Raw genomic sequence first — 121896 nt, 5'->3', positions numbered from 1 at the left:
GCCCAGGGATACTCATGTACAAAGTTTCTTCTTCAGTAAGGAGCGCACATATGATGAGCTGGAGTAATGACATATGCCATTCACATACTTCATAAGGACCCATAAGGAATTATCTAAACAAACAAGAACACTTCATTAAGCAATATATTTATAAAATTACTCTGATATTTCTGAAATATTAAATACACTATACTCCTCCCTGCTTAGCTATAAACTCCAGCTTAACATAGAATGCATCTTAACTCACATATGTAATATATGGCTCTCTAGTCAGCTGTATGATATATCTATTATATAGACATCCACAGCATAGTAAATGTTAATTTGTTCCAAGATTTAATTGCTGTGGAGGATTTCTTTCTCTTGTGGGATAATGTCTTTCCTGACAAGGGTGTTCACTCTGCTTGGCAGGGCGGACCTGTGGCAGCGAAACAATCCCAGGTTCTGGGGCCTCCTCTGTGGCGGCCACTTGAGTTGACTCGGGAATACAGGAAGTTGTTCTGATGGCTCTGGCCACACTTCTTCTCTAACGATTCACTCTGCGCTCCTCAAGTGTTCGATGTGTCCTGCCCTGATGACATCAGACACAATTTCCACTGTGTAGCAGAGCGGCTCAGTTCTGTCCGTAATCTTTCCCAGTACCCACTTTTGATCACCTCTGTGGTCCCTCATCCGGACCGCTTGCCCAGGAGCGAAACAATGAGCCTCCTTGTTGGAGGAGAACTCAATTTGTCTCGGGTGTTTGTTCTGCATGCTCCTTCTGAGATTGAGTTAGAGGAGATCCAAGCATGAATGCAATGGACAACCCAGGAACAGCTTGGCTGGTGAGTTGTAGTTGTGGAGAGAGCTGCATATGACATTCAAGGAGGAAATTGGTGAGTTTCTGATTCAGGGTCAGTGTAGTCTGTTCTGCTGGCATTTCTCACAGTGCCTTCTTTGGACTCTGGGCAAACCTTTCTGGCAAGCCACTTGTGTCCGGGTGATATGGTGCAGATGCAATATGTCTTATTTCATTTAATTTCAGGAATGACTGAAAGTGTTCAGCCACAGACTATGGTCCATTGTCAATAACTAAGTGTTCTGTCCTCGAGAAGAGGCTTCTTAACACATCAACAGTGTGCAAGGCTGTAGTGGAGGCAATTGGGACCACCTCTGGCCACTTTGCAGCTGCATCCACTACTACCAGGAAACTTGTGCCCATGAATGATCTGGCAAAATCGACATGAATCTGCCAGAGCAATGCAGGCCTTCCCCAGGGATGGAGAGGTACTGCTCTTGGCATCTTCTGGACATGGTGGCATGGTGAGTTGCTCAATTTGCTGATTTATCCCAGCCCACCAGATGGAGCTTTGAGCCAACACTTCCATTTTGACCACGCCTGGATGACTGGCAACATTTTATCTCTCAGCTTGGGTGGTACAACAACTCTCAATCCCCACATAAGGCAACCCCCGTCAAGGGCAAGTTCATCCCAGCACTGGTAAAAATGGGGCAACCGGAATTTCTGCTGCGCATTCCAGCCATTTTGGGTGGCCATGTAGACCGGAGAGGGTGTGGGGTCTTCTCTGGTTTCACTTTGGGTCATCTCTGCCGTAATAGGGAGATGTTCAGTTTGCATTAGGGAAAATATTGTATATCCAGAGGAGTGCCCCCTTTTGTAAATTTTTCAACTATTTCTTATCCCAAGGGTAAAACAGGAAATTCCATTAGCATCTCCATGATTAGTTGTCCTCTTGAGTTTGACCTTGTAGTTGTGTCGTCCGAGAAACAGAACTCATCTCTGCATTTGTGCCACTGTTGTTAGTGGAACACCCTTCTGTGGATGGAACATGGACGCCCGTGGTTGACGATCAGTGATGAGGTACACTCTCTCCTATACAGGTACAGGTTGAAACAATTTACACCCAGACTAGACTTAAGGCCTCATCGTTAATCTGTGCATAATTTTTCTCTGCAGTGATAAGGGAATGTGATGCAAAGGCTATGGAGTGTTCATTTCCATCACTTATAACGTGTGACATGACTGCACCTGTGACATAAGATGAGGCGTCACAGACAAGCTTCACTGGATGGTGTGCATCATAATGTATGAGTTGGCATCACCATTTCTTTTGCCTTTGGAAGGCCATCTCACTCTGCTTCGTCCATTGCCATTTCTTCCGGATCTGTAGAAGTCAGTTCACGGGTGGAGCACAGTAGCCAGGTTCGGCAGGAACCTGTTATAGTAATTGACAAATCCTAAAAAGGACCACAACTCTGTCACATCCTTTGGCCTTGAAGTAGCCATCACAGCGTGAATTTTCTTAGCACATTTGTGTAATCTTTATGTGACAACGGTATGACCACAGTAAGTGATGCTTGGTTTAAAGAATTCACACTTGTTGCATTGTACTCCGAACCCATAATTTTCTGATCTTTTTAACATTGGCTTGAGATTTTGGAAATGTTAGTTGTCATCCTCACCAATAACAATGATGTCATCCAGGTAACACAGAGTACCTGGACAACCTTGCAGCACCTGGTCCATAGCTTTCTGCCAGAGTGCAGGTGCAGATACTACTCCAAAAACAAGCCTATTATAGCGATAAAACCCTTTGTGAGTGTTCATGGTGAGAAACACTTTAGACTCTTCTTCCATCTCCATATGTAAGTAAGCCATAGCTAAGTCCACTTTGCTGAAGTGTTTCCCTCCAGAAAGGCTTGCAAAGATATCCTCTGCCCCGGGCAGAGGGTATTGATCTACTTACAGTATCGGGTTGATGGTGACCTTCAAGTCACCACAGATCCTGACAGACCCACCCTTCTTGGCTACTGGGACCACTGGTGTTGCCTATGGGCTGCACTCAATCCTGGAAAGTATTCCTTCAGCCTCCATGTGATCCAGCTCAATGGTTACTTTATCATGGATGGTATAAGGAACTGAACAGGTTTTGTAAAACTTGGGTGTAGCATTCTCATTTAACACTATTTTGCCCTTGATATGTTTGAGTTTTCCATTGCCGTCCTAGAACAGTGTTGTAGCTTCATCCAGTACTACGTAATTCACTTTCACTTGACTCTATTGTAGGGGATGTGGCAAGCAAATGGTGGGTGGATCTCCAGTCAAGTTCCATTGTCTCAGCCAATCATGACCTCACAATGCTGCCGCCCCTGTTTTTACCTTGATGGTTGTTGTATTTCACTGTTACAAATGTCATTCCTATAGGAGTTATCTTTCTACAGTATAACTTCTTCGTTGAATAGGGTCAGGCTTCTGTTCAGCATCTTTGAAATGCCATTCAAACTCAATTTGTGGAATGACTGATACAGCTGAGACAATGTCCAATTCCATTTTAATTAATTTGCCGTTCACTTCTGGTGTAAGCCATATTGCTTGGCTCTTGTAGTTTTCGCATTATAAATCCCAAGGTTACCCAGTCCAGTGTCATTCTCATCCGTATCAGATTTTTCATCAGCAGCATGTAGAGTAGTACTCTTTTGAAACTGCAACTTGACTTTTTATCTTTTTCTTTTCCATGCACAGTACATTTATTTTTGTCTGCCTGATATGCTCTTTGTATGTGACTTACTTTGTAGCGTTTTCTGCAAGTTTTGCCTTTAAGCCTGCATTGATGTAGTGTATGTAACTCCCTGCCACAACGGTAACACAATTTGTTTGGCAAGGCAGGTTTCTGTTTAGATTAGTGGTCACCAAGCTTTTTAAGCCCAAGATCCCCTACCTCGGCCTTAGTGAAAGGCAAGATCAACCTACTAAATTGGTTAGTCACACACATGTGCACCAGGCAGAAAAGACCGGAAGTAAAACCCCACAACCCGGAAGCAGAAATAATGTATGTACACCAGGGGTCACCACCCTCTTTTGCACTGCGGACCGGTTTAATATTGACAATACTCTTGTGGACTAGCTGATGGGGTGGGGGGGTGTTAAACACGACTGGAATACAGCGATACTCGAAGCAGGTTCCTTATGTCCAGTCTATTCCACAATTTAGTTTACGTGGCTCTCAGCACTTAGCTTCCGTCCTGTTTGCTCATGTTTTTTCTGCTGAAAAAACTCAACGGGTTTGTCTTTAAGCGCAGGGTGCTTGGACTCAGGGTACCGAAGCAGTTTTGAGGGCTTCGTTGCCTCATTAGTCAGCCTCAGGGCCCGAACTCCAGCCTCCCGCCCACCCACCGCCAGACGTCTTGCCCAGGTGCGGCTGGTCGTGGGTAGGATGAGAGGACAAGGTAAGGGCTGGAGGTCCCCGTGCTGAGGCCGCGCCGGTTGCAGTCCGGAGAAAGTGACCGAGCGAGTGAGCGAGGAGTGCGACAGGGTGCACACCCGTCCCCCCCCCCCCCTTGTAGGATCTATCAGCCAACAGAAGTTTGTCTCGAGGGATGACTTTCAGTAGATCGCAGCGAGGTAGCTGCTCTGCTGATTACGAAACCCTGAGCCCAAATTAGGTCGTCTGCAAATATTTTAGCACCGGGTTCCCCACGAACATCCGGTGTGCTTAACAGGTTCAGAGACAACGCCCATCTGTCTGCGCTCCAGGCCAGTAGCAACAGCACTTCCCGCTGACTGTGCGAGGCGGCCGGTTACCCAAGGCCAACCAGTGATCCCTGGCACCAGGGTATCACTGTGTTTAGGTGATTGATGACCGCGCGAACGTTCAAGTTCAACAGTGGACGTGACAGGGAATGAGGAAAGGTGCAGCTGACTCAGGGTACCGAAGCAGTTTTGAGTGCTTCGTTGCCTCATTAGACAGCCTCTGGGCCTGAACTTCAGCCTCCCGCCACATTTCACATCGTTTCACATCACCAAATCATATAGTTTCCTCGCGGCCCAGTAGTTGGGGACCACTGAAGTACACTGTGTAGTGTGTGGTGGGGGAGTTACACACATGCGCACTGGGCAGAAAGAACGGAACTAAAACCCCACAACCCGGAAACAATCTCTCAACTGTGTATTTATTTTTCATTTTTCTCAGGATCTACTAGGAAAGTCTCAAAGATCGACCAGTCGATCGCGATCGACGGGTTGGCAACCACTAGTTTAGATGTTGCAATTTTGTTCACACCCGCTTTCATTCCTGGCTGCAACTCACTTGCATCTCTGGCTGCTGTTTCCATCGATACAGTGATTTCAACTGCTCTTTTAAATGTGAGTTGTGCTGCAGGTAGGAACTGTTTTTAATGTTTTTTGTAAGATTTAACAAACTAAATTAACCCTCAGTGCACGACTAAGCCTATCATTGAATCGACAATGTTCTGACAATTTCTTTATTTCAGCCATGTAAGCTGAAATCAACTCCTCTGCATTTAGATTCCACTTTGAAACCTAAAGCTTTCTGCAATCAACAATGGTTTCAGTTCTAAATGTTCCTGCATTACAAGCTTGAGCATGTAGATATTAAGAAAGAGAATGTACTGGAGCTTTAAGAAAGTATCAAGTTGGATAAGTCACCGGGACCAGACGAGATATACCCCAGGGTACTGTGGGAGGCAAGGGAGGAGATTGCTGAGCCTCTGGCGATGATCTTTGCATCATCAATGGGGACAGGAGAGGTTCCGGAGGATTGGAGGGTTGCAGCTGTTGTTCCATTATTCAAGAAAGGGGGTAGAGATAGCCCAGGAAATTATATTCAGTGGTTGGTAAGTTGATGGAGAAGATCCTGAGAAGCAGGATTTATGAGAGGCATAATATGATTAGGAATAGTCAGCATGGCTTTGTGAAAGGCAGGTTGTGCCTTACGAGCCTGATAGAATTTTTTGAGGATGTGACTAAACACATTGATGAAGGTAAAGCCGTAGATGTAGTGTATATGGATTTCAGCAAGGCATTTGATAAGGTACCTCCATGCAAGGCTTATTGAGTATGTAAGGAGGCATGGGATCCAAGGGCACATTGCTTTGCGGATCCAGAACTGGCTTGCCCATAGAAGGTAAAGGGTGGTTGTAGATAGATCATATTCTGCATGGAGGTCGGTGACCAGTGGAGTTCCTCAGGGATCTGTTCTGGGACTACTACTCTTTGTGATTTTTATAAATGACCTGAATAAGGAAGTGGAGGGATGTTTTAGTAAATTTGCTGATGACACAAAGGTTGGGGGTATTGTGGATAGTGTGGAGGGCTGTCAGAGGTTACAGTGGGATATTGATAGGATGCAAAACTGGGCTGAGAAATGGCAGATGGAGTTCAACCCAGATAAGTGTGAGGTGGTTCATTTTGGTAGGTCAAATATGATGGCAGAATACAGCATAACTGGCAAGACTCTTGGCAGTGTGGAGGATCAGAGGGATTTTGGGGTCCGAGTCCATAGGACACTTAAAGCAGCTAGGCAGATTGTCTCTGTGGTTAAGAAGGCATATAGTGCATTGGCCTTCATCAATCGTGGGATCGAGTTTAAGAGCCAAGAGGTAATGTTGCAGCTATATAGGACCCTGGTCAGACCCCACTTGGAGTACTGTGCTCAATTCTGGTCGCCTCACTACAGGAAGGGTGCGGAAACCATAGACAGACAGACATACTTTATTGATCCCGAGGGAAATTGGGTTTCGTTACAGCCACACCAACCAAGAATAGTGAAGAAATATAGCAATATAAAACCACTGATAATTAAATAAATATTAAATTAATTAAATTATTATAATTAATTAAATATAATATAATTAAATTAAATATTAAATTAAATACATAAATATTAGAAGGGGTGCAGAGGAGATTTACAAGGATGTTGCCTGGATTGGGGAGCATGCCTTATGAGAATAGGTTGAGTGAACTTGGCCTTTTCTCCTTGGAGCGACAGAGGATGAGAGGTGACCTGATAGAGGTGTATAAGGTGATGAGAGGCATTGATCGTGTGGATAGTCAGAGGCTTTTTCCCAGGGCTGAAATAGCTAGCAGAAGAGGGCACAGTTTTAAAGTGCTTGGAAGTAGGTACAGAGGAGATGTCAGGGATAAGTCTTTCACACGGATAGTGGTGAGTGCGTGGAATGGGCTGCCAGCGGCGGCGATGGTGGAGGCGGAAATGATAGGGTCTTTTAAGAGACTCCTGGATGGATACATGGAGCTTAGAAAAATAGAGGGCTATGGGTAAGCCTAGGTAGTTCTAAGGTAAGGCACATGTTCAGCAAAGCTCTGTGGGCCGAAGGGCCTGTATTGTGCTGTAGGTTTTCTATGTTTCTATGTAAGAAAGGTAAACAGACTGATCTTGTATGGAAAAAGCAAGTTTGTCGATCTCACTGATTCTCCAATGTGAGCTTCAAGTTGTGAGATTCGGATCGAGGAATTTCCCTGAACAGTGAAGCATTTCACTACGCTTTGACAGGTAGAACAAAGTTTGGGTTAGTTGATTGGAAGACAAGGAAAAGAGTGAGGTGACAAGTCACAGTTTTCAGGTTCCGTGTATTTTGATTTTGGCAGTGAAATCCGGCATATCCAAGTGGCAGGACCTGTTGTTCAGACAGAGATTTAAGTGCCGTGCCAGGTTGAGAAGGTCAGGGAGTCAAGGCCGGAGGTGAGGTTCGGGCTGGTTTACAGCTCGAAGCAGCAGTCCCAATGATTGGATGGGGAGTTGAGCGCCGGGCCGGGTTGGGAAGGTCAGGGAGTCAAGGCCAGAGGTGAGGTTCGGGCTGGTTTACAGCTCGAAGCAGCAGTCCCAATGATTGGATGGGGAGTTGAGCGCTGGGCCGGGTTGGGAAGGTCAGGGAGTCAAGGCCGGAGGTGAGGTTCGGGCTGGTTTACAGCTCGAAGCAGCAGTCCCAATGATTGGATGGGGAGTTGAGCACTGGGCCGGGTTGGGAAGGTCAGGGAGTCAAGGCCGGAGGTGAGGTTCGGGCTGGTTTACAGCTCGAAGCAGCAGTCCCAATGATTGGATGGGGAGTTGAGCGCTGGGCCGGGTTGGGAAGGTCAGGGTTTAGGAGACTGAGGCGAGGTGGGGCCGGTTTGGATCGCTGCTCCACAGCGTTTACTCGGCTCTGCGCTAAACTATGGGACACTATTTGCAGACTTCCGTTCAGAAACATCCTTTGCTTGCAGTTACTGTTTGCACATTTTTATCTTTCATTGCACGTTGGGTGTTCTATGGTCTTTTTTTATGGCTTATTTTATTCTTTTATTTTTTTATGGCTTCTTTTTTATGGGCATTGTATGCTTTTTATTCTCTGCACATTGAGTGTTAGACAGTCTTCTTTTTATATGTATATACATATATGGGTTCTTTTGTTGGGTGTCTTGGTCTTGTGGCTGCCTGCTAGGAGAAGAATCTCAAGGCTGTATAATGTATACATACTTGATAATAAATGCACTTTGAACTTTGACAGTGGCTCAGGGCCTCAAAGCTTCTTGTCTGGGATGAACAGAAACCGAACTGGGCTTCTGCTTGACTCTGGTCTAAACTGTGTTTGTACAATTGTGATATTCTTTAGATTTTCCTTTGAATATATGTTTAAAATACATTTCTGGGTGGTTTAAATATGCAAGCTGCTGAAGCCAAGTAAGTATCTAAAAAAGCTCTGAAGTAAGAAGCGATTTGTGAATCTAAGCTGACATACATATTAGTCTGTCAGAAAATCAACACCTCTTCATTACTAGGAAGATTTATTTTAAAAGTGCATTTACATTAAAATTTTCAGTTGACCTTTCTTCTCTTAAACACCCTGAGTGGGAGTGGAGTATTTATTCCTGACACCTTGTGGAAGAGGAGTTATTTGGTGCAGCCAGCACTGTTGTACGTGTTGAATGAAGATGGTAATAAATTACCTTTTTCAGGGTAGGAGTGTTATCTTCACAATTGTGTATCTGCAGTGGTTCATTATCTATCTAAATCATTTAGCTGAAGCCCCAATTGCTGTGCAGAATTAATTGTTTTTTTATATAGATACCCTGCAATTGATTCAATTCACTTTGAGCCCTAACAGGAATTTCACAATTCTATAAACATGGCACCCATGTAAAACCATTCCTCCCCTTTATTCAGGGTCACTTTATTAGAAAAAGTCACCAGTGTTGAACAGGGTGCTGAATGGAGACTTTCAGGGTTTGGTACTGAACGTACTGATGGTTGATAGTCTGTTCCCCGAGCAGACTGTCAAAACCATTCAGAAGAATGTCTCACCACCAAGACTCACCAACAGGCACCAAATCCTCGCTTGGGACCCTCTCTGCCAGATTCATGCTGCCACCATCTCTCTCCCCGTGCACACCGCCCTCAGGATGGGTGTAACGAGGATGAGCGGAGGCAAAGGCCCCTGTCGAGGTCCATCCGCTGTCGTTGTGCAACAAATGTCTCTCTGATCCGGGGATCCGTACCAGGAGAACTACCAAGTGCGGCTGGAAAATCATCGGCTCAGGTCTCCCAGTACAGCAAAACCAAACTTGCTGGCACATAATGGGTTGCAGGAGGAGATGCTAAAGCTTTGTGAGGAAGAACTGCCTTCTGTCACTGAGCACTGAAAGCCCGAGGCACATTTACAAAGCCTCTCACTTACTCCAAGTATGTTTTACCTCAGGAGAACACAAGTGGCAATGGTACTCAGAATTTGCTAATTCTGCCGATGTATTAGAACCAATAACTACGAACATATGGACTAAACAAAAGTAAAGAAAGCAATACGCTGCTTTTTGTATTCCTAGTATATATACTTCTAAAATTAAAAATACTCTTATTTTGTCTTACAGTACTCTTATTGTGTCCTGAAAATTGAGATGCATGCTAAAACTTCAGGGCACTTTTGAGTATGCTAGATTATATTTTGTGTGTGTTGCTTGGATTTCCAGCATCTGCATATTTTCTCTTGTTTGTGATTAGATTTTGTTTTGCTTGGTTTAAAATATGCATTTTTATGTTTCACATTCAGACAGGAAAATATTACAGAATGTTCACAAAGGCAAGTGAAGTTTTTACTTGTGTGAATGTGCTAGCAAGAAGTGGCCATCTGCAGTCCAATGCAATGACATTATAACCCCTGACGCACACCCCCAGGAGAGCAGGTTCTGAGAATAGCCTCAGTAGTCTGCATGATTGCAGGAGACACACCAAAGATGGGGCTAAGCTGTTGAGCCTTTCAACACAGCCACTGTAGAAGGCTGTCTGACAATTACTTCATACCACATACTTCAGAATTATCAGAAGCAACTGACAATTCTTAGACACTTATTCTTCAAATCAATAATACTCCTTTTTAAAGTTTATCCTTTACTCAGCTTATTTATTATTGCAAAAAAAAACCCTCTTTTACAGTATTGTTTAGGCAGTAAAATAGAGGTTTCAAAAACTGGGGTTATTGTCTCTGGAGTGGGGAAGGCTAAGGCCTGATAAAAGTTTGTAATGGAACGGTGGCATGTTAGCATCGTGGTTAGTGCAATGCTTTACAATGCAGCGGTAAGATCAGGGTTCAATTCCCACCGCTGTCTGTAAGGAGTTTGTATATTCTTCCTGTGACACTTGTGGGCTGTCCCTGTACAATCCTTGCTGAGTTGATTTGACACAAAATGACGTATTTCCCTGTATGTTTCGATGTACATGTGACAAATAATGAAAATCTAGGGTAGATATTCAGTATCTTTTTCCCAGAGAAGAGATGTTAAGAATTAGAGCACATGCATTTAAGGAGAGAGGGGAAATGTTTAAAGGAGAAGCATAGGATCAGGCTAACGGTGGTGGGTGCCTGAAACAGGTTTCCAGAGGGAATGGTGGATGCAGATGTGATCTATCCCTGCATATTCACGCATATATTTAACAAGCTTAGAACGTGCAGGAAATCAAATCCCTGAGAGAGGTGACGTAGGATCAGAAGATCCTTGCGGGTATAATTAAGAAACTGCAAGAGTAAAAAGATCCCGATGGGAATTATAGCCAGGTTTTTGAACAGTAGCTAGGATGTGGAGTACAAATTACAACGGGAGATGGAAAAGACATGTCAAAAGAGCAATGTTAACAATAATTATAGGGGATTTCAGTACGCAGGTAGGTTGAGAAAATCTATTTGGTGCTTGATCCCAAGAGAGGAAATTTGTAGAATTCCTATGAGATAGCTTTTTAGAGCAACATGTGGTTGAGCCCACTAGGGGAACGGAATTCTGGATTTGATTAGGGAGCTTAAAGTAAAGGAACTCTTAGGAGGCAGTGATCATAATATGACAGAATTCACCCTGCAGTTTGAGAGAGAGAGAGAGAGGGAAGCTAAAGTCAGATGCAACAGTGTTACAGTGGAATAAAGGGAATTACAGAGGCATGAGAGAGGAACTGGCCAAACTTGATACTAGCAGGGATGATGGCAGAACAGCAATGACTGGAGTTTCTGGGGGTAATTCAAAAGACAGGGGATAGTTACATCTCAAAGAAGAAGTATTCTAAAGGGAGGATGAGGCAACTGTGATTGACAAGGGAAGTTAAAGACAGCATAAAAGCAAAAGAGAGGGCATATAATACAACAAAAATTAGTGGGAAGTTAGAGGATTGGGAAATGTTTAAAAACAAACAGAAGGCAACTAAAAAGCAATAAGGAGAGAAAAGATGAAATATGAATATGTATAAACTAACCGATAATATAAAAGAGGATACCAAAAGTTTTCAAATCCATAAAGAGTAAAAGAGAGGTAAAAATGGATTTTGGACCACTGGAAAATGACGCTGGAGAGGTAGTAACGGGGGACAAATAAATGGCGGATAAGCTAAATAAGTATTTTGCATCAGTATTCACTATGGAAGACACCCGCAATATGCCAGAAATTCACCAGTGTCAAGGAGCAGAAATGAGTGTAGTTGCTATTACTAAGGAGAAGGTGCTTGAGAAGCTGAAAGGTCTGGAGGTAAGTAAGTCACCTGGAGCATAGAAACATAGAAACCCTACAGCACAACACAGGCCCTTCAACCCACAATGCTGTGCCAAACATTGTGGGCAGATGAACTACACCACAGGGGTCTAAAATAAGTAGCTTGAAGAGATTGTGGAGCCATTGGCAATTATCTTTCAAGAATCCAGAAGACTGGAAAATTGCAAATGTCACTCCACTCAATACGAAGGGAGAGAGGCAAAGGACAGGAAATGATAGGGCAGTTAGCATGACTTGAGTGTTGGGTAAAATATTGGAGTGCATTTTTAACAATGAGGTTTTGCAGTACTTGGAGGCACATGATAAAATGGGCTAAAGTCAGCATTGTTTCCTTAAGGAGAAGTCTTGCCACAGTCATAAGTGTAAAGCGAGTAGAGCAGAGGGCTAAGCACACAGCCTTGTGGTGCACCCGTGCTGATGGAGGTTGTTGAGGAGATGTTGTTGCCAATCCAAACTGACTGGGGTCTGCAAGTGAGGAAATCGAGGATCCAATTGTACAAGTAAGTATTGAGGCCAATGTCTTGAAGCTTATTGATTAGTTTTGAGGGGATGATGGTATTGAATGCTGAGCTGTAGTCAATAAACAGTATTCTGATGTATGCACCTTTGCTGTCCAAATGCTCCAGGGTTGAATGAAGAGCTAATGAAGTGGCATCTGCTATGGACCTGTTGTGCTAGTAGGCAAATTGGAGCTGATCCAAGTTGCTTTTCAGCAACTTGAGTTGAGTTGATACGTTTCATCACCAACCTCTGAAAACACTTCATCATTGTGGATGTAAGTGCTACTGGATAATAGTCATTGAGGCAGGTTGCTGTGTTCTTCTTAGGCACCGGTATAATTGTGTGGCTAGGTATAACTCAAATGCCATCTATAAATTTGCTGATGATACAACCTTTGTTGGCAGAATTTCAGATGGAGATGAAAGGGCGTACAGGAGCGAGATATACCAGCTCGTTGAGTGTTGTCTCAGTGACAACCTTGCACTCAATGTCAGTAAGACCAGAGAACTGTTTGCAGACTTCAGAAAGGAGAAGACAAGGGAATATGAACCAGTCCTCATAGAGGGAACAGAAGTGGAGAGAGTGAACAATTTCAAGTTCCTAGGTGTCAAGATCTCTGAGGAACTTACCTGGTCCCAACATATCGATGCGGCTTCAAAGAAGGCATGACAGCAGCTATATTTCATTAGGAGTTTGAGGAGATTTGGTTTGTCACCTAAAGCACTTGAAAACTTCTACAGATATACTGTGGAGAGTATGCTGACAGGCTGTATCACTGTCTGGTAATAGGGAGGGTGGGGCTGAGTGGTGGGGGAGGACTAATGCACAGGATTGAAAGAAGCTACAGAAAGTTGTAAAAGTAGTCAGCTCCATCTTGGGTACTAGCCTCTATAGTATCCAATACATCTTCAAGGAGAAGTAGCCCAGAAAGGCAGCGTCCATTATTATTAAGGATCCCCATCACCCTGGACATGCCCTCTTCTCACTGTTACCATCAGGAAGGAGGTAGAGAAGCCTTAAGGCACACACTCAATGATTCAGGAACAGTTTCTTCCCCTCTGCCATCCGGTTCCTAAAAGGACATTGAATCCATGAACACTAACTCACTTTTTAAAAATTATTTCTGTTTTTGCACTATTCTATTTAATATACATACACTTGCTGTAATTGATTTAATTATTTTCCGATATTATTATGCATTGCACTGTACTGCTGCCACTAAGTTAACACATTTCACAACACATGCTGGTGATACTTTACTTGATTGTGAATTGAAGTCTGTTTGAATCAGGTGGGTACCTCAGACAACCAAACTGAGAGCTTAAAGATCTCAGTGAGCACTCCAGCCAGTTCATTAGCACAGGTCTTTAGTACTTGGCCAGGTACCCTGTCTGGGTTGGATACTTTCCGTGGGTTCACTCTCCTGAAAGCTGCTCGCGTGTCTGCCTCAAAGACTGAAATGACGGGATCGTCGAAGCCTACAGAAGTTGTGATGGTTCCTCCAAGTTTTGACAGTCAAAGCGAGCATAGAAGGCATTGAGCTCATCTGGAAGTGAGGCCCTGTTGCTTGATTAAACTTTATAAGAGATGATAATATTCAAGCTCTGCCACAATTGTCAAGCATCCTCTGTTGATTCAAGCTCAATCTTTAATCCTCTATATTTACTGAGAACTTGCACAAGAAAATGAATCTCAGGGTTGTATATGGTGACATATATGTACTTTGATAGTAAATTTACTTTGAACTTTGAAGAGTTGCAATCAGTTTGGAGGTAAAGACATACCCAAAAACTACTTTTTCTTGCTTAATCGGTTTTTGACTTTAACATTATTTCCATTGGTTTATTACAAACTGTTAAATGTTCTAATGACTCTGAATTAACATCAAACATAGAGCACCACAATATTTAGCTGAACTAATTTAGTAATTAAAAGACTGCTAAACTAATCCCATCTGCCTTCTGAAGTCTATCCTTGTCCATTCTCTGCGTATTTCTGTGCTTTTCTAATCATATTTGCCTCCACCACCACCCCCTGCAACATAATCCAGATAACTACCCCCTCTGTGTACATGAGGTTACCCAGCAGATCTCCTTCGAACTAAACCACTCTCACCCTAAATATATGTCCTCTGGTACTAGACACTTTAAACCTGGACAAAAATACCAGGCAAAGGTCCCAGCAATCTCTTCTCTTGACTCTCTCGACAATCTGGGATATATCCCATCAACTCCCATGTTACCAATCAACCTACTAACCCGCACAAGTTTGGGATATGGGAAGAAACCAGAGCACCTGGAGGAAACCCACACAGTCATGGGGGGAACATGCAAACTCTTTACAAGCAGCAGCAGGAGTTGAACCCAGGTCACTGGTGCTGGAATGAATTGTGCTAACAGCTACGCTACTGTGCCACCCTAGATTATCCACCTTCATGACACCCGATACTACCACTGCCTTAATCTCAGAATGCCCTAAAATATTAGTACACACCACACTGATCTCATTATCCTCCACTTCCTCTCCTTGGTAAACGTCAATGCAAAGTATTCATTTATAAACACCCACATCTTCTGTATTCAAGCACAAGTTCTCTTCTTTATCCTTGAATAGTTCTACCCTCCTCCTTGATGTTGGTGCTCTTAAAGTTCAAAGTAAGTTTATTATTAGAGTACTGCGCTGCTCCAAAGAGCGCTATATGAGGTCACTCTTACCCTTGACCATTAGGTCCTGTCAGCCTATAGCCAGGGAAGTGATGACCCCCTCCTGTTAGACTGTCCGAGCTAACTTATTTTTTATTCTTCCTTACTTCTCTTCTAATATTTGTATACGTGTGCACTTGTAATGCTACTGTGACACTAAATTCCTTTGGGATCAATGAAGTATTTATCTATCTAGTATATATAACTCTGAGATTCATTTTCTTGTGGGCATACACAGAAAATCCAAGAAACACTACGGAATCAATGAAAGGCCATGCCCGACAGGAGGTACAGAAAATCAATGTGCAAAACACAACCAATTGTGCAAATATAGAAGAAAATAATAATAATATTAATATTTAATCCTGTCCCACTCTCATGATGAATAGAAATTCTTAATGTAAATAAACTACACCCAATGCTTGTGAAATTCCAAATTATCTAATGAAGCACTATAATCAGCCTGTCTATTTACAACCAAAAATGAACAACCACTGTTATCCAACTAAACCAAGGCATTTTTCAGGGTGACTCTCTAAGCCCACAATGGTTTGCCTAGCTTTAAATCTGCTCTCTAATTTACTGAATTGGACAAAAATAGGGTATCAAATTAGAAGCAACAAAACAAATTATACCTTGACACACCTTCTATTCATGAATGATTTGAAATGATACGCTCCTTCATCAGAAAAGCTAAAGCAATTAATTCAAATAGTAGAACTATTTTTGAAAGATATAAACATGAACTTTGGACTGGATAAATGCAGAACATTAAACATAAAGAAAAGGTGCAATACAGCTAATAGAATACAAATCTGAGCATCAGGATACAATACAACCACTGGATGAATACGAAACGTACAATATAAGAATTTGAGATAGCAACAAGCAACGAAAGTAGATCATACTGTGATAAAGGGAAAACTTTTGACAGAATTTAATTGAAGGCTTAAGAAAATCTGCCAAACGGAGCTCAATAGTAAAAACATAACAAAGGCAATAAACACTTTCACTATACCCATATTAACATATTCTTTTGGCACATCATCTTCATCCAAGCCTCTCTGAAAAATTTATAAAGAAAAATAAGAACCGAAAGAACAAATTTTTGAAAACACTATGTACACTAGAATGTACTTAGATTAACACTACCTGGGACAGAAGGAGGAAGAGGAATAGCAGACATTAAAAATTTACCCAACAGTCAGATAAACTTCTAAGGATATATTTTCATAAACAAGAACAGGGTTCAGCACACCATGCACGCATACGCAATTCTGATCAGAAGCACATACCACTAAACTGAAATGATGAAGGCACAACCCAGAAAAATGAAGCAAGTATCAATAGCAGATCAACATAGAAAATAACTTAATCCCTATAGACATCTTAAACCAAATAAAACATGACGTTGCACCAGAGCTAGAAAGAAACCAACCTAAAGACCAGAACGATGCTATACAAGAAAATAATGAAGACACTGTGTTATTCCTGGCTGCACACAGCTGGATCAATGGAACACTCTTATTCCTGGCTCCACACAGCTAGTTCAATGGGACAGTGTTACTCCTGGTCCTCGCACAACTGGATCTATGAGACTGTGTGGTATTCCTTGTCCCCTACAGTTGGGGTCAATGGGAAACTGTGTTACTCCTTGTCCCCTACACTACAGTTGGGTGCTTTGGACACTGACTTTGTTCCATACCCTGGAGCTGCTGTGCGTCAAACACCACGCTACTCTCAGTCAGGGTGGAGGGGTGGGGGCAATTGGCTGGCTTCTACCCTCACAGACTCCTGACTTGGGCTTCTTTTTTTCCCATTCTTTTCCACTCCCCCGTAGCACTGGTCTGCATGAACACTTCTGTCCATAGAGGGTGAACAGCCTCGGCCATCCACCATCAGCACTGGCTGCGTTCTCCCCTCGTCTTGTCGTGGTCAGGAGTCAGTTTGCTCCTGGAAGGGTCTTTCTGAACACCCTTCCTCCCCTCCACTTGCCACTGCCCTGAGGCTTCCTCCTCCATCTCTCCTGCGACTGAGCCCTACAGCTGGACAGCTTGAGATGAACAGACACACCCCATCTATCTGCCCAGGTTCTCTGCTGCAGCCTCACTGTTGTACTGCCCTCATCACTGCTGTGCCGGAAGTCCAATAAATTACTGGTGGACCAAAAAGTCTCTTTCACTGAGTTGATGAGTTCCAGCAGCACTCGATGTCTGTCTCTGTGTGCATCCCCGATCTGAGAGCAGAGGGCCCTCCGGTACAGAGCTGACCAAGATGAACTTTAAACCTTGTATCCTCCTCCGGAACTTCTTCGCAAAAGCACAGTTCGTGAAGGTGAGGGCACTTGTCTGGTCTTCATCGCAGCCTTCCGAAGGATAGTGTTCCTTGGAAGCGAGAGCCCCATCCCGGCAGGAGGGATCTGGCAGGGAGTGCCCCTCTCACTGGCAGCCAAGCGACTGGTGATGAGGCATTCTGCCAAGATGCTCTGGCTGCCTTCTCCCTCACATCCACCGTGCCTTGCTGACCAATGCGAAACGCGCGTTCAAAGATGTTGCACTGAAAGGACCGTCCTACGAATGGTAACTTCAGTGGTTGGTAAGGTGCTGGAGTCCTTTATTAAGGATGAGATTTTTGGGTAGTTGGAATCACATAATTAAACAGGCAAAAATCAGCATAAAGAGGACATCTTGCCTGACAAATATGTTGGAATTATTTGAGGAAATTACAACAGGATAGAAAAAGGAGAGTCAGTAGATGCTGTTTATTTGAATTTTCAGACAGCCTTTGACAAGGTGCTACACATGTGGCTGCTAAATACGATAAGAGCTCATGATATTACAGGAAAGATAGTAGATTAGCTGACTGGCCGGAGGCTAAGGGGGCCTTTTCTGCTGCTGGTGGTGATTAGTGGTACTCCACAGGGGTCAGTGTTGGGATTACTTCTTTTCAAGTTATATATCAATGAGATTGATTGCATAATTGATGGATTTGTGACAAATTCCTGGACGATATGAAGATAGGACAGGTGATGCTGAAAAAGCAGGGAGTCTGCAGATGAACTTATTAAGAGAACGGGCAAAAAAAGTGGCAGATGGAATATAGTGTAAGGAAGTGTTTGGTCCTGCACTTTGATAGAAAGAATAAAGACATGGACTATTTTCCATGGAGGGAGAAAATTCAGAATCAGAGGTGCAGGATTCCCTAAATGTTAACCCGTAGGTTGAGTTGGCGGTCAGGAAGAGAAGTACAATGTTAGCATTCATTTCAAGAGGACTAGAATATAAAAGCAATGATGATTCATAAGGCATTGGTCACACCATACTTGGAATATTATGAGCAGTTTTGGGCCCCTAATCTAAGAGAGGATATGTTGGCTTTGGAGAGGGACCAGACAAGTTTCACAGTGATGACCTTGGGTTAACATATGAAGACCGGTTAATGGCTCTGGGTCTGATCTCACTAGAATTTATAAGAATAATGGGGTATCTCTTTGAAACCTATTGAATATTGAAAGGCCTGGATAGAGTGGACATTGATTGAACGTTTCCTGTAGTGGGGGAGTCTCGGACCACAAGGCACAGCCTCAAAATAGATGGGCATCCCTTTAGAACAGAGTTGAAGAGGAATTTCTTTAGCCAGAGGGTGGTGAATCCGTGGAATTCATTGTTTATGTACCAAAGTCATTTGGTATATTTAAACCTGAGGTTGACAGGTTCTTAATTAGTAGGTGTGTCAAAGGTTAAGGGGAGAACCAATATTCTTGCAGGCAGGTTTACGAAAGCTGTTGGGAGTGGTTTAAACTAATATGACAGGGTGATGGGAACCTGTCTGATAGAGCTGAGGATGAGCCAACAGGTTTACAAGTAGATGGTGGGTGTAACATGAATGTAAAGGAAGGACAAGCCAATGATTGGGTATAAATGCAGAGCAAAGAGTTAAATTGTACCACAGAGGCAAAATTCAAAAGGGTGAAGAATGCAGGACTGAAGGTGCTGAATTTAAACGCATGTAGCATTCGGAATAAGGTGGATGAACTTGTGGCACAATTGGAGATTGGTCGGTATGACATTTTGGGCATCGCTGATTCATGGCTGAAAGAAGGCCATGGGGGGAGCATCAAAGGAAATACCTTGTATCGAAAGGACAGACAGGAAGGCATAGGGGGTGGTGTGAGTCTGTTGGTAAGAGATGGAATTACATCTTTAGAAAGAGGTGACATGGGGTCGGAGAATGTTGAATCTTTGTGGGCGGAGTTAAGAAACTGCAAGGGTTAAAAAAAAACATTATGGAAATCATATATAGGCCTCCAAATAGTAGCCAAGATGTGGGATTGAAATTGCAAAGGGAGCTGAAAAAGGCATCTAATAAGGGTAATGACACAATTGTAATGGGGGACTTCAATATATAAGGAGATTGGGAAAATCGGGTTGGTGTCAGTTCGCAAGAGAGGGAAATTGTTGATTGCCTACGAAATGGCTTTTTAGAATAGCTTGTGCTTGAGCCTACTCAGGAAGGGCTATCTTAGATTGGGTGTTGTGTAATAACCCAGATTTTATTAGGGAACAACGTAAAGGAACGCTTAGGAGGCGGTGATGATAATATGATTGGATTCATACTACAATGTGAGAGGGAGAAGCACAACTCACGTGTATCAGTATCGCAATAGAATAAAGGGAATTACAGAGGCATGAGAGAGGAGCTTGCCCAGGTGGATTGGAGGAGGATACTGGCAGGGATGACGACAGAGCAGAGTTGGCTGAAGTTTCTGGGAATTGTTCACAAGGCACAGGATAGATATGTCTCACGGAAGAAGTAGTTCTCAAATGGCAGGGGTAGGCAACCGTGGCTGACAAAGGAAGTTAAGGACTGCATAAAAGCCAGGGGAAGGGCATATAAGGTAGCAAAAGTGAGTGGGAAGTTGGATGATTGGAAAGCTTTTAAAATCCAACAAAAGACAACTAAAAAAGCTGTAAGAAGGGATAAAATTAAATATGAGGCTAAACTGGCCAATAATATAAAGCAGGATACTAAAAGTTTTTTCAGTTATGTAAAGAGTAAAAGGGAGGTGAGAGTTGATATTGGACCACTGGAAAATGATGCTGGTGAGGTAGTAATGGGGGACAAAGAAATGGCAGATAAACTTAATGAATACTTTGCATCAGTCTTTACTGTGGAAGACACAAGCACTGTGCCAGAGGTCCATGAGTGTCAGGGAACAGGAGTGAGTGCCATTGCTACTACAAAGGAAAAAGAACTTGCAAACTCAAAGGTCTTAAGGTGGATAAGTCACCTGGACCAGATGGACTACATCCCAGAGTTCTGAGAGAGGTTGCTGAGGAGATAACAGATACGTTGGTCATGATCTTTTAAGAATCACTTGATTCTGGCATGGTGGTGGAGGACTGGAAAATTACAAATGTCACTCCACTCTTTAAGAAGGCAGGAGGGCAAAAGAAAGGAAACTATAGGCCAGTTGGTGGCGGGGAAGTGTTGGAGTCTATTATTAAGGATGAGGTTTCAGGGTACTTGGAGACTAATGATAAAATAAGTCAAAGTCAGCATGGTTTCTGTAAAGGGAAATCTTGTCTGACAAATCTGTTAGAGTTCTTCAAGGAAGTAACAAGCAGGGTGGACAAAGGAGAGGCAGTAGGTGTCATTTACTTGGATTTTCAGAAGGTATTTGGTAAGGTGACACACATAAGACTGCTTAACAAGATAAAATCCTGACATTACAGGAAAGATACTGGCATGGATAGAGGAATGGCCGACAGGCAGGAGGCAGTGAGTGGGAAGAAGGGGGGACTTTTCTGGTTGGCTGTCAGTATCTAGTGATATTCCTCAGGGGTCAGTTTTGGGACCACCACTTTTCACATTGTTTGTCAACGATTTAGATAATAGAATTGATGGCTTTGTGGCAAAGTTTGCGGACGATACAAAGTAGGTGGAGGAGTAGGTAGTGCTGAGGAAGCAATGTGATTGCTGCAGGACTTGACAAATTTGAAGAATGGGTAAAAAAGTTACAGATGGAATACAGTGTTGGGAAATGTATGATAACGTATTTTGGTAAAAGGAACAATAGTGCAGACTGTTATCTAATGGGAAGTGAGTCTGTGGAATGCTCTGAAACAGACTGTGGTGGAGGCCAAGTCCATGGGTAGAGGTTGATAGTTTCCTGATTGGTCAGGACTTCAAAGGATATGGCAAGAAGGCAGGTGTATGGGGAGCCATGATGGAATGGTGGGGCAGACTCAGTGGGTCTTATGATGATGTCCAATGTAATGAAACATTACAACAAATGAGATGCTGAAGGAACTCCAGCCGGTCAGGGAAATGGAGAGTCAACGTTTCTGGGTTGAGATCCTTCATCAGGACTGAAAGAGACAGAGTGTAAAAAGATGAAGGGAAGGGGTGGAACAAGAGCAAGTGATTGGGGGATTCAGGTGAGGACGGATGGTGGCAGATGGAGGAGGGGTGAGTGGCTGGGAGGTGACAGGTTGCAGATTTTGGAACTGATGGAGAAGGGAAGGTGGGGCATGGTGTTAAGTAAGGGAAGGTGGGAACAGGGTAATGGGAGCTGGGGCGAGTGTAGGAAGAACTGGGTAGATCAGGAGAGCGAAAAGGGCAGAGGGGGCGCAGTTTTCTGGAAGCCTGTGTTTATGCCCCTGGATCGTTGACCCCCCCCCCCCCCCAGGCGGAATACTGGCCCCTCTTTGGCAATACTGCAGACAGGTTTAACACAGCACACATGAAGATGGTCGTCAGGATGAGGGTGATGTGGGTTCACTTCCCCTCCCCCTCCCAGTCTGACTGGCAACTAAAATGTTCTCGGATTATAATGTGGCGTCTGTAACTCGCAGCTGGCCAGTCGCGTACTGTACAGCCGAAATTCGTTTACCTTGCCATGTTCGCTGTGGTGCAAACAAACGAATTTATTAAATCATAAACCCCACGTTGCCCGGGACGGTAGGGGGTTATTGCATTGAGCCAAATGATTTTTGAAGAGGGGGTCTTCTGGTTCAAAGTACGCGTCAGCGACGCTTGTTTGACGGCCCTGCAGACAGTTTGGTCAGATAATCGTGCGGTCCGGGATGAAACCGGCGGCGGTGTCTGGGTCCGGGCTGGGGTTGCCAACCATCGTGTTCGGACGTGAGGAACGTGCCGCGATACATCAGCCCCGCTGCCGAGTCGCTTCCTGTGCCGGCAAGGTGGGGGCAGCCACGCACAGCCCCACATTTCTCCTTCCCTTATGCAGCAAGGCTGCCTCTACAATCCGATTACAACACAGGAAGTGAATCGGTTCTGGGCTGTTGCCATCATCACTCCCAAACGGCCTCTGTATCTCGATCTGTGCCGGGGAGAAGGCAACTGTTGTGCAGAGGCGATCACTACCACCACCCCCTGCTCACCGAGGGCCGCCGTACCTGCTCCAAGTCACAGGCTGCCGCCTCTACCCTCCTCAAAGCGTGTGAGTCCCTCAGCGTCCCGGCACGATGATAGCCGCACAAGTTTTGGCCTATTTCTTCACAGAACTGAAGGCCGATCAAGTTAAAAAGGTGAGCTTCCTTGTTCACACAATTATTGCGCCAGTGGTCCCCTCCCACGAGAGTTTTAGCCCATGACATCTACTTTACTTGAATTTCCCGTTAATCGCAAAAGAAAAGCATAAAGAGAAAATGGGGGTTATCTGTTAAATTTGCATTGTTACTTTTGTAACCTGATCTGTGAGTATAATTTTGAAAGGATTTGTAATGGCTTCCTTAATCTCGCTGCAGTGTCCTTGAAACCAGCATGGCGGTGTCATTCATACTATATACAGAGAGGGGCTGTCTGTGTTAGCGGATGCTGTGTTTTATAGCATCCCGGGAGTGGTCGTGAACAAAGATCATGCCTGTGTGTGTGTGGATTCATTTATTTTTAAGCTTAGTATCGGCAGAATTCTCTGCTGGCTTTCCCCTTCTTTAGTAAGTCCCCTTCCTCCCCGCGCCTTGCGTGGGATTCCTGATTCAAGAGCGTTAACCCTTCCCCACCAAATATCATGTTAGTGTGGACATGCCAGAAAACAGCATTATACGCGAATTCCAAAACAAAATTATTTGGATGCTGGAACCCTAAAATGACAACAGGAAATACTCAGTTGGCTAAGCTGTATCAAATCCATTATTAATGGTTTGTTAATTTATCTGAATGACACTGTTTAAACTAATGTAAATGCTGTGTTTTTCTCCCTAGGAAAGATATTGCAATAAGTCACGCTAATTTAACTAACTATATTAGTTAAATTATGAAAACTGAGGGGCTAAGTGATTGCAGCTAAAAGAGTGATTGACACAGTACTGTAGTTTACTCTGAAACAGCTGGACCAAAGGATTAATGGAAAAAAATCTGATGTTCTGCTTTGCCTTGGGCCTTTTAATAACTGATGACCTCTATGCACCATCTTAATGACAGTTGTTTGTTTGCTGGATCATTTTGCCACTCCCTTTCCTTCAGGCCAAGTAGCATTTTTCTTGAAGAATGCTATTGTACTCCATGTGGCCTATTGTATGGCTGCTTGGTTTGAATGACACGCTTGATGTCATTGTGGCACGTTTCGTCCTTGCTCAACTAAATATGGCAAAAAATAAAGCCATGTTAATTATCATCTGCATTATTTAGTTTAAACCACTTCACAAACTGGAGAGAGGATTCCCCAACTTCTGACCTTTAAAGCATTTGTTAACAAGCCCATGGAGCTCAAACGGTTGGTCTGATATTGACCCAATATTATTTGTGCCTCCTGTTTAGGCTGCAAGCTCACACAGTTCTGAGATTTTTGTGTAAGATATTGTCCCTATGGAAATCCCTATGGAAAGTTCATCTGCTTGAACTTTCGTTTCCTTATTGCATCCAGAATGCTGTGTTTTCAGTGAGAAATGTACGTGACCTGTCAGCACAGCCCACCTGCAACTGTGGAGTTTCTCAGTTTTTATAATCTGTGAACAATTGCTTTCATAGAGATGGAACAGTACAAGCCCTTCAGCTCAGGATGTTCTGTGGACCTTCGAACCTACTCTTAAGGTCAATGTAATCCTTGCCTCCCACATAGCTCTCCATTTTTCTTTCGGCCATGTGCCTGAGTTTTTAAATGCCCCTAAAGTTAGCCCCTACTACCAACTGGCAGGGCATTCCACACACCCACCACTCTGTGTAAAGGACATACCTCTGCCATCCCCACTAATCTCCAGTCACCTTAAAATTACTCTTCAGTGTTAGCTGTTTCTACCCTGGGAAATTCTCTGACTATCTCTGCCTTTTATCATATTCAAACAAATAAACGGATTTGTTTTATATATTTATATCTGTAATGCAACTGAAAGGTCTGAAAGTTGTTTATTTCCATTGGATAGTAATACTGAATCCCACTAAGCATCTGAAGACAAAGTTATGAGAATTTTAAAATTTTCTCCTTCTGCCCCATCAGCTTCCAATTTGCAAAGTGGTCCTGGAGTTTTCCAACCCTGTGGCCCTGTAAGTCATCCAAGCTCACACGTGACTTTCACTGATTCATAGAATCGACTTCCCTAAACTCTTGGGGAAATCCCTACACTCTTCCTCACTTTGAAAGAGTACATGATAATTCATCCAATCAGACATCTTTGCTATAGTTCATATTAATATTAATTCCATGTCTTTGCACAACTCCACGCCTTAGAGTTCAAAATCAGTTTAACTTGGTGTTGAGCAATATTATAGCCATCTCCAGATGTCATCACATTCTCAGCAAAATATAATCTAGACTTGGTGGCGAGATTTTGCTTTGCACTAACGCTTCTTTTGCTGGTGTGAAGATCTCCAAATGTCAGCAGTAATGTGGAACCAAAGTTCATCTTCAGCATGATTTTCAGTGATCTAAGAATGAAAGTTCTAATTTACTCTCAGATATTCTAATGACCATTCTGATTTTTATTGTGATCTCAGACCAGCTTGTCAATTTTGCCTGTACACCTTACCCCAGTATTGCCGTCATCCTGATAGCCACCTTTGTGTGAGGCAGCATCAGCTTGGATGTTAGAACTGAAGTGCATGAGCACTAGGCAGTTTCAGGCTGTTGTTCCTGCATCTGACCTCTCCAGTTTCAATCTCGCTGCAGCATTAGGATAGTCCCCAAGCTCAGAGAGACAAGGTTCTTTCTATCCCTTCCTCAGCCTACAGGAGCAGGGAGAGAGGGCAGATGATGTTGGAGATTATCTCTGCAGGGACAACAACTAATAAACCATTTGCTGCACTCATAGTTATTGTCCCTGGATCGTCTCCTGGAGCCCCTTGGAGAAAGAACATGCCAGCTGGAGGTACTGTTCTTTACCAAGCTCTGGATGTTTATTGGTACAGTTCTGTCATACTGTACCTTCACATCATTCCACTCACTAAGGAGCAGTAGTTGTTTGAATACTGGTACATCCTCCTTGGGACTGGCTGTAGATCACAGCTGCTTGACTAATTTCCAGGTAATTAGATCATAGACAATAAGGTACCGGAACAGAATTAGGCCATTTGGCCCATTAAGTCTGTTCAGCCTCTCCATTTTCCCTCTCAGCCCCAGTCTCCTGCCTTCTCCCTGTATCCTTTCATGCCCTGACTAATCAAGGATCTATCAACCTCTGTGTTAAATATATCCAAAGACTTAGCTACCAAAGCCACTTGTGATAACAAATTCCAAAGATTCTCTGACTAAAGAAATTCTTCATCTCCTTTCTAAAAGGACATCCCACTATTTTGAGGCTGTGCCTCTGGTCTTAGACTCCCCCACCGTAAAAAAAACCCTCCTCTCCACATCCACTCTAATGAGGACTTTCATCATTCGATAGTTTTCAATTAGGTCACCCCTCATTCTTATGAATTACAGTGAGTAGATGCCTAGAGCTAACAAACGTTCCTCATATGACAAACATTTCAATCCTGGAATCATTTTCGTTAACCTCTTTTAAACCCTCTCCAGTTTCAGCATATCCTTTCTTAGAAAAGGGGCCCAAAACTGCTCACAATACTCCAAGTGGGGCCTCACCAGTGCTTTATAAAGACTCAACATTACATCCTTGCTTTTATATTCTAGTCCTCTTGAAATAAATGTTAACATTGCATTTGCCTTCCTCACCACCAACTCAACCTGAGAATTAACCTTTAGAGATTACTGCATGAAGACTCCCAAGTCCCTTTACACCTCGGATTTTAAAATCTTCTTTCCACTTAAAAAATAGTCTACGCTTTTATTCCTTCTACCAAAGTGCATGACCATACACTTCCCAACACTGTATTCCATCAGCCACTTCTTTGCCCGGTGTCCTAATCTAAGTCCTCCTGTAGTGTCTCCACTTCCTCAAAATTGCCTGCTCCTCCACCTGTCGTCTTATAATCTGCAGACTTTGCCGCAAACCCATCAATTCCATCATCCAAGTCATTGACACCTAACGCACCAAGAAACGGTCCCAACACAGATCCCTGTGGAACACCACTATTCACTGTGAACCAACCAGAAAAGACTCCCTTTATTTCCACTCTTTGCCCCATGCTAATCAGCCAATGCTCTATCAATGCTAGTATCTTTCCTGTAATATCATGTGCTCTTAACTGATTAAGCAGCTTCGTGTGGCAGCTTGTCAAAGACCTGAAAATCCAAGTACACAACATCCACTGATTCTCTTTTGTCTATTCTGCTTGTTATTTCTCCAAAAAACTCCAACAGATTTGTCAGGCAAGAAATTCCCTTAAGGAAACTATTTTAACTATGGCCTATTTTATCATGTGCCTCCAAGTACCCCAAAAGCACAGCCTTAACCATCAACTTCAACACCTTCCTAACCACTAAGGTCAGACTCGCAGGTCTATAATTTCCTCTTTTTCTGCCTCTCTCCGTTCTTGAAGAGTGGAGTGACATTTGCAATTTTCCAGTCCTCCGGAACCATGCCATAATCAATTGATTCTTGAAAGATTATTACTAATGCCTCCGCAATCTCTTCAGTCGCATCTTTCAGAACGCTGGAGTGTAGACAATCGAGTCCAGGTGACTTATCTACCTTCAGACCTTTCAGTTTCCCAAATCCTTTGACTTTGACTTCCCTTATCAGCCACAGTTGTCATCCTGTCTTTAGAATACTTCTTCTTTGGGATATATCTATCCTGCTGCTTTCAAATTGCTCCCAGAAATTCCAGCTCCCCTGTCATGCCTCTGTAATTCCCTTTACTCCACTGTAACATGGATGCATCTGACTAGCTTCTCCTCAGGATGATTTCTATCATATTATGATCACTAGCCCCTTGGGCTCCTTTTTCTTAAGCTCTGTAATCAATTCCAGTTCATTGCACAACACCCAAACCAGAATAGCTGATCCCCTAGTGGGCTGAATCACGAGCTGCTCTAAGAAGTCATCTCGTAGACATTCTAGAAATTCACCCTCTTGGGATCCAGCGTCAACCTGACTTTTTCCAGTCGACCTTCATATTGAAGTCTCCCATGAGTATTGTAACATTGCCCTTTTAACATGCTTTTTCTATCTCCTGTTGTAATTTGTGGACCACATCTTTACTATTGTTTGAGGATCTGTATATAACTCCCATCAGGGTCTTTTTACCCTTACAGTTCCTTAGCTCTACACGCAATGATTTGATACCTTTCGATCCTATGTCACCTCTCTCTAATGATTTGATTTCATTTTTTACCAACAAAGCCACCCCACCCCCTCTGCCTACTTGCCTGTCCTTTGGATAAAATGTGTATTGTTGGGCAGTGGGCTCACAGTGTAATCTTCCTTCAGTAGCAATTCAGTGATGCCCACAGCATCATATGTACCAATCTGTAACTGAGCTACAAGTTCATCTACCTTATTCCATGTACTACGCACATTCAAATTCAACATCTTCAGTCCTGACTGCAATTTTGCCCTATCATCAGTCTCTCCTTGCTAGGAGTCTTACTACACTCTGCCTCTGTTTGTAAACCAACTACTTCATCCTCAGCACCATCACTCCGGTTCCCACCCCCTTGATATTAAATTAGTTTAAATCCTCCTGAACAGCTTTAGCAAACCTGCCCTCAAGGATATTGGTCCCCCTCGTGTTCAGGTGTAACCTGCCCATTTTGGTACAGGTTGTACCTTCCCCAGAACAGATCCCAACGATCCATAAATCTGAGCGCCTGGCCTCTGCACCAGTTCCTCAGCCATGCGTTTATCTGCCAAGTCATCTTATTCTTGCCCTCACTGGCAATCCAGAGATTGCTACCCTGGAGGTACTTTTTTCCAGCTTTCTACCTAGCTCCCTAAAATCTCTCGTGAAACCCTTCTCAGCTTTCCTACCTATGTCATTAGTGCCAATATGTACCAAGAATTCTGGCTGCTCACCTTCCCCTTTAGAATGCTGTGGACCCAATCTACGACATCCTTGACCCTGGCACTTGGGAGGCGGTGTGTCTCCTGGGTGTCCCTACAGCGCTTATGGGTAGCAATTAAATCAGGGAATCTTCAGGAGGCCAGATTAAGAGGAGGACAAGTGATGTGAGCATTGCTTGACTAGACTAGGTAATGGGAAATGGAAGGGCTAGATTTTAAAAGGATCTGAAGAAAAGCAAGACAATTTTACACGGTATATTTATTGCACTTGTGCCATTATTACCAGTCTGGACTACAAGTGTGATTAAGTAACCAGAACTTGACACAATTAGAAATCAGGCAGCAGGCATTTGGAACATGATCTTAACTAACAGAATGGGAACTCTGAGTTCAGGACCACTGACCTAAGATATGAGTTTGGACCCCACCATGGCAGCTAGAAATTTAAGTTCAAGTCATTAAATTTGAAATAACATCTAGTCACGGTAACGGTGACTGTAGACCAACTATAATCATGCATCTCATCTAGTTCCCTAAGGTGCGCTTACCCAGCTTGGCCTTTGTGACATCTTATTGTCCTGTTGGGAGCATTTAGGGATGAAGAGTAATACAGAACTGTGTCAACAACATGCTTGTCCAATATATCTCTCCCTCAGGACAGTAATGGAATGGTGGACTTGGTAATTGGCTCAAAATCCCTGAATATACCCGAAGTCTTCTAACGGTGAAACAACCTAGACTAGTAAAGAACAAATTGCCAGGGGAATGTGGCTATGGATATGAAGCTTTTATTCCTCAGCTCATCAAATCCCTTATTTTTTCATTAGTCAATTTATGCTTCTCTGAAGTTGGTTGTTTTGGATTCATTGAGCATCTTGTACGTTCCCAAACCTCAGCAGTTGCCTCTAATCAGTTACAAGTCAAGATGTTGACTCAGTGTTCAACTGTGGACATCACGTTCACCTGGAATCTCCTGTCGTCACAACAGAACTGTAACGGGCCATCTCCCTGGGTTTTAAACACCTGACTAATAGATTCCCATACATACATTTGTTGCTGTTGTTGCTTGTGTTGTTCTGCTGAACATTGTGGGCATGCTATTTTTGCACCGGAATCAGGGGGTGATACTTGCAGGCTGTCCCCAGCACAAATGGGGTATTTCACTGTATGTTTTGATGTACATGTGATTTAAAAGTCCAGATGTGAATCTGACAAGCTCTGTTCACTTTTAGTAATTATTCTTTTGTATCAGTCTTACCATTCATTTCAATATTGTAGAGGGTATGGTTACCATATGAAGCAACTTTGTCCATTCTGTAAGTTGCGGGCAAAGTTGACTCATGGCTGTGTGTAAGAACAGAACGCGTTCATTACACTGGGCTATTCAGTACCTTCACTACATAGCTGATGGTGAGTAATTGAAATTTAATACATTGTGGAGCACTTCAGTGACGTTCCAGCACAGTCACAGATGTGTATCATTCTGATCTTGGGATAATACAGTAACTTCTGGAGCAAGGAAAAGGGACAGTGTTTGTGTGGAGAGTGTAGGTCTCAGTCCTGTTCGATATCCTTTACAACTTGACGAATGATGTCTTGTCATTCCTCTTCTATGGTGACCATGAGCCTCCTCATTAACAATGTTAAATAGTTACTGCAAACCTCCCCCCAGCATTGAGGCTAATGAAGGCAATGTACAGAAGAGTTAATCCAATTCTTGTACGGTGAAATTTGTGACAGCATTTTGCAGCTGTAGCTAGTTGCTTCCTGTTTGGTAGGAGCAAGGAATCTACAAGGTTAAAATAGTGGTTGGGTAATTTTTAACTAATTCTCAATGCATTCATAATCGCTTGTTCCAGGAAAGGTATTTCTCAAAGCCAGGCAGAGATCATCAACACTGGAAAGCTAGAAATCGTGATCAGTCAGGTTTAAAATTTATCCCTTGCATCAGCTTGGCTGAGGATAATTCTCCCTGTCAGAGAGCAGTAAAAGCATGGCAGAGGAACCATGGTCCTTTGAGACCCTCTTGTGACTAAATGAACAGGAATCTCTGCACAAAACAAGCAAAGTCTTCTTGAACAGAGGCACAGTCAGTGTACTGTAGAAAATTGACAGCGCAGAGTAAGGCTGCTGTTCAATGTCGGCCTTCAACTACTTTTGCACTATTTAATTGTGGTGTTCATATTCTTACTGTATGTACTTGAGACACTGAGAGAGGACGCTTGAATTCGTGTCAGCTCTTGACCTCAGTAATCGTAGAAATGAATGGGAGTGTAGCATCGCTTTACAGTGCCTGCTGTCAATTGCTGGCTGTTGGTTTAATTCCCACCGCTGCCTGTGAGGAGTTTGTACGTTCTTCCTGTGACCTTGTGGGTGTCTGTAGGTGCTCCGGTTTCCTCCCATGTTCCAAAGATGTACATTTTGGCTCAGTGAGTTGTGAGCATACAGTGCTGGCAACACTTGTGGGCTGCCCAGCGCAATCCTCGCTGATTTGACACAAAACTGTGTATTTCATTGCATTTTTTTATGTGCATGTGACATTTAATCACATTTTCCTGTAGCCTATTCTCTCTCTCATGCCCATTAATGATGGTTTATTCTCCAACCATCTGCCCACACTATTGGCAATTCGCAGTGGCCAATTAACCTACCAAGTTTTCTTGGGAAAACCAAATCACATGGGGTAAAACCCATGTAGTCATGAAGGAAGAGTGCGTGAAGCAAGAAGACTGCATCTCAGTCAGTACGGGGACTGTCATACATTAGCACCCATATTGGCCTAAAGCATTCGAGGTTTCTCCCTCCTTTATCCTTTCAGATGGAGTTCCTGATTGATATCACTCTATAGAAGGAAACATTTTCTCAGCTCCACGTGAACTTTTCTGTCATCTACTGTACCTGGTTGTTGAACCCCTCTGAGTTCCTCTGTCTAGGCCCATCAGCCTCCTTTGTTTTAAAGAAATCTCCAGCCTCAATCCTGCCAACATCTCCATAAATATCTTTTACATCTTGTTGGATGATGTCTCGTCATTCCTCTTCTATGGTGAGCTTGAGCCTCCAAATTAGCGATGTTAAGAAGTTCCAACAAACTAACCCCAGCATTGAGGATAAAGAAGGCAAGCACTCACCTGTCCTTTTAGTCACTTTACGGATGTGTCCTGCTACCTTTCAGTGTCTTCAGACATGGACTACCAGTTCTCCGTCCAGTGTTCCCACAACCTATGGACTCACTTTCAAGGACTCTTCATCTCGTTCTCTACTTGCTTATTTATTTATTATTATTGTTTGGTTTTATATTTGCACAGTTTGCTGTCTTTTGCACATTAGTTGTTTGTCCACCCTGTTGAGTGCAGTCTTTCATTGATTCTGTTATGGTTGTTGGATTTACTGAATATGCCTGCAAGAAAGTGAATCTCAGGGTTGTAGATGGTGTGTATGTTCTTTGATCATAAATTTACTTTGGTCTTTGAAATGTCCTTTGGTTTGTTGCACTTTTTCTTGCCTTGTTGCAAATCCACGCTGTAAAACACACAGTTGTATTAAATCACAGTCCCAGCTTTTCTATGCAACTGACCTGGCCATTAATCAGTCCCTCTCTGAAAACACTTCCCTCATGGCCAGCTTTTGTAGAATTTGCAAACATTCTTATCATTTGCAAACATTCTATACTCATTTATTAGTCATTATATATTGGAAAAGGCAAGGGACTAAGACATGGACCCTGTTGAACTGCCTTCCTGTCACACAAACCCTGACAACCATTGCATTTGTTACCTGCCATTGAGATTATTTCAGAGCCAATTTGTCATTTTTTTTCTTGGGACTTTTTACTTTTTTGACCAGTCTACTGAGTGGAGTTCTATCAATAACCTCATTTGAAATCCATGCAGATTCCATCAAAAGTAAATATTAACCCTCACCTCCTCAGTGTAACAATTGAAAGAAACCTTCAATTAACTTGAACTTTCCTGTTCTAGTTGAGTGCAGCTCAATTCTCCTCTCTACCTTACCCTGACTGAGAACATACTGTCTAGCTGTCCAAGGGACCTGCTTGGTTCTCACCTGAATGGAGTCTGCAGGTTCCCTTTGTCTACAATGATTTCTCCTGGGTTTTGCAGTTCCCTCGCACTTTCGTTTAGACCATAAGGCATAGGAGCAGAATTATGCCATTTGGCCCATCGAGTCTGCTCTGTCATTCCATCATGGCTGATTTATTATCCCTCTCAATCCCACTCTCCTGCCTGCTCTCCATAACCTTTGACGCTCTTACTAATCAAGAACCTGTCAACCTCCACTTTAAATGTGCTGCATAACTTGGCCTCCATAGCCATCTGTGGCAATGAATTCCACAGATTTACCATGCTCTGGCTAAAGAAGTTTTTCCTCATAAAGTGACGTCCTTATATTCTGAGGCAGTGCCCTCTGGTCCTTGAATCTCCCATTGTAGAAAACATCATGGTTGGGATTAAAGTACGTGTTTGTATACAGAATTGTTTGTGGAAAACCACGCTTCTGGGAATTCTCTTGCGTGCCACATGTTCGCTTGCGCCATGACTCTCACTGATGCCCAGTTGAATTTGTACCCCTCTCGATCTTCATGGGGCGTCACTTCCAAGAAATTTCTTTAAAGTGTTCACATGAAATGGATGCCAATGGAACTTCATACGCAGATGTCTACGAGGTCAACAACACACCAACCAAGTGGGTTGGTCTTCCGTGCATTCAAAATATCTTAGAAATGACAGCCCGGCTGCTCCAAGAACATTGAATGTCGGTGGCACGAAAGCCAACAGCAATGTTGAGGAGAGTGCTTTGCAGACCAGAAGAACAAACCAAGCTGTTGGAAAAGACTGATGTGGTCTTCAAAATCCAAGTGGGGACTGCAGCAAATATTATGTTGGCCAGATTGGAAGAAAACTATTGTCAAGGATCCATGAACATCAACTGGCTGTTAAGCCGCATGACCAACTCTCCCTCGTCTCTACCCATGAAGATCGAGAGGGGCACAAATTTGCCCGGGCATCAGTGAAAGTCATGGTGCAAGCAAACATGCGCTTGCAAGAGAATTCCCAGAGCGTAGTTTTCCTTGAACAATTCTGTAATCAAAGATGTAGATCTTGATCCTATTTGAGCCAATGCGGGCAAAATTCTAGACCCCAACAGGCGAAGTTCGCCACACAACCAGTCAGCGACGAGATTTCCTCCTCAAATCACAGCTGAGTTTCCAAAGTGACAGCCAGTCAATTGATTGATGAGTGTATAAAGGCCAAGCATTTGGAGGTCACACCACAGTTAACAGTGCACTGATGATATCTCCTCGCATGGTGACGGAATGTTTCACAATGATGAAACGTTGGCAAGTAAATCACCAAGATCAGGCAACAACTCAACCCGACCATCAAACACCTACACATTTTCCGAATTAATTCCAGGAAACATCCTCTCCATGTCCACTCTATCTAGGCCTTTCAATATTTGGTAGGTTTCAATGCGATTTCTCCCTTCATTCTTCTAAACTCCAGAATACAGGCCCTGAGCCATCAAACACTCTTCGTATGATAATGCAACTCAATGTTCCCAATCTGAGCTGCTTGTTAGGTTAATTGGCCGTGGCAAGTATTGGTCGCTGATGTGAGAGTCAAGGGATGTGAATACGCATGTGGGAGAGCATAATTTACAAGTGGATGAATGGGATTGCTGCCAGAAGCTAGCATATTCTAGATGGGCTGCATGGCTTACTGTAGCACAAAATGTGAACTTTGTAAATATAGGGCTACCTGACCCCATACCACTTGTTTGGAAACTTGCCCTTGTTGCCCTTTATCCATTGGGTTTGAAATGCAGTGGGAAGGAGGTGTGTTGGCGCTTTAGTTGTACATAGTCTTGTTCAGGTCCTACTTGGAGCACCGTGGGCGTGCATTGCTGTTGGAGATGCATTGGTCTCCATTTACAGCAGTAACATAAACTCCCACAGTGAGAAATTCAGACGTAGAGAGATAGTTGGATTTTGGAACAGAACTGTTTTTTGGAAGGCCTTGGACACACAGAAGCCAGCTGAGCAGAGCCTGGATTAATGTTGTCAAAGTGAGATGACCCACTGAAGAACAATTGCATCTTTATTAGATGAAGATCATTTCCACTGATTGAATTGAATCAGAGTCTAATTGTTCTCCATGTGCCATTGCATTAAGTAATTATTAAGTCCGTCTTCAAGATCAAGTTTATTGTCATTCTACCATACACATATCTACCGCCAAACGAAACAATGTTCCTCCAGACCAAGGTGCACAACACTACATATAACTCACACCCATAACATATAAAATAATATTACCACAAATAAGTTGACAAAAATAAGATGCATATATGATACAAGTTTAAAAAGTAAACAGTAAATAGTCTGACCTCAGGGATTGGGAAGGCGTTGGAGTTGATTGTTAAGGTTGTAGTTTCAGTGTACTTGGCGGCACATGGCAAAATAGGCTGTAGTTAGCATTGTTTCCTTGAGGGGAAATCTAGCCTGACAAATCTGTTAGAATTCTTTGAAGAAATAACAAGCAGGTTAGACAAAGAATCAGTGGATGTTGTGTACTTGGATTTTCAGAAGGCCTTTGACAAGGTGCCACACATGAAGCTGCTTAACAAGAGCCCAAGGTATTACAGGAAAGGTACTAGCACGGAATTGATGGTGGTGTTAAAATGGGGGAATAGGGAGTGGGGTGGCCTTTCTTGCCTCAGTCTCTTCAGGAAATGGAGATGCTCTGTGCTTTTTCCACCAAAGAGGTGGTGTTGAGGGATCAGGTGAGATCATCCATTATGTGCACTCCCAGAATCTTGGTGCTCTAACTCTCTCCACAGAGGAGCTGTGTATACAGTCAGCCTGCAACTTCCTAAACTCTTTGACCTTGTCAATGTTGAGACTCAGGTTGTCGTGCTGACACTATTCTACCAGTTGCTCTGCCTCTCGGTATGCAGTCTTGTCATTGTCGTTGAGACCAGCTGCTGTTGTGTCATCAGTTTGATGACTTAGTTTGAACTGGATATAGCAATGCAGTCAAGCATCAGCAACGTGAACAGTAGAGGGCTGAGCATGCCTCTGGAGAAGTGTAGAAGTGTTTCTGCCAATATGGATTGATTGATTACACACGCATATATTTATAATTTTCTATTTGAAGTCACAGGGGAGCATATTGCACCTTTGCACTGTGCACTTCACAAGGTGTAAGACAGCTCCTAGAAGAGTGAAGATCTTGGATGTCAAAGGGATGTGGTGGATCCTCCCAATTCATGTGCCACCATAGAATGAGTGAACCACTTTGTTTTAAATTCCTCTTGTTCTTGGCTGTAACTAAAACATTGTTTTCTTCAACAGATTGACAAATATCTATATGCAGCACGCCTGTCAGATGAAACTCTGCTTGATGTGATGGCACGGTTCAGGACGGAGATGGAGAAAGGACTAGGAAAGGACACAAATCCAACAGCAGCAGTCAAAATGTTGCCCACTTTTGTTAGATCGACTCCTGATGGATCAGGTGAGATGCTCTCTGTACAGAATTCATCTTGCAATGTTAGATGTTCTGCATCTCCTGTTTGGGAAGGTGTAGTGGATGGAGAGGTATGTTAAATGAGGAGGAGAATGTACATTGGTGGTAACATTGTGTTGGGAGGGGTAACCTGATAGAAGGATATAAAATTATGAGGCATAGATAGGGTATCTTTATTCTCCTCAGAGGAAAATTTTAAAGTAGTTGTGTGAGGCAAGATTTTGTTTACAGAGTAGTAGATACCTAGATGTGCTGCTTGCCGAGATGGTAAAGCAACATTTAAGAGGCATTTAGACAGACTCCTGAACAGGAAGGAAGTCAGGGAACAAGAAATAATCTACAGGAGGAACTTGGATCAGGCAGCAGTGATGTGGGGGTTGGATGGAAGGAATTGTTTTGAATTGGAAACCCTGTAGATAACTTGATGGTAGATAATTTCTCATAATAATAATTTCGATGGGGAGGAAGGTACAGCTGCCTGAATGACCAAGACATCTGATGTGGAAAGTGTTAGAGCAGATGGAAAGAAGCTGCAGAACATGGGACAATGGAAAATAGCCCTCATTGGGCGTCATGGGGGATGAGGGCTCCTGCAGTAAATCTGTGGGCTTGCTGAGGATAGTGGTGCCCTGAGGTGGAGATAAGGAAATGGAAGAACCCATTAGGGACCGTGTGAAGGCAAGAGCAAAGATGACATTGGCAACAAGGGTGACTGAGTGTGTGGGATGCATTGCCAACACAGTCATCAGTTTAATGGAGAAAGAGACTGGGGCTGTGTGTGTTCCTGTGATGGCATCTTTGATTTACAGAAAATGACCCATAGGAGAGCTTCAGTGTGAACACATTTTCAGCCCAGTGAAAGAGATAATGAGGGGAATTGGTTGGGTCAGAAGTAGAGAGCCCCCAGATAATCTTGGTGTGTCTTGGTGGTGTACAGGGAGAGAATATCCGTGGAAAAGGGTCTGGGAGTTATTAAAGTGGTGGAGGGCTAGTGTGATTGAGTTCAGAAACTATGGGGCCCATTCTGTGGTACAGACTGTCCTGGAAGAAGTCAAAGCGAATAGAATCAATTCCATCAAAAGCAGCTTAGATATAATTTTGATACTTGGCCCAATTTCTTCTCAAGGTCAATGATATACTCTGCCATTGAGGTTTTCTCCACCTGTTGTTTGGTTGCGATGTGGGCTAGTCATTACTGGCTGATTGCTATGCCTACTCAATACCACCAGTATTGTTTTTGGATGGTAAAAAGTGGACGTGTGGATGACTTACTGCCTGGTAAGTTTTTGTGCGTTGTGCAGAAGTCCCACGATATCTGGCTGGAAGAGCCACGATAGCTAGCGATGTGTATTTGTCCAGGTTTGGATTGATCATTAGCATTCATGTTAAGAACCAGGTTATGTTACTGGCAGGTAAAGACAGCTGCCGTACACACACGTGTTGCCGATCTTCTGTTGAATTGGACTGAAAGGATTGGTCTAACATAGGGGGTGGCAAAGAAAATCTGTTGATAAGTGGCATGCAGTGCCATCCCTTGATTTGGTAAACTCCATCCGTAGTAAAAAGATACAGAATGCTTTATTGCTCAAATGAAACAGTTGAATGATTTTCTACAACTTGAGCTTAGCGAGATGTTTTCACAAGAAAAGTCTCACGGCGACAGCTGGGTGGTTGCACGTAACATTGGGTGGTACATTCTGAAATCCTTGCAGACCTGGAGTACGCATCAGTATTTGGATAGTAAACAATTACATTAATAACACTATTTAGAGATTATGTTATCTTTCAATTTTTAAAAGATTAATAATTTTGAACAGGTTTTTTAAAATGCATAATTTATTTCAATCTGTCAATAGCAAAGCAGTGAATAAACAACAGGACTCAACCCTTTTCCTTAAAGTCCATAATTATTCTTACTAATTCACAAATCAATGATAATCTGTGCTTGTGCATGTGAGAGCAGGTATTTATGAAGATCATCACTAATTTGGGCACATCCTTTCGAAAAGGTTTGCTGCCCCTTGTCTAATCGGTTCCACGCGGGGATAAATTTAAAAGACCATTATTGTTCCAAACGGTGGGTCAGTCAGGAGGGAGGAGTAGAAATATCGGGTTGTGACGGGTCCTTGCAGAAGGGTGCAGGGGGTAGGGTAGAGTTAATGTGCCCGGTTCTGGAGAGTGAATAGGCTGAACAATGCATCATTATTTGGTTGTTTGGCAAACTTCTTACAATTGTTGAGCTGTTTGGAAGGAGTGCACTGTGAATATTCATAGACAAGTGGCACCTGGATGAATTAGGTGTAAAGTTAAACATTTGAACACTAACTCAAATTAATTCCCTCCATTCTCATTTCCTTGTATTGTTACCAGATTTCTATTGCTCAATTATACTTTTGCACCTTATCTCACTGTTTAAATCCAATCCTGACAGCTAGGCTCCATTGGCCTTCCCCTGCCTTTGCTGACTCACGTCACCTCACTGCACAGAACCAGATTTTAAGCGAGCAACTCGCTGTTTGTTCTCTTTCATTCACAGATTATTAATGCAATTAAAATGACTGCGGCTGATAGCCTCTTGGAGTGGGCTGTCAGGTTAATAACTGGAACACTTATCATTTGCATAGTTACTCTTACCGATGATGTTGCATGCTGGATGTTGTGTACTGCAAGGTCACATTGTTGGAAATTCTGACATCACTGAGAGAAGGAAAAGCTATATTGGATTTGTGTTATATTATACTCATAATCCGCTGCAGATTTTTGCCACTGTAGTTATTTTATCCTGTTTAGGTTATGCATTGGACAATTTTATATATCTGTTAGCATATTTCATATTCTCTGTGCAGCAGCATTTGGGAGGGGCTGTGGTTAGGAGAAGGATCAATTACAATACACTTCAGAGAGATTCTCACAACTGTCTTGGGAATTGTTAGCCAATACCTCTCTTAAAATGAGTGAGATTAGGTCCTCTGTCTTTATCATGTTTTCTTTGTTCGCTGTTTCCACTTTGTTAATCATATCTTTGAAATGTTTTCCAATTCATGAGCTCCCAGGATAAGCTTGAACATTGGAGGGAGTGGGCAGAGTTCCACCCTGGAAACTGGATGACGGTAGCACCTGACGATTCAAAGGAGCACGCCTCCATGGGGCTGAATACTTCAAACCTAGCCAGTGGCCAGAGCCTGTATTGCAGCTTTCTGCTGGGTGACTGGGAGCCAGCAGATATCCTTTCTGCCTCGTGTTATTTTTCTCTACTCAGTGGGATGCCTGTTTTGCCTGGGGTATACATAAGAAATTGGAGAAGGAGTTGGTAATCTGGCCTGTCGGGCCTGTTCCGCCTTTCAATAAAATCATGGCAGATCTGGTTATGGATTCAGCTGCACCTACCTGCCTTTTCTCCATAATCCTTAATTACCCTGCTAGGCAAAAATCTATCGAGCTATGCTTTAAATATATATAATGAGTTTCCCTCTACTGCTTCCTTGGGCAGAGAATTTCACAGATCTGCATCTGCAAACCAATCTTTCACGACTCATGCTTAAGTGCTCTATGCAACAGCATGCTGCAATTATTCACTATTTAAATAATAATCTTCTTCTTCCTGGCAGAGTGGATGACCTCATATTTATCGTTGCCAGACGCTTGCCCACTCGCTACAAGTCACTACTTAGGTAGAGTGATACTGGATCCCCAGTAAACACTGTCAGTTTAACCCATGCAATCCCGGGCATACAGATGCCAGGTAATGCTGTTTCAAATTTTGCATCCTCTGCAAAATTTGCCATTCCACTTAATGTAGTGTCATCAGCAAATTTATTAATTTATTGACATACAGCATGGAGTAGGTCCTTCTGGTCTTCTGAGCCGCGCTGCCCAGTAACGCCCTGATTTAACCCTGGCCTAATCATGGGACAGTTTGCAATGACCAGTTAACCTACCAACCAGTAGGTCTTTGGAATGTGGGAGGAAACCGGAGCACCCGGAGGAAACCCACGTGGTCAGGGGAGAATGAACAGGCAGCGATGGGAATTGAACCTGGGTCACTGGTACTATAAAACGTTGTGCTCATCGTTACGCTACCGTGCTGCCCTATTTAGACACTGCACTCATTATACCCTCAAAGAATTAAAACAGGACCTAGCCTGCCTTTGTTTTCTAAATTATTTAGATTAGATTAGATTCAACTTTATTGTCATTGTGCCAAGTACAGATACAAAGCCAAATGAAATGCAGTTAGCATCTAACCAGAAATGCAAAGAATAGTGTTATTTACAAAATAACTGTGAATAAAAAGTGCTACAGCACACAAATATAAAAGTATTGAGACAGTACAATATGGTGCAATACTGCTTAGCACTGTGATGTGAGGTTCAGCAGCGTCACAACCTCAGGGAAGAAGCTCTTCCTGTGCCTGCTGGTGCGGGAGCGGAGGCTCCTGTAGTGCCTACCAGATGGGAGGAGAGTAATCTTCCCATTTTGTTTTATTTTCCCTTTTACTATTGATTCAGCCCATCTGCTCTATACTCTATTCCAGCAGGTATTTCTCTGTAATTTTTTATTTGTCTTTCCCATGCCCTTGATTTCCTGAAGTCAGCAATAAACCTGACAACAAGCGATCCTTGAGATGTGAAGCAAATTAGATCATCGGAGGAAACCCTTGTGATTACAGGGGAAACATGCACACCCTGTACATCCAGGTAATCCCAAAGCCTTGCAGTATCAAGGTGAGAGGCTACAGCATTCCTTCCTGGATCTAGAACTAGCCATGTGCTCCAAGTAAATCCCTCGCTTTTGAGATCTGCTCTGGCTGCGCGTCCATTGATGTCCTCTCATCACCAAAAGCCAAGCTTCCACGTAGTGTAATGGTCTCTGTGAGCTTTCAGAACCCTTGAGAACTTTGAGGCTCAGGAGACTGCAGAGTGCCTGTAGCTTGTAGAAAGGACGTCATAAATCATTAGCACAACTTAGAAATATAGCTTCTGCTTCTGTTGCCCTTTGGATATCATGATTAGTGTTTTAGAGCTGTCTGTTAACTCCTAGGAGTTAAAGGTCCTCTCCTTCAGTTCCTCCAGCACACTTACCCAACCTCTAACCTTTAGTCCATAACTCTAGCACAGGTTTTGCTCTATTGCAAAAGAGCAAATTAAACACTTCTATTGAGCTGGTGTGATTTGTACATAAAACATTTAGAGTCCTGTATTACACACAGAAGTATTGTTCTATGCTATCGACTTTGTAGCCCCTGATGTCTACAGCAAGCAGCCCAAAAGTCTTCTTGGGTGTATTACTCTCTGCTCCCTTTTAACACAGTCAGCAAATTGCATTTGGGCCTCAGAACAGAGCTTGTGTCTTGGGCTTGGCTGCTGTCTGTACACATGGGATGTCAGTAAGTGGAATATAAAACCTCCCTCAGATGGGAAACGGCAGCTGATGACGAGGGCAAGTGACCATAATGCTGTGTGTAGGAGTGGATCTATATGAGAATCGGTGGGTTCAGCAGTGTAAAACAGGTTGCAGATTCTTGTATGTCAGGCAGGCACAGGCGAGTTACAATCGAAAGGGAGAATGTGGATGTAAAGGGGTTAACCGGGCCTGTTCTTGTAAACACAGTCTGCCCACTCAGCAGCAGGTCTGGTGAAGTGTTAATCTGCACTGACTGAAGGTACAGAAGCTCCTGTCCATCACAGCGTTTGTGGAGTGTGCTGCCTTTGTGCTCAGAACTTGTGGAGAGCTCAGCATTTCCCAACAGGCTTGTTTAAGACCATAAGAAATAGGAGCAGAATCAAGCCGACCGTCCCATCGAGTGCTCCGCCTTCTCATCACAGCTGATTCATTTTCCTTCTCAATCCCATTCTCCTGCCTTCTCCCCATAACTTTGATGTCCTTACTAATCAAGAACCTATCAACCTTTGCTTTACATATACCCAGTGACTTGGCCTCCACAAGCAATGAATTCCACAGATTCAATACCGTCTCTTGTAATCCCTCTATTCTGAGGCTGTGCCCTCTGGTCCCAGATTCACGCAGTATAGGAAACATCCTCTTCACATCTACTGTATCCAGGCCTTTTTGATTTTTGATAGGTTTCAATGAGATTCTCCTCTCCTCCCCCCCCCATTCTTCTAAACTCCAGTGAGTACAGCTCAGAGCCTTCAAATGCTCCTCATACGTTAACCCTTTCATTCCCAGAATCATTTTCATGAACCTCCTCTGGACCTTCTCCAATGCCAGCACTTCCTTTCTTAGATAAGGGGCTCAAAACTGCTCACATACATCATGCCTTATAAAGCCTCAGCATTACCCCCTTCCTTTTGTATTCTAGTTCTCTAGAAATGAACGCTGACATTGTAATTGCCTTTCTTACCACCAGTTCAATCTGCGAGTTAACCTTTAGGGAATCCAGCATGAAGACTCTCAATCCCTTTGCATCTCTGATTTTTGAATTTTCTGTCCAGTTAGAAAATAATTAATGTCTTTATTTCTTCCATGAAAGTGCATGATCATACACTTCTCTACACCTTAGTCCAGCTGCCACTACTTTGTCCATTCTCCCAATTAGTCCAGGTCCTTCTGTCAGGCTCCCTATTTACTCAACGCTACCTGCCTGTCCTATTGTCAGTGGAAGTGCAGTAAATGATGAGCCTCACTGATGTGAGATGAATTTGGAACTTGTGTAGTTGGAAGGATGTAGCATGTGTTGTAGTGGATTGGCATCTACATGGCCATGGGCTGGTGGCGGGGCTTGTTTGAACTGGTGGGGTTAATGTTTATGTTCTTCCTTAAGGTGGAAATGCAAATTAGAATATGTTCTCAGGGGTTTAATTCCAACATTCAGCACTTGCCATAACAAAACAATCATTCTCTCTTCTGGTATTCCCTACAGAAAAAGGAGACTTCCTTGCTTTGGATCTAGGAGGGTCCTCTTTTCGAATTTTGCGTGTGAAAGTGTCTCACGAGCGACAGCAGAAGGTGGAGATGGAATCCCAGATCTACCCTACTCCGGAGGATATCATGCATGGCAGTGGGTCACGGGTATGCCATCACTTCATTCGCTTCGATTAATTTAAATTCCTTTGGAAGTTGTTGTATTTGAAATAGATAACCACAACAAAAACTATATTATGTTCAGTTGAATAATTACACAGGAGAGCCATCACACTTCCTTCTATTACCCTTTCCCTTCCACATCTCCAAGGTTTTCTTTTGAAAATGTGAAATTAAAAGTCATTAGTACATGGCTTGAGCAGTGAGAATGAATCCAGAGTTAAGGTTATACTGTGCCTATAAAAAGCATTCATCTCCCTCCCCTTGAAGTTTTCATGTTTTATTGTTTTACGACATTGAATCGCACTGGATTTACTTTGGCTTTTCCTGACACTGATCAATAGAAAAAAGACTTTTGTGTCAAAGTGAAAACAGATCTCTACAAAACGATCTAAATTAGTTATGAATATAGAACACAAAATAGTTGATTACATAAATGTTCACCCCCAAGCCAAGTCATCACTGGTGCAGCCAATTGGTTTTAGAAGTCACATAATTATTTAAATGGAGAGCTCCTGTGTACAGTCAAGGTGTTTCAATTGACTGTAGTAAAATACACCCGTATTTGCAAGGTCCAACTGCTGGTGAGTCAGTATCCTGGCAAAAACTACACCATGAAGACAAAAGAACACTCCAAGCAACTCTTTGGAAAGGTTATTGAAAAGCATAAGCCAGGAGATGATGCAAGAAAATTTCCAAGTTCCTGAATATCCCTTAGAGTACAGCTAAGTCAGTCATTAAATGGAAAGAATATGGTACAGCTGTAAATCTGCCTAGAACAGGCCATCCTTAAAAACTGAGTGACTGTGCAAGAAGAGGACTAGAGAGGGAGGCCACCAAGAAACCTAGAACAACTCTGGAGGTGTTACAGGTTTCAGTGTCTGAGATAGGAGAGACTGTGCATACAACAACTGTCGCCCACGTGCTTCACCAGTCGCAGCTTTATGAGAGAGAGTGGCAAAGAGAAAGTCATTGTTGGAAAAATCTCTCGTGAAGCCTCAGCTAGAGTTTGCCAGAAGGCATGTGGGAGACTCTGAAGTCAGCTGGAAGAAGGTTCTATGGTCTGATGAAACCAAAATTGAGCTTTCTGGCCATCAGACTAAATGCTATGCTTGATGTAAGCCAAACCCCCCCCCTTGATAATCAAAAGCATGCCCTCCCTATCATGAAGCATGGGGGTGGCTGCATCATGCTGTGGGGATGCTTCACTGTGGCAGGCCCTGGAAGGCTTGTGAAGGTAGAGGGTAAAATGAACGCAGCAAAATACAGGGAAATCCCGGGGGAAAACCTGATGTGTCTGCAAGAGAACTGCGACTTGGGAGAAGATTTGTTTTCCAGCAAGAACGTGACCCCAAGCATAAAGCCAAAGCTACACAGGAAAGGCTTAAAAACAACAAAGTTAATATCCTGGAGTGGCCAAGTCCACTCCAATTGAGAATTTGTGGCTGGACTTGAAAAGAGCTGTTCACTCATCCCCATGCAATCTGACAGAGCTTGACCAGTTTTGTAAAGAAGAATGGGGAATAACTGCGGAGTCCAGATGTGTAAAATGGGTAGAGACTTATCCACACAGACTGAAGGCTGTAATTACTGCCAGGGGTATATCTACTAAATATTGACTTGAAGGGGGTGAATACTTAAGTGATCAATTATTTTGTGTTTTATACTTGTATTTAATTTAGATCACCTTGTAGAGTACCACAAAAGAGTTTCTTTCTGTTAATCAGTGTCAAAAAATGTGAAGTTAAATCCACTGTGATTCAATGTTGTAAAACAATAAAACTTGAAAACCTCCAAGGGGGGTGAATACTTTTTATAGGCACTCGATATTCTTAGAGTGAGATATAGTAGCTCTGGGAGACCTGTATCCCTGAGAAACTACATCTGCATGAAGTGGATTGGTCTACAGCTCCCTGGAGCCCATTTTAAGGACCTAGAGCTACAGCTGGATGACCTTCAGCTCATAGAGGAGAATAAGGAGGTGATTGATAGGAGTTACAGGGAGGTGGTCACCCCCACTGTTGCAAGAGGCAGTTGCATGGGTGACTGTTAGGAGGGGGAAAGAATATAGGCAGCAAATGCAGAGTACCCCTATGGCCGTGCCCCTCAGTAATATGCAGACAGTTCTGGATACTGTTGTGGGCTTGACCCACCGGGGAAAACCACAGTGATGGGGTCTCTGGCACTGAGCCTGGCTCTGTGGCTCAGAAGAGGAGTGCAGTAATGATGGGGGATTCCATAATTCGAGCAGCAGGCAGGCAGGCAAAGGACACGCAATGGTATTTTGCTTCCCAGGTGCCAGGGTCAGGGATATCTCGGAGTGGGTCCGTAGTATTCTGAAGGGAGGAGGATGAATAGCTGGAAATTGTGGTTACATTGTAGGAAATGGGATGAGGTCCTGAAGAAAGGAAATAGGGAATTAGGTAGAAAGCTGAAAAGCAGGACCTTAAGGGTAGTAATGTGTTGGCGCGTGGCCTAGTGGACAAGGCATCAGACTAGTAACCTGAAGGTCACTGGTTCGAGCCTCAGCTGAGGCAGCGTGCTTGTGTCCTTGAGCAAGGCACTTAACAACACATTGCTCTGCGACGACACCGGTGCCAAGCTGCATGGGTCCTAGTGCCCTTCCCTTGGACTACATTGGTGGCGTGGAGAGGGGAAGGCTTGCAGCTTGGGCAACTGCCGGTCTCCCATAAAACCCTGCCCAGGCCTGCGCCCTGGAAAAAACCTTCCAAGGCGCAAATCCATGGTCTCATGAGACTGACGGATGCCTAAAAAAAGGGTAGTAATCACTGGACTGCTGTCTGTGCTACCCGTCTGTGAGGGTAAGAATGGGATGATTTGGCAGATGATAACATGGCTGAGGAATTGTTGCAGGATTTCAGATCTCTGAATCATCGGGATTCCTTCCAGGGAAGGTGAGACCTGTACAAAAATGGTGGGTTTCACCTGAACTCGGGCGATCAATATCCTTGTAGGCAGCTTTGCTAGAGCTGTTGGGGAGGGTTTGAACTGATTTTGGCAGAGGGATGGCAACTGGATTGATAGAACTGAGGTTGGCACAGTTGGTACACAAGTAGCGACAGTGTGTAGTGAGACTGTCAGGAAGGACAGGCACCTGATAGGACATAATTGCAGCCAGTGGGATATTGGCTTGTGTGGGAAAAGTAAGGCATGGCATGGATTAAAAGAGCATTTGTACGAAGAGCGCACAATAAAATGGACATCAAATGCCCATGGAGTGGATGAGCTACGCACAGGTGGAGACAATCAAGGTTGATTAAAAGCACCAGTTGAACTCAATGTACTTGGTGTCAAATGAGAGCTCCATTGAAGGAACACTTACTAGATACATCCACGGCAGCATGATGCTGCTTGGGGAAACTAAGGACAACGTATGTTTCTCCCAATTCCTTGCAATACAGAAACCCATTCAGCCCATTGAATTTTTGTCAGGTCTCCAAGCAAGCCCATTTCTAAATCCCTGACTTGCAGATCAACTACCCTGAGTGTACCTGAGCAATTTGTACTGGCCAATTAACCGAACAGCACACGTCAAAGGGGGATGGGAGGGAACTGGGGGAGCTATGCAGGTCTTGGAGACTGTGTAAATACTTCAAAGAAAGCACCCAGGTCAGGATTATAACACAAAGTAGGAGAAGGAGACCATTCAGCCCTTCACCTCTCCTCCTACCCATCGGTGTCTTCGTGATGGTCTGCCTCAGACCCTCTTCTTGTGTCTGTTCTAATGGTCCTCAATTCCCTAATTTTTCAAAAATGTGTTTACCTTCTCTTTGAATACCTGAATTGTGGAACTATGAGGTGGCAGTTTGCCACTATATAGTCCTGGAGTAAGCCATCCTTCTCAAGACAGTGGACTAAGAGCCAACAAGTCATTAACCGTTGACGTACAGCAAGACTGCGCCAAAGCTATTTGGAGAATACTTTCTGAAGGTGGTGAGTCCAGGAAGGCTAGAGAGCAATGTGGTGAATGCTAGTGGTGACTAGACGAGCACCATACTCCCCAGCTCATAGCATAGGATGCCCATATTGAAGAATGACTGCACCATCAAAGTTTATGTCACCATATACCACGCTGAGATTCGCTTTTATGCAAGCATTCACAGTAGAGCAAAGGAATTCAATAGAATCAATGAAAAAGTACACACAGGCATAGACTGACAAAACAAAAGCATAAATAAATAAATAATACTGAGGACATGAGTGGTGGAGCCCCTGAAAGTGAACCGATAGGTTGTGGAATTTGTTGATTGCTGAGGTGAGTGGGGTTATCCGAGCTGGTTCCAGAGCCTGATGGTTAAAGGGTAATAACTGTTTCTAAACCTTCTAGTGTGGGAGCTAAAACTCCTGTACCTCTTTCCTGAAGGCAGCAGTTAGGAGCAAGCATGGTGATGGATGCTGCTTCCTTGTGTCAGTGTTCAGACTCAATCTCCACTGTGTAGGAGAGCAGTCCTGTTCTGTCTTTAGTCTTTCCAAGCAGCACTTTCGATCGCCTCTGTAGTTCCTTGCCAGGACTGCTTGTCCAGAAGTGAAACATCGAACCTCCTTGTTAGAGGAGCCTTCAATTTGTCTCAGCTGTTTTCCCTGCATGCTCCTTGAGACTGGGTTTGAGGAGATCCAAGTGTCTACACAAGGGACGACCCAGCAACAGCACAGCTGGAGAGTTGTTGTTTGTGGAGCATGCTGCATTGCCATAAGCAAGGAGGAGGTTGGAGAGCTTTGGCTCAGTGCTAGTGTGGAGTGTTCTGTTGACATTGCTTACGGTGCATTCCTTAGACTCTGAGCTGCTGATCTATCCCAGGTCACCAGACAAAACTTTGAGCCAACGCTTTTGCTTTGACGATGCCTGGATGACTGGCACGTAGCTCCTCCAGCACTTTAGCTCTCAGCTTGGATGGTGCAACAATCCTCAATCCCCATGTAAGGCAATCTCTATCAAGGGCAGGTTCACCCCAGCACTGGTAAAAATGGGGGAACTGGGTTTTCTGCTGCACGTTCCGGTCAGTTTGGGTGGCCATGTAGACCTGAGACAGTGTGGGATCTTTTCTGGTTTCCCTTTAGATCAACTCTCCTGTAATAGGGAGACTTAATTTGCATTAGGGAGAATACGTCAAGAGGAATATCCTCTTTTGTAAATTATTTAGGTATTTCCTTTTCCAAGGGTTGCAATCCACAAGCATTTCCATGATTTGTTGTCCTGTTGAATTCAATCTTGTACTTGTGTCCTCCAAGAAACAGAGGCACTCCCTGCATTCCTGCCTCTGCTGTTAGTGCAACATCTTTCTTTGGATTGAAAATGATCAATAATGAGGGTAAACTCGCTCCCAGTATTGGTTGAAATGTTTTGCATCCCAAACCAGACCCTCAAGGCTTCTGTCAATCTCTGTGTAATTATTCTCTGCAGCTGCAAGGAAATATGATGCAAAGGCTATGGGGCATTTACTTCCATCACTCATCACGAGACATGACTGCACCTGTACCACAAGGTGAAGTGTGTCGCAGGCAGCCCATTCCACGTACTCACCACTCCCTGCGTCTTAAAAAAAAACCTTACCCCTGACATCTCCTCTGTACCTACTCCCAAGCACCTTAAACCTGTGTCCGCTTGTGGCAGCCATTTCAGCCCTGGGAAAAAGCCTCTGACTATCCACACAATCAATGCGTCTCATCATCTTGTACACCTCTATCAGGTCACCTCTCATCCTCCGTCGCTCCAAGGAGAAAAGGCTGAGTTCACTCAACCTGTTTTCATAAGGCATGCTCCCCAATCCAGGCAACATCCTTGTAAATCTCCTCTGCACCCTTTCTATGGTTTCCACATCCTTCCTGTAGTGAGGTGACCAGAACTGAGCACAGTACTCCAAGTGGGGTCTGACCAGGGTCCTGTAGAGCTGCAACATTACCTCTCGGCTTCTAAATTCAATTCCACGATTGATGAAGGCCAATACACTGTATGACTTCTTAAACACAAAGAGCTTCACAGGATGATGTGGATCACAATATGTGAGTACAGTGTCTGGCATCATCATATCCTTTACCTCTTTGAAAGCCACCTCACACTGCTTTGTGCCTTGCCTTTTCTTTCCTATCTGTAGTAATCAGTTCAGGGGTGGAGCACAGTAGGCAGGTTTGGCAAGAACTTGTTATAGTGATAGACAATTCCAAACAAAAGATTGCAACTGTGATACGTCCTTTGGTCTTGGAGCATCCACTATTGCTCAGATTCTCTCAGCCCATTTGTGTGAGCCTTGTGCTTCGATGGTGTGACCACAGTAAGTGAGATTTGGTTTAAAGGATTCACACTTGTTGCGTCGTGTTTTAACCCCATAATCTGCTAATCTTTTTAACGTTGTCTTGAGATGTTGGAGATGCTCCTTGTTGTTCTCACCAATAACAATAATGTCATCCATGTAACAGCCTTGCAACTCCTGGTCCATAGCTTTCTGCCAGAGTGCAGATGCAGATGCTACTCCAAAAATAAGCTTATTAGAGTGATAAAGCCCTTTGTGAGTGTTTATGGTGAGAAACTCTTTGGACTCTTCTTTGCTGAAGTATTTCCCTCCAGAAAGATTTGCAAAGATACCCTTTATCCTGGGCAGAGGATACTGATCTACTTTTGTTACTGGCTTGCCAGTGATCACCACAGATCCTGACAGACCCATTCTCCTTGGCTTCTGGGACCACTGGCATTGCCCATGGGCGCCATTCAACCTTGGAGAGAATTCCTTCAGCCTCCATGTGATCTAGCTCACTGACTACGGATGGTATAAGGAACTGGCGGGGCTTTGTAAAACTTAAATATGGCCTTTTAATTTAATATTTCACCCCTGATATGTATGAGTTTTCCAATGCCATCCTTGAACAATGCTGCGACATCATGCAGTATATTCATTTAAGTCTAGCCTAATCATGGGACAATTAACAATGACTAATTAACCTGACAACAGGCATTTCTTTGGACTGTGGAATGAAACAAGAGTGCCAGAAGGCAGTCACAGGAAAAGCATGTAAGCTCATCACAGGCAGTGTTGGGAATTGAATTCAGGACACCTGTACCATAAAGCGTTGAGCTAACCACGATGCCACTGTACCTTCCTTAGTTCATTTTCGGTTGACTCTTTTGCAGGAGGGGTGGCATGCAAATGGTGGATGGATCGCCAATGAAGTCACAATTGTCTCAGCCACTCATGTCCCCACAATTCTGGTCCTCCTGTTTCTACCGCATACAAGCCCAATGTGGCTTGTTGGTTGCTGTGTTTTAGTGTTACGGGTATCTTTTCCAGAGGAATGATCTTTTCTCCAGTTCTTAGTTGGAGGCGTCAGTTCATTATCTTTGAACTAACATTTAAACTAATTTTGTGGAATGACTGAAAGAGCCAAGCCAGTGTACAATTCCATTGTAATTAATTTGCCATTCACTGCTGGTGTAAGCCGTGTTGCTTGTCTATTGTTAGTTTTCACATTGTAAATCTCGAGGCTATTCAGTCCTCTGTCACTCTCACTATTATCAGATTTTTCATCAACAGCACACAGATTAGTGCTCTTTTTGAAACTATAATTTGACTTTTTATCTTTTTTTCTTCCCTGTGCAGTCCCTTTATTTTTGTCTGCCCAACATGCTGTTTTAGTATGTGTTTTACGTTGTTGCATCTTCTACAAGCTTTGCCTTTAGATCTGTATTGGTCTGCTCAGACAATTTCTTCATTTCAGCTATGTATGCTGAAATGGACTCTTTCCTTTTGCTTCCACTTATGAAACCTAAAGTGTTCTGCAATCAACAATGGTTTTGGTTCAAAATGTTCCTGCATTATTTTCATGATATCAGCAAAGCTTTAAGCCAACTCTTAAGTCTTTAATCCCAATGCAGTCAGCAAAACTGGTACCTGTTTCTCATTGGCCATTTCATTTCATTTGAAATACTGCTCAATTCACTCAGTAAACAAGATACAGTTATCTCTTATGTAATCAAACACGTCAGTCTTTCCAATGTAACCAGCCATTCCTGCTTTTTAAAAAAAAAATTCTGATCATTATCACCCTGTACTCATTGTTTATTTATCTGTGAAATTTTCCATTTCCTGCCTTTTTAAAAACTTGATGTCTCTGTCCCCTTGCGAAGAAACGAGCTGCACTGCTATTGTTTTAACTGTAATGTCTTGCTGAGGTAGGTAGGTACAGGTAGGTAGTCATCTCTGGTTCATTCAAAACTTCCTCACCACCATGGTTTCTTTAACTCCAAAACATTAACACTAATTGAAAGCAAAACAAGGAGCCTGGAGATCTGGAGATAACTCGTGTATGTTTGTCTTTAAGCGAGGCGAGCAAGTTTCACATGGTAGCATCATGACATATCCAATGCACTAATTTATACAATATGAATTATTTAAACAAACAATGCTTAATCAAACAATATATTTTCAATAGTACTCAAATATTACTGAAAAATCAAATGCCCAACACCCTCAAGTGCAGAAAGTGTAAGGAGGTATTTTAAAAAAGGAAAGGATAGCCAAAAAAAGGCACGAGTTATCACTGCCTGACAAGATTAAGGAAAATCCCAAAGCATTTTTTTATAATGATGTTGAGGGCAAAAATGAAACTAGTGAAAGAGCAAGGCCCAATTAAAGATCAAAGTGGCAATCTATGTATGGAGCCAAAGTCAAAAATGAATAATTGATATCGACTCTCTAAGAAATAGTCAGACATTCTATTCTCTAAGGAATAGTAGGAGATTTTAAGGAGGGGGACAGTGGAATTCTAGAATGTCCTCATTAAAAAAGAGGAGTTATTAGATTTTTTTTTTCGTCTTGAGATGTAGACAAGTACCCAGGGCCTGATGAGGTACATCCCTAGCTGCTATGGAAGGCAAGAGAGGAAAGTACTGGAACCCTAACTTCACTGGTTGCAGGTCAGACATCAGAAGAACAGCAGAGATACAATCAGGTAATTACAGGCCTGTAAGTGTATTGTCAGTGCTAGGGAAGGTGTTGGACACAGTTCTGAGGGATAGAATTAATCCAAATTAGGAAAGGCAGGGACCATCAAAAATGGTTCACTGAGGGATCCTGTCTGAATATTTGATTGATTTTTATTTTTTGAGAGGTAACAAAATGTGATCAGTGTGGCTGATGTAGTGAGACCTTTGAGAAAGTCCCAGATGGGATAATGGTTCAAAAGGTTAGACACCAGAGCAAGTTAGAAAATTATGTCCAAAACTAGCATAGTATAGGAAGTTTTGTGTGATGGTGGAGGAATAGCCTGTGATTAGCTGCGATCTCAACTGGAACCCTTGCTGTTTGCTGTATACATTAACAGGTTGGGTATGATGTAGGAGACATGACTGGTAAGTTTGCAGATGACTTAGAACTTGGTATGATTAGTGAGATTATAGTTTCAGGCCTCAGGATGAACACAGGGTAGGAACTTCATCCTGGGAAGTGTGATACATTTAGGAAGCTATAAGAAAGGTAAAGGTCTAAGGAATATTGAGGAACGGGGGATCTTGATGTACAAGTTCAAGATATGTTGGAAGATAAAACAGTGAAGGAGTCATTTGGAATTAGCCAGGGAATTGAGTAGAAGGGCAGAGATTACGTGTGGTGTCGTATGACGTAGGCGATCACGGTCTATCCAATGACCAGGATTGTTCTTGGCAAGTTTTTCTACAGAAGTGGTTTGGCATTGCCTTCTTCTGGGCAGATGGTGACCTTAGCCATTATCAATGCTATTCAGAGCTTGCCTGACATCAGTGGTCACATAACCAGGACATGTGATAATGCATCACCTCCTCATACGGCCCTCCATCACCTGCTCCCATGGCTTTACGTGACCCTGATCAGTTGGGGAGGGGGTGTCGGGGCTAAGCAGGGGCTACACTTTGCCCAAGGGTGATCTATATCCTAGTGGAGGGAGAGAGCATCTTGCACCTCCTGTTGTAGAAACGTATCTCCACCCCACCACCCAGAGTGAGGTTATAAACTTCCTGAAACATTGGTTAGGCTACAGTTGAAGTACTATGTGTAGTTCTAGTCACCACACACTAGGTTAAATGTGACAGCACAGGACAGGTTGCGGGGGAGTTCATCAGGATGTTGCATAGGATGGAGCGTTACAGTTACAAGGAGAGACTGGCTGTGTTTTTGTGGAGCAGGGCAAGCTGAGGTGTACCTGATGGTGGTACGCCGGATTATCAGGATGGATAGGATTGATAGCAGGAACCTTCTCCATATTTGAGGGTAGATCAGTGGATGTTGTTTCTATGCATTTTACAAGATGCCTCATGGTTAGACTGGTTAAGAAGATTTAAAGCACACAAGATCCATTGGGAGTTGGTAAGTTGGATACAAAACTGACTTGCTTATAGACGATGGATGGTGTAGGTGGAGGGATGCTGCGCTGACTGAACGTCTCGAGCAGTGGTGTTCTGTAAGGATCAGCATGGTGACCACTGTTGCTTGCAATATATAAATAATTTGGATGAAAATGCAGCTGGGCTGATTCGTGAGATTGCAAATGGCTCACAAATTGGTGGATTTATGGACAGTGAGGAAAGTTGGCAAAGAATGCAGCAAGATATAGACTGGTGGAGAAATGGCAGATGGAATTTAATTCAGACTAGTGTGAGATTGCATTTTGGGACGTTTATTGCAGGACCATGAGGAACCCTGATGTACAGGAGGATCTTGGTGTGAAAGTCCGTAGCTCCCTGAAGATGGCATCACAAATGTGTAGAGTGTTAAATGAAGGACAGCACGGGGTACTGGGAATAACATTTGCCAACTCGTGTTCATCTGGAAGAGTTTTTGTTTGTGAAAGTGATTTAATTAATTCTTCTTACTTTCAGTTTTAGAAACGTGCAAATCCATGCCTGAATGAACTTGCCGTGTTCACGTTCACAGCTTAGTTCCAATGTATAAGATGAGAAGACTGTGGGTGCAAACTGGGTGAGGATCTGAAAAAGGTTTTCTAATCTCTGTGCTCAACACTCTGCCCTACAGCTCTTTGATCATGTCGCTGAATGTTTGGGAGACTTCATGGAGAAGCAAGCTATAAAGGACAAAAAGCTTCCACTTGGCTTTACCTTTTCCTTTCCCTGCAGACAAACCAAACTGGACGAGGTGAGTGTGAGGCTAATCAAAGTTTGCTTGGCTGGGGCTGTGTAATAAAGTACAGTGTTCAAGGTTAGAAGTTCAAGGTGAATAATATCTGTCTCCATTGGGTGAAGCAAAGGAATGCATCACAGTAAGTAATCGTAACTCTGCTGAGTCAATTGTTGGGAAAGTGGGGAATGAATTAATTGTTGGATCGGCTGTTACAACATAACTAATTATTTTATTGTGCGAAAATGCACGTAGATTCAACAGTGACTACACTGCAAAATTAAGATTGATGAAGGCATAGGTCAGTTTGGGTAATTCATTTCAGACAGTATTATTAGTTGATAATAAAATCTTCTCTTGCATCACACACCGGAGACAGAAATGGAGTGCTGCACATTTTATAATTAAAATAAGAAATGATTGATAGGATAACGATGCAGGTGAGCAGCAACAAATTTGCAAAAAGCACAAAAGGATAAGAAAGAAGCTTTAAACTCGTGTTGAATGGCACTGTATGAGGTAATACAGACGCCGGTGTACTGTCACCTGAATCAGTAACAAGAGGTGGATACTGCAAAAAGACTTTGGATTCAAAGGTCTGGGCTGTTAAGGTTTGTGTCCAAGGCTGTTGATAAATGAATTATATATCTGATAACAATAATGTCTTAGATATTCATTGCAGTGAATTCTATTGATCAGAATAGTAAATTATTAATCAGGATACTTTCTAATGGGGCTTAGGCTGGGCTCTGCCACATCATTAATACCATTTGTATGAGACACAGTCATCACACAGGAACATCAGCTCCAACAGTCCTCTACTCTAGCCAAATCATGCAGAGTGCCAGTGGAGTACCAGGCCGTTAATTGTCGATCTGGCTGCTCTATACTTGCTGTAGATAACTTGAACAATGGGCTCTTCCAAAGCAGAAGCTGTCACATTATATTAGGGCTAACAGAGGCCTTAGTTGTTTTTTTTATAGATCTGTCCTTTCCTTTATATAAGCTTTGATTTCAATACATGTTTACATTCTGCATTACTGAAATAATACAAAAAACTGTTAAATATTCGGCTGGTTTTTCTTCTGTCAGGGTGTTCTCATCACATGGACAAAAGGATTCAAGGCAAGTGGAGTAGAGGGATCTGACGTGGTGAAGCTCCTGCGCAAGGCCATCGACAAGAAAGGGGTATGCCGAACACTGGGAATTAGTAAACCATTTCTTCTTTCCCTTTGATTGTTCCGTGGCTGCTGTGCTGAAGAGGCCATTGAAGTATGCTACAATAGACCCTCCAGGATAGATAGTGAGGGAATGAGTGCTGTCATTATGCCAGCACTCATGCAGACTGCTGGGAATATTCCAGAACACTCACATCTTGTGACGTTAACCTTTTGACTCTGGGGCAACCGGAGCAAGAGTGTTGGCTGATGAATCCCTCTTCTGGGTAGGATTTGTGATTTTCCCATTAGCTCTCAAAAGCTGGAGGGAGACGATAAGGTGTGTAGAGTTTTTAAAGGTTCATTCACAGAACCTGGGCATTGCTGCAGAGCCTGGTTTTTATCGTAATTCCCTAAGTGTCCTTGAAGAGTCGGTGGTGCTTTGTCATTTTGATACGTTGCAGTCCTTCCGATGAAAGTACTCCTATTGTATTGATGCTCAGAATGTTGATCCAGCAATGGCAGAGAGTGGTGTACTTCTGTGTCAGGATAGCACGTGACACAGAGGGGAACCCCCAGGTGGTTCTTCAGTACCTTCTGTGGTCCTTGCTGATGTTAGTTGCAGGTTTGGGGGATGTTGTAGGAGTGGCCTGGGTGGGTAAATGCAGTATTTTGAAGAATCTGAATCAGGTTTAACATCACTGATATATGTTGTGAATATGTGTTTTGTGGCCGCGGTATATTGCAATACAAAATAATAAACTGTAAATTACAACAAGGAATATATTAAAAAATTAAATAAGTAGTGTAGAAAGAGAGTATCTGGTTCAGATTGGTCAGGGTCACCAGGAAAGTGGATGAAGCAGGTCAGTGGATGTTGTCTACATGGACTTTAGCGAAGCATTTGACAAGGTCCTGCATGGGAGGTTGGTCAGGAAGGTTTAGTCACTCGGCATTCAAGATGAGGTAGTAAATTGGGTTAGATGTTGGCTTTGTGGGAGAAGCCAGAGAGTGGTTGTAGAGGGTTGCCTCTCTGACTAGAGCCTGTGTCTAGTGGTGTGCCGGAGGGGTCGATGATATTTGTCATCTACATCAGGATTTCTCTACCTTTTTGCCCTGGAGGAACCCTTGAAATAATTTTCAGGTCTCAGGGAACCCCTGTGTAACAATTATTAAATCTACAGCTCACAGTACGTTGTGTGATCAGTAAGCTGTAGATATAATAACACAAAAATAATTGTCAATGCTCTTTTGCATAGAAGATGAATTGTTAACCAACCTTTCTCAGGAAAAAAACAGGTTGTTAAGCTTATCTTACCTTTCTTGAAATTAATCTCTTTCTTTCCCTTTCATAAATTTTAAAAACTCACAAGATAAATATAATGCATTTCTGTTAAATAACTGGCTTAAGCCAAAATGAGATATAATTTTTCTAAAGGTAGATTTAATTTAAATAAAAGTTGTAAATTGATTTTAATTAATGCTATTTATAACATGAAAATTTATTGACGATGTTGAATAATAAAGTCAGCAAGAACCATAAGCCAAAGCAATATGAGTGAAAATATAGACACAATTTTATATAAGATTTTGAAAAAATATTTTCTTGCTAAGAGACATGATCAGGCTCAAATATAGGCCTAGCATGTAAAACCTGTGCTTGCGTTTTGCTGCATAAATACTCAGTTCTGGATTGAACGAGATAAGCACACACGGATTTCACCTTCAACTGAAATGAGACGATCTCTATCCTTTCTTTTGATGCTTGTTAAACAAGAAAAGACTTGCTCTCACATGTGAGAAGTTAAAAACTGCAGTAAAATGTTTGTTGCTTTCCTGTGAATGGCAGGATACTCTTCTTTCTCAGAAATCCAGAAGTTGTCCGGAGCAGGTCAGTCAATCTCCTATTGAGTGTATAATCAGACTGTAGCTGATAAAGTTCTTCCTCTTCCCTCAAAGTCAAGTCCTCAAGCTGAGCACAAGCTTCAGAGAAAGGGTCCCTCACCCTGTCATACACTTCTGTTGAAAGGGAGGAAAAATACTGTCCAATTTTGTTCTGCAGTTCTTCCAGGTGGTTTTCTATAAGACTTTCTGATATCCCTCCTCACTCTTAAGCCCAAGCAGAATGGACACATTTCAAGATTTCCTTTTGCAACATGATTTTTCCAAAGATTCACGTTTCCTTTTCAATCTAAAAATCTTGTCACTTGAAGTCAAAACATTTTCTCTGGGGCCTTGCAGAAACGTGTTCAACTGGTTCATATGATGAAAAATATCTGTTAAGTAGGCTAGTTTCTGCAGCCATTCTTCATCTTCATCTTCAAAGCACTCAGCAAAATCTGGCCCACTATTTTCTTGAAAGTACTCCTGCAATTCCCCTTTCAGCTCAAACACCCTGTTGAGAACTCTTCCTTTGATGAGCCACCGGATTTCTGTACGGAGCAGGAGAATGGTGTGTTCTTTGTTTACGCTTTCACACAGTTTTTTAAAATCGTCACGTGAATTGGTCTTTGTTTAATATTAATAAAGTTAACTGTTTTTGTAGCATCTTCCAGACCTTTTCCATTTCATCTCCAAGAGTTTTTGACATCAGCACCTCTCTGTGAAGAAAGCAGTGTGCTATGACATCAGGATTTTCTTTTTTTTAAACAAAAGAAATTAAATCTGTCATGGAGCTCACCATTGATGGAGCCCCATCAGTACAGATGTCAACAGAGTTCCTCCAAATAGAGACCTTTTGAAGACAAAACATTAAATATATCTTGGCCTTTGCTTGCTTTGGGCATCTCTTTACGACAGAAAATGTTACCTTGAATTTCACCATCATTAACAAATCTTACAAATGCTCCAACTTGACATTTATTGGTGAAATCTGTTGACTCATTAACCTGGATAGAGAAGCTGTTTCAGTTTATTACACAAAACCTCTTCACCATCGTGAGACAAGTCATCAATACGTTGACTTATCATACTGTTTGAGAGTGGCCACCTTCTTGCCCGAACAAAAACCATGCAAGAGCCCCTTCTTGAGTTACTATATGTGGATGTTTGTGCTTCTCTCTTGCGCACAGAGAACACACTACAGGGTGCGGTCACAGTTCGCCAAGGCTGCAAGGGCCTTTGGGTTAATGGTCAGTCTGAAGAAACCAATGATTCTCCATCAGAAGCCCCCTGGTGGAGTTTACAACCCACCTCAGATAATCATTGACAACCACCCTCTCACCACAGTTGAGCAGTCCACCTATCTGGGCAGAGTCATCTCCAACGACGCTATGGTAGTAAGGGACGTTGACAATCGACCTGCCAGAGTCAGCAGTGCCTTCGGGTGTGTCCAGAAACATGTGGAAGAACCACCAGCTACGTCTGTCCACAAAAGTCCAGGTGTACAGGGCTGCTGTCATCACAACACTGCTATCCGGCTCCGAAGCCTGGGTCTTGTACCACAAGCAAATCCGGTTGCCTGAGTGCTTCCATCGGCACTGCCTCTGCTCCATCATGGGCATCAGATGGCAAGATTGTGTCTCCAACAACAAGGTACTAGAGAAGGCTTAACTTACAAGCTTTGTATCCACTTTGTAATCAAGCAGCTCCACTGGCCAGACCACGTGTCTTACATGGACAACTCCGGGTTACCGTAAGCAGTACTCTATGGAGAACTCTCGCAGAGCAAGAGAGATCGTGGTGCCCTGCGCAAGGGGTACAAAGGCCAGCTTCAACAGCAGCTCCCTCAGGCAAATATCAAGATCGACAGCAGCCGGCTTGTGACAGAGATCGCTGGAGACCGCTGATCCACGGAGCAGCCAAGAATATTGAGGAATCCAGAACAGCGGATGCTGAAGCGTGGAGGAGATGCGGGAAGGATCGTACTACCCAAGCACCCGCATCCCAGCTGTTCCCGTGTTCCTACTGCTCCAGAGTCTGCAGATCCAGAATTGGTCTTGACAATCACCAACAATCATGCCTTTGCTCCTGAGGATTCTTCCTTTCTGATCTTCACAAGCGAAGAACCAGCCATCATTATCATTCAGCATGGAACCTTTTCAATTTCTCAAACTGCATCTTGTCCTAGCATTTTACCCACTATAATTTTACGAGCTGATCTTATTAGGTTCTCATCAACTGTGTGACTTTTCCTTTTCTGGATAATAAGTTTTGCTACTAAATAACTTGCTTTCTGGGCCTTTTTTTTTACTAACTGTGACTTTATTAATAAACGCTTTACTCAGTTTTGAGATTCCAAAAGCCATTTAAGATGATCAGCACTTTTATGAGTCATGGCCGTGACTTGTAGTTAAGTGCCTTTTCAATCTTGTTGGAGCCATTGCTACATTTGCAAGTTGTTTCCCATAGACAGGGCACATTGGAATAGGACAACTTGGATCACCAGTCCATATAAAACCCATTGATAAGAGGCTTTCATTGTAAAGATGGACTTTCTTTTGTCCGTTGTTGTACTAGTGCAGTGAAATGACTCAGAAGATAGTAATTCAAAAATCGGCACATTGGACCATCAGACACATCTGTAAAACACGGGTTAATAAAATATAAAAATGGGCAAGTCCATGCAATTATCGGAAAATGCACTTCACACTCCTCGTCAGCCTATCGTCCTCCCCTCTGTGCAGAACGGTACTCACCAATTATCAGCCTACCATCCTCCCCTCCGTACAATACAGTGCATGTCAATTATCAACTGCTTCCCCTATCCCCCAAGGCTGCAAATGCCTCCTCCTTGGTAATAAGAATTTTCTCCAAAACACCTCTACTTGCCTCTTATCTCTTGAGCAACCATGATTTATTTTCTCCTCAGTAAACACAGAGGAGAAATAGTCATTAAAGATACCACCCATCAAGACAGAGGCAGCTCTCCTGGTCCTACTTTCTAGCCACCCCTTCCCTTTATATTAAATAAGGCCATAACACCATAAGATATAGGAGCAGAATTGGGCCATTTGGCCCATCAAGTCTGTTCCACCATTCCATCACAACTGACTTACTATCCGTCTCAACCCCATTCACCTGCTCTATTCCCATAATCTTTGACACCTTGACTAATCGAGAACCTATCAACCTCCACCTCAAACATACCCAATGACTTGGCCTGCATAGCTGTTGGGTTCAACCCATCCTTTTTGTACAGGTCATACCTTTACTGGAATAGATTGCAATTATCCAGAAATTTGAAAACGTGCCCTCTACACCAGTTCTTCAGCCACCAATTCCATCTGCCAAATCATCCTATTCTTACCCTCACTGGCGCATGCCAACAATTACTACCCTGGAGGTCTTGCTTTTCAATTTCATACCTAGCTCCCTATACTCTTCAAGACCTCCTCCTTTTTCCTACCTACATCGTTTGTACCATTATGTAGTACGATTTCTGGCTGTTCACCTTCCCCTTTAGAAGGCTGAGGGCTTCCGAGACATCCCTGGCCCTGGCACCTGGGAGGCAATGTACTATCCGTGATATAGTTACAGAACATCTAGGGATTTTCCTTAAGCTTACATGTCATACCTTCTCTTTGCTCTCCTGATATCCCTCTTTAAAAATATTCTTAATCTTCTTGTAATCATCAAGGGAATTGTTCATCCCTAAACTTGCCAGGGTTTCCCGTCACCCTAACAGGAACGTGCTGTTCCTGGGCTTTTGATATCACAGTCTTAAAAGCCTCCCACTTGCCAATGGTTCCCTTCAAACATGCACACCCAATGGTCTTCTGCTAGATCCTGCCATACTTACTGTCGGCCCTTTGCCATCATACCATCGCACACAGATCCAGAAAGATTCTTCATTGTTGTTTCTGTAATAGTTCTGTTTGACCAGTCAGGGTTGTTAGCCCTGAGCTGAACCCCGAACCTGGAGGACCAGTGGTCAACTCTTTATCTGGTCTCTCCCCTTTGACTTAGGCAGAGGTGATGCTATTAAGTGCCAAAGTATAAAACCCTCACTCCAGCCAGCATAGACCTTCATCTTTCAGACATGCAAGCCTCCAAACCACAACAAGGTTGTGGTCTTCTCGGAGGAGATCCTGCCTAATTCCCCCCAAAAGTGCTCCAGTTTAGGACCCTAACCTGTAGATGGTCATTTTGCTTTTCATTTTCCTTTATGTCGTGCAGTCCACATGCAGACTCCTAAAGATAGAGCTGGTGCTGGAGACAGACAGGCTGCTGAAGGCAGACACACTGGATGGTCACTCCAAAGAGAAAAGCCCCAGCTCGCTCACCCTATCTTCGTAAGACATGCCCTCTAGTCCAGTCAGCATCCTGGTAAATCACCCTCTTTAAAATTCCACATCCCTTTAATGAGGCTACCGGAAATGAACACAATATTTCAAGTGTCTATTTCAAGTAACTAGAGTTTCACAGAGCTGCAGCATTACCTCCCTGCTCTTGAACTTGAGAGCTATATTTAACCTACTTGAATTGTTTTTTTTTTAATGTACATCTCCCTGACTGTCCAGAGGAATTTAAAGTAGTGCCCAAGCATTTGCTAATTGGGAGCTATCAAAGAGAGCAGCAGTGTGTCTTGGGAGCAGCGTTTTAGGATCCATTGACATTCGGAGCTGTGTGATTCAGATTTCTGCCAGCTCTTGTGGCACCAGCCCACGGGAACAATGGTTTTGGCTGTAAGGAGCCCTGATGCTCCCTGGCATGCTAATTGAAGACCTGTACTAAACTGGACCTGGGTGCAGTGCCTGAAGAATGGAAGTTAGTGAATGTTTTGAGAAGGGCTGCAAAGAAAAGACTGGAACTATAGACCAGTCAGCCTAATATCTGTGGTGGGTATGTTTACTGCAGGGCATTCACAGAGATAAGAAATACATGAATCTGGAAAGGCAGGGTTTGATTAAGGGTAGACTGTACAGCTTTGTGCATGGGAGATCCTGTTTATGAACTTGAGGTTTTTTTTTGATAATGTGACGAAGCAGGTCCTTGTAGAAGAGAAGGGAAAGATTTAATAAGAACTTAAAGGACATTTCTTTTTATACAGAAGGTGGTACATATATGGAATGAGCTGTTAGACAAGGTAGTTGAGTTAGGTACAATAAAAGTTTTTTAAAAAAAAATCAGTTGGGCAGGTACATTGGGTAGGAGAGGTTTAAAAGGTTACAGAGCAAACACAGGTATCTTGTTTGTCTTGGACCGGTTGAGTTGAAGGACCTGTTTCTGTGCTGGATGATCCTGAGTCTGTGACCTGAACCAGTGTGTGATCAGCCTTTTCCAATTTATCCAGAGCGTTCTTTATTTCCTGGTCTATTGTTGGTCTTTATCACTCAGAAATGTTTCCTTTCCTCCCAAGGGCTATGATGTTGATATTATGGCTGTGGTGAATGACACAGTGGGCACCATGATGACTTGTGGATTTGATGACCGGCGCTGTGAAGTTGGCCTTATTATTGGTAAAAAAAAATTGCAGTATTTCTTGTCTTTTACTTTTGGGCTGAACTTCTCCCACTGATGACTGGAGTCCATTACCCAAGCCACCAGTGGCAGCCTGCTACCCACAGGTCTGCCAGTGGCATGGGAAGTGGACAGGCAGAACTGGGCACTTGACATGTGGTTTCTAAGGATCTGAGTGTGTACTCATCACTAAGGGTGTGTGTGCTTCGTCCACCTCAGGAATCTCTGTACCCTTCTCCATGTGTGCTTGCACCATCTCCTTGAGGCCTCGCTGTGTGTACATGCCATCCCACTGGGGTTCCTGAGCGAACCCACTGCCAGCTGTGCTCATCAACCTGTTTGGGATTGGGACAAAGACACAGGAGAACAAGCCTAACTCCGAGGTCTAGAGGGCACAGAACATTCATCTATACAAAATGGCATATTAGCTGTGTCTGAGTTACTCACCATCTGTCACATTCTACACCCAGGTACTGGAACCAACGCGTGTTACATGGAGGAACTGAGACACATTGACCTGGTGGAAGGTGACGAAGGGCGTATGTGCATTAGCACAGAGTGGGGGGCGTTCGGCGATGACGGCTCATTGGAAGACATCAGGACAGAATTTGATCGGGAGTTAGATCGTGGTTCCCTCAATCCTGGAAAACAGCTGTAAGTCTCACATTTTACGTGCTTGTTTATTAAATTAAAAGCTGCTTTAGGAACTTTCCAACAAGTTGTATCAGTCTTAACTTATCAGGGAGTTACTTACCTCCCCTCCCGTTGTTTTCCCGTTGACACCCATATGTGAATGATGAGATGATGTTAAAGAGGGATAGTTAATCCAGTTCTGATTCCACCTGAGACGGTGCAGACCAGACTTTACTTTGGGACATCTTGAGAATATACCACTTGTGCATAAAATTCAGTTTCTCTGCTCCTGCCTGATAAGAAATATTTTTAGATATTCTATTTGGAACCTTTGTGGCTGTGTGAAACTTGAAATAAAAAAGAGATTATGCAGTTGGTGAAAATTTAAAAAAAAGCATGCTGGAAAACTAAAACAAAAGCAGAAAGTGCTGGAAATATGCAGCAGGTCAGTGCACATCTGTGAGAATGAAGAAATAACCGGGAGGAATTCAGTGGGTCGAGCAGCATGTGGGAAGAGAAATGGAGTCGTCATTTCAGGTCAGAGCAACACTCATAAAATGCTGGAGGAACTTAGCAGGCCAGGCAGCATCTGTGGAAAAGGGCACAGTGGACGTTTCATGCCGAGACCCTTTGGCAAGACAGATCTTTTGTCAGAACTAAGAAGGAGATGAGCGTAGTTTGTAAAAATAATACTGTTAATACTCGGCAGCCAGGCAGTATCTATGAATGGACAGTTAATATTTCAGAGATGGAGTTTGTTTTCATTAGAATAGAGAGTTATATCATTTGCCCTTTTCAACTGGGGAGAAATGTGAGGTGATTCACTTTTGAAGGCTGAATCTGAAGGCAGAATGTAGGGTTTATGGCAGGATTCTTGGCAGTGTGGAGGAACAGAGGGATCTTGGGGCTCATGTAAGTTGTGCAAGTTGATAGGGTGATTAAGAAGGCATATGGTCTGTTGGCCTTCGTTAGTTGGGGATTGATTTCAAGAGCCACAGGTAATGTTACAGCTCTATAAAATGCTGGTTAGACCACACTCAGAATATTGTGTTCAGTTCTGGTCGCCTCATTGTAGGGAGGATGTGAAAGTTTTAGAGGAGGTGCAAAGGAGATTTACCAGGGTTCTGCCTGCGTTAGGGAGTATGTCTAATGAAGGTAAATTGAGTGAGCTAGGACTTTTCTCTTTGGAGTGAAGTAGGGTGAGAGGTGACTTGATAGAGTTGTACTTGATGGTAAGAGGCATAGATAGAGTGGATAGCGAGAGGTATTCCCCAGTGTGGAAATGGCTAATACCAGGGGGCGAAATCTTAAGATGATTAGAGGGGAATGCCAGAGTGGTGGGTGCGTGGAACACACTGCCAGGGGTGGTGCCAGGGCAGATGCATTAGGGACATTTAAGGAATTTGTAGATAGGCACATGAGTGGTAGAAAAAATGAAGGGCTATGTGTGTGTGTGTGTGTGTGTGTGTGGGGGGGGGGGGAGGGTTAAATTGATCTTGGAGAAGGTTAAAAGGTCAGCACAACTTTGTGGGCTGAAGGGCCTGTGCTGTGCTGTAGTGTCCTATGCTTCAGTTCGGATGGTTGGTTTTGTCAGTAGCACAGGAGCAAGCTGGATGCCACCAGCAGCAGAACAGACATTTCTCAACAACGAGAATAAGGAATTCTGATAACCTGTTGCTGCTGGTGCCCGGCCACAGAAGAGGCTGTTGTTTGGCGGTGCCACATGAAATCTCACTGGTGTACAATTCGCAGGTTTGAGAAACTGATCAGCGGGATGTACATGGGAGAACTTGTGCGGCTCATCCTCGTAAAGATGGCAAAGGAGGGGCTGCTGTTTGAAGGGAACATCACACCCGAGCTTCTTACCAAAGGCAAATTGGAAACAAAGCATGTATCTGCTATTGAGAAGTAAGTAATAATATTAATTCCATTAGACAGTCCCTTCCTCACTTGTTCTTGGTTTCAGTTGTGGTTAAAATTCTGAATTAATTTGTCACCTCCTAGATCAGCTCCATGGGAGTAGGAAGCTCTCTCCCTCTTTATCAAGTGGCTGAGCTTCCAAGTCAGATGAGGTAGAGACTACATACAGGTTTGTTGGTATGGTGCCTGAGTCTGCCCTGCTCAGGTATTTAGAAGGAAATAGATAAGCTACCCATCTGACAGCTATCGAGAGAGCCTTCTTCTCTGACCCATTCAGGTTGGACTTTGCTGATTGGTAATTCCCTAGTGGTTAAGACCGACGTATTTGGAGCAGATCTCCTACAAGTATAAGGTATTGGGGATATTAAGGTAGTTTTCAGAATCTAAGTGAAGTGGGAAGTGTTTAATGAAATGAAGCACAAGTCCTGGGCAACGTAGTTGCATATTTCATCTGGTACTTTGGAGTTTTTAAACATACATTTCCAGATGGCTTTCTAGTTCCCCAGCTCTTCAGGTGATCCTGTGACCTGCTTTTGATTTGCAGAAGCAAAGGAGGTTTGGCGAAGGCCAGGGAAATCCTGATGCGCCTGGGGCTGGAGCCCTCGGAGGAGGACTGCATCGCCGTACAGCACGTTTGTACAATCGTTTCTTTCCGCTCGGCCAACCTGTGCGCTGCCGCTCTCGGGGCCATCCTGAATCGCCTTAAAGACAACAAGGGGGTGCCACGGCTGCGGACCACCGTGGGAATGGACGGATCGCTGTATAAGATGCACCCACAGTAAGTCTCCGCCCTTACGTCACGCAGTTCTTAAACTGGTCTGCCGCTTCTAAATGGGATGCAAGTGTCAGGTGCCGGAACCCATCTGCTCCGGCGGGGTGGTCTGGTCTCAGTAGACCTCAGCTGCCAAGCTGAAGGATTGAAAGCCAATTAGCAGAAATCTGATTTACTAACTGTTTATGCCAGTAGACTGCGGACATTGTACCCGGACAGAATGGGAGCTGTAGTAGTTGGCTGAGGTTATTTTTGTGGATTTTGTGTCTGTGTAACCATCCAGTACTCACTGCTTTTGTCTGGGGAAATTATTCTTAGTGGGCGAAGATTTTGTTGTGTCTATCATTAATATGGTTTGCTTCACTTTATGAATAGACTAATCTGAGTAAATAACACCGGCTCCATGCATATAACTAATGATTCACAAATGCAAGGGCAAATCCATTTTGCGCATCCATTGATCCATTATCCAGTAGTCAAGAGTCAGTTGGACTTACTTTTTTGTCAACTTTTCCTGTCTCAGCAGTTAGTGCTGATGACTTCCCAGCATTGTCCAATGTCAGAGGAGCTTTTGTAGCTCAGCCAGGGCAGGACCAGAGCATAGTTCAACCTCAGCTTTGTTCCTACAGCTCTTACTTCTTGTAACCAAAATGCTTCCTTACTGGTCAAGCAGAGCGCAATTGTAGAGACCTTTTTAAACCCGGAAGCCTTCAACCTCCACTGCAAAGCAGGTAGAAACCTTTATATTGGTACACGGAATGCAGAAGTAGCAGACGTGCCTGGGCTAAGTGTGTTCCTAACAGTAAGGTTCCATTTGTGAAGCAGCTTGAGCTGAACTGAGAAAAGAGCACGTCAAACACGCTACACTGCTGTACAACTGCACGAGCTTAAACCCAAGCAATGGCAAAATTAATAAGGCGGTCAGTCCTTCACAAATTTGAATAATCTGTTAAATTAATTTTATCCTTCCTAGTTGTTTATGAGTAGCAATGTGATGTCGTATTACAGCTGGTCTATAGAAAAGAAATATTGATCTATCAGTTGACTAGTTCCAAAACTCTTTGAGGAGTAGCATGGGAATTCTGTTATTTGGAGTATTGTGTATAGTTCTGTTCACCCTGTGTTTGGAAGGATGGAGTGTCTTTGGAGAGGATGCAGAGGAAACTCGCCAGAATGCTGCCTGGAATAGAGAGCCACAAGGAGATGTTGGACAAACTTGGTAGTTTTCTCTGGGGTGTCAGAGGTTGAGGGGCACTCCGATAGGGTTTTATAAAGTAATAAGATGCATTGATAGGGTAGGTAGTCAGTCATTTTCCTAGAGTGGAATTCTCTAATGCTAGAGGACATGGCGTTAAGGTGAGAAGGGAAAGTCTTTAAGGAAGGTGTGTGGAGTAAGTTTTCTTTACGCAGTACTTGGTTCCTAGAGCCAGGGGTAGTGGTGGATGCAGACACAATAGTGGTATTTAAAAGGCATTTCGGCAGAAATTGGAGGGATATGCATCACATACAAGAAGATAGGGTTAGTTTAATTTGGCACCACGATCAGCACAGATATGGTGGGCCAAAGGGCCTGTACAGAGGGAGAAGGAGAGTGAGAGAGCAGCAATACAGCCCTCCAGCACAACAGGTCCCTGCCAGCCTTGGTGCCCACCATCTATTCCCAATTTCTTGCCTTCAGCCCATCTTCCTCTAAACCTCTCCACCAGATGGCCCTGTCCAAGTACTTCTTGTAGCTGCCTCAATCACTTCCTCTGGCAGCCTGCTCCATGCACTCACCAGCCTCTGTGTGATAAAGTTGCTCCTCAAGCCCTTTTAAATATTTTGACTTGCCCTAAATCTGTGCCCTCTAATTTTGGACTCCCCCACCCTAGGGGTAAAGACTGTGACCATTCACCATATCAATGCCTCTCATGATTTTATAAATCTCTCTAAGGTCATATTTCATTTTCCTGTGCTCCGAGGAATAAAAAGACGTGTGTGTGTGTGTGTGTGTGTGTGTGTGTGTGTGTGTGTGTGTGTGTGTGTGTGTGTGTGTGTGTGTGTGTGTGTGTGTGTGTGTGTGTGTGTGTGTGTGTGGTGTGTGTGTCAGTGTGTGTGTGTGGTGTGTGTGTCAGTGTGTGTGTGTGTGTGTGTGTGTTTCTTTTAATCACTTGCCTCAAAGCAAGTCAGGTCAAGTCACTTTTTTATTGTCATTTCGACCATAACTGCTGGTACAGTACACAGTAAAAACGAGACAATGTTTTTCAGGACCATGGTGCTACATGAAACAGAACAAAAACTAGACTGGACTACGTAAAAAACAACACGGAAAAGAAAACTACACTAGACTACAGACCTACCCAGGACTGCATAAAACTGCAGGCATTACAATAAGTAATAAACAAGACAATAGGGCAGTAAGGTGTCAGTCCAGGCTCTGGGCAAAAGGTGAATTTTGACCTGTAGGTGTCTCGTGTCTCAAAATTTCATTGCTTAATGCTGTATTTTTCAGTGTTATGTGATTGAAAGTTAATTTTACTTTTCTGGAGTGAAACCAGAATGGAAAGTTTCTGGGTTGCTTCACATCTTTCCAGCTGTTCGACCAGACACTTCCAGGCTGGAGTTACCCTTGTGCCTCTGACGCGGTTTCCTTTTCAGGGTGCGATGGATGACATCATTTCCCTGTCTGGAGCCTTGCAGGGGAACTGGACCATGTCCCAGGAGCGACCATCATTGGACACTCCCGGGACACCCTGGTCTTCCCAGCAGCACTAGTCTGGGACCCCTCTCAGGTAAGTCTGTAGCTACCTTCCAACCTCTGGGTGGCCCACACACTGTTCTAATCTCCATCCTGATCCCAGGTACTCTGAAGCCCAGACCCCAGTTCCACAAGCTGCTGTCCCCTTCATTCACTGAGGCCCAGGCGTGCCTTAGTCATCCATCCTCACTAGTCCCATCCCTGACCTTTGCCCCCTAAATTCCTAGCTCGGTGACCTGTTCAGGCCCTCAAACGATGCCTCAATCTCCCCACATGCCTCCAGTGTGAACTCCCCTACATGTCACGGTATACACCTTCAGTTTCTTTTGCCCCTTCACTGCTTGATACAACACAATGAAATGTGATCCCCTTTTCCCTGCACGGACCTGCTCCTGTTGAGTCCAGCCTCACAGCACGTAATCAGTCAAGAAAATTTCGTGGCACCCATTCTTCTATGCCAAACACCTTGGACGGCAGTAAAGTTTGTAGCAAGAATCCCATTGAACTATTCTTGGCATCCTGCCGCAAAGCCGAACTGTTGACATCTTAGCTCCTGAAATATCCTCAGAAGTATTTACTGGGGCTTCCTAGGATAGGAATAGCTTGTCAGTCACAGTGGAAGTAATTACCTGAACACAAGGTGTTCAAAAATAGCTGGTTCCTCCCTCGCACTGTGCAAAACATATTCTTGTATCTAGTTAATAATCTAGAGTCTCTGATTGTACTCAACAAGATTCCAAGTGTCTTGACTGGAGTACTGTCTCTGTATGATAAATCCTCTCTCTGGTATGGTGTTCCATTTAGAACTATTGTGAAACAAATGAGCTTAGAAATGCTGGGAAGTAGCAGGACAGGCCTTAACTGATCAAACAAACCCCTGACGAGCTGGCACCATAACCGTGGTTTTGAACGATTATTTTCAACAGGTACCTGGTGTGGCTCAGCCCAGGAGCCGAACCTGGACCCTGCACTGTGTAAACTTACCAGGGCAGCTCCACGCACCTTCCGTTTGTTATGAGGGTAATCTTCCACTCCTCTGCCGTGCAGAAGAATTCCTACGGTCTGATGTCTCTTGCAGGTTTGCCAGGCGCCTCCAGAAGACGGTGAGACGGCTGGTTCCTGACTGTGATGTCCGATTCCTGCTTTCGGAGAGCGGCAGTGGGAAAGGGGCTGCCATGGTGACCGCGGTGGCGGAGAGGCTCGTGTCGCAGCGCAAGGAAATGGACAAGACGTTGGCGAGCTTTACGCTGACGCAAGAGCAGCTGTTTGAGGTGAAGAAGAGAATGAGGAAGGAGATGGAGTTGGGCTTACAGAAGAAAACTCATGACAGCGCCACTGTGAAAATGTTACCATCCTTCGTTCGTAGCACCCCAGATGGGACAGGTACTGAGTTACACGTTAAACTCCCGGGGCTCTCTGAGCAACGCATCTCCCGTTGAACTGCTAGCTAAGTACAAGTGTGAAGCTAATGGCAAGTTTCAGCAGCTGCTCTAAAGAGCTGAGGAAGAGTGTTCTCACTCTCTGTGTCTGTTTATGGCTGAGTGGGATGAGGAGAGAAATCGCCATGAAACAGTAAAGTTGAATGAGTTGGTCAAGTCATAGACACCTATTGACCTTTGAAACTCCAGTAACACCTTGGTGATGTTCCTGAGGCTGCTCAGATTTGTTGCCCATGTTCCTGGAGACTTTAAAAGTGAGAACACTAGCACAGGAAAGATACAGGAAACACTATAGGAAAGATGTCAACAAAACAGAGAGTGTACAGAGGAGATTTACTAGAATGTTACCAGGGTTTCAGTACCTAAGTTACAGAGAAAGGTTGGACAAGTTAGGTCTTTATTCTTTGGAGTGCAGAAGGTTGAGGGGGGACTTGATAGAGGTATTTAAAATTACGAGGGGGATAGATAGAGTTGACGTGGATAGGCTTTTTCCATTGAGAGTAGGGGAGATTCAAACAAGAGGACGTGAGTTGAGAGTTAAGGGGCAAAAGTTTAGGGGTAACACGAGGGGGAGTTTCTTTACTCAGAGAGTGGTAGCTGTGTGGAACGAGGTTCCGGTAGAAGTGGTAGAGGCAGGTTCGATTTTATCACTTAAAAAGAAAATTGGATAGGTATATGGACAGGAAAGGAATGGAGGGTTATGGGTTGAGTGCGGGTCGGTGGGACTAGGTAAGAGTAAGGGTTCGGCACAGACTAGAAGGGCCGAGATGGCCTGTTTCCGTGCTGTAATTGTTATATGGTTATGTGGATATACAGTGATATAATTTCTCTGCTCCAGGGAGAAATGGAGATAGCAGTTCATGCAGCTTGATTTTGGGCACTCTGATGCAATTAAACTAACATGGGGGCATAATCTTCAGCTGAGTAGACGAAAGTATGGTGGGGGGTGGTGAGATTGGCAGGTGTGTAGAATCCCCTGCCAGGATGGTGGTAAAGGCAGATGTATTAGGGACATTTTAGAGACTCCTAGAAAGGCACCAACACAAGTTCATAGGGTCCATCACCCTCATTTTTATGCAGCTGCCTCTATTCGCTTTATAAAGGAAATGCCATTGTTAAAAATGATCAGAAAGTACAAGATGCAGACTCTCCTGATATCACCCACACACTTTGTCCCTTGCAGCAATTCATCCAAGTTGTGAGGCCTTAAGGCCGATATTTCTACAGCACTCAGACTCACAGTGAGCCTCCCCACAAACAATTATTCCCTTCAGCAGTATTAATGGCAGCAGTAATAAACAGCATAAATAAAAATGTGTGTATCCATCTAGCTGATGATTATCTTTGGGTCTCACTAAAACTCTTGGTACATGCTTGAAGCTGAGGTAGAAGTTTTCCACACGTAACGGTGCATGAAGTTTCACAACAACTCTATCCAAACTACACCGGCATTTCTGTACACCTTACACCTTACATACGAGTGCATACAGGGACTCGGGCACATCAGATGTGCAGATGACAGTATGTATCCCCAGCGGAAACTGGGTCACATTTTCTTTGCTTTAGAAACCTGGGCGTCTTTTTTTTTTTAACAATGCTCCATTCACAGTGACAACAGCATTGAGGTATCTGGTGTCTGGCATTGCGTAGGCAGGAATGCAAGCTGGGTGAGTTGTACTGACATTTCTTGACCTTATTATGGTGCCTCTTGTCTACTCAATTATATTCCCACTTACGGCTTTCTAACACCACCTGTCTTCGTGATATGCTCTGGGACATTTGGTCCCTTCATTCATTAGTGACGGAGCACTTTTGAAAATTGTGAATGTTTTGGCAATGTGCAGCATTTAAATTAATTCTGTGGGCATTTGCAGCTTGCCCGCAAGAACCAAACCAAGAAGCTGAAGAGTGTGGTAAAGCTGCTGGCTTGGCCCCAGAGACCCAGGTTCGGTCCTCCAGTCCTGTTGCTGACTTCGTACATTCTCTCTGTTGCTATGTGGGCTCAATAGGAAGAGGGGAAAAGAGGGGGTGTGCCCACATATCCCGTCTTTCAAAAGCCTCACAGGGAAGTTGCACTCCAACCGAGTAAAGCGTTGGTCGGTGTGGTTCTGCTCACCATCTTTCAGGAAGGATGTGATCGTGCCAGGGAGGATGCAGGCAAGATTCCCCAGAACAGGATGGTACCTGGGATGGAGTGTTTCCATTCTGAGGAGAAGCTGGAGTGGATAGATCTGTTTTCTCTGGAGCAGAGCAAGTCAAGAGGAAAGCTGATTGAGGATATAAAATGATGAGGCATATAGATAGGGCAGACTGTTGGAATTGTTTCCAATATCAAAGATTGATGAAGCTAGAGGATATAGATTATATAGATATAGAGGATATAGATTTAAGGTAAAGCATAAAATAGTTAAAGACGATTGGAGGGGGATGTTTTCCCACACACAGGGTGGTGTGTACCTGGGATACAGTGCTGGTGAGATTGGAGGAAGCAGAGTTGTTAACAAAATGTAAACTGTGTTGGATGAGCAATGGAATCACCTAAGCTTTGAAGACCATAAGACAGGAGCAGAATGAGTCCCCTTGGTCCATCGGGTCTGCTCCTCCATTCCACTGTGGCTAATTTATTATCCCCTTCCACCCTATTCTCCTGCTTTCTCTCCATAACCTTTGATGTCCTGATTAATCAGGAACCTGACAGCTTCCACCTTAAATATACTCAATTCATCTGGAGATGAATTCCATAGATTCACACCCTCTGGCTAAAGGACATTTTCCTTATCTCTGTTCTAAATGGACATCCCTCAATTCTGAGGCTGTGCCCTCTGGTCCTAGATTCCCCCACTATAGGAAACATCCTCTCCATATCCACTTTATCCAAACCTTTCAATATTTGATAAGTTTCTATAAGATCCTCCCTCATTCTTCTAAACTCCAGCAAATACATGCACAGAGCTCCTCGTATGTTAATCCTTTCATTCCTGGGATCATTCTCGTGAACTTCCCCTGGACCCTGGCCAATAGCAACACACCTTTCTTAGATAAGAGGCCCAAAACTGCTCGCAATACTCGTGTGGTCTGGCCAATGCCTTATAAAGCCTCAACATCACATCCTTGTTTTTGTATTCTAGTCCTCTCGAAGTTAATGCTAACATTGCATTTGCCGTCCTTACCACCCACTCAACCTACAAGTTAACTTATAGGGAATCTGCATGAGCGCTCCCAAGTCCCTCTCCGCCTCCGATTTTTGAATTTTCTCTGCATTTAGAAAATAGTCCACACCTTTATTCCTTGTGCCAAAGTGCATGATCATCTGCTTTCCTACATTATAGTCCACCTGTCACTTCTTTGCCCATACGTCCTTCTGCAGACACCCCACTTCCTCAACACTATCTGCCCCTCCACCTATCTTTGTATAGTCCGCAAACTTGGCAACAAAGCCATCAAGTCCTTCAGCGTACAATGTGAAAAGAAGCGGTCCCAACACTGACCTCTGTGGCACACCACTAGCCACCAGCAGCCAACCAGAAAAGGCCCTCTTTATTCCCATTTTCTGCCTCCTGCCAGCCAGCCAATGCCAATGGCTGCCCATTGGTGAGCATGGACCAGGTAGACCACGTGTCTTCTTTCTGTGCAGTATGACTTCTGCAGTGCAGAAAACCATGTGATGTGCAGTAAACCATCTTGTGCCAGGTGGTTCCTACGGATCTAGCTTGTACTTCCCAATGCAATATGGGATGTTGCTCTTTAAGTTTAGGGTCTAACCCTGGATCCCAACCTGGATGTAGCCATTGTTACAGTTCATTCAAGGAGGATGGCGGAAGGAATATTTTAAATAGCATTCTATGGAAAGAAAGGTATGCTTTGCTGAATCTCTAAGCCTAGACATTTAAAGGCGACTTGCACAGATAACTGAAAAGGAAAATCTAAAAGATGGCAAATGAGATTAAAGCTGTTAAGTCCAAATGATTTTTACCATCAGAGGGTTATTGATTTTCTCTGCTGTAAGTTCCAGTTTTTTCCCTTTAGCCTGGGAGTAATAGTCAAGCACAGAGAGTTTGCTTTAATGCAGCACATTATCAAACACTCAGAATTTTCAAAAGTGTTCCAGAGTTAAAGAATTCACAATGGATGAAGATGAAGAGGCCGGAAATTCTGCAGCCGTTTTCAAAGATGGGTGAACCCTGCAATTGGATGTCAATGAGTGGACAAGTTGGCATGTGGAGTATCATTGTGAAGTATTCTCTTTGAAAGAAATAGTTAGCAGTTATTGGAATGAGACTAAAAAATACTGCAGTGTAAAGGGATTTGTGTGCTTTAATGTGTGAAACACAAAAAGTTCATTAGGAAGGCTTTCAGAATGTTGGCCTTTTACTGTAATGGAGGCAATTCCAAGTTAACAAATTTCATGACACATGCCAGTGATACCTGATTTTGATTTCAAGGAAGTTTGGTAGATTGATTCCTTGGATGGAAGAGTTGACTTGTGGAGAGAGATTGAACAGGTTGGGCTTATGCTGATGGCATTTTAGAGGATTGAGCTGGAAGGTATACAGTTGGGAGGAGAATCGAGAGGGTGGAAGCTGAGCAGATATATTTTCCGGTGGGACCATCCATAAGCAGTGGCATCATTTCAGAATAAGGGACTGCCCCTTTCAGATGGGGGTGGGAAGGAGCCAAGAGCTATCCAGCTTGCTTTCTTACAGCCAGTATGAACAGTTAATCAAATACTATGACAGTATAGTATTTGTTTCAATGACAGTATAATTTGGAAGAGTACTTCTGGTACTTTGAAATAAATATTCACTGCTGATCTTTGGCATTCTCTACCAAAACACCGGTGAAGGTAGAACCACTGAATATATGGCAGGCAGAGATTGTCAGACATCTGAACAGCAATGACATTAAGGGGTAGGCGGGGAGGGAAATCGGGGAAGTGGTGTTGAGACCATGATTGACGTTACTGAATGGTGAAGCAGCCTTAAGGGGCTAATTGGCTGACCCCTGCTCCGGGTTCTTTCAGTCTTATGTTCTGGTGTGTTTTTTTTTCCAGATAAAAGTCGTATATCAACACTAATTAAGCATCAAAACATGATACATTTCTTCAAAAATTTTTTTAACAGAAAATGGGGATTTTGTGGCCCTTGATCTTGGAGGAACCAACTTCCGTGTTCTACTTGTAAAAATCCGTAGTGGCAAAAGGCGAACAGTTGAAATGCACAACAAGATCTATGCCATTCCTCTGGAGATCATGCAAGGAACAGGTGAAGAGGTGGGCAATTTTCTTGATAAAACTTATTTTTCATCCTGCTTAAGTGCACTAAGTGTGCTATATATTGTACCAATGCACAATTTGGCCTCCCCATCCCTCTTAAAAATTAGTGAAATTGTTCAACTGTGTGTAAGAATGAGTTTGGAATGGCTCCTGTCAGGAGTGTTTAAAAGCGGCAGCTTTTGCTTTGATACTGTACTGAGATACGTCTGATTTTAAAGTTACTCACCCCACGGCAACCAGTGCAGGCTGTGATAAGATGAGGGGGGAATATGTCAGTCTTTTGTGTGTGAGTTCACCCTCCCTCATGCTCTGCTCTGTTAGACTGTGTTTCACAAGTGTCACAGATCAAGGTATGCAGCTATTATGTAATGGATCCTGTAGATCCTATAAACTGCTTCTGCCTGCATTGGTGATGGAGTGACTGAACTGCAGGCGGGGTGCCTGTCAAGAAGGCTGAGTGGTTTTGAGCTTCCGGAGTATCGTTGAAACTGCACTCGCCGGTGCACTCTCCTGACTTGAGCCTTGGAGATGGTGCGAGGAACACAGCAATATTATTAAACCATGTGCTAATTATTTACCAGCAATCTTAAGACTCAAGACCTCCAAGAGTACCGCAATCTTGTCGTAGGGTTTGGAAAGCCTCCAGTGACCCGGAGAGTTGTGGGCTGGAGTTAGGGCCTTGTGCTTTGATTCTCGGTAGGGTCACCCATGCCAAACAGGTCAAAGGGTAGAAGCCAGACTAAGAGTGGTTCATCTCTCAGAGTTAACGACCCTAACTGGTCAAATAAAATTGTTAGTGAAATAGCAATGAAGAACTTCTATTGCTGCCCTAAACGCCAGCTATGTAACAAGCAGAAGTACGTAAAATGTCTGAGAAGAACCAGATCTGAAAGTCCACTTATTTGATATCCATATGCCCTTTGCCCTTTATCCAGTTATTTTTTTTTCAAATTCTCCATCAAATTTCTCACGCATAATAGTTCTCTGTTAGCTTACCGGGTGGACTGATTTATGGCTCAGTTCATGAATTTCAGGCAGTTGTCCTCGGCTGTATCAGCTGTGTTTATTTTTCTCTCCCTTTGTGAACGGTGCCTGTTGAACATCGCTGAACGGCCACCAACTCCTGTCTTCCAGTTGATGAGCCAAAAGGAAAAGGGCTTTTGACAGCTGCTAGTGACCTGTGAAAAGCTGTGAGCGAAGAGCAGTTCACCTCCATTAGGCTGATAACCGGCTGAGAGCACCTTCTGCCTGCTGTGAGCACCATATCAAAGTGTAAATACCAATCAGCGGAAGCTGTTCTCATTGAGCAATTCTTTATTTAGACTCTGCGTTGATATCCCATTAGCTGAAAAGTGATATTGCAGTATAAACAGGATCTGACCACTTAGTAACAGTCAGTCTGTGTTCCCTGTCTTTAGAATACGAGAGGCTCTTCCCCACTGTCGAGATAGTTGGGCTGCTCTTTGGTGCCGTGCGGCTGACCCTTGGGACAGAAGATTTTTTACATTATTCATTCAGGTTATCTGGGCTCCGTAGACTGAGCCTGCATTTCATTGTCCAAATCTGAATTACCCTTCAGAGGAGGTGGTGGTGAGCCACCTAATTGTACCACTGCAGTGTCTGAGTTCGGGGAGATGGGGCTCGTCAGCCTGGGAAGGTAGTCCATCTAAGAGAGGGAAAACTCTGATTTCAAACCTCCGGTGCCTTGCGGCCATACCCACTCTTGGGGAAGGCTCCGGGAGTAAACCCTGAGGACGAATCTGGAGCCGGAGTCCCTAAGGCAGTCCGACGTTGCCTTCAACCTCTCTCTGGCAACTCCTGCGACAACACTGGTGCCAAGTTGTATCGGCCCATGCCCTTCCCTTGGACAACATCGGTGGCGTGGAGAGGGGAGACTTGCTGCATGGGCAACTGCTGGTCTTCCATACAACCTTGCCCAGGCCTGCGCCCTGGAAACCATTCCAGGCGCAGATCCATGGTCTTGCGAGACTAACGAATGACACCACCACCACCACCAGTGTTTGAGGTGTGGCTGTACACAAAGTGTGGTCAGGCAATGTGTCCTAGGATTTTGACCATAGACAGTGAAGGAACGATGATGTGCTTTCCAAGTCAGAGCAAATTCCTAGGTGGTGTTCCCCGTGCTTTTGTTGTCCTTGTCCTTTCAGCTGTTAGAGGCCTTCTGTTTGAAAGGTGCTGTGCTAGGAGTCTTAGGGAGTTGTTGTCATGTTCTGTAGATGGTACAAAGTACGTTGGAGGAGGGGTGAACATCGCTGAGCGTTGGTGGCGAAGCGAGCGTCGCCACGCGGTGGCGGCGGAGTGAATGAACTATGGATGGAGTGCCTATCAAGAGGGTTGCTATGTCCTGAGTGGTTTTGAGTTTCTTCAGAGTTGTTGAATTTGCACTTGCCTGGGCAAGAGGAGGGCGTTCTTTCACTCTCCTGACTTGAGCCTTGCAGATGGTACGCAGGCTTTGGGGAGTTAGGAGGTGAGTTTCCCACCAAGGGTTTCCTAGCCTCTCATTGTCTTATAGCTTCATTGTGTGCATGCCTATTCCAGTTTCTGGTCATAGTTAACCCTCTGGATGTTGATAGTTGGGTGTTGTAATGCTGGTGTATGTCTGAAAAGCCTCTTCAGGTGTTAACGTTTGCACTCGGGTAATCTGTGTTCCGGCAACGTGCTCAAGGTTTGCACATTCAGTGGAAACCCAAGGAACTGGTGCATTCTGCTGAAGTAATAATAAAAAAAAATTGTTTTGTTTAATCTTACCAGAAAAAAATCCTCAACAAAGCAGTTAGGGAAAAGAAGAGAAAGCCTGCAGATGCTGGAAATCCAAGCTGCATACAAAAATTGCTGGAGAAACTCAGCAGGCCAGGCAGCATCAATGGAGAAGAGTAGTGTCGACATTTCAGGCCGAAGCCCTTCAGCAGGACTGGAGGGGAAAAAAATGAGGATTCTTGCTGAAGGGTCTCAGCCTGAAACGTCGACTGCACTCTTTTCTGTAGATGCTGCCTGGCTGCTGAGTTCCTCCAGCATTTTGTGTGTGTTGCCGGGAAAGGAAGACTTACTGTCAGGTGAAATCACGTTGGTAATTTATCAATAATAACCAGACGATTCTTTCTTTCAATTTTCAGCTGTTTGACCATATTGTTCACTGCATCTCCGACTTCCTGGACTACATGGGCATGAAGGGAGCACGGCTTCCTCTTGGCTTCACGTTTTCTTTCCCCTGTGAACAGAAGAGTTTAGATGAGGCAAGTGCATTTATTTAAAAATTTGAAGAAAAATATTGCTCTAATGTGGATTTAATTACTCCTAGCCTTGAAATTGGATTGTATAGCATTGTTAATTTCATCATAACTGAATTGAAAATGTAATAATGCAGAATAATGTAAGATGCAATAATGGCTGTTTGCCAGGTGGAAATTTAACTAAGCAATTGAGTTGGGAGTCTTGCCTGCACATGTGGTGTAATTTCCTTGCCTTAGGCCCATGTAACATTCCTTATGAAATGAAGACTGAGTTGTCCCAAGACTCTGTCACTGACACTGTTCTGAGCCTGTGTGGTCATTGTGATGTAGTGCAGTATTGGGACCACACCAGCGTAAATCCTGTACGTGGTGTTTGATCCTTCAAGCATTCCGGGTGCAATGGTGCAGGCCGACTCCCAAGCACGCTTCTCAATCCACCCACCAGCCCGCTGCACTCCTGAGCGTGTTGACGGAGGTCTTGATGTACAGCCTCCATTATTCTGCCCACTCCTCTGATGCTGGACCCAACCCGTGCCACTTTCCACCTCCTCGGTAGCCCTCCACCAGCAGCTTATTTTATTGCCACTATTTTCACCAGCTGCTTAGCCAGTTGCCACCCCAAACCCGGATTCAAGCGGTGGCCTCTCTCTCCCACAGCTTTCTGCACGTTGCCTTCACCTTGGATGCACGTTTCTATAGACTTAGATGTTCCAGGGCTGAGGCCTTTTGCCACTGATAAGAAAGTGCCTAAAGAAGTCACGGCACTAATTGCTATGAACATCTCCACGTACTTAGCTTGTAGTGAATGACGTTCCCTGTCCTTAAACTTACTCTGACCCATTTTGTTCTGTCCAACTACAGAGCCCATCCTAACCACCCTTTCAAACTGCCCTACTTTCTTCACCCAGTGCCCTTCCCAGCAGCAATGCCCTGACACTACACAGTAGTTTTTTTTTCCCCCATTCTACGGTGATTTTTCGCATTTGGTTGTTAAATGGTAGTTTTGTCTTTTCTCAGGGTATTCTTCTTAAATGGACGAAAGGTTTTAAGGCAACAGATTGTGAGGGAGAGGATGTAGTTACGATGCTCAGGGATGCCATTAAACGAAGAGATGTAAGTTGACAAATTCCCATCGATGCGCCTTCATTTGTTTAAGTTACCATTTCCTTGTAAATGAACATGCTATTGTAGGAGATTGGGAGGAGGCGTAAATCATTGATATAATTATTATGTGTATGTATAATTCGATCAAATACACAGTGCAATAATGGGCTATTCAGTAATACATCTGCTTCAGCTCTGACTCTCAACCTGTCTTTCCTCGTCCAACAACGTGGACTTCTGTACTTCCTCCTCCTCATGGTTTACTTGGTTTGACACAGTTATGAAATTTAGCTCAAAATCTGAAAAAAATTGATTGTAAATTATTATAATGATTTAAAATATTTGGAGCAAATCTTAGGCTTTCTAGATTGAATTCTACCAGAAGAAAAATGCTGAAAAAAATCATTTTTGATTTTTACTTCATCTGTCTTTGAAGTAATGGATAGTTCGCTGCTGGGCAGCCTTCCTTGGTCTCAAAGTGATTACAATTCTTCCTGATTATTCTATAATTTCTTCATCTAGGAGTTTGAGCTGGATATTGTAGCAATTGTGAATGACACGGTTGGCACGATGATGACATGTGCATATGAAGATCTACAGTGTGAAGTTGGAATGATTGTTGGTGAGTTAGTATTGACACCCACTGCATTCATCTCATTTAGTTGTCAGTAAATGAAGTAGAAGACAAACTGAAAATGCTGGAGTTAATAGTTCCAGGATAGTGACTTTTCTGATGGAAAATTTCTGTTGAAGGAACTTCAATCTGAAACATTATCTCCATTTCTCTCTCCAGTGATGTTGCTTGGCCTACTAAGCATTCCTAGTTTATATTTCAGATACCCAGCATTTGTACTTCTTTGGCTTTTGATTGCAAAGGAATCGGCCTAAAACCATGGATTAAATGCTGGAATATATTAAAGCTGGATTTTTTCATGATGACAGAGAGACAGGCTGATTGTGTGTTGTGTTTGTATACAGCCATTAGTAGACGTGAATTTTAGAGGCTCTAATTAGGGAAATGGGGTAGCAGTCAGGTGGTTCTGGGCAAGTAAATAAAATCAATTAGCCCACAACCATGTTATCAATGTCTCGTTAACAAACCTGGTGAATCAGTATGGATCTGTTCCCTTTCACAGCCCAGCACAGCACAGCTTGGGTCTGACTCAGCAGCATTGTCAGTGTAAACTAGCAGAGCAGGCAGATACCCTGTAGTAAATGGAGTGAAGCTGTCCAAATTCGTTCACATTGGCTTTTGATTTTAAAATGTATAGATTCATGATTTGCCCTGAAGCAAAATACTAGATTTACTGTTTATTAAAATGAATTTCCAAATAAAAAGGATTGGTCAGGGCATAAGAACATTAGTCCTTTTATTGAATTCCTGTACTTTGGGGAAACCTGTAAATATCTGTGCTCATCCTGTCGTTTTCGGCGAGAGAAGTGGGGGTGAAGTTTTTTTTCCTCCCTGCACTGCCCAGCAAACTGTGAGGTGTGGCAGCGATCAGCAGTAACCTGGAGTCAGTCCTGAGCTGAGGAAATGGAGAGTGACGGTGACTCTGGTCCCATGGCCTCGCTTTATCTGAGGTTGCAGGAGGTCACGGGTAGAACTCAGGGCAAAAGCTGCAGAATGAGCTTTGCTTCAGAGTTGGTTTCAGATTTTTTTTAAAACGGATTATAAAAATATGCTCCAATCTCAGTGCGTAAAACCTGAGGTAGAAAACTCTCCCTGCAGACTATATATGTTGTTTTGATGCTTATATTAATTGGAAGGTTTACTATAGAAAAATTGTACTCGGGCTAACAAAAGTCCTACTTAAAAAGTAAGGAAACTGATTTCCCAAGAGGGCCGGAAGTGTGTGCTAAATATCCCTGCTTTGGGTTTGCCCGATATTCACTTGTACTTCTTTCTCATTTTTTATTTGTTATAGTGTTCAGCAATTCCAAACTCACTCTCCGTTACAAAGTAATTAACCTTTTTTCTTGTGTATGTGCCAGGAGTCCATTCATCTGGCAGGAGAAAAGCTTCATTTTTACTCTACATGTAAACTGGCGATTTTATTATTGATTATTTGTATTTGCTGAATTCTTTGTCTCCATTTTCTCATCTTTGTGTGAGATGAACCTTTTGCTGCTGCAATCCTCTTCAGCAAATGTCACTGTTCCTCTTCAGGGACCGGCAGCAACACCTGCTACATGGAAGAGGCGAAGAACGTTGAGACCGTGGAGGGAGATGAGGGGCTCATGTGCGTGAACATGGAGTGGGGAGCTTTCGGTGACAACGGGTGCCTTGATGATATCAGGACGGAGTACGATAAAGCAGTGGACGATCTGTCATTGAACCAAGGGAAACAAAAGTGGGTTGATACAATGCAACTTTTATCTCCTAGTCTATAATCATGATGGGTGAATTGAGGTACCCCAAAGCTGAACAGTATCAACTGGGCAGCCAGAAAATAGAACATAGAACAGTACAGTACAGATCCTGCAGCCCATGATGTTGTGTTGAACTTTTAAGCTAGTTTAAAGTTTAATTTCCCTCCTGCGTAGCCTTCCGTGTTCCTATCTGAGAGTTTCTTAAATGTCCCTAATGGATCTCCCAGCAGGACCTTCACACACCTGTGTAAAGAATTCATCGCTGACATCCCCTGATACCTTTCTCCAATCTCCTAAAAAATTTTGCCCCCCTTGTATTAGCCATTTCCACCCTGGGGAAAAAGTCTCTGGTTATCCACTTGATTTATGCCTCTTATCATCCTGTACACCTCTATCAAGTTGCCTCTCATTCTCCATCGCCCCAGAGAGAAAAGCGTTAGCTTTTTTCTGGTATCTGAGCTTTTGGAAATACTGCACAATTTGAGGTCAGCAACAGCAGAGCACTGTCGGTTCCCAGGTATGTTTTAACCTCCTAGTGTGAAGGAGGTCCACGGTGCCATCAGCAGCCTGTAAAGCAACAAAGCTGCTGGTCCTGATGGGATCCCAGCAGAGATCTTTAAGAACGGTGGACCAGCACTCCTGCACCACATTCATGCCGTGCTCCTGAAGGTCTGAGAAAGGGAACAACTGTTCTCAGAGCTCAGGGATACTCTAAAAGTGGCTACATTCGAGAAGGAAGACAAAGCAATTGGCAATTACAGGGGCATCTCCCTGCTGTCAACACCAGGCAAAGCGCTTGCACCTATCCTTCTCAACTGACTCCTTCCACTATCTGAAGAAGTACTTCCTGAATCACAGGTTTCAGCAAATGTCACTGTTCCTCTTCAGGGACCGGCAGCAACACCTGCTACATGGAAGAGGCGAAGAACGTTGAGACCGTGGAGGGAGATGAGGGGCTCATGTGCGTGAACATGGAGTGGGGAGCTCATCTGGAGGTAGAGCAGATGTGATTTTCACAGCACGCCAATTACAGGAAAAATTGCCATGACCTAAGGCAGCCCTTCTACTTGGCTTTAATCGATTTGGCCAAAACATTTTATATCGTGGACTGCCAAGCTCTCTGGAGTATGATATCAAATCAGATTAAATTTATCATTCAAACCATTCATGGATGTAGAGGAACAAACCAGCATTCCTCTGGGGCTAAAGTGCAAAACATTTAAAACAGCAAGCTAACATTCAAAAATAACGACCAATGTAATTCAAAATAGTGAGCAGAGAAGCATATTCATTTGGAAAATAAAAATGTAGATAGTCCTGGACACTGGGTGATAGTGTCCAGCAATTGATGATACGGTCTCCTAGCAGTGCACGGACAGTGTATCAAGACTTGGCTTGACAAGCACTTATGAATAGTGAGTCTACTGCATATGGGGTGTCAGTCACGGTACTCGCTAATAGTGGCGCTGAATCAGAACCCTTCGCTGTCAAGACCAGAGTCAAACAGGCCTGCATCATTGTGCTGACCCTATTTGCCACCTTTACTGCTGACGTCCTTCACCTTATTGGTCAAGACCTGCCACAAGGAACCCCAATCATGTATAGAATAGACATCAGGCTTTTCAACCTCAAATGCTTCAAGGCCAAGAACCAGGTCAGCCCCACTCACCCTCGTGAAGCTTCAGGAGGCAGGTGACGACGCCATTGCGGCACATTCTGAAGAAGACCTCCAGTTTATCCTGAATGACTTCGCTGGGTCTTGTTTTGAAGATAAAGAAGACACAGGCCCAAGATCAGCCACTGCCTAACCAGCCATTTATCCAGCCCTCCTTAAAAGTTGACAATATCACCCTTGAAAATGTAAACCCACTTTCCCTAGCTTGGCAGCATTCTCTCCTTAAAAGCAGACATCAACTCGGACATCAACCACAGCCTGAGTAGTGCTAGTGGGACTCATATAAGATTAAGAAAAAGAGTCTTTGAAGACCACAACCTACAAGTCCAAACAAAACTCTCGGTCTGTAGAGCACTTGTCCTTCCTACATTACCGTATGGACCACCTATAGTAGACGCCTGAAAGCCCTGAGACAAAGAACCTTCTGAAAGATTCTAACGATCAGCTGGAGGGGCAGATACACTAACACCAGCATGCTGGAGGAGGCCAACGTGAACTGCACCTCCATCACGATAAAGCAACACCAGCTCTGACGGATCATCCGGATGCCTAACTCGCGTCTTCCCAAACAGATCCTTTACTCCCAGTTGAAGGAAAGCCAGCGAACCCCTGGCATTCAAAGGATATGCTTCAAAGATAACATCTAAATCGGCTTAAAGAAATTCAACATTACGTCGAAAATCTGTGAGGACATTGCACTCAATAGATACACCTGGAGGAAATCTGTTCAAGAGGGAGCAGCCCTACATGAGAACGACCTCCACTGTGCTGCAGAGAAGAAATGGCAGCTGTGAAAGGAGAGACTGAACAACTAAAAGACTCAAACACTGACCATAAACCACCACTAACCATAAACCACCACTTACTCGTGTCCACGCTGACGCAAATATGTGGATCCCAATTGGCCTCTACAGCCACTTGAGGACCCACCAGTAGACAAGGTCTTAAGAGAACATCTTGCTCAACTCAAGTGATTACAACAAAATGTATTGGTGCCTACAGTCAACCTTGAGTATTGATAAGGTGGTTATAGGCTTCACATGCATTTCCATGACTACAGAACAGGTTTTAAAATGCTGATTATGAAATAGATGTAAGAACTATTGGAATATGAATTGAAATAATTAATATAACAATGAGGGCATTGAGTTGTACGGCACAGGAGTAAGTCAGTTGACACACAAGTGTCAATGTGGATAGCAAGGAAGACTATCAAGGCTTGCAGAGGGATCTGGATTAGCTGGAAAAATGGGCTGAAAATGATAGATGGATTTTAATGCAGACAAGTGTGAAGTGTTGTACTTCAGTAGGACCAACCAGGAGTGAACAGGAGGGCACTGAGGAGTTGCTGGAACAAAGGGAACTGGGAATACAGGACCATAATTAATTGGAAGTGGTGTTACAGGTAGGTAGGGTCATAAAGAAAGCTTTAGGCATATTGGCCTTCATAAATCAAAGTAGTGAGTTGGGAGACGGGATGTTATGTTGAAGTTGCATAAGATGTTGGTGAGGCCCAACTTGAAATATTGTGTACAGTTTTGGTCGCCTACCTACGTGAATGATGTAAATAAGGTTGAAGGAGTAGAGAGAGATTTACAAGGATGTTGCTGGGTCTGGTGGACCTGAGTTATAAGGAAAGGTTGAGTAGGTCAGGACTTAATTCCTTAGATCGTTGAAGACAGAGGAGATTAGATAGAGGTATACAAAATTATGAGGGATGTTGATTGGGCAAATGCAATCAGGCTTTTCCCACTGAGGTTGGGTTGGACTACAACCAGAGGTCATGGGTTAAGGGTGAAAGGTGAAAAGTTTAAGGGGAACATGAGGGAAAATTCTTCACTCAGAGGGTCGTGAGAGTGTGGAACAAGCTGCCAGCATGTGGTGCATGCGAGCTCGATTTCAAGATTTAAGCAAAGTTTGGATAGGTACATGGATAGTAGGGGTGGAGACGAGGTTGATGCGGGTATGCGGTTTAAATGGTTTCGGCATGGACTAGATGGGCTGAAGGGCCTGTTTTGTGCTGTACTTTTCTATGACTTCAAGTCCATGCCAATCTCTACAATAATTCCATTTGCCCTCACTAACTCTGAATCCTGTGCTTTACCTTTTTAAGTGTCTGTCTAAATGTTTACTAAACATAAAGATTATACCTGATTTCACCATCTTCTCTGCCAGTGAGGTTTTAAGAATTAACTACTCTCGTGTGTTGGGGGGGAAATACCTGCCCAAATTCCCATTAAACCTCATTTCCGACACCATTCGTATTTTTTATTACCCTTGCCGTGGGGAAAAGAGCCTGAATTTCTGTCCTATCTAAGTTCAAAGTAAATTTATTATTAAAGTACATATATGTTACCATATACAACCCTGAGATTCATTTTTTTGTGGACATACACAGTAAATTCAAGAACCACAACAGAATCATTGAAAGACCCAACTGGGCGGATAAACAACTAGTGTGCAAAAGGCAAACTGCAAATGCAAAAGAAAATAATAATAATAAATAAATAAGCAATAAATATCGAGAACATGAGATGAAGAGTCTTTGAAAGTGAGTTCATAGGTTGTGGGAACTCTTGTGGGTGAGTGAAGTTGAGTGAAGTTATCCCCTTTGGTTCAAGAGTCTGATGGTTGAGGGGTAATAACTGTTCCTGAACCCGGTGGTGTGGGTCCTGAGGCTCCTGTACTGCTTTACTGATGGCAGTAGCGAGAAGAGAGCACGGCCAGGACGCTGGGCGCCCTTGATGAAGGAGGTTGCTTTCCTGCGACAATGCTCAATGCTGCTTGTCATTTTATTCACCGTCAGGTGAACCTTCAGCATCAGAGTCAGGATTATTATCACTGTCATATGATGCAAAATTTGTTGTCTGCAGTAGCAGTACAAAGATTCCTATAAATTACAAAATAGTGCCAAAGAAGGAATAATGACATGGTGTTCATTGAAATCTGATGAAATTCGGGAAGAAATGTTTCCTGTATCATTGACATTCTCTTTTACTCCAGAAAAAAAAATCCAGCCTATCTAATCTCTCTCCTCAACTAAACTCCTCCAATCCATCAACTTTTGTGTCATCCCCAAATGTACCAATCACGTGCCCTGTATTCACATCCGGTTGAGACTAATTGAAAGTGATACTTCAGTACTGAAAGGATTGTTGTCACTATCATTTCTAGGTATGAGAAGATGATCAGCGGGATGTACCTGGGTGAGATTGTGCGAAATGTGGTCATCGATTTCACCAGGCGAGGATTCCTGTTCAGGGGGAAAATCTCGGAGACACTGAAGACAAGAAGCATCTTTGAAACAAAGTTTCTTTCCCAGATAGAAAGGTATCTAGATTCTTCCTTAAGATTTTAGCCACTTGGCTTGGTTCTGAAGTTCGTGGCTGACGTGTCATTTGGTTCTTTACCTGTCTGTCGATGCAGTGACTGCCTGGCTCTGCTCCAGGTCCGTGCAATCCTCCAGAACCTCGGCCTTGACAGCACTTGTGACGACAGTATCATCGTGAAGGAGGTGTGCGGTGTTGTTTCGAAGAGAGCCGCCCAGCTCTGTGGCGCAGGGATGGCTGCTGTCGTGGACAAAATAAGGGAGAACCGGGGCCTGGACCACCTAGAGATTACCGTGGGTGTTGATGGAACTCTCTACAAGCTTCACCCACAGTAAGTGCTCAGCTTCTTAAAATCTCTTCTGTGTCAATCAAGTTCCTGTTTTAAAGCAGTATCCAGACCGCCAACTTTGGTACCTATCCCCAAACTTAATAACTACATCACCCACCTCATCAAAATGTGACTAACAACAGGGGACCCAGCACTGATCCTGGCAGCACGCACTGATCATAGCCTTTAATCTGAACATTTCTCTCTCACCCTCCTTGTTCTCCTCGATCTCTCTTACACCTGCTTCCTTCCAATATATACATTGAACAGTACAGGATCTTTGGCCCCCATGTTGTGTCAATGTTTTAACCTACTCCCAGATCATTCTAATCTTCCCTCCTACATAGCCCTCATTTTGAGGAACTTTTCTTGAATCTATGGGCACAGGCTCGAGAATACAGTAAGAACATCTACCTTCTCCAGAGCAACACACACAAAATGCTCGAGGAATTCGGCAGGTCAAGCAACATCTACAGTAATGAAAAAACAGACGATGTTTCAGGTTGAGACCTTTCTCAAGACTGGAAAGGAAGAGGGAAGATGCCAGAATAAGATGGGAAGGAGTACTGTAGAAGTTAGGTGGTGAAGTCAGGTGGGTGGGGGAGAGGATGATGTAAGAAGCTGTTCGGATCTTGCCCCTCTCCGAACGCACTGCTCTCCTCCACCCTCTCTGCGCCGATCCCAACCTCACCATCAAACCCGCAGACAAAGTGGATGCTGTTGTAGTCTGGCAGAATGACCTCTGCTGAGGTCAGGTGGCAGTTCTCAGTCCTCTCCCTTACCCCCTAAAGCAAACCCCACTCAGGACTATCAGGACACTGTCTCCAACTCCAAAACAAGGGGGGCATAGATTTGTGAGAGGGGAAAGATTTAAAGGGCATGTTTACACAGTAGTAGTGAGATTATGAAACAAGCTGGCAGAAGTGGCTGACACGGGGTAATGTTTAAGAAGCATTTGGGTGGGTAGATGGAGGGGTGAGTCTTAAAGGGATGGGACTTAGAGGTATGGGCCAAACGCAGGAAACTGGGCATTGATCTCAGTATGGACTCATTGGGCCTGCATTTTAGCTGTATTGTTGTGACTGAGGAAGCAGATCTGCCTCTCAGAAGTGGCAGGGTCTTGCCAAATGTGCTTATTAACATTACAGAAGAGCTTACTACTCCAAACTAACTAGAGTTCAGTTGCTAGTGTCCAGGAGTTATTTTGTCTAACAAATCATCCTTTGTTATATCAACCACTCAATTAGCAGTGTATCAAAAGAATACTACATGGTGCATGCATTTCTCAAAGGTGAACTCATTTTCTTGTATTCTAAACAGCTTAAAAGTAATAAGCCTACATAAAATATATCAGCAAATCTCTATAATTATTAGCTGAAACCTACAGTATATGTGGTTTTAAAAACAAACTGCTGGAAGTACTCAATGGGGTTTTATGTTGAAGTTATCTAAGATGTCTGTGAAGCTAAATTTGGATTCTGGTCACCTCCCTACAGGAAAGATGTCAATAAGATATCAAGAGTACAGAGAAAATTTACAAGGATGTTGCCAGGTCTTGAGGACCTGAATTATAGGGAAAGATTAAATAGGTTAGGACATTATTCCCTAGAGAGTAGGAGAAGGAGGGGAGATTTGATAGAAAAATACAAAATTATGACCGGTATGGATAGTGTAAATGCAAGCAAGCTTTTTCCACTGAGGTTGAATGAGACTAGAACTAGAGGTCATAAGTTAAGGGTTAAAAGTGAAATGTTTAAGGGAAACCTGAGGAGGGATGTGGGTTCAAATGCAGCATTTAAGAGAAGATAAGTACATGGATGGGATGGTACGGTGGATAATAGTCCAGGTGTGCATCAATGGGACTAGGCCGAATAACAGTTTGGTATAGACTAGATGGGCTGAAGAGACAGTTTCTTTGATGTAATACTCTAGGAGTCTAAGTCGGGATCAAGCAGCATCTGTGGAGGCAAACAGGTGGGTGAAGAAACCCAGATGAAATCAGGCAGGAAAACTAATCTCAGTTACGGAATGTGAACACAGGGAAGAGAGCAGCTAGGTAGAGAGTAAGTGTGTAAGGAACACAGGGTTCTGGGTGTGGGTTACCTGAAATTGGAATAGTCCATGTTCACAGCATTGGCTTTTAAACTACTCATGGAACAAGAGGTGTTCTTTCAGTTTGGATGTGGTCTCATTGTGGCAGTGGAGAAGGCCAAGGATAGACAGGGAAAGGGAAGGTGAGTTGAAATGACATGTAGCTGACAACTCAAGATGAGTCCACAGCTGCTAGAAGAACTCCATGGGATGTTACGTTGATGTTGGGAGGCTAAGTTTGGAGTTCTGGTCAACTACCTACAAGAAGTATATACACAGGATATCTCTCTTCTGAGAAAATTTACAAGGATGTTGCCAGGACTTGAAGACCAGAGGATAGGGAAAGGTTGAATGGGTTAGGACTTTATTCCCTAGGGGAGATTTGACAGAAGCATACAAAATTATGAGGAATATAGATAGGGTAAATGCAAGCAAGCTTTCCCCCTGAGTTCGCCCCAGAATCTGGTATTTGCAGTCTCTTGTGTGTCCATGCATACTGTACGTAGTTGACTTGCGAAATATTTACAGAGATCCAGTCACTTAAAATTGAGGTGTATAGAAATCTTTTCTTTGTGAGGCTGGCGAGGCATCAGAATTCCCTATCAAAGATGGTTGAAGAGTGTGTATCATTAGAAGCATTTAAAGAGGTAGATAAACTTTTAGAATATCGGCCAGTTGAAGTTTCTGTGGAGCTGGCAAAGAGCAGTTCAGGCTTGGGGTAACTTGGCAGTGGTGGGACAGGCTTGCAATGTGAGGGTGTCTACTTTCTTTGCGTCTGTGATGTAATGTAATTACTACTTTGCTATTGTGTCCCTGTCCCCCTTCAAATTGAGCCCAGTTTGCTCCTGGGTGACTGCACCCAAACTCCGGAGTATCTACCCTATTGTACTTACAAACAGGAACGTGGTGGCAAATCACCTGGGTGTCATTTTCTTTGATATGTGTCAGGATTAAGATAACATCAAAGAAACACCCATAGCATAGCTCAACAATGCCTGAAAGTAGAGTTTGTTTCAAAGAATGTTGTGCTGTTTGCAAGTCTCCATGAACCAGTTGTTATTATTGTAATGACTGGTTAGTCACTGGTTAGATGTGTGCCAGGAATGGCGAGGGTGAGACAGTCTGTTGGTGGAGTGTGGAGACTACAAACACAGTCAGTCTCACAAGGAGGCCATTTTAGCCCACAGGCCCCTGGGGGAACAGAAACATTACCCCCCCCCCACCCTTATTCCCCCACAGCCCTTGCTCATGCCCTACACCAAAGGAAATCAGCCAGTGGATGGGAAGAGAATGTTGCTCGGTGAGTGGAGGGGAAAGGACGAGGGATGACAGTCCCTGAGGGAATGCCCTCTTCCAGATGCGGGAGAGGATCTGCTGATATTTGCAGTTGATGGATGGGACGAAGGGGGAAGAGGAACCGGCGTGAGCAGAATGTAAACGCTGTCTATTCCCTCCGTAGATGCTGCTGAGCTCCTCCAGCATTGATTATTTTCCAGTTTGTTTGTTTATTTAGAAGGTCGTGGTACAGGCCCTTCCGGCCCAGCGGCCCCCAGCCTAATCACAGGACAATTAACCTACTAACTGGTACATCTTTGGACCGTGTGAGGAAACCGGAGCACCCGGTGGAAACCCACATCCTCATGGGAAGAATGTATGGACTTCCTTACAGAGGACGCTGGAATTGAACTCTGATCTCCGACGTCCTGAGCCTGTAATAGTGTCGCGCGAACCGCATTGTTCAAGATTTCCTGCTCCTCCTGGTGTCTCATAAAGGTGATGCAAACGGCAGTGTGGCAGGCTAATGAATCAAAGCTGCGCTGTACCAGGGAAGGGAGTCACCTTCCCGCTGCTCAGAGACCCAGCTCAGCACTGCATAGACTAGATGAGACCTCCGCAGTGCTAAGTGCTGTCAGCAGCTCCGTGAGCCTTTCAGAACAGATGAACTTGACACCCATTCCCAGGTCATAATTAGAAACTTGATTTTTAATTAGATGTATTTTAACTTCTGCTTTGTATCATGTTCTCCTTTTCATCTGGAGTGTATCTGTTGAACTTACCATCTGTAATCCTCCCAGACCTGTGAAACTTTTGATTACTGCCTAACTGTATATCCATTGCCTAAGCAAATACCGTCTTCCCATTGCAAACCTCCCCTCACCCCATTTCATCCCCTCCCTACAATCTGAGTGGTCGGTTCACCCACCTCACCACTCTCAGGACGGAGTCTTGCCCTTTGTTTATCATCGGCGGATATGTTGCGTGACTGGGATCAGCTTCATTCTGACTGAGATTGGTATATCTTTCTCCTCAACAGCTTCTCAAAGATCATGCACAAAACAGTGAAGGAACTGGCTCCGAAATGCAATGTGACGTTCCTGTTGTCAGAAGACGGCAGCGGGAAGGGAGCTGCCCTTATAACAGCGGTGGCATGCAGACTTCGCGAATTGGGACAGTAGGACCGGTTGCAGGAAGCACCAAGTCCTGTGGCTGGAGTAGTATTACATATCCCTTGCGCCTCTCTTACTAAAACAGCTATGGCTTGACGATCAGGGTGAGGTATTTTACAAGTATGTTGCGCTAAGTTTGGCATAGGTAAGCACCCCCAAAAAAAATTGAAATACCCTAAAGACTAGCAACAACGTACTTGTTAATTCAAGGCTGCTGGATTTGCAAAAGTCCCAATTTAAAATTATCACTGTGTTCAGTATCAACTTAAATTTCAATGTCACCTTCGCATTTAAAGTGTCTGTCCATTGAGTTCTCTGAGAGCTGTTGAAGGATTAAAACCAGAATCCAGTTCCAGATAACCAACTTTGTTATAGTCACACAATGTCCTGAGCAGCAAAGAATTTTCTGCTTTACTGTTGTCCACTATGTAGTTCGTGTAGTGCTGTGGCGTGTCTTCACAAAGGTATGTCTATATATTTGGTACCTGAAAATTTACCCAATAAATGAGATCAATTATAGCAATCTGAGATGTATTTTCAGAAAAATTAGCTGGGTTATTGTGTTACACATTATTTTCACCTTGTCTGGGTGAATGTGTCGAGATAAGTAAAGATGCATGCCTTACCGATGTTGCAGAACCTTTAATTTTATACACTCTGTTGAGGCACTCTGTTTTAAAGTGAAATTGTGAATACATTAAAGTTGATCTGTTGTGCATCGTTGAAACGCCTGGCTTCTTTTGGAGAATGTTGTATCTTTACACAGCTGATCACAAAACTCTGAGACGGTACAGCTCAGAGACAGAGTTTTTGGCCTACCACGTCTGCACTGACTGTGATTTTATCTGCCCTCCATGTCACACTTGTTCATGTATCTAAACGACTCATTGCTACCATACCCATTTCTGTCACTTCCCCTGGCAGTATATTCCAGGTTGAGGAGTGATTGATAAGTTTGTGGCCTAAAGTAGAAGGAGTCAATTTTAGAAAACCCAGCACATTTATTTTTCAACATAGTCCCCTCCTACATTTACACACTTAGTCCAGCGGTCATGGAGCATTGGACCTCCAGAAGGTGTCCACAGCATGGGTGATTGATAAGTTCGTAGCCTAAGGTAGAAGGCGATGAGTTATACAGCTCTTGTTACAGGCACATGCAGGTCAACTCTTTGAGTGATAATGCAGAAAGTTTGAAGTCGTAACTCATCTCCTTCTACCTTAGGCCACGAACTTATCAATCACCCCTCGTGCCTACCACTCTCCCTGTCAAAAGAAATAACTTCATATTATCTCTTTTGAACCCCTCTCACCTTAAAGCAGGGGTTCCCGACCTTGGGCCCCACAGAGCCCTCGGGTCATGGCATAAAAAGGGTTGGGTAACTCTGCCTTAAAGCAATTATCTATAGTATTTGACATTTCCCAGAAAAAAAAGACCATCTGCTCTATCTGTACCACTCATAATTTCATACCTTTTTATTTAGTCTCCCCTCAGACTCTGGCCCTCCAGCAAAAACAATCCAAGTTTGTCCAGCCCCTCCTTACACCTAATACTCTCCGAACCATGCAACATCTTGGTGAACCTTTTTTATATCCTGTCCAAAGCCTCCACATCTTTTCTATAGCACACAAGTGTGGTCTAAGTAAAGTTTTATACAGCTGCAAGATCTCAAACCTACTCTGCAGTCCACCTGATAAAGGCAAGTATGTCGGATTAGACCTTCTTTAACACCCTGTCCGGTTGTGGTGCACCCTTTCAGAAGCTACAGATTTACACCCCAGGACTCCTCTGTCCATCAAATCTCCTGATGGTCCTGCCATTTATGTACACTTTCTTCTTGCATTTAACTCCCAAACTACTCTACCTCATGCTTGTCCAGATTAAAGACTATCTGTCATGTCTCCACACAAATTTCCAGTCAATATCCTGCAGTGCCTTCCTCGCTATCCACAACTCCACCAATTTTCATTTCATCTGCAAACTTGCTAATCAGACCGCCTCCAGTTTTGTCCACGTCATTCAGATATATCAAGGATAGCACTGATACCTGTGGAACACCACCAGTCACAGACTCCATTCAGAGAAATACTGCTACACCATTGCTCTGTAAACAGATGCTGCAGACTTCAACAAGAGACGCGGGATCAAACCAAGTATCTGATGATCACAAAAGCAAAATGGAGATCAAAAGGTGACTTTCTCAATAAACTGGGTAATTAGAATTTTTTCAATACATCTGGGCACACAAGATCTTCTACTTGTGAAGAGACAGAGATGAAAATTACATTGACTCTTTGCAGAGCTCCACGGACAGCCTAACAATTAAAATGATAAAGGAAAACAGACAAGGAAATAAACATATGGATGATTCAGGAACGTGATGTTTGAGACAATATCCACATTATGGTCTTCTCTGATACCAACCTGTATTCAATGCAATCACAGTTCTAATGGAGTTCTCCTCATTAAAGTTTTAATTATAAAGAAAGAGACTTAATTGTCAGTGTTTCTTCTTCAACCTCTGCTCCACCAGTGACATACAACTCACTGGTCTATAATTCCTGGGGTTAGAAACATAGAAAACCTACAGCACAATACAGGTCCTTCGGCCCACAAAGCTGTGCTGAACATGTCCTTACCTTAGAAATTACCTAGGGTTACTCATAGCCCTCTGTTTTTCTGAGCTCCATGTACCTGTCCAGCAGTCTCTAGTAAGACCCTATCATTAGGGTTATCCCTATTATCTTTATTGAACAAATTTTAAAAAAGTCACCCTCCAATCATCTGGTACTACTGTTGTGGCCAGTGAGAACACAAAGATTATTGTCAAAGCTGCAATAATATCTTCCCTCACATCTTGTAGTAGCCTAGGATATATCCCATCCATCCCTGGGGACTTACCTATCCTAAAGTTTTTCAAAAATTCCAGCACATCCTTTCCTAACGTTAGCAGCTTGGCATATCAGCCTGTTTTATGCTGTCTTCACAAACTTTATGATGTCTTTCACCGATGAATGCTGAAGCAAAGTATTCATTAAAGACCTCCCCAACAACCTCTGACTCCAAACATAAACTTCCTCCACTGTCCCTGATTCTCTCACTCTATTATCCTCCTTGAGGTTTTCCTACATCATACTGATCAAGTCCTTCTCATACCTCCTTTTAGCTCTCCAAAGTTTATTCTTTAGCTCGTTCCTGGCTATCATGTAACTCTCTGGAGCCCTGTCTGATTCTTGCTTCCTAAACCATAAGTAATCTTTCTTGCTCTTGTCAAGATGTTCCACAACTCTTGTCAACCATGTCTCCTTCACCCTACCATCTTTGCCCTCCATCAATGGGCCATACCTTCCCAGAAACTCATGCAAGTGCTCCCTAAACAATCTCCACATTTCTGCTGTGTGTTTCCCTGAGTGCATCCCATCCCAAATTACTGCTCTAAGTTCCTACTTAATGGTATCATAATTCACCCTCCTCTATTAAATGTTTCCCGATATTATCTGTTTCTATCCCTGTCCAAAACTCAGAGTTTAGATGACTGCTTCTAAAATGCTCACCCACTGAGGGATTTATTACCTGGCCAGGCTTATTACCTAGTACCAGATCCAGTATGGCCTCTCGTCTAGTCAGCCTGTCTACATACTGTGTCAGAATTCCATCCGGGACTCACCTAACAATTCTGGCCCATCAAACCTTGTGTGCTAATATAGTGCAAACAATATTAGGGAAGTTGAAGGTATGCATGACAACAGCACTATTATTTCTGTTTCTTTCCAAAATCTGCCCTGTGATCTGCACCTCAGTGTCTCTGCTGCTGTCGGGGGTGGGGGGCAGGTGTCTATAGACGACTCCAAAAAGAGTTAATGCTCCCTTCCTGTTTCTTACTTCCACCCACACTGACTCAATAACTCTGATTCAGTCCCTAATTAGGAATGCCACTCCCCTACCTCTTTGACCTCCCTCCCTGGCCCATTGAAACATCCAAACCCCAGATCATCCAGCAGTCATTCTCCCCTTGAAGTAGAGTACAATGGCAAAGAAAAAGGCCCCAGTCCCAACGATCCTAATATGGGCCATGGCCCTCCATAACCACTGCACCCACTCCCCATCCCTGTAGTTATCCAAATGTCTCTTCAATGTTGAAATTGAAACGGCATCCACCACTTCTGCAAGCCACTCATTCTACCCTCTAAATATTTCCTCTAATATACCATCTAAATCATCCTACCCCTTAAATACTACGCCTTTCACTCTTAACCTATCACCTCTAGTTCTAGTCCCATGCAATCTCAGGAAAAAGACTGTATTAAACCTGTCTATACTCCTCATAATTTTGTATACCTATATCAAAGCTCCCCTCAATCTACTACGTTCTAAGGTATAAAGTCCTAACCTATTCAACCTTTCCCTATAACTCAGGTCCTCAAGTCCCAGCAACATCCTTGTAAATTTTCTCTGTACTCTTTCAATCTTATTGATATATTTCCTGTAGGTAGGTGACCAGAACTGCACACAATACTCGAAATGAGTCCTCACCAACATCAACATAACATGCGACTCCTGTACTCAATACTTAAGATCTATGAAGGCCAATGTGCCAAAAAGCTCTCTTTAGGACCCTATCAATCCCTTTCAGGAATTGTGGATCTGTATTCCCAGATCCCTCTGTTCTATACCACAGATCCCTACTGCTTAAGTCCTACCCTGGTTTGTCCTCGCAATGAGCAACACCTCACGTTTGTTTGCATTGAATTCAAGGATTTTTATTTATTGTGATACGGCATGGATTAGGCTGTCCCGGCCATTCACGCCACGCCACCCAGCGACCTCTGAGTTAAACAAAGCCTAACCTTGGGACAATTTTACAATGACCAATTAACTTCCTAACTGGAACGGCTTTGGACTGTGGGAGGAAACTGAGGCACTTGGAAAGAACCCACTCATTCCACAGAGAAGACATACTGACCCCTTACAGATGACGTCAGAATGGAATCCCGAACTCTGACACCCCCAGCAGCAATAGCTCCACGCTAACCACCATGTACCGTGGCACTCAATGAGGGATCAAGGATCAACTTTACTGACCGTATTAGGAATTTGCTCTGGTGTGCTGCCTCGACGTGCAACAAAAACAACACTCAATAATTATAAAGAATGAAGAATTATATAAAAATAAGTTAGCGGTTAAAGTACAGATGTGTAATAAAATGCACATAAATAGCAGCATGTATTTACAATGTAAACAACTTTATAAAAAGTGTTTTAAAGTGTTTACAGAGCAGTGCCAAAACTGAGATAATAGATAGAAGGGGTTTGGACTTAACTAGAGGCATAGAGTCAGAGAAAACTACAGAACAGAAACAGGCCTTCCAGCCCATCCAGTCTATGCTGAACCATTTAACATCCCAAAATGGTTGATCAAATTAACTGCCTAGGGGAAGAAACTTTTAAGATGGCGTGAAGTTTTTGTTTTATTAGCCCTATGGATGTCATAACAGGGGCACTGAGAGTGGATCCAAATGCAAGACACAGACACTGAAGTACTAGGAACTGGACTGAACTAGGCTTAGGGACGGGACAGGACACAGACTAGGAGCTGGGACAGGAATACAGACTTGGGCTAGGACTTGGCTAGGGAAGCAGGGCCAGGACTAGGAACTGGGAACTAGGAGCCTGGGCTTGGACTCCGAGCCCAAGACTGGACAAGGACCTAGAACCTGGGTCTTGACTCGGGCTTGGACTCCGGAGCTAGGCAAAGACATGACGTAGTTTTGGGTGACAGGAACCTCGGAGCCTTGACAAGGACTGGATGCTCGGAACCTTGGTCTAGAGCATGGGAACACGGAGCCTTGGACCTGAGGGAGCCTTGGGCCGGGACTCATACACAGAGCACAGAGCCGGGACCCCTCCTTGGGAACAGGACGTAGGGCCGGGACTCATACACAGAGCACAGAGCCGGGACCCCTCCTTGGGAACAGGACGTAGGGCCGGGACTCATACACAGAGCACAGAGCCGGGACCCCTCCTTGGGAACAGGACGTAGGGCCGGGACCCTCTTTGGGAACAGGACATAGGGCCGGGACTCATACACAGAACACAGAGCCGGGATCCCTCCTTGGGAACAGGACGTAGGGCCGGGACCCTCCTTGGGGACAGGACGTAGGGCCGGGAATCATACACAGAGCACAGAGCTGGGACCCTCCTTGGGAACAGGACGTAGGGCCGGGACTCATACACAGAACACAGAGCCGGGACCCCTCCTTGGGAACAGGACGTAGGGCCGGGACACATACACCGAACACAGAGTCGGGACCCTCCTTGGGTACAGGACGTAGGGCCGGGACTCATACACAGAACACAGAGCCGGGACCCCTCCTTGGGAACAGGACATAGGGCCGGGACTCATACACAGAACACAGAGCCAGTACCCCTCCTTGGGAACAGGATGTAGGGCCGGGACCCTCCTTGGGAACAGGACGTAGGGCCGGGACTCATACACAGAACACAGAGCCGGGATCCCTCCTTGGGAACAGGACGTAGGGCCGGGACCCTCCTTGGGAACAGGACGTAGGGCCGGGAATCATACACAGAGCACAGAGCCGGGAACCTCCTTGGGAACAGGACGTAGGGCCGGGACACATACACCGAACACAGAGTCGGGACCCTCCTTGGGTACAGGACGTAGGGCCGGGACTCATACACAGAGCACAGAGCCGGGACCCCTCCTTGGGAACAGGACGTAGGGCCGGGACCCTCTTTGGGAACAGGACATAGGGCCGGGACTCATACACAGAACACAGAGCCAGTACCCCTCCTTGGGAACAGGATGTAGGGCCGGGACCCTCCTTTGGAACAGGACGTAGGGCCGGGACCCTCCTTGGGAACAGGACGTAGGGCCGGGACTCATACACAGAACACAGAGCCAGTACCCCTCCTTGGGAACAGGATGTAGGGCCGGGACCCTCCTTGGGAACAGGACGTAGGGCCGGGACTCATACACAGAACACAGAGCCGGGACCCTCTTCGGGAACAGGACGTAGGGCCGGGACCCTCCTTGGGAACAGGACGTAGGGCCGGGACTCATACACAGAACACAGAGCCAGGACCCTCCTTCGGAACAGGACATAGGGCCGGGACTCTTACACAGAACACAGAGCCAGGACCCTCCTTGGGAACAGGACGTAGGGCCGGGACCCCTCCTTGGGAACAGGACATAGGGCCGGGACTCATACACAGAACACAGAGCCGGGACCCCTCCTTGGGAACAGGACGAAGGACCGGGACTCATACACAGAACACAGAGCCGGGACCCTCCTTGGGAACAGGACATAGGGCCGGGACTCTTACACAGAACACAGAGCCAGGACCCTCCTTGGGAACAGGACGTAGGGCCGGGACTCATACACAGAACACAGAGCCAGGACCCTCCTTGGGAACAGGACATAGGGCCGGGACTCTTACACAGAACACAGAGCCAGGACCCTCCTTGGGAACAGGACGTAGGGCCGGGACCCCTCCTTGGGAACAGGACATAGGGCCGGGACTCATACACAGAACACAGAGCCGGGACCGCTCCTTGGGAACAGGACGAAGGACCGGGACTCATACACAGAACACAGAGCTGGGACCCCTCCTTGGGAACAGGACGTAGGGCCGGGACCCTCCTTGGGAACAGGACGTAGGGCCGGGACTCATACACAGAACACAGAGCCGGGACCCCTCCTTGGGAACAGGACGTAGGACCGGGACTCATACACAGAACGCAGAGCCAGGACCCCTCCTTGGGAACAGGACATAGGGCCGGGACTCATACACAGAACACAGAGCCGGGACACCTCCTTGGGAACAGGACATAGGGCCGGGACTCATACACAGAACACAGAGCCGGGACCCCTCCTTGGGAACAGGACGTAGGGCCGGGACTCATACACAGAACACAGAGCCGGGACCCCTCCTTGGGAACAGGACATAGGGCCGGGACTCATACACAGAACACAGAGCCGGGACCCCTCCTTGTGAACAGGACGTAGGGCCGGGACTCATACACCGAACACAGAGCCGGGACCCTCCTTGGGAACAGGACGTAGGGCCGGGACTCATACACAGAACACAGAGCCGGGACCCCTCATTGGGAACAGGATGTAGGGCCGGGACTCATACACAGAACACAGAGCTGGGACCCCTCCTTGGGTACAGGATGTAGGGCCGGGACTCATACACAGAGCCGGGACCCTCCTTGTGAACAGACGTACGGCCGGGACTCATACACAGAGCCGGGACCCTCCTTGGGAACAGACGTAGGGCCGGGACTCATACACAGAACACAGAGCCGGGACCCTCCTTGGGAACAGGACGTAGGGCCGGGTCTCATACGCAGAACACAGAGCCAAGACCCCTCCTTGGGAACAGGACATAGGGCCGGGACTCATAAACAGAACACAGAGCCGGGACCCCTCCTTGGGAACAGGACGTAGGGCCGGGACTCATACACAAAACACAGAGCCAGGACCCCTCCTTGGGAACAGGACATAGGGCCGGGACTCATACACAAAACACAGAGCCAGGAGCCCTCCTTGGGAACAGGACGTAGGGCCGGGACCCCTCCTTGGGAACAGGACATAGGACCGGGACTCATACACAGAACACAGAGCCGGGATCCCTCCTTGGGAACAGGACGTAGGACCGGGACTCATACACAAAACACAGAGCCAGGACCCCTCCTTGGGAACAGGACGTAGGGCCGGGACTCATACACAAAACACAGAGCCAGGACCCCTCCTTGGGAACAGGACATAGGGCCGGGACTCATACACAAAACACAGAGCCAGGAGCCCTCCTTGGGAACAGGACGTAGGGCCGGGACCCCTCCTTGGGAACAGGACATAGGACCGGGACTCATACACAGAACACAGAGCCGGGATCCCTCCTTGGGAACAGGACATAGGGCCGGGACTCATAAACAGAACACAGAGCCGGGACCCCTCCTTGGGAACAGGACGTAGGGCCGGGACTCATACACAAAACACAGAGCTGGGACCCCTCCTTGGGAACAGGACATAGGGCCGGGACTCATACACAAAACACAGAGCCAGGAGCCCTCCTTGGGAACAGGACGTAGGGCCGGGACCCCTCCTTGGGAACAGGACATAGGACCGGGACTCATACACAGAACACAGAGCCGGGATCCCTCCTTGGGAACAGGACGTAGGACCGGGACTCATACACAAAACACAGAGCCAGGACCCCTCCTTGGGAACAGGACGTAGGGCCGGGACTCATACACAAAACACAGAGCCAGGACCCCTCCTTGGGAACAGGACATAGGGCCGGGACTCATACACAAAACACAGAGCCAGGAGCCCTCCTTGGGAACAGGACGTAGGGCCGGGACCCCTCCTTGGGAACAGGACATAGGACCGGGACTCATACACAGAACACAGAGCCGGGATCCCTCCTTGGGAACAGGACATAGGGCCGGGACTCATAAACAGAACACAGAGCCGGGACCCCTCCTTGGGAACAGGACGTAGGGCCGGGACTCATACACAAAACACAGAGCTGGGACCCCTCCTTGGGAACAGGACATAGGGCCGGGACTCATACACAAAACACAGAGCCAGGAGCCCTCCTTGGGAACAGGACGTAGGGCCGGGACCCCTCCTTGGGAACAGGACATAGGACCGGGACTCATACACAGAACACAGAGCCGGGATCCCTCCTTGGGAACAGGACGTAGGACCGGGACTCATACACAAAACACAGAGCCAGGACCCCTCCTTGGGAACAGGACGTAGGGCCGGGACTCATACACAGAACACAGAGCCGGGACCCCTCCTTGGGAACAGGACATAGGGCCGGGACTCATACACAGAACACAGAGCCGGGACACCTCCTTGGGAACAGGACGTAGGGCCGGGACTCATACACCGAACACAGAGCCGGGACCCTCCTTGGGAACAGGACGTAGGGCCGGGACTCATACACAGAACACAGAGCCGGGACCCCTCATTGGGAACAGGATGTAGGGCCGGGACTCATACACAGAACACAGAGCTGGGACCCCTCCTTGGGTACAGGATGTAGGGCCGGGACTCATACACAGAGCCGGGACCCTCCTTGTGAACAGACGTAGGGCCGGGACTCATACACAGAGCCGGGACCCTCCTTGGGAACAGACGTAGGGCCGGGACTCATACACAGAACACAGAGCCGGGACCCCTCCTTGGGAACAGGACATAGGGCCGGGTCTCATACGCAGAACACAGAGCCAGGACCCCTCCTTGGGAACAGGACATAGGGCCGGGACTCATAAACAGAACACAGAGCCGGGACCCCTCCTTGGGAACAGGACGTAGGGCCGGGACTCATACACAAAACACAGAGCCAGGACCCCTCCTTGGGAACAGGACGTAGGGCCGGGACTCATACACAGAACACAGAGCCGGGACCCCTCCTTGGGAACAGGACGTAGGGCCGGGACTCATACACCGAACACAGAGCCGGGACCCTCCTTGGGAACAGGATGTAGGGCCGGGACCCTCCTTGGGAACAGGACGTAGGGCCGGGACTCATACACAGAACACAGAGCCGGGATCCCTCCTTGCGAACAGGACGTAGGGCCGGGACCCTCCTTGGGAACAGGACGTAGGGCCGGGAATCATACACAGAGCACAGAGCCGGGACCCTCCTTTGGAACAGGACGTAGGGCCGGGACTCATACACCGAACACAGAGTCGGGACCCTCCTTGGGTACAGGACGTAGGGCCGGGTCTCATACACAGAGCACAGAGCCGGGACCCCTCCTTGGGAACAGGACGTAGGGCCGGGACCCTCTTTGGGAACAGGACATAGGGCCGGGACTCATACACAGAACACAGAGCCAGTACCCCTCCTTGGGAACAGGATGTAGGGCCGGGACCCTCCTTTGGAACAGGACGTAGGGCCGGGACCCTCCTTGGGAACAGGACGTAGGGCCGGGACTCATACACAGAACACAGAGCCAGTACCCCTCCTTGGGAACAGGATGTAGATCCGGGACCCTCCTTGGGAACAGGACGTAGGGCCGGGACTCATACACAGAACACAGAGCCGGGACCCTCCTCGGGAACAGGACGTAGGGCCGGGATCCTCCTTGGGAACAGGACGTAGGGCCGGGACTCATACACAGAACACAGAGCCAGGACCCTCATTGGGAACAGGACATAGGGCCGGGACTCTTACACAGAACACAGAGCCAGGACCCTCCTTGGGAACAGGACGTAGGGCCGGGACCCTCCTTGGGAACAGGACATAGGGCCGGGACTCATACACAGAACACAGAGCCGGGACCCCTCCTTGGGAACAGGACGAAGGACCGGGACTCATACACAGAACACAGAGCCGGGACCCTCCTTGGGAACAGGACATAGGGCCGGGACTCTTACACAGAACACAGAGCCAGGACCCTCCTTGGGAACAGGACGTAGGGCCGGGACTCATACACAGAACACAGAGCCAGGACCCTCCTTGGGAACAGGACATAGGGCCGGGACTCTTACACAGAACACAGAGCCAGGACCCTCCTTGGGAACAGGACGTAGGGCCGGGACCCCTCCTTGGGAACAGGACATAGGGCCGGGACTCATACACAGAACACAGAGCCGGGACCGCTCCTTGGGAACAGGACAAAGGACCGGGACTCATACTCAGAACACAGAGCTGGGACCCCTCCTTGGGAACAGGACGTAGGGCCGGGACCCTCCTTGGGAACAGGACGTAGGGCCGGGACTCATACACAGAACACAGAGCCGGGACCCCTCCTTGGGAACAGGACGTAGGACCGGGACTCATACACAGAACGCAGAGCCAGGACCCCTCCTTGGGAACAGGACATAGGGCCGGGACTCATACACAGAACACAGAGCCGGGACCCCTCCTTGGGAACAGGACATAGGGCCGGGACTCATACACAGAACACAGAGCCGGGACCCCTCCTTGGGAACAGGACGTAGGGCCGGGACTCATACACAGAACACAGAGCCGGGACCCCTCCTTGGGAACAGGACGTAGGGCCGGGACTCTTACACAGAACACAGAGCCAGGACCCTCCTTGGGAACAGGACGTAGGGCCGGGACCCCTCCTTGGGAACAGGACATAGGGCCGGGACTCATACACAGAACACAGAGCCGGGACCCCTCCTTGGGAACAGGACATAGGGCCGGGACTCATACACAGAACACAGAGCCGGGACCCCTCCTTGGGAACAGGACGTAGGGCCGGGACTCATACACAGAACACAGAGCCGGGACCCCTCCTTGGGAACAGGACGTAGGGCCGGGACTCTTACACAGAACACAGAGCCAGGACCCTCCTTGGGAACAGGACGTAGGGCCGGGACCCCTCCTTGGGAACAGGACATAGGGCCGGGACTCATACACAGAACACAGAGCCGGGACCCCTCCTTGGGAACAGGACGAAGGACCGGGACTCATACACAGAACACAGAGCCGGGACCCTCCTTGGGAACAGGACATAGGGCCGGGACTCTTACACAGAACACAGAGCCAGGACCCTCCTTGGGAACAGGACGTAGGGCCGGGACTCATACACAGAACACAGAGCCAGGACCCTCCTTGGGAACAGGACATAGGGCCGGGACTCTTACACAGAACACAGAGCCAGGACCCTCCTTGGGAACAGGACGTAGGGCCGGGACCCCTCCTTGGGAACAGGACATAGGGCCGGGACTCATACACAGAACACAGAGCCGGGACCGCTCCTTGGGAACAGGACAAAGGACCGGGACTCATACTCAGAACACAGAGCTGGGACCCCTCCTTGGGAACAGGACGTAGGGCCGGGACCCTCCTTGGGAACAGGACGTAGGGCCGGGACTCATACACAGAACACAGAGCCGGGACCCCTCCTTGGGAACAGGACGTAGGACCGGGACTCATACACAGAACGCAGAGCCAGGACCCCTCCTTGGGAACAGGACATAGGGCCGGGACTCATACACAGAACACAGAGCCGGGACCCCTCCTTGGGAACAGGACATAGGGCCGGGACTCATACACAGAACACAGAGCCGGGACCCCTCCTTGGGAACAGGACGTAGGGCCGGGACTCATACACAGAACACAGAGCCGGGACCCCTCCTTGGGAACAGGACGTAGGGCCGGGACTCATACACAGAACACAGAGCCGGGACCCCTCCTTGGGAACAGGACGTAGGGCCGGGACTCATACACCGAACACAGAGCCGGGACCCTCCTTGGGAACAGGACGTAGGGCCGGGACTCATACACAGAACACAGAGCCGGGACCCCTCATTGGGAACAGGATGTAGGGCCGGGACTCATTCACAGAACACAGAGCTGGGACCCCTCCTTGGGTACAGGATGTAGGGCCGGGACTCATACACAGAGCCGGGACCCTCCTTGTGAACAGACGTAGTGCCGGGACTCATACACAGAGCCGGGACCCTCCTTGGGAACAGACGTAGGGCCGGGACTCATACACAGAACACAGAGCCGGGACCCCTCCTTGGGAACAGGACATAGGGCCGGGTCTCATACGCAGAACACAGAGCCAGGACCCCTCCTTGGGAACAGGACATAGGGCCGGGACTCATAAACAGAACACAGAGCCGGGACCCCTCCTTGGGAACAGGACGTAGGGCCGGGACTCATACACAAAACACAGAGCCAGGACCCCTCCTTGGGAACAGGACGTAGGGCCGGGACTCATACACAGAGCCGGGACCCCTCCTTGGGAACAGGACGTAGGGCTGGGACTCATACACAAAACACAGAGCTGGGTCCCCTCCTTGGGAACAGGACATAGGGCCGGGACTCATACACAGAACACAGAGCCGGGACCCCTCCTTGGGAACAGGACGTAGGACCGGGACTCATACACAAAACACAGAGCCAGGACCCCTCCTTGGGAACAGGACGTAGGGCCGGGACCCCTCCTTGGGAACAGGACATAGGACCGGGACTCATACACAGAACACAGAGCCGGGATCCCTCCTTGGGAACAGGACATAGGACCGGGACTCATACACAAAACACAGAGCCAGGACCCCTCCTTGGGAACAGGACGTAGGGCCGGGACCCCTCCTTGGGAACAGGACGTAGGGCCGGGACCCCTCCTTGGGAACAGGACATCGTACCGGGACTCATACACAGAACACAGAGCCGGGACCCCTCCTTGGGAACAGGACATAGGGCCGGGACTCATACACAGAACCCAGAGCCGGGACCCTCCTTGGGAACAGGACGTAGGGCCGGGACCCCTCCTTGGGAACAGGACGTAGGGCCGGGACTCATACACAGAACACAGAGCCGGGACCCCTCCTTGGGAACAGGACGTAGGGCCGGGACTCATACACAGAACACAGAGCCGGGACCCTCCTTGGGAACAGGACGTAGGACCGGGACTCAATACACAGAACACAGAACCGGGATCCCTCCTTGGGAACAGGACGTAGGACCGGGACTCAATACACAGAACACAGAGCCGGGACCCCTCCTTGGGAACAGGACATAGGGCCGGGACTCATACACAGAGCCAGGACCCTCCTTGGGAACAGGACGTAGGGCTGGGACTCATACACAGAACACAGAGCCGGGACCCTCCTTGGGAACAGGACGTAGGGCCGGGACTCATACACAGAACACAGAGCCGGGACCCTCCTTGGGAACAGGACGTAGGGCCGGGACTCATACACAGAACACAGAGCCGGGATCCCTCCTTGGGAACAGGACGTAGGACCGGGACTCAATACACAGAACACAGTGCCGGGATCCCTCCTTGGGTACAGGACGTAGGACTGGGACTCATACACAGAACACAGAGCCGGGACCCTCCTTGGGAACAGGACATAGGGCCGGGACTCATACACAGAGCCGGGACCCCTCCTTGGGAACATGACGTAGGGCCGGGACGCCTCCTTGGGAACAGGACATAGGGCTGGGACTCATACACAGAGCCGGGACCCCTCCTTGGGAACAGGACGTAGGGCCGGGACTCATACACAGAACACAGAGCCGGGACCCCTCCTTGGGAACAGGACGTAGGGCCGGGACTCATACACAGAACACAGAGCCGGGACCCTCCTTGGGAACAGGACGTAGGACCGGGACTCAATACACAGAACACAGAGCCGGGATCCCTCCTTGGGAACAGGACGTAGGACCGGGACTCAATACACAGAACACAGAGCCGGGACCCCTCCTTGGGAACAGGACATAGGGCCGGGACTCATACACAGAGCCAGGACCCTCCTTGGGAACAGGACGTAGGGCTGGGACTCATACACAGAACACAGAGCCGGGACCCTCCTTGGGAACAGGACGTAGGGCCGGGACTCATACACAGAACACAGAGCCGGGACCCTCCTTGGGAACAGGACGTAGGGCCGGGACTCATACACAGAACACAGAGTCGGGACCCTCCTTGGGTACAGGACGTAGGGCCGGGACTCATACACAGAACACAGAGCCGGGACCCCTCCTTGGGAACAGGACGTAGGGCCGGGACGCCTCCTTGGGAACAGGACATAGGGCTGGGACTCATACACAGAGCCGGGACCCCTCCTTGGGAACAGGACGTAGGGCCGGGACTCATACACAGAACACAGAGCCGGGACCCCTCCTTGGGAACAGGACGTAGGGCTGGGACTCATACACAGAACACAGAGCCGGGACCCTCCTTGGGAACAGGACGTAGGGCCGGGACTCATACACAGAACACAGAGCCGGGACCCTCCTTGGGAACAGGACGTAGGGCCGGGACTCAATACACAGAACACAGTGCCGGGATCCCTCCTTGGGTACAGGACGTAGGACCGGGACTCAATACACAGAACACAGAGCCGGGACCCCTCCTTGGGAACAGGACATAGGGCCGGGACTCATACACAGAGCCAGGACCCTCCTTGGGAACAGGACGTAGGGCTGGGACTCATACACAGAACACAGAGCCGGGACCCTCCTTGGGAACAGGACGTAGGGCCGGGACTCATACACAGAACACAGAGCCGGGACCCTCCTTGGGAACAGGACGTAGGGCCGGGACTCATACACAGAACACAGAGTCGGGACCCTCCTTGGGTACAGGACGTAGGGCCGGGACTCATACACAGAACACAGAGCCGGGACCCCTGTTTGGGAACAGGACGTAGGGCCGGGACGCCTCCTTGGGAACAGGACATAGGGCTGGGACTCATACACAGAGCCGGGACCCCTCCTTGGGAACAGGACGTAGGGCCGGGACTCATACACAGAACACAGAGCCGGGACCCCTCCTTGGGAACAGGACGTAGGGCCGGGACTCATACACAGAACACAGAGCCGGGACCCTCCTTGGGAACAGGACGTAGGACCGGGACTCAATACACAGAACACAGAGCCGGGATCCCTCCTTGGGAACAGGACGTAGGACCGGGACTCAATACACAGAACACAGAGCCGGGACCCCTCCTTGGGAACAGGACATAGGGCCGGGACTCATACACAGAGCCAGGACCCTCCTTGGGAACAGGACGTAGGGCTGGGACTCATACACAGAACACAGAGCCGGGACCCTCCTTGGGAACAGGACGTAGGGCCGGGACTCATACACAGAACACAGAGCCGGGACCCTCCTTGGGAACAGGACGTAGGGCCGGGACTCATACACAGAACACAGAGTCGGGACCCTCCTTGGGTACAGGACGTAGGGCCGGGACTCATACACAGAACACAGAGCCGGGACCCCTCCTTGGGAACAGGATGTAGGGCCGGGACCCTCCTTGGGAACAGGACGTAGGGCCGGGACTCATACACAGAACACAGAGCCGGGATCCCTCCTTGGGAACAGGACGTAGGGCCGGGACCCTCCTCGGGAACAGGACGTAGGGCCGGGAATCATACACAGAGCACAGAGCCGGGACCCTCCTTGGGAACAGGACGTAGGGCCGGGACTCATACAGCGAACACAGAGTCGGGACCCTCCTTGGGTACAGGACGTAGGGCCGGGACTCATACACAGAGCACAGAGCCGGGACCCCTCCTTGGGAACAGGACGTAGGGCCGGGACCCTCTTTGGGAACAGGACATAGGGCCGGGACTCATACACAGAACACAGAGCCAGTACCCCTCCTTGGGAACAGGATGTAGGGCCGGGACCCTCCTTTGGAACAGGACGTAGGACCGGGACCCTCCTTGGGAACAGGACGTAGGGCCGGGACTCATACACAGAACACAGAGCCAGTACCCCTCCTTGGGAACAGGATGTAGGGCCGGGACCCTCCTTGGGAACAGGACGTAGGGCCGGGACTCATACACAGAACACAGAGCCGGGACCCTCCTCGGGAACAGGACGTAGGGCCGGGACCCTCCTTGGGAACAGGACGTAGGGCCGGGACTCATACACAGAACACAGAGCCAGGACCCTCCTTGGGAACAGGACATAGGGCCGGGACTCTTACACAGAACACAGAGCCAGGACCCTCCTTGGGAACAGGACGTAGGGCCGGGACCCCTCCTTGGGAACAGGACATAGGGCCGGGACTCTTACACAGAACACAGAGCCAGGACCCTCCTTGGGAACAGGACGTAGGGCCGGGACTCATACACAGAACACAGAGCCAGGACCCTCCTTGGGAACAGGACATAGGGCCGGGACTCTTACACAGAACACAGAGCCAGGACCCTCCTTGGGAACAGGACGTAGGGCCGGGACCCCTCCTTGGGAACAGGACATAGGGCCGGGACTCATACACAGAACACAGAGCCGGGACCGCTCCTTGGGAACAGGACGAAGGACCGGGACTCATACACAGAACACAGAGCTGGGACCCCTCCTTGGGAACAGGACGTAGGGCCGGGACCCTCCTTGGGAACAGGACGTAGGGCCGGGACTCATACATAGAACACAGAGCCGGGACCCCTCCTTGGGAACAGGACGTAGGACCGGGACTCATACACAGAACGCAGAGCCAGGACCCCTCCTTGGGAACAGGACATAGGGCCGGGACTCATACACAGAACACAGAGCCGGGACCCCTCCTTGGGAACAGGACATAGGGCCGGGACTCATACACAGAACACAGAGCCGGGACCCCTCCTTGGGAACAGGACGTAGGGCCGGGACTCATACACAGAACACAGAGCCGGGACCCCTCCTTGGGAACAGGACATAGGGCCGGGACTCATACACAGAACACAGAGCCGGGACCTCTCCTTGGGAACAGGACGTAGGGCCGGGACTCATACACCGAACACAGAGCCGGGACCCTCCTTGGGAACAGGACGTAGGGCCGGGACTCATACACAGAACACAGAGCCGGGACCCCTCATTGGGAACAGGATGTAGGGCCGGGACTCATACACAGAACACAGAGCTGGGACCCCTCCTTGGGTACAGGATGTAGGGCCAGGACTCATACACAGAGCCGGGACCCTCCTTGTGAACAGACGTAGGGCCGGGACTCATACACAGAGCCGGGACCCTCCTTGGGAACAGACGTAGGGCCGGGACTCATACACAGAACACAGAGCCGGGACCCCTCCTTGGGAACAGGACATAGGGCCGGGTCTCATACGCAGAACACAGAGCCAGGACCCCTCCTTGGGAACAGGACATAGGGCCGGGACTCATAAACAGAACACAGAGCCGGGACCCCTCCTTGGGAACAGGACGTAGGGCCGGGACTCATACACAAAACACAGAGCCAGGACCCCTCCTTGGGAACAGGACGTAGGGCCGGGACTCATACACAGAGCCGGGACCCCTCCTTGGGAACAGGACGTAGGGCCGGGACTCATACACAAAACACAGAGCTGGGACCCCTCCTTGGGAACAGGACATAGGGCCGGGACTCATACACAAAACACAGAGCCAGGACCCCTCCTTGGGAACAGGACGTAGGGCCGGGACCCCTCCTTGGGAACAGGACATAGGACCGGGACTCAATACACAGAACACAGAGCCGGGACCCTCCTTGGGAACAGGACGTAGGACCGGGACTCAATACACAGAACACAGAGCCGGGACCCCTCCTTGGGAACAGGACATAGGGCCGGGACTCATACACAGAGCCGGGACCCTCCTTGGGAACAGGACATAGGGCCGGGACTCATACACAGAACACAGAGCCGGGACCCTCCTTGGGAACAGGACATAGGGCCGGGACTCATACACAGAACACAGAGCCGGGACCCCTCCTTGGGAACAGGACGTAGGGCCGGGACTCATACACCGAACACAGAGTCGGGACCCTCCTTGGGTACAGGACGTAGGGCCGGGACTCATACACAGAACACAGAGCCGGGACCCCTCCTTGGGAACAGGACATAGGGCCGGGACTCATACACAGAACACAGAGCCAGGACCCTCCTTGGGAACAGGACGTAGGGCCGGGACCCCTCCTTGGGAACAGGACATAGGGCCGGGACTCATACACAGAACACAGAGCCAGTACCCCTCCTTGGGAACAGGATGTAGGGCCGGGACCCTCCTTGGGAACAGGACTTAGGGCCGGGACTCATACACAGAACACAGAGCCGGGATCCCTCCTTGGGAACAGGACGTAGGGCCGGGACCCTCCTCGGGAACAGGACGTAGGGCCGGGAATCATACACAGAGCACAGAGCCGGGACCCTCCTTGGGAACAGGACGTAGGGCCGGGACTCATACAGCGAACACAGAGTCGGGACCCTCCTTGGGTACAGGACGTAGGGCCGGGACTCATACACAGAGCACAGAGCCGGGACCCCTCCTTGGGAACAGGACGTAGGGCCGGGACCCTCTTTGGGAACAGGACATAGGGCCGGGACTCATACACAGAACACAGAGCCAGTACCCCTCCTTGGGAACAGGATGTAGGGCCGGGACCCTCCTTTGGAACAGGACGTAGGGACGGGACCCTCCTTGGGAACAGGACGTAGGGCCGGGACTCATACACAGAACACAGAGCCAGTACCCCTCCTTGGGAACAGGATGTAGGGCCGGGACCCTCCTTGGGAACAGGACGTAGGGCCGGGACTCATACACAGAACACAGAGCCGGGACCCTCCTCGGGAACAGGACGTAGGGCCGGGACCCTCCTTGGGAACAGGACGTAGGGCCGGGACCCTCCTTGGGAACAGGACGTAGGACCGGGACTCATACACAGAACACAGAGCCAGGACCCTCCTTGGGAACAGGACATAGGGCCGGGACTCTTACACAGAACACAGAGCCAGGACCCTCCTTGGGAACAGGACGTAGGGCCGGGACCCCTCCTTGGGAACAGGACATAGGGCCGGGACTCATACACAGAACACAGAGCCGGGACCCCTCCTTGGGAACAGGACGAAGGACCGGGACTCATACACAGAACACAGAGCCGGGACCCTCCTTGGGAACAGGACATAGGGCCGGGACTCTTACACAGAACACAGAGCCAGGACCCTCCTTGGGAACAGGACGTAGGGCCGGGACTCATACACAGAACACAGAGCCAGGACCCTCCTTGGGAACAGGACATAGGGCCGGGACTCTTACACAGAACACAGAGCCAGGACCCTCCTTGGGAACAGGACGTAGGGCCGGGACCCCTCCTTGGGAACAGGACATAGGGCCGGGACTCATACACAGAACACAGAGCCGGGACCGCTCCTTGGGAACAGGACGAAGGACCGGGACTCATACACAGAACACAGAGCTGGGACCCCTCCTTGGGAACAGGACGTAGGGCCGGGACCCTCCTTGGGAACAGGACGTAGGGCCGGGACACATACATAGAACACAGAGCCGGGACCCCTCCTTGGGAACAGGACGTAGGACCGGGACTCATACACAGAACGCAGAGCCAGGACCCCTCCTTGGGAACAGGACATAGGGCCGGGACTCATACACAGAACACAGAGCCGGGACCCCTCCTTGGGAACAGGACATAGGGCCGGGACTCATACACAGAACACAGAGCCGGGACCCCTCCTTGGGAACAGGACGTAGGGCCGGGACTCATACACAGAACACAGAGCCGGGACCCCTCCTTGGGAACAGGACATAGGGCCGGGACTCATACACAGAACACAGAGCCGGGACCTCTCCTTGGGAACAGGACGTAGGGCCGGGACTCATACACCGAACACAGAGCCGGGACCCTCCTTGGGAACAGGACGTAGGGCCGGGACTCATACACAGAACACAGAGCCGGGACCCCTCATTGGGAACAGGATGTAGGGCCGGGACTCATACACAGAACACAGAGCTGGGACCCCTCCTTGGGTACAGGATGTAGGGCCAGGACTCATACACAGAGCCGGGACCCTCCTTGTGAACAGACGTAGGGCCGGGACTCATACACAGAGCCGGGACCCTCCTTGGGAACAGACGTAGGGCCGGGACTCATACACAGAACACAGAGCCGGGACCCCTCCTTGGGAACAGGACATAGGGCCGGGTCTCATACGCAGAACACAGAGCCAGGACCCCTCCTTGGGAACAGGACATAGGGCCGGGACTCATAAACAGAACACAGAGCCGGGACCCCTCCTTGGGAACAGGACGTAGGGCCGGGACTCATACACAAAACACAGAGCCAGGACCCCTCCTTGGGAACAGGACGTAGGGCCGGGACTCATACACAGAGCCGGGACCCCTCCTTGGGAACAGGACGTAGGGCCGGGACTCATACACAAAACACAGAGCTGGGACCCCTCCTTGGGAACAGGACATAGGGCCGGGACTCATACACAAAACACAGAGCCAGGACCCCTCCTTGGGAACAGGACGTAGGGCCGGGACCCCTCCTTGGGAACAGGACATAGGACCGGGACTCAATACACAGAACACAGAGCCGGGACCCTCCTTGGGAACAGGACGTAGGACCGGGACTCAATACACAGAACACAGAGCCGGGACCCCTCCTTGGGAACAGGACATAGGGCCGGGACTCATACACAGAGCCGGGACCCTCCTTGGGAACAGGACATAGGGCCGGGACTCATACACAGAACACAGAGCCGGGACCCTCCTTGGGAACAGGACATAGGGCCGGGACTCATGCACAGAACACAGAGCCGGGACCCCTCCTTGGGAACAGGACGTAGGGCCGGGACTCATACACCGAACACAGAGTCGGGACCCTCCTTGGGTACAGGACGTAGGGCCGGGACTCATACACAGAACACAGAGCCGGGACCCCTCCTTGGGAACAGGACATAGGGCCGGGACTCATACACAGAACACAGAGCCAGGACCCTCCTTGGGAACAGGACGTAGGGCCGGGACCCCTCCTTGGGAACAGGACATAGGGCCGGGACTCATACACAGAACACAGAGCCGGGACCGCTCCTTGGGAACAGGACGAAGGACCGGGACTCATACACAGAACACAGAGCTGGGACCCCTCCTTGGGAACAGGACGTAGGGCCGGGACCCTCCTTTGGAACAGGACGTAGGGCCGGGACTCATACACAGAGCCGGGACCCCTCCTTGGGAACAGGACATAGGGCCGGGACTCATACACAGAACACAGAGCCGGGACCCTCCTTGGGAACAGGACGTAGGGCCGGGACCCCTCCTTGGGAACAGGACGTAGGGCCGGGACTCATACACAGAACACAGAGCCGGGACCCCTCCTTGGGAACAGGACGTAGGGCCGGGACTCATACACAGAACACAGAGCCGGGACCCTCCTTGGGAACAGGACGTAGGACCGGGACTCAATACACAGAACACAGAGCCGGGATCCCTCCTTGGGAACAGGACGTAGGACCGGGACTCAATACACAGAACACAGAGCCGGGACCCCTCCTTGGGAACAGGACATCGGGCCGGGACTCATACACAGAACACAGAGCCGGGATCCCTCCTTGGGAACAGGACGTAGGACCGGGACTCAATACACAGAACACAGTGCCGGGATCCCTCCTTGGGTACAGGACGTAGGACTGGGACTCATACACAGAACACAGAGCCGGGACCCTCCTTGGGAACAGGACATAGGGCCGGGACTCATACACAGAACACAGAGCCGGGACCCTCCTTGGGAACAGGACATAGGGCCGGGACTCATACACAGAACACAGAGCCGGGACCCCTCCTTGGGAACAGGACGTAGGGCCGGGACTCATACACCGAACACAGAGTCGGGACCCTCCTTGGGTACAGGACGTAGGGCCGGGACTCATACACAGAACACAGAGCCGGGACCCCTCCTTGGGAACAGGACATAGGGCCGGGACTCATACACAGAACACAGAGCCAGGACCCTCCTTGGGAACAGGACGTAGGGCCGGGACCCCTCCTTGGGAACAGGACATAGGGCCAGGACTCATACACAGAACACAGAGCCGGGACCGCTCCTTGGGAACAGGACGAAGGACCGGGACTCATACACAGAACACAGAGCTGGGACCCCTCTTTGGGAACAGGACGTAGGGCCGGGACCCTCCTTGGGAACAGGACGTAGGGCCGGGACTCATACACAGAACACAGAGCCGGGACCCCTCCTTGGGAACAGGACGTAGGACCGGGACTCATACACAGAACGCAGAGCCAGGACCCCTCCTTGGGAACAGGACATAGGGCCGGGACTCATACACAGAACACAGAGCCGGGACCCCTCCTTGGGAACAGGACATAGGGCCGGGACTCATACACAGAACACAGAGCCGGGACCCCTCCTTGGGAACAGGACGTAGGGCCGGGACTCATACACAGAACACAGAGCCGGGACCCCTCCTTGGGAACAGGACATAGGGCCGGGACTCTTACACAGAACACAGAGCCAGGACCCTCCTTGGGAACAGGACGTAGGGCCGGGACCCCTCCTTGGGAACAGGACATAGGGCCGGGACTCATACACAGAACACAGAGCCGGGACCGCTCCTTGGGAACAGGACGAAGGACCGGGACTCATACACAGAACACAGAGCTGGGACCCCTCCTTGGGAACAGGACGTAGGGCCGGGACCCTCCTTGGGAACAGGACGTAGGGCCGGGACTCATACACAGAACACAGAGCCGGGACCCCTCCTTGGGAACAGGACGTAGGACCGGGACTCATACACAGAACGCAGAGCCAGGACCCCTCCTTGGGAACAGGACATTGGGCCGGGACTCATACACAGAACACAGAGCCGGGACCCCTCCTTGGGAACAGGACATAGGGCCGGGACTCATACACAGAACACAGAGCCGGGACCCTCCTTGGGAACAGGACGTAGGGCCGGGACTCATACACAGAACTCAGAGCCGGGACCCCTCATTGGGAACAGGATGTAGGGCCGGGACTCATACACAGAACAGAGAGCTGGGACCCCTCCTTGGGTACAGGATGTAGGGCCGGGACTCATACACAGAGCCGGGACCCTCCTTGTGAACAGACGTAGGGCCGGGACTCATACACAGAACACAGAGCCGGGACCACTCATTGGGAACAGGATGTAGGGCCGGGACTCATACACAGAACACAGAGCTGGGACCCCTCCTTGGGTACAGGATGTAGGGCCGGGACTCATACACAGAGCCGGGACCCTCCTTGTGAACAGACGTAGGGCCGGGACTCATACACAGAGCCAGGACCCTCCTTGGGAACAGACGTAGGGCCGGGACTCATACACAGAACACAGAGCCGGGACCCCTCATTGGGAACAGGATGTAGGGCCGGGACTCATACACAGAACACAGAGCTGGGACCCCTCCTTGGGTACAGGATGTAGGGCCGGGACTCATACACAGAGCTGGGACCCTCCTTGTGAACAGACGTAGGGCCGGGACTCATACACAGAGCCGGGACTCTCCTTGGGAACAGACGTAGGGCCGGGACTCATACACAGAACACAGAGCCGGGACCCCTCCTTGGGAACAGGACATAGGGCCGGGTCTCATACGCAGAACACAGAGCCAGGACCCCTCCTTGGGAACAGGACATAGGGCCGGGACTCATAAACAGAACACAGAGCCAGGACCCCTCCTTGGGAACAGGACGAAGGGCCGGGACCCCTCCTTGGGAACAGGACATAGGACCGGGACTCATACACAGAACACAGAGCCGGGATCCCTCCTTGGGAACAGGACATAGGACCGGGACTCATACACAAAACACAGAGCCAGGACCCCTCCTTGGGAACAGGACGTAGGGCCGGGACCCCTCCTTGGGAACAGGACGTAGGGCCGGGACCCCTCCTTGGGAACAGGACATCGGACCGGGACTCATACACAGAACACAGAGCCGGGACCCCTCCTTTGGAGCAGGACGTAGGGCCGGGACTCATACACAGAGCCGGGACCCCTCCTTGGGAACAGGACATAGGGCCGGGACTCATACACAGAACCCAGAGCCGGGACCCTCCTTGGGAACAAGACGTAGGGCCGGGACCCCTCCTTGGGAACAGGACGTAGGGCCGGGACTCATACACAGAACACAGAGCCGGGTCCCCTCCTTGGGAACAGGACGTAGGGCCGGGACTCATACACAGAACACAGAGCCGGGACCCTCCTTGGGAACAGGACGTAGGACCGGGACTCAATACACAGAACACAGAGCCGGGATCCCTCCTTGGGAACAGGACGTAGGACCGGGACTCAATACACAGAACACAGAGCCGGGACCCCTCCTTGGGAACAGGACATAGGGCCGGGACTCATACACAGAGCCAGGACCCTCCTTGGGAACAGGACGTAGGGCCGGGACTCATACACAGAACACAGAGCCGGGACCCTCCTTGGGAACAGGACGTAGGGCCGGGACTCATACACAGAACACAGAGCCGGGATCCCTCCTTGGGAACAGGACGAAGGACCGGGACTCAATACACAGAACACAGTGCCGGGATCCCTCCTTGGGTACAGGACGTAGGACTGGGACTCATACACAGAACACAGAGCCGGGACCCTCCTTGGGAACAGGACATAGGGCCGGGACTCATACACAGAGCCGGGACCCCTCCTTGGGAACAGGACGTAGGGCCGGGACCCCTCCTTGGGAACAGGATGTAGGGCCGGGACTCATACACATAACACAGAGCTGGGACCCCTCCTTGGGTACAGGATTTAGGGCCAGGACTCATACACAGAGCCGGGACCCTCCTTGTGAACAGACGTAGGGCCGGGACTCATACACAGAGCCGGGACCCTCCTTGGGAACAGACGTAGGGCCGGGACTCATACACAGAACACAAAGCCGGGACCCCTCCTTGGGAACAGGACATAGGGCCGGGTCTCATACGCAGAACACAGAGCCAGGACCCCTCCTTGGGAACAGGACATAGGGCCGGGACTCATAAACAGAACACAGAGCCGGGACCCCTCCTTGGGAACAGGACGTAGGGCCGGGACTCATACACAAAACACAGAGCCAGGACCCCTCCTTGGGAACAGGACGTAGGGCCGGGACTCATACACAGAGCCGGGACCCCTCCTTGGGAACAGGACGTAGGGCCGGGACTCATACACAAAACACAGAGCTGGGACCCCTCCTTGGGAACAGGACATAGGGCCGGGACTCATACACAAAACACAGAGCCAGGACCCCTCCTTGGGAACAGGACGTAGGGCCGGGACCCCTCCTTGGGAACAGGACATAGGACCGGGACTCAATACACAGAACACAGAGCCGGGACCCTCCTTGGGAACAGGACGTAGGACCGGGACTCAATACGCAGAACACAGAGCCGGGACCCCTCCTTGGGAACAGGACATAGGGCCGGGACTCATACACAGAGCCGGGACCCTCCTTGGGAACAGGACATAGGGCCGGGACTCATACACAGAACACAGAGCCAGGACCCTCCTTGGGAACAGGACGTAGGGCCGGGACCCCTCCTTGGGAACAGGACATAGGGCCGGGACTCATACACAGAACACAGAGCCGGGACCGCTCCTTGGGAACAGGACGAAGGACCGGGACTCATACACAGAACACAGAGCTGGGACCCCTCCTTGGGAACAGGACGTAGGGCCGGGACCCTCCTTGGGAACAGGACGTAGGGCCGGGACTCATACACAGAGCCGGGACCCCTCCTTGGGAACAGGACATAGGGCCGGGACTCATACACAGAACACAGAGCCGGGACCCTCCTTGGGAACAGGACGTAGGGCCGGGACCCCTCCTTGGGAACAGGACGTAGGGCCGGGACTCATACACAGAACACAGAGCCGGGACCCCTCCTTGGGAACAGGACGTAGGGCCGGGACTCATACACAGAACACAGAGCCGGGACCTTCCTTGGGAACAGGACGTAGGACCGGGACTCAATACACAGAACACAGAGCCGGGATCCCTCCTTGGGAACAGGACGTAGGACCGGGACTCAATACACAGAACACAGAGCCGGGACCCCTCCTTGGGAACAGGACATCGGGCCGGGACTCATACACAGAACACAGAGCCGGGATCCCTCCTTGGGAACAGGACGTAGGACCGGGACTCAATACACAGAACACAGTGCCGGGATCCCTCCTTGGGTACAGGACGTAGGACTGGGACTCATACACAGAACACAGAGCCGGGACCCTCCTTGGGAACAGGACATAGGGCCGGGACTCATACACAGAACACAGAGCCGGGACCCTCCTTGGGAACAGGACATAGGGCCGGGACTCATACACAGAACACAGAGCCGGGACCCCTCCTTGGGAACAGGACGTAGGGCCGGGACTCATACACCGAACACAGAGTCGGGACCCTCCTTGGGTACAGGACGTAGGGCCGGGACTCATACACAGAACACAGAGCCGGGACCCCTCCTTGGGAACAGGACATAGGGCCGGGACTCATACACAGAACACAGAGCCAGGACCCTCCTTGGGAACAGGACGTAGGGCCGGGACCCCTCCTTGGGAACAGGACATAGGGCCAGGACTCATACACAGAACACAGAGCCGGGACCCCTCCTTGGGAACAGAACATAGGGCCGGGACTCATACACAGAACACAGAGCCGGGACCCCTCCTTGGGAACAGGACGTAGGGCCGGGACTCATACACAGAACACAGAGCCGGGACCCCTCCTTGGGAACAGGACATAGGGCCGGGACTCTTACACAGAACACAGAGCCAGGACCCTCCTTGGGAACAGGACGTAGGGCCGGGACCCCTCCTTGGGAACAGGACATAGGGCCGGGACTCATACACAGAACACAGAGCCGGGACCGCTCCTTGGGAACAGGACGAAGGACCGGGACTCATACACAGAACACAGAGCTGGGACCCCTCCTTGGGAACAGGACGTAGGGCCGGGACCCTCCTTGGGAACAGGACGTAGGGCCGGGACTCATACACAGAACACAGAGCCGGGACCCCTCCTTGGGAACAGGACGTAGGACCGGGACTCATACACAGAACGCAGAGCCAGGACCCCTCCTTGGGAACAGGACATAGGGCCGGGACTCATACACAGAACACAGAGCCGGGACCCCTCCTTGGGAACAGGACATAGGGCCGGGACTCATACACAGAACACAGAGCCGGGACCCTCCTTGGGAACAGGACGTAGGGCCGGGACTCATACACAGAACTCAGAGCCGGGACCCCTCATTGGGAACAGGATGTAGGGCCGGGACTCATACACAGAACAGAGAGCTGGGACCCCTCCTTGGGTACAGGATGTAGGGCCGGGACTCATACACAGAACACAGAGCTGGGACCCCTCATTGGGAACAGGATGTAGGGCCGGGACTCATACACAGAGCCGGGACCCTCCTTGTGAACAGACGTAGGGCCGGGACTCATACACAGAACACAGAGCCGGGACCCCTCATTGGGAACAGGATGTAGGGCCGGGACTCATACACAGAACACAGAGCTGGGACCCCTCCTTGGGTACAGGATGTAGGGCCGGGACTCATACACAGAGCCGGGACCCTCCTTGTGAACAGACGTAGGGCCGGGACTCATACACAGAGCCGGGACCCTCCTTGGGAACAGACGTAGGGCCGGGACTCATACACAGAACACAGAGCCGGGACCCCTCATTGGGAACAGGATGTAGGGCCGGGACTCATACACAGAACACAGAGCTGGGACCCCTCCTTGGGTACAGGATGTAGGGCCGGGACTCATACACAGAGCTGGGACCCTCCTTGTGAACAGACGTAGGGCCGGGACTCATACACAGAGCGGGGACCCTCCTTGGGAACAGACGTAGGGCCGGGACTCATACACAGAACACAGAGCCGGGACCCCTCCTTGGGAACAGGACATAGGGCCGGGTCTCATACGCAGAACACAGAGCCAGGACCCCTCCTTGGGAACAGGACGTAGGGCCGGGACCCCTCCTTGGGAACAGGACATAGGACCGGGACTCATACACAGAACACAGAGCCGGGATCCCTCCTTGGGAACAGGACATAGGACCGGGACTCATACACAAAACACAGAGCCAGGACCCCTCCTTGGGAACAGGACGTAGGGCCGGGACCCCTCCTTGGGAACAGGACGTAGGGCCGGGACCCCTCCTTGGGAACAGGACATCGGACCGGGACTCATACACAGAACACAGAGCCGGGACCCCTCCTTTGGAGCAGGACGTAGGGCCGGGACTCATACACAGAGCCGGGACCCCTCCTTGGGAACAGGACATAGGGCCGGGACTCATACACAGAACCCAGAGCCGGGACCCTCCTTGGGAACAGGACGTAGGGCCGGGACCCCTCCTTGGGAACAGGACGTAGGGCCGGGACTCATACACAGAACACAGAGCCGGGTCCCCTCCTTGGGAACAGGACGTAGGGCCGGGACTCATACACAGAACACAGAGCCGGGACCCTCCTTGGGAACAGGACGTAGGACCGGGACTCAATACACAGAACACAGAGCCGGGATCCCTCCTTGGGAACAGGACGTAGGACCGGGACTCAATACACAGAACACAGAGCCGGGACCCCTCCTTGGGAACAGGACATAGGGCCGGGACTCA

At 47.0% G+C, this 121896-nt stretch overlaps 1 protein-coding gene across 1 annotated transcript; it reads left to right on the top strand.

Moving 5' to 3' along the window:
• Nucleotides 1–22089: 22089 nt before the first annotated feature.
• Nucleotides 22090–92746, top strand: hk1 (hexokinase 1). Its single transcript, XM_073027166.1, has 18 exons — nucleotides 22090–22574; nucleotides 35755–35917; nucleotides 42813–42961; nucleotides 53989–54108; nucleotides 55183–55278; nucleotides 62548–62647; nucleotides 63119–63302; nucleotides 65034–65189; nucleotides 65746–65979; nucleotides 69789–70093; nucleotides 75270–75418; nucleotides 78556–78675; nucleotides 79690–79785; nucleotides 80299–80398; nucleotides 81947–82130; nucleotides 86999–87154; nucleotides 87251–87484; nucleotides 91887–92746. Exons 1-18 carry the CDS (start codon nucleotides 22512–22514, stop codon nucleotides 92026–92028), a joined length of 2751 nt encoding a protein of 916 aa, XP_072883267.1. The 5' UTR covers nucleotides 22090–22511; the 3' UTR covers nucleotides 92029–92746.
• Nucleotides 92747–121896: the final 29150 nt, after the last annotated feature.

The sequence above is a fragment of the Hemitrygon akajei genome, chromosome 23, assembly GCF_048418815.1.
Source record: "Hemitrygon akajei chromosome 23, sHemAka1.3, whole genome shotgun sequence".
NCBI lineage: Eukaryota > Metazoa > Chordata > Chondrichthyes > Myliobatiformes > Dasyatidae > Hemitrygon > Hemitrygon akajei.
Note: the sequence above shows the minus strand (reverse complement) of the source record. Positions and strands in the feature narration are given on the sequence as shown.

Excerpts from the sequence above, each read along its gene's own strand:
- hk1 (XM_073027166.1), top strand. The coding sequence starts at position 22,512 with ATGATAGCCGCACAAGTTTTGGCCTATTTCTTCACAGAACTGAAGGCC. Across the intron at positions 42,962-53,988 it reads TGCATGGCAGTGGGTCACGG|CTCTTTGATCATGTCGCTGA; the intron begins GTATGCCATCAC and ends TCTGCCCTACAG. Across the intron at positions 62,648-63,118 it reads TGAAGTTGGCCTTATTATTG|GTACTGGAACCAACGCGTGT; the intron begins GTAAAAAAAAAT and ends TTCTACACCCAG.